Below are 144,179 nucleotides of genomic sequence, written 5' to 3'. Positions count from 1 at the left end.
ATTGCCATTAATAAACATTCGACTTTTCTACTTTATTCTACCTTCCCGCATAAAAAAACTGAAATCACGTTCAAAAGATTTTTTTTTTCAATGCAAGGAATTTGTTGTTTTATGCTATAGTTTCAGATATTTTTCAAAGTCATCAGATACAGGAAAAGTCAACTACACTAAAAATATGTTTGCAGCATGCTTGACATCATCTGTTCGATAAACATTTGTCATATAGGGAGAGAAATATAAAATCAACAAGAAGTAGGCATACCAATTGGTTCAAATTGTGCAACTCTCCTTGCTGAATTGTTTTTTATTTAATCGATACTGAATATCTTTAGGAACTCATGAGGAACAAACCGATGAAGGATGTCAAATGCTTTAATCACAATAATAGATATATCAATGACGTCCTGTCCATAAACAACACTTCCTTTGCAAAGTGCATTCCTTCAATCTATCCTCCAGAGCTTGTGCTTAAAAAAACAACAAAAATAGCTCTACATCCTTTGTAGACTTATAACTCGAAATTGACGAAAGTGTTCATCTCATTACAAAAATCTAGCAAATTTCAATTCTAAAATGATCAATTTTCTAAACTTGTGAAGTAATATCTTCTCTTCTTCAGGTCATGGGATGTTTATTTCACCATTGGTGCGACACGCACGTTCTACTCTGATTTCTTGACCCATCATCGCTATCTTATAGAAATACTTTTAGATCCGGCCAGGTTACAAGAAAAAACGGTCCCTCAAAAAGTCATTCTTTGGATATCAGTCTCTTGTGAATATATTCAACGTTTCAGCTAAAACAACAGTTGAAGATGGTTTTTATTAATTACGTTTTACTTTTGTACTGCGATGAACACTTTGTATTCGCACTTTGTCCGTTCAGTAGCGTTTTACTGTTTTGATTCTACAGAACACTATGCACCATAATCACTAGTGGTAAACTGATTACGATAACTGCAGTTACTGATATCCCGACATGGCAGACGCAAAAACAGGCAGGATCGATTTCTTCAATCTACAGCTTAGATCGTTTAATGAAACATCATATTAGGTACATCAATCTTCTTCATTGGAAGCGAAAGTCAGTAAATTAAGTCTCTTTCTTGGTTGTATTTGACGATTGATTAATAGCTAAAGATGACGATTACTAAGGTCGTGGAAGCCGGTGACTTAACAACACACAAACAATAAGAAGTTGGTAACTGGTTAATTTTCTAGATGTCGGTAACATCAATTGTTTCTTTGGGTTAAAGGTTTTTTTTAAATCAAGTTAGTGTATATATACATATATTCAAAATCATCAACTTACACTTTTCGTTGATGATTAGAAAAATCCGTTATTCAAACACATCTGTATGGAACACATAAAATATGCTCAAGGCATACCCGTTCAAGTAAATATCGATAATGAACTTTCTTTTAGCCGAGTGGGTACTATTTTTTGTTATCTGTTTATGACAGAGGATATGTTAGGTTATGAGTACTTATTGGAGACTAATTCTGGTCTTCCTATGTATTTGGTTCTATTTGTTGATGGTTAGAGGATGTCCCTTGAAACACGTATACAGCATAACGCAATTCAAAATATACTTTTGACATCGGTATTTTGCTTTTTTTATCAAGTTATGTATTAGTATAATCATGTTTATTAAAGAGGATATGTAAAGTTATTAGTAGTTATTGTTTGATTCTATTTGTTGATGGTGAGAGGATGCTCCTTGAAAACGTATACAGCATATTATTTTAACCCTGTCAAAGAAAGTGAATGGACCTGAAATAAAATATGAATTGCTTTTGAAACACCTGTAAAATTTTGTTATAGTGTAAATAGGTATATAGCCTGACGTTTTGGTGACCTTAGTTTACTTAGACCGGTTGTGGTGATAAGAATCATGATAGGATATAGTCATATTCAGAAATTGGGGCGAAACAAATTCAAAATTAACAACGCACGAATTATGCCCAAAAATCACACTATTACAACGATCAGCATACACATAAGTGATTAGATAGGTAATCCGGAAACATGACTAAGAGGAAACTAAGCAGTATGAAGAACGAACACCTGAAATTTCTGTTGAAAGGGTAGCAAACGAGAACAGGAGTCTCAATCGGAGCCGATGCAGGTGAATATGAAATCAGTAAATACTCTTGTCAACCCCATATTATTTTATATAAACATACCTTGTTGACTGTGTGAGGACGCTTTGCAAGAGGTATTGTGTGCTTGAGAACAAATTGGCCCTTCTTGTCCCAGAATGGATTCTCCTATTGATATCACAATATAATATCATTGAAAAGAATGCCTGCAATCTAAATTAATGCTAGACGGTGACTGGACTTTTAAGAAGTTGACATAAACCATGAAGATCGTAATTTGCTGCTTCTCAACACAATATAGTGTGGCTCTGGTGAGGTTACCCCTACAACGTAAGAGGTTGGAATTCCGTTCCTCCATACCCCATAGCCGCTCGACGAGATAAGCATGAGAAACTCCCTCTCGTTAAAAAAAAATTAAATAATCTAATATTATCGAGAGGTGATTTATAATAATTAGGGCTGCGTCACAAAAAGTGGCAGACAACCTTTAGTGACCAGTCTGTCTGTCCGTGCGTTTGTCTGTAACAAATCGTGTCCGGGCAGTATGTTTTTCTGTCTTTTGTTATAGGTTTTGATATCAGGTAGAGGTAGATTCCGTCTCAATGATATCTGGTACGTTAATTTTGTCATTTGCGTTTCTTTCCATCCACAAATCTAATTTACTCATATAAAAAAGGCATACATGTAAAAAATGATGATGTAAAAATTTTCTTAGAGAATAGAGACAACATTAACCCTTTGCCTGCGAGATATTCAACTTGTTTTGTTTACTGTACGCGACGTTAGTTTACGGTAACGTCACAAGCATAACTTTTCCTTTATTACGACGTCGTTGAATAAACGTCGCAGGCACCTGTTACGTTAATAATTAATTGAACGCTCCAGACAACCATGTAATTTACACGGATAAACAATCAATACTCAAAATACTTACCATGATCATTGTATATTTCTGATTTTATCTTACTTTAACTAAAGTGTTCACTGAAATACAAAGACGGAATAAAGAAACAGGATCTGAATTTAGTCAATTTTATTTTATTCATGATTGTCTTTTATTTTACTCCCCTGTAACCGCCAGTCTGGTATGAATTCGTTCAAAACATTCCCCTACGCACAGTCCTGCGTATGGTTATCCGGACACCAAGTTATCACTTTTGCATTGCACACTTTACAGACTTTTCTCTATTTATCTGAAATAAACAGATTGATTAAAAATCGCCGCATTTCTGCAAACCGGGAATGTATATATTTTAGCGCGGTAGATATTTGGTTGCATCCCCTGACCGATCTTTACCCAAGTTCATTATCAGTCTAATTTTTTTTTTAAATTACCGTGCTTAAAAAAAATGAGATTTCGTGTAACTCAAAAATAAACTTGAGGTGAAAAAGGCAAGTAATGTTGTGACAATCGGATGGCGAACAAGTCAGTTTTTTAAGTAATGACAAGTCACCTACGTGTAGTTTTATATATAATAATAGGGGAAAGTGTTTCTTGAAATGAATTTTATGAGTAAACTATAGTTATTTTGAAGATAAACTATGTAGCTATTCACTAGAAGGAAAGTGAAACACTTTAAAGGCGAGAAGAAAAATCAAACGTTCAAATAGTGCAAATTTTTTATATTTTTTTTCTATAGATATAGGTGATTTAGCTGAAATTAAGAAGATTAAAAGGTAAATATGACCAAAGTATTACCCGTATAATAGCGGAACTTCGCATTCAATTGGCCCATTCGCCAAAAGTGGGGGTAAGTATCATCTCGAATAATGTCATTATATCATACATTTATGAAAATATATTTCTTGAAGATTTCAAGAAAATTCTGTAAATATTATATTGAATGATCAATTACGATGTCAACATTATGTAATCTTTCACAAAACAAAATTACAAAGTCAAATACATGTTACATCATCTAACTACAAAATTCATTTTCGTTACAAGGTCCTGAAACTAATAAACAAATCCCTAAAGAATAAAATTAATTCCGTCACTAACTGATTAAATTAGTCTTTTGTCATAAAAATAGGTCAAACTAAATATTAAAATACCAAACAAATTTATTGCACATTTCTATATACAGTACACGTGTTTCTAGAAGTAACCTCTCATCAGCAGCATTAGAATCAAACAATAAAAAGATCTAAGTCAAAACAAATTCTATCTGAGTTCATTACGTCTTTGTGTGGCTCTTACATATGTGTGTCTTTCAGTTCTGTTTTGTAGCATGCTTTCTTTTTCGTGTATTCCTTTTTAAGTTTCTGGTGTTTGTACCCCCCTTTTGCAACGTTTGCAAACTTCTGCATGTTCATTGCACTTGACACGCTGTTCTATTTCAAGCCTTTCTTTCTTTATCTACTTACATCTGTCATTATGTGCCGAAACTAAGACATACTGAATAAATTGGTGATTTCTTTATTTATTTTTCTTAAAAGAAAGCTTTGAAAACAGATATCGATGAAATACGTTAATGGGTCTTGGATGATAAGCTGCTAGTGCATTTAAAACGATTGTAAAAGTTTTAATATCAGCTCTGAATAATATCAAATGGCAAGGATATTTTGCTTCCGTAGATTTATTGTAGATACTTTTTGATATCAATTCATTCTCAAAATATGTAACAATATGTTAAATGTACTTGATAAAACACATTTCATTACTTAAAGGACATTTTATCTCAGGCATATTAAGAACGGTTCGTTAAATGGTTTTAAAAGTCGAAGTTGCATCTGTACAAAAAGAAAGAAATAGTGGTACAAAAACACCTATACCGAGAACACCAAAGGAGAAAAAGACGCAGAACGAAAACAGAAAATGAACAGCACAAGCTCTTTTGTTTTTATTTCATAGAATAGTGCACAAAAGAAGACAGTATGATGGCATTGTGAAATTGATGATTGCAATTTTAGAGCTTTATTTGTTTAAGGAAATGTGGTGAATTTCATAGCGAAAGGTACAATATGTTTTAACTGGACATTTGAATGAGTTGTTAAAACAAAATGATTTTTTCCAAAGGTTTAGAGAGCTAATGTTGATGAATTGTGATTGAAGAACTGCTTATGAACTAATTTGAATTGTGGAGGTTGCTAAATTAATACAGAATAAAACAGCGTTTTAATCGCAATAAAACTTACTACTACCGATACAGGGCTTTAGTCATTTATGTAAATGCGTTTATGTAGAAATATTTATAAGAAAGATAGAGTTTTCCCGAAAGTTTCAGTAACCCATGGTGAAAGGGGTTGACGAATTAACGTCTTTTTAAACTTCCATCACTGATCAGTTTTGTTAGTATCAAACGACAGAAATAGACTTCCATAATAAAGTCAATAAGCCAAGTTATGCACGAAAAAGTCCACATGATATATGGCAACTCACATGTTTTTTTGTTGACACTACTTGGCATTTTCACAACTTTCAATTATCAGTTTATGTCGACAGATATCTTAGGCGTCATGACTTTTACGACCAGTTGAGATAATATGTCATGATAATTAGCACATAAAGTCGTTGTATTAGTATACAGTTGTCATATTTTATCGTGAAAATATTTTGTCAAAGGCACAAGTTGTCGTCGGTTCCCTTAAAGTCGCCATAAATCATGTAATTATATTGAACCGTCGACATAATTATCTTAACTATTGCGGAAAATGATCGTGACATTTTCAGATAAAATTGTCATTTATGTCGACAAAATACCCAAATTATCACGACTATATTTATTTATCACGATGACAGAAATAGACTTCCATAGTCTGCAATTAGGAGATAATTAACATTGAAGTGCAATGGTCTCTACTGTATTTTATTGTTATTTACAGAGTTATCTCCCTTAATTGTGAATTCTACAGTACATTCCATATAATTTTTATCTCCCACGAACAAAGGTTATTTGAAAGAGCCACAGGTAAATTTCTGTGTACTATAACATTTTAAACAAAATATAATAAAAATATGCAGGCATTCCAACCATGAATCACATTTTACATGATTCATATCTAGAGTGCTACTTAATATCATAATAGTGCTGCGGACGGCTAAGGATTTTTGGAATTTTGATGGGCCTAGAGGGTATACGGCTGTATCATATGTCAATGGAAAGATAAATCAATGCAGTTTTTAAATATCATTATTTTAACTGAACAATTGTAAAGATTTCTGCTATTTGGCATTAATTAGAGGAGGGGTCAAAGATCAATCAACCTCAATACAATTTGATAAGTGATTTAAGTGAAATCGTTCATTGTAGGTAACGGAAAATAACTAACATGTAAAGATCATATGTATAGAATTTTAAAAATGTAAATAAGAACTTTTTTCCCGACTATTTAATCACAGAACAAAAATGCCTTAAAATTGATTGCATTTTTGTGCATTTAAATTGATTAAGAGATAATAAGACACCGTAGAGTATTACAGTGTATATGTAAGTAGTCTTTACTGAATAACGAATAAAATAACCACAAAGTTCTCGATTCGATCTGCCACATAGGCTTTGCAAAATGAGTTTGATCTTGCAAATTTTCACATATTAAAACTATTACTTGTATTACAATTGTATAACACAGAATCGTCCCGTGCAATTTGTCTAGTTTCCGGACTGTTTTATGAACAGACACATGTAAAGTATAGTCTACCTTACGTTTTGATGAAAAGGTTTTGAGATTTATTTTTGTACATACAAATATCATACATGTTTTTTGTTACATTTGTCTTTATATGCTTGGACTTCAAATAAAACCTTCAAGTTTTAACCATGAATCAGGGATTCTCAAACAAGAAATGTGACTGGGTGGTTCATGATAAGGCAGAATTTCGTAATAAATTTGACAATACATAAACTGTGAACTTTTAAATTTGCATAGAAGCATGTGCAAACATGTACATGTATGCTTGTGGTAGAGTCTGGCACGGATGAATAATTCCAAGACAAGTAAAACTGACTGTAAAAGCGAGCTCTCCGAATATACAACATGTTCAAATATATAGACTATTCAATTATATAAGACACATCCATCAATCAATATGAATCTGGACATAAACATTCTATGTGTCCAGTTTACCCGCCGATTTATTATTTGTGTACAAGTATTTCTGTCCTCCAGGTATCAATGCATTTCTTTTGACTTGCTTATTACTTGTTACGTGTTGTTTTTCATAATATGTTCTTTTACTTCCCCATTTTGGTTGTTTTATACCCGTAAGCCCTTTTTTTTACCCGTACATGCATATAATTCAATTTATAGTTAACATGGACAATATTAATTCTTAAAGTCATCATACATTCCTCCCTTTCTCAAAAATAACAATTTAATCAATAATGTATAAGTACTGTCCTATCACATTTTGTCTCAACATTCAATGTCTTATCATGTTTAACTGTGCGCTATGCTGATGCTTGTAATACAATATCCTCTGCAACGGAGGATCCACATTGTAAAAAAGGAGGTTGCCAGTCGGGGTTCCTCAGAAAAGGGTGTGTGTGCTAGGATATTTTGTACTATTTTTGTCAATTTTACACATAAAAACAGCAAATTTTCCAACAAAAAGGGGGAAGCCAATCCCATGCACCCCCTTCTGGATCCGCCGCTGCTCTGGACGGATTATAATAAACTAGATGAAGAAAAAAGCAAACCAGATTCCTTTTGAAAATATAAATTGTAACGCAAAAAAAAAGAAGTTCAGACGCAATAAAAACTTCTAAGATTTTTTTACCTCTCAAAAAGACACTAGTTATAGTACGTATGAATAGGACACAATGGTATCATAGTTTTTATAGAATATTAATTCAAAGGAAACATCATTGTCCAGGCCAGGGACGGATCAAGAATATTAAAAAAAAAGAGAGGGGCTCTGATCAAGACGTTTAAAACAGGGGATACAATCTATCTTTTGCTATATTTACTGCCTATAAGTTGTTATAAACTTTCTTGTTTTTTTTGCGGTGTAAACATACAAGATATGTATATAGCAGTTGTAGTAAGTGGGTTGTGCATTCAATTGTGCGTTACTTCTGTTGTCATATTTTGACAAGATAGAGAAGTTGTTTCGAACATTTATAATGTTATATTTTTAATTTTTGGACAGCCAATCATGTCTGTCTGCTTCACACAAAGATTTAATAAGTGAGCCACTTTATGGTTCACTCAAATTCTGATTTGGTATAATCTAAATACCAATAAGAATTAAACTAAATATGGGATCACAACTGTTAAAGCATCTTCGCTATCCTAGGGTTATGCTCTTGCCCCCTTCCTTCACACAATGGGAGGGGCAGGACCGTGACCCTGGCCTAACGAAGATGCTGTAAAATATAGGAATCGGAAATAAGCCACTCATAATTTGGAAAGTTTTCATCGGTCTATATGATAGTAAATGCCGATTTTATTTGAAATAAACCATTTCCAGAATTTTTTTGTAACGTTCTCTTTTTTACCATCACATACTAGATGTCTTTTTAGCAATGGCAGAGTTTCCCTCCTTTGTTTAAACCGGAATGACATCATTTATATAAGAACAGATCGACGGGTGCTTATGGAAAATCCCCGTGCAGGTCCGGGTGTTAAAAGAATAGAGCGCTAAGCTTGTCGTAAAAGGCGACTAAATAGTGCTCAGAACCCTAGCCGGGGGCTAGGGCGCTCTGCCCACAGAGCAACTGGGATGTGTGCCCCAGGTGGTGGAATGGGGTACCCCTGGTGTGTTACATGCTGGGGTTGTCAGGCTATAATACGGAAAACCTAAACCGCAAACCATAGTGGAGCACCGTGTTGGGAAAGATGCCACATTCCTTGCACGTTAAAGAACCCTACTGTGGTATTCTCCCGAAGTAGGAACCATAGGGCTCCGCCACAGGAGGCTAAATGGCCCGACCATACCCACCTCTCCCCATTTCCAGTGGCAATCAAAATTTGTCGATCCCATTGTCCTTGTGTCCCATCCCTTTTTTATTTCATCATCATTTCATGTTCATTTTATCATCAATTTCATGTTCATCGTCTGAATATAGCTGAAATATTGCTGCTCGGACGTTAAACCCCAACAAACAAACAAACAAACAAAAATAAAAATGTGAAGGCTTTAAACCCGTGAATCACATTTCGCATGATTCTTCGCTGTATTGCTTCTAAATGCTGCATATGAGAGGTATTTTCTAGGAATATATGTACAGCACATCAAAGTTTATATCTAAATAAGGTTTGGTTTGCATATTAGATGAAGATTAGGCCGTCAAGATAATGATTAAACGATCACCTCAATTGAATCATGTTACCAGGTATATACAACTACAGGAATGTCTAGGAAACTACAACGGTCATGCCATTCACACATTGTATATGACAGAATATCATCAAGTAATTTAGAATGTATTAGGTGCCCCAAATGATATGAATATCAACTATTTCACAGTATGTTCCCATGCATCTGTTAGACGAATCCCACATTCATTATCATAATTTTCACTTGGCATATATTTATCACTATCTTGGATGTTTACGAAATGAAAATGAACAGACAAGCATTGTACATTCAGTTATAACACAAAATATGCATGCATCTTCCTTTATGCAATTAATTTTCAAGTGCATTTCAATAAACACATTTGAGCAGTTTAAAAAATGTCCACCGGCGCAAACTGAATAAAACTTCTCTGGCCTAAAGATATGTACAAACCTTGTTCATAAAGTATGTTTTTGTTGATTTGACGTTCCTAGTGTATAGTTAGAGGAGAAAAACTAAAAGCTGTACAATATTTTCCCCACTGGTCTATATTTCATACCTAGCACCTTAGCAAAAGTGCAATTTCAATGAAAAATCCCATAGAAACCATATTTTTTATTTTAATTTTAGAAAATAGAGAATAAAGGGCCAAAACCTTATTATTTCATGTAGATTTACTGAATTCTTGAAAATAAACACCAAATTACCGCCAGCAAATACTAGCAAATACAATTTCTGATACCCTGGCAACCCTCTTATTAGGCACGAGACCGCAATTAATTTTCAAGTGCATTTCAATATACACATTTGAGCAGATTAAAAAAATTCCACCGGCGCAAACTGAATAAAACTTCTCTGGCCTAAAGATTTGTACAGGATTTTATATATAAATTGTAGAAAATTTTACCATCATTTTCTGAAATTAATACATATAATTCGGAGATGGGGTAAACATGACAAATGAACTGAGTTAAAAGTCCTAAATTTTAACCTTCTTCCACTGAACCAAATCACAACTTTTAGTCAGAATTGATTAATGAAAAAAAATCCCATGTAATTTTAACCTATTTTCTACCAATTAGAGGCAAAACTTCAGCAAATGAGTTTCCAGTAAAAATATGAAAAAATGTGGAAGGTACCTACTACCAAAGTTGGAACGAAAACCAAGGGGAATTAATTGTGTTCTCGTACCTGCAAGGGTATATGTATTTAACGCCACTTATAAATTTATCTCTTATATTAGCCAGGTGGCAATATTAAGGCAAAAAACAGAAAGCTGGAAACAACCACAATAATTCGTACAGGCATTTCTAATGAAATAAGTGGGTTAAACCAGGTTTAATCGATCACTAGACCTCCATCTTCCGTTGTGGCTAATTATCTCATATATATCAAAATACAAACCTCAACAGACCCTTTTGTGCTAACGTTGGGGTAGTCGATGAGCATGCGTTGAGCATGCTCAATATACACTTCCGAAAGAAAAACTCTTTTGTTCTACCCAAGCTCTATCTCGCGGAAGTGCATACTGAGCATGCTCACCAACTTACCACATTAGGGTCTAAAGCCATAATTGTACAATACATGTATTAATATAATTATCAGAATTTGGGTTTCCGATGTAAATGATTTCTAAACGAAGCCAATATACACAATTGAACTTTTGGTTCACATGTGATAAAAAATTCAATGGGTAATTTTGTAAGATATTTAATTTTTAATTGATGGCTTGTATATGGAAGTCCACTCAGTTCTGTTAGAAAAAAGGGCAAGGAGTAAAAGCTACTTCATCTAAAATCTAAAAACGAAAGTCATCGAAATTAATTTAGAAATAAAATAATTGACCCTCAATGATGGTGATTTTCATTTCATTTACATTCCGTATAATAATTCCACTTTTTCTAAACTGTTGAAAATGGTTTTATTTAACGTCTTAAAATTTGTATATAATACACTTTTATGGTATTTCATATTTTACAATGTTTTATACAGACTTGTTGAAACGTACTCATTATTTAACTATGCGACTTAATCATGATAAATTAAGCTACAAAGCGCTGTGCTCGGTTTCACAAAAAAATTCTCACATTTATTTGATCTGTCGTAGATTTTCAAACTTAATCGTCTTTGATAGAAACAAGCTCATTTTGAATATGTTGCAGTATATATTTTTAGAAATGCCTTCAATATTGCTTTACTAAACAATTAATTTAATGTTAAAATATTGATCATGCCAGGTTACTTCCCGAAGAATCTACATTTCTTATACTTGCTGTAACAAAGATCAAAGACCCCCTTGTTTTTGTATTCATAACTGAAGTTTTGATTTTAGCAAACATTAAGTATGACCATGTCCCAAGAATCATCGTAAGACAATCAATACTTCTTCTACAACTGTTGACAGCAGTGTGTTGAATTCTCTAATATTCTAAGAATCTTCAGTACTATATTGATTTCGAGATCTACTATTTTCTTCAATTAGTGTCATACCACATTCAATATGTTTTCACTTACACATCTTTGTAAAGCAACCTTTGGTATATTCAATTTGACTGCTACCATGTACTTCGACTTTGTGGAATACCTTAGAACCTTAGAAGAAATACGTCTGCAATATTAAGCTGGAAACACTGTAAGCGTAGTTAAATCGCCTCTTTAGTTCGAAATGAATCATCATTTTGTCTTCCAAAACTCATGTCTTTCAGATATTTATTTTTGTAAGCTAAATGTGTACTAGTAACAAAAAGATATGTACAAACATGTAAAAAAACACCTTTTAATGACATCAACAAAAAAATATCAAACTCCTTTGAATTTATTTGTATAAATTTCGAAAACTTCACTAACATTAATCATAAAAGGCCCGGTAATTAGGTCAGATATGTGATATCATAACAATTCATTGATAAACTCAAAAATAGGCAATAAGCAATTATTGTAAACGTTTAAACTTTCGTGGTGATTTAATTTCGGCTATTTTAGCGGAAGTCGGATATAAACAGTACTAGCGAAGTCGATTTTTAATGTTAATTGACACCGTACAGTTCAAACAAATAATCATTTATATTGCATTTTCCTTTTTGCGCACATGATTGTTAACATTTTCTATTCTGATATCTAAAATGAAAAGAAACAAACAAAAAAAAAAAAAAAAACGGCTCTCTTCCTTTCATGTTATAGCAAAAAAGTGGGTAGTTTTTGTAGACAGGATGTTACTGTTTTACTTCCTTGGCAGAAAGAAGTTCAAAACCAAAGGTTTTAATGTTTACAATAAAACAGCAATGATTTATAAAATGCCCCCCCCCCCCCCCCTCTGTAATAAATTTCGATAATTCACATGTGGAATAAATTTGATTATATCACGTTCTGACTTTCTCCCACCAAATCGTCACGTCACGAGTATTTATTCGCCGATTACATAATCCATGTTGGAAATCGCAATGAATTGTGGAGATAATCTGCATGATAAGTAAGATAATCCCTTGGTTATCGTGAATAACCAAAGGACTCATACCAAGAACGCTTGAAGATTTTTAATCATGCGTGGAACAAGACATATGTGTTCTTCGTCACTATAATTGGTTATTCACTCATTCGAATAAATCATCGTATTATTCTTCAATAAATAAGTTATCTTTTTATACAAAATCCATATATGGAACAAGAAAACAAAAGTATACCACAAACGCGATGACTTTCTATTCTGTATTGTCAATATCCCTTCATTACCTTCGTATGGAGTGTTCATATCACAACTCATACGTTATGCCAGAGCTTGTCGTAACTACGCAGACTTGTTGTACCGTATTTGACTTCATGAAATTAGGTTTCTGAAAGAGTGTTATGTTGCTACAAAACTGAAGTCATCACTGAAAGTGTTTTATTATCGTCATCATGCACTCGGGGATCGTTACGGTGTATCCATCTGTATCATGAGAAACAATTTGTTCACCGATTCATTGTTTTCCTTTTTCACTTTCGTCTACCTCGGAATTTACATTTTAAAAGAAACTCAGCGGATGTTTTTTTTTAGAAAAGCAGGGGACACGTCCCTGCGGATGCACATGGCCCATGCTCCAAGGTTTTATTAGAGCCCGGGTTGCTCATTTTGGTTCCATTGATTACTTTTTATTTCATTGTGCCAATTTTTAAGGGAAAATGCACAAATCTTGCAAGGATTCAAATGTGATTTTTCTTTTTTTTTGGGGGGACAATAAATTTGATTGCACATTATTCTCTTGCAACGAAATTGAGATTTGACGAAATCTCATGCTTAAATTACCTGTTTTATATGACAAATATGAATAAAGGCACATTTATCATTTCAAGAATCTGCACCAACAAGGTTAATCAAACCAGCAATTTTCCGCTTTAAACAAGTTTTAGTTTATTGCTTTATGTATTCGTATTTCTAACCTTATAATTGCATTTAATTGATACGAATAGGTTAAAATCCTTGATTTAATTCATACAAGGCATTCGATATCATAAACAATTTGTAAAAGAGGATGGTTAATCCACTTTGAACTCTGAGCGACGTAATGAATGACTACAGAGACGAAATTATTACTCATAAATGATATTGAAATATTAATGAACCTGTTTAAAGTCCTTTTATGTCGGTAAATAAAATTCTTTTATCCACAAACGTGGGGGTAAGAGAATACTTTATTTCTTATATTCGTTGTTAGTTATTGCATAAATCCAAAAATTAGATCCAAAATAGGGAAATGATTTATTATTATTATTTATTTATTTATTAATTTTTGGTAATAATAATCTTCAATTATTTTACTTATCGGACAAAGTATTTCATTTGAAAACAAAGGAAACTAAGACTCGAGCTATAATAACAATGATATTCAAAGGATTAGGACTTAATAATTTAATGATCAAATTAATTCGTACAAAGAAACCTAAGTTAATAAGAAAATGACTCCCCTTAAAACTGGGAACATTGAAATATCAGCAAAAAATATAAACCGAAGCGTAAACAATGCAACGATTCGTATATGTGACATTTGGTTTTACGGAAGAGTGATCATGTCTTGCTCATTCAGGGGCATACGTCATATTGAAAGTGAGTAAAATCAAGTGATAGTCTAGCGACAATAATGCAGCTACCCGACACGAGTCCCAAATGGGTACCACGGAAAGTTTGTTATAATAATCCTTTATCATTTACTTTTTACCATGTTTTTCACAACCAGATAATAATTAAGCATGGTTAGAATCTTTTAACCATGAATGATTGCTTCATTCACTCCTCACTTGCCGTCAGTGAAGTTAGAAATGTATCTCAATCTGATCCCTTTGATTGTTCTTCCTGTTTGTATTGGGCGTTGTATATAATTTTGCAAGAGCTTTAGGTTCTGTTTTTTAGCTTTTTTTTTGTCATTATTGAGTATGTTGTCTCGGTTTCCTGTTTTCACGTATTGGTTATGTCCCTGGAGTCTGAAATATATCATTTTTTTATCTTTTTGTTTTGATACATTTTATCGATATTTAAGAACAGAGAAAGAGAACGACAGTGGAAAATTTCAAACATTTGAAGGCGTCGGTAGAAACTGTGATCCCTCTGATTTTTTTTTACTTCAATATGATTTTTCGAAGGCCATGCCTACTGTCATTAAGAAAAAGCTTACAATGCTTACAAATAAATATTCTACAACTTGTTAGTTTGCCTGAGGACATCCAACGAAATTAAAGTTATAATCATTATCGTATGTAAACATGTAGTAAAGTTCTCGATGTTTATTCCTCTGTTAGGTCATATATCTTTCCAACTATAGCATTCATATAATTTGGAAACAATTTAAATTTGTTCAAAAGATATTGGAAAGGAAAAAAAATAACTTCCGGAGAAATTGCTGCATTGGACGTTTCATTCATACGAATACAAATAATGCGATCATATATATTGCAAATTTCGATATGCTGTTTACGTGTTTCAAGGAGTAAACGCTCATCAGCAGGATAAGACTTAAATATACAGAAAGATCTAAATCAAATAATGAACTTGAATACAAAAAGCAATCAACACCAATACAAAAAAGGAAGCCAATCCATCACCGAGAGGTTCTACATGTACCATATGCAAGGAATAATGCCTCAGTGTTGCACTATTACAAATGTTGATAAACACGTTACATAAAATCTGATGTATTTTGGGGTCAGACAAGGCTGACTTCTGGGTTGGTAGCAAATTAAAGGATAGGGTTACTTTATAGTTCATTTAAAACTGCATTGAAATTCGAAATCCTTCTAAATTTCTAACCGTGGCTTAACCTAGGACAACCAAAAATAGGACCAAACCCACACACCTAAAAACTTAACGTTCTTCATACATTTTTCTTATGTTTTAAAAATAGCTTTATTATGATGTACGTCTAAATTGAAAGATTTATTGGGTTGCATTAAAGTTAATTGCGAGTGTCCGGAAAAAAAGGCTACTAATTTTAATTGTTATAGATTTACAGTATGAATTTGATATCAGGCATCAAAATGTTTTGAAGTACAAAAAGATGCAATGGATTCAATCAAAATTGAAAGTTTTTGTATACACACTTTCTAAAAAGAAACAAAAATATTTTTTGTCTGTTGGCCTGTATAAGACTGCACCATAGAGAAGCACAAGGTGCTGAATTAGAACCAGTTATCTGCTTAAATTAAACGAAATAGTTTTGAATGAGTAATCAAAAGAATGTAATCCTGGGACAAAGACTAGACATGGAAAACAGACATACATAACAAAGAACATAAAGTAACTTAAATCATACATACAAAGTAACAAAAGTAAATGAGCAACTCGGACTCCACTAAAAACTGGGAACATGGACCAGGTGCACTGGTAGGGTAAGCGTCCTCTGATTTTCTAGACCCACCGAGTTGCTCATAAAAAGTCAAGTCCGGGGTAGACAAACGAGGAAAAGAAATCTATGACCCGTTGAATAAATCAGTTTTCATGTTGCTGATGGATACACCATAACGACCCACGATTTCATGATGCATATGATCATACATTGTGCACATATCTGTGTCTATATTCGTATATAGCTAGATTTATAAATGGTCTGCTACATAAAAAGAGAAACAATGAGCAAATTACTTATCACTTTAAATCATGGTATAAATATTTTGTTAGTAGGACGTGCACCAATAATGCATTTGGAATAAAAGAAAAAGGTTATAAGGGCTTTTATTGGCTCTAAATACCACACAAAATTAATTAACAAATGTTTTAAACGTTAATCGTGGCATAAGATAACACCAACAACTATTATTACATAGAGAGCAGTGATTTACCGAATGTTCTCTGTGTATAAAAATCGATATTTTACACTGTTAAATAAGTTATGTAATTTCATTCTCGAAATTTCTCCTTCAATACAAAATAGAATATTTTCGTTTTGTTTTTTTGTTTTTTGTTTTTTGTTTTTTTTTTGTTTTTTTTTGTGTAGCAGTAAAATTTCCGGAACAGTTTACTCGCCCAAACAATAAAAAGTATATGTTTATATTGAAACATTCATTATAACATATGCTATCATATGTGAAAATATTAAGTTGTTTTATGGCGTTGCGCTCCTTTAAACGTTTCCCCTTCAAGAGTAATCAAGGGAACCAAGGTTATAGCGGTAATCAAAAGAATGTAATCCAGGGACAAAGACTAGACATGGAAAACAGACATACACAACAAACAACTTAAAGTAACTAAAATCATACATACAGACTAACAAAAACAAATGAGCAACTCGGACTCCTCTAAAAACTGGGAGCATGGACCAGGTGCACCGGTAGGGTAAGCATCCTCTGCTTTTCTAGAAACAACTGCTTATAAAAAGTCAAGCGTTCGTGTAGGTTTATCGTGCATTTTGCGTGGATATTAACGCACGATAATCTTTTTATTTAAAAAAGTACGGAAACGACAACAATTAACCATTTTAAAAAGAAAGTAGTGTTATAAGAATAGGGTTTCTATGTGTAGCAGCTTTGTTACAACAAAAATAGAACGCTAACACACATTTAAGTTGCGTTATATGTCTATGCGATAAAATGTATCATTCTTGATTTCATTCTGTGTGCTCTAAGGAGATAATCCACCTTAAAAATCCAATATTTTCTATTGTAATTTAATCACATTTACAGAGTAATCTCCGTAATTTTGAATTCTACAGTACATTCTATTTCTTTATAAGAATAAGGTTATATGACAAACCACATCTTTATTTCTATAACATTTTAAACATAATATGAAATATAAAAATATGTAGGCTTTCCAACCATGAATTACATTTTTCAAGATTCTTATGTGGAGTGCTACTTAAAATTGTATATACGCAAGTCTCTTTGCAACGTATCTCCCCGGATTATATTCTGACCTGTTATTTAAGCGGTACTTTGATAAGAAATTTAACCAAACCACTGACGGTAGTGAGAAGTGTTCACTGGCACACGCTTATCATTTTTTATGTGCATTAATGGAAACACATGAAATAGATTTTATTTTTTGTATAAAACTGTCTGAAGATAAGATTGTAATACATGTAGATAACTAATTATAAATACTATTTTTTTATCTTATGTCCATGAAAAATCGTGTGTGACGTTTCCTGTCTTGAACATGAGGAGATCAAAAGATCTGCATTTCAGTAGTACATTAACTGAACTTTCGTTGAAATCTCATAGAGTACTTCTGATCTCACATGTATATTTGTCCTGTAGATAATGTGACGTCAAACAATTCTTACACTGCAGATAACCTTTAATAGATCATAAATCATTTTCACGTTCAGACGATCGACTTAGAATTTCACATATTTGAATTGTCCCATTGTCAACGCTTGGGCATTTTTGCCGATATTTAGTAATCTCAACAAGCTTTATGTGATACACAGGATTACAAAACAACACCTAATTTGACACTTTAGTTTAAGACCGATCTAGCTGTGGATTAACAATCCTACGAGAAGATATACATGTGCCGTGCCCAGCTTCATGTAACTTAGGTGGCGTAGGAGTTATTTTGGCTGCAAACGATCCAAATTAGGAATTAATGAAAAGGAATTTCCACCTTATATTTATAAACTGGTGAAGTTAATTGTTCTAGATAACAAATATCTGTGATAAAAGAATACAATTAAAAAAGAGAGCATTACCTTGAAAGAGTAATCAAGGGAACTAACTTTCTAGTGGAAATCAAAAGAATGTCATCCAGGGACTAAGACCAGACCCACAAAACAGGCACACACAACAAAGAACATAGATAACCAAAATTATACATACATATAATGTAATTGCCCAACCATATCAACGATGGCCTTTTAGTAGTTTGTACTTAAATTGATTGATAAACCATATCAACGATGACAATTTAGTAGATTATATTAAAATCGATTGCCCAACCATATTACCAATAGTAATTTAGGCGTTTATGTTTAAATCAATTACCCAACTATATCAACGATGACAATTTAGTAGTTTATATATAAATCAATTGACCAACCATATCAACGATGACAATTCAGAAGTGTATATCTAAATAAACCAACGTTGAAAATTTAGTAATGTATATTTAAATCAATTGCCCAACCATATCATCGAGGACAATTGATTAATATTTACATATCCATAAAAGGCACTTACGCATAACGTAATTTAACTAATATTTTTCTATTATCATTAATATTTAATAGTTAATTTATTTTTTAATGAATGGTAACCCATATATGCTATTTATTATTATAATTATTATTTTTGGTTTAGAGGAACATTATTTTTTGTCTCAAAATTTGTTTTAGAAACAAACTTCATAATATCAACTTTGCAAAATTTTGTTTTTGTTTTTTTTTTTGTTTTTTTGTTTTTTTGTTTTGTTTCTTTTGTTTTGTATTGTATTGTATTGTTTTGTATTGTATTGTTTTAGCTGTATGAATTGGTGTTATACTTAAGTGTTTGCTTATATCTAAAAATCGTTTGTCCACATTTTAAAAACATTATACTGTATAAATGATGTACCAATCTCTATCTTATTTCAAGCAATGAAAGTTGTAACTATATTTATAGGACACCATGCAATAACTATAGGTCTAAGCTGTTGAAGGCGTATGAAATGAAACAGAAGTCTTGCACGAAACAAATGAAACATAGATATTTTTTTATATCTTAAGCAAGCATTGCATGCAATGACAAGACCTTAATATCCGCTGCAGATAACTAACGACAAAATCAACCAGCATTTACGTCCCGTATAAAGAACTTCTCTTTTGGCAACTTTTTTTGTATCTCTTTATTCTATATTTAGATAAACATTGTTATTACTAAGATGAAACCATGAAATTTTCAATGCAGTATCGTTTTTCAAACCTTGTCAATGTAGGAACACACAACAAGAACTACACAAAAACATTGTAAATTTTTGTAAATAAAACACATGAGGCATATGTTTGCAAATAAAAACACATCAAAAATATGTTTGCATTTACAAATACTTGTTTTAAATGATCAAACAGAAGACAATACTCTTTTCTCATTTTAAATTCGTTATATCAATGTTGAAATGGATTAGTTTTAAAACACTGGGGCTGGAAAATATGTTCTAATTCGATATAAGCATGCATTCGTTATAAGCCTGTGCGTTGTAAGCGAACACTAGTTTACATATATCAAGGAATCATTTCATATAATTTTAAGTTGGGAGACGTATTTCCATATAGCTATAATTATTCTTGCAGCCTTTAGCTCAGATGTCCTTTCTTTGCCTAATATTAAACCATTAAACATGCATTTTCCACCAGATTGGACGCAAATGGCGAATGCGAAAGTCGTCTAAGTCAAACAATTATGAAAATATGAACAAGTTGAAACGGTGCTTAATTGAAAAGTGAAAAACATTCATAAATATATATATTCCCCAAGGAAAAACAGTTGTTCATATTAGTGCATATTGTACCATATTTATGTTATGTTATTATTAACAGTTAAACCATAAACTTGTCTTAAATGTCTACGATTTTTATTTATGGCATTATTACCATGTTTGAAATATCTTATTCTTTTGTTAACTACCTCACTAAATCTAAGGTCTATTTTAGAACATTGTAATGTTACATTTTTTGTTTGCTGTACTTTGGTCTTCTTCGTAAAAATCATATGGCATTATTGAAAATTAAATCTGTTTGACATCAAAATCTTCTAGCTACAAGTTTACAACACACTTTTGACATTTTCGAATAATTATAAAAAATTTTAAATTAAAAACAAACTAATTAAAACAAACCTGTTCAGTAGCATTCCTGTAAAGTATTTTGTTTGTGTTTTATTGTCGAAAACTTGCACTTGGACTAGAACTATCAGATTATGATACATAGGGTGGTTTGAGTATATACAAGGGAACGACTACTGAATGTCATTGAATGGCATTCAGTGATTTGTTACAGTTACGTGTAAAGCACAAAAATACATTGGAACTATTTTGGCTGCAATTGCAGCGGAAGGTGTGGCTTGCATTTTAACCTTTTAACCCACAATTTTACGTTGATATATCTGTACAAATTCAGGGTCATAGCGACTAATTTCCATTTTTCTTTTCATACTTGAGTTAACCAGTTTGTACCGTTAAATATCTCTCACTTAGTTTGCAATCATGAATCATGAATTCGGTATTTCATTCCTTACATTTACATATGCTAAAGATAGCTTTCAACAAACATATGATATGTAATTCTTAATTGCAAAGGTTTGGAACATACCCAGATATAAATGTATATGATCTTACAGTGATCAAGTGTGCAAATAAAACAGCGGCTCCAAATAATTTTCTCCAAAACAAAAATATTAACATGTGCAGATTTAATAAAAAAAAACAACTTCTAGACTACGTGTAAAGAACCTTTAATAGAAGTAAAATTTTACCCCCCCCCCTCAAAAAAAAAAAAAAAAATACTGGTTGTTATCTGTATAATATATTTCCATGTCTTGCGATTATATGAAGTTTTCTGTGTAGTTTAAATCTGTTGACATATTAAAGTAATTTAAGCATTCATTTAACGGCTTTGTGGATTTAAGTGGTAATCACGACGGTAAAAAAATGTTTTGCCAATTAAGGAACTTTGTACAAGGCAAATATCATACACAATCGTTTCATCAAAGTATCAAGGGATAGCATACTCATTTTACAAGTTCTTTTGTTATTTAATAAGTCAGCTTTTTCAAACTTACCAACTCAAATCCGACAAATAGGATACTTTTTATAGAAAGTAAGGAATAGTTCTTTTAGAGAAGTATTATGGCGAACTTGAACTTTTATTGTAAAATGTTATGAAGACATGAACCCGTTCAACAAGCCCATGGTTGGTGCTGAAAAAAAGTAATATATTTTAATTTATTGCAATAGTAAATATAAACATGATTTTTAATCAATGGTAGTATGTAACCTATACCAAAGGTTGAAGAAAATGTGTCGCTATCAAATTTAAGGTACAATCATTTTAAATTAGATATGATAAATCTACACATCTGACGTATTTTAATATAATTGTCATGAAATAGAATTAAAAATGTAACAGAGCAAAATCTGATGATATATTTATGATAATCGGGTGTCTTTATTACAGGCGTTCTTTGCTAACAACTCAATAACAGATTGGATATTTTAAAACTTGCAATGGATTTGTTTGTTAAATATGATTCTGTCTAAAAACCAGGCAAGAAGTGATTCATCAAATCTAAAGATAATCAATTAAACCGTTCAACCACATATTTAACGTCATAAAAACAATTCTTTCTTAGATTTACTATAAAGGGTATTCCAGGGAACCCAGCGTCTAATGGAAATCAAAAGAATGTAATCCATGGACAAAGACCAGACATGGAAAACAGACATACACAACAAAGAACACAGAGTAACTAAAATCATATATACAAAGTAACAAAAGCAAATGAGCAACTCGGACTTCACCAAAAACTGTGAGCATGGAACATATGCACCGGTAGGGTAAGCGTCCTCTGATTTTCCTCCCGCCGAGTTGTTCATAAAAAGTCAAGTCCGGGGAAGACGAAATAAGAAAGGAAAACTATGACACGTTGAAGAAATCAGTGTTCATGGCGCAGATGAATACATCGTAACGATCCACAAGTTCATGATGACGGCCATAAAACTTGTAGTGATGACTTCAGTCTTGCAGCAACATAACTCTGCTCTTAAAGCCTATTTGTTAGAAAACTATCGCTATACAAAGTCTGCGTAGTCTCGGCTAGCTCTGGCATAACGTATGAGTTGTGATATGAACACTCCATTCGCAGGTGCTGAAGGGATGTTGCCACGGATGAAAGGAAAGTTGACAATTTTTAATTATGAAAAGTCATCACGTTTGTCGTAAAGTTTGGTCAAGAGGTTTCCTTAACCATCGATTTTTAAGTGTAGGTCAAGATATGAGGCTGACTTTAAAGTGTCCGTAGTATCCGTTATCTAAAGTTCTTTAGGGTAGATGCCATGTATCAAACCCCAAAATTAGGATTGTTTAATGTTTGTTTGTTTGTTAGGGTTTAACGTCCGAGCAGCAATATTTCAGCTATATTCAGACGATGAACATGAAATGAAAAAATAGGATGGGACACAAGGATAATAGCGTCGACAAATTTTGATTGCCACTGGAAAAAGGGGGGATGGGTAAGGTCGGGCAATTTAGCCTCCTGTGGCGGAGTGCAAAGGTTCCTACTCCTATCGAATACCACAGCAAGATTCTTTACCGTGCGAGGAACGTGGCATCTTTCCCAACACGGTGCACCACTATGGTTTGCGGTCAGGTTTTCCGTATTATAGCCTGACAATCCCAGCATGTAACACGCCAGGGGTACCCCATTCCACCACCTGGGGCACACATCCCAGTTGCTCTGTGGGCAGAGCGCCTAGCCCCCGGCTAGGTTTCTGAGCACTATTTAGTCGCCTTATACGACAAGCTTAGCGCTGCTGCAGGCCTATTCTTTTAACACCCGGACCTGCATGGGGCAGGATTGTTTAAAGATAATACGTCATCTATATAGCGGATACCGAGATTAAAGGATCTAGCTAAGCGATATTCTTTCTTTCGGATCAGATCAGCCATAAAGACAGCCTCATAAGAGTGAAGGAATAGGTCAGCAAGTAGAGGAGCAAAATTTGTTCCCATTGGAGTGCCGACCGTTTGTTAAAAAACGCGTCTACCACACTGGACAAATATGTTGTCAATTAAAAATTCCAGCATTTTGTAAACTTCTTCTTTTGTATATTTCGAAGATGATTTGGAATTATTTGTCACAAAGTATGAGGAATCTCTACCAAGAACTACATATTTGTATCTAGGTGTACCATCTTTTCAGGAAAAAAAGCGATGTACAATGTTTTTAAGTCGAAATTTTAACTGAGTATGGGGAATAGAAGTATACAGTGTTGAAAATCATAGGTTTTAATGGTATTATATTTTGATAATAGTTTTGAACTGATTTTCTCCAAAAGTTCTTTCGAATTTTTCAAGATCCACATTGAATTAATACCATTACGGGAGTAACAAGTGTTGTGGTAGGAAAGCAAGCCCTCTTTGACAACGGAGAGTATAAAACAGATTACGCTGTAATTCGCTGCGAATATGCTTTAAGACTATCCGTGTAGAACCAAGCAGATCCTTTGAAATCTACGGAAAGCTTTGTTCAATTATATTTGTTCCAATGGAGTGGCAAACAATTTAATGTTAGGGGAATTGTCTGTATCAAAAGCTGATGAGTTGGGAAAAAATCCCTGTTAACTCAACCCAGTTATAAACAGATCGAAGAGTTATTTCCTTTTTTTTAATTCTATTTAATGTATTCCATTCTTTTCATATCATTTAAATACAAACAAACATTCATTAATTAAGAAAAATGAGACTGTAATCTCTTATGAGTAAAGATTAAATTAACAAACACGATCTGGCATTTGATGACATTATTCATATATAGCTCTTCATATTAAAACGAATGAACATTTCTCCAATTTAGATACTCATATTAACGTAATGTCAGCACGTGCTACAGCGAAGGCTAAAAATACCGTCATTTAATTAACGATATTGAAGAAATCTGGTTACTATGAGGCGTGATGGTCATTCTCTAATTTCTGAAACAATTTAAGTTCAAATCTCCCAACCATTGTACGTAAAGTCTATTCAAAACATATTTTTAGATGGCGTAACAATTGAATTTAGACGAATAAACTGCCGAGAATAATAAGTGATTGAATATTACCGAGATCAAGTACGTTGGATATTCGATGTTCGATATTCGATGTTCGATATTTGACATTCAAACTTATCAATATCAAACTGAATGTCAAAGGGTTACCGCTTGAAATTCGTTTGATATTCAGTTTGATATTCAAATCCGTTCTATATTCAATATGTAACCCGGAAACGAATGTTAAACGAATATCGAACAGACCAAAATCCTGTTGATACTCAGTTTGATATTCAAATCCATTCTATATTCAATATATAAACCGGAAACGAATGTCAAACGAATACCGAACAGCAAAAAAATCCTGTTTGATATTCAAATCCGTTCTATATTCAATATATAAACCGAAAACGAATGCCAAACGAATATCGAACAGGCCAAAATCCTGTTTGATATTCAGTTTGATATTCAAATTCGTTCTATATTCAATACATAACCCGGAAACGAATGTCAAACGAATATCGAACAGGCCAAAACCCCGTTTCACAATTGCTTTCAATTCGATATTCAGATCCGTTCTATAGTCAATATATAAACCGGAAACAAATGTCAAACGAATATCGAACAGAAAAAGACAACCGTTGGATATTCATTTGATATTCCTTTAGAGTTTACATTCGTAAGAGTAGCCAGAAATAATATCAAACAAATTTCAAGCGGTACAATATTTTACCGTTTGCTATTCAGTTTGACATTGAAAGGTTTAAATGTCGAATATCGAACATCGAATATCCAACGTACTTGTTCTCGGTTTGAATATTTAAACAATTTTTCCCAAGCGAAATTCCGACAGGCTTTCATTTTCCGATGTTGGTTTACAACAAAGCAAAGATAATTGTTTAAAAGGTTTAAATTATTTCTTCGCTCTCGAGTATAAAATGTATATTGTACTCATTTTAGTGAAAAATATTTCAACCGAATCCTTTAGCTGAATGAAAATCGACTTTCACAGGTTATACTTTCAGACGACATTCAATAATTTCATACTAAATACCATTTTAGAATTATACTTATGAGACATTAAAATGTGTTTCTGTGGTTTTGAAATAAGTGAACAGAATACCCATAACCTAATAAAGGGGAAATTCATTGAAAATACTTGGTTAAACCGAGGATCGACGTATTCAACCTGATTAGTAATTGTTTTACATATATAGATTTTTATGGACTCAACAACAGAACAAGTTCAACCCTAATCTCCCGGCTTAGTTTAAATGGCAGAGGTTTAAAAAAAATATAGTTATAGCTACTACTTCACAATTTGTGATAAAGTCGTGTTTTATATTGAGTTTAAAACCCATGACATACGTATAAAGTCGTTTTTAATGGCTTGAACGTTCACTGATTGGCCTTAAGAGACAACTACAAAATTAATTTCAGATTTGTTTCTGGAATGAAGCATTTAAACTATTCTGCAACTAAATTATTTGTTGTTAATATTTTTCGCAAAATGAGGCAATTTTGTTTCGAACTTGAATCCTAGAAATATAAAATATTTCTTTCTTTCTTTCATTGTGAATTGTTATAATGGTTAATTATATGTCGAGTCATATTTTTTCTCGACAAGTTAAATTTTTTATTGACACCACATTAATAGTGGGCTACATATATAGAGATAAATATGTGCCGCTGGAGAAGCAGGACATGCTTACATGCACAAAGCACCTGATGTCACTCACGGTTCAGTTGAACTTCATAGTACCCTTGTGCTGTAGTTGCTTTCATTGTATTAGATATAAATCTAAATGAATAGCTAATATTAAAATGCTTTTCAATCTTTGACAGGTATCGTTACAAAATTCTTTTTTTTACATTTGTAAAAAAAACAATTGGAATTTTAAACAATCTCAATGACTCAATTCATCGGAGGTTCGTCCTCGTTCCATTATTCGGGAGAACACTTATCAGTTTATCTTTGATTATACTTAAATTATGCAAGATATACTTCATAACTTTCATATATTTCAATTTCTAAAGGTCTCAGTAACGTGAACCAAGCTCCATAAATTGGAATTATAACTTTAAAGTTCTTATGGATGCATGGAGGACTACGAAAGAAAATGGATAAAACGAAAACAAGATGACATTGATTCTCTGCCAGAGTGGTTAAAGGCCGTGAGGTATTTAATGTTGAAACCCATGACACTTATAAATAGGCCAATGAGTACCAATGCTACATCAGTTTCCAAAGACCCCGATGTAGCAAAATAAATGTCTACTATACATGACAAATATGTTGTCGTACCAGCTGACAAAGCCCAAAACTACATTGTTTTTGTCTGCAAAACGTTTTACACCCAATGTTTATTATCAGAGGTAGACGAAGAAAATAATGGCAGTGATAAGACCTGTACTGCTACCACACTCTCCAAAGAAGAGTTTGTGGAAACCCATAAATCAGTGCTATCCTCTTTTGGTCTTTCTACCAAGGACGATGGTTGTGATTTTCCGTCTATGTACTTGATTCCTAAACTCCACAAGAATCCATACAAACAACGTTTCATGGGTGGATCTGCAAAATGTACCACCAACCTCTTTCAAAAATTTTAACTTCTATACTCACATCTGTCAAAGAGGGTCTCTAGTTCTACCACAACACTTGTTACTCTCGTAATTGTATTAATTCAATGTGGCTCCTGAAAAATTCGAAAGATCTTTTGGAGAAAATAAGTTCAACCCTATTATCAGAATATCATAGCATTAAAACCTATGTAAACACTGTATACATCCTTTCCCCATATTCAGTTAAAATCTTTATTAAAAACATTATACATCGCTTTTTTCTTAAAAAGGTGGTACACCTAGATACAAATATATAGTTCTTGGTAGGGTAGAAAATTCTTCATACTTTGTAAGAAATAATTCCAAATCATCTTCCAAATATATAGAGGAAGATGTTCACAAATTGCTGAAATTTTTAATCGACCATTTTTGTCCAGTGTGGAGGACGCGTTTTTCAACAAACGGTCGGCATTCTAATGGGAACAAATTGTGCTCCTCTACTCGCTTACCTTTTCCTTCTCTTTTATGAGGCTGACTTTGAAGCTGATCTGATCCGAAAAAAAGAATATCGTTTAGCTAGATCCTTTAATCTTAGTTTCCGCTATATAGATGACGTATTATCTTTAAACAATCCTAATTTTGGGGATTTGATACATCGCATCTACACAAAAGAACTTGAGATAAAGGAGACTTTTTGTATCGCGCTAGAATTGTAACAGATAGGCTTCTGGAGAGGGTTATGTTGCTACAAGATTGAAGTCATCACTACAGAAGTTTTACGGTCGTCATCATGAACTCGTGGATCGTTATGGTGTATTCATCTGCGCCATGAAAACTGATTTATTCAACGTGTCATAGTTTTCCTTTTCTCTTTCGTCTACTCCGGACTTGTCTTTTTATGAGCAATTCGGCAAGTGTTTCTAGAAAAACAGAGAATGCTTACCCTACCGATGCATCTGGTCCACGCTCCCATGTTTTGGTGGAGTCCGAGTTGCACATTTGCTTCTGTTATCATACATACAAAGTATACTTAAACGTGTTTCCCTTACAAAGCACCTGATGAACTTCCAGTTTAGTTGAATTCATATCGCTAGGGTTTTTTTGTTTTTTTGTTTTTTTGTTTTTTGTTTTTGTTTTTTGTTTTTGTTGTTTTTTTTTTTGTTTGTTTGTTTTTTGTTTTGAATCATTTATACTCTCGCGCTGTAAAATCAAGATTCAAGCCATTATTTCTTTTGAAATGCCGTCACCAAATCAGGATCGTTGCGGTGTGTATCTATTTTGCTAGATTGTTTTTAGACTTGACTTGTCTTTGGATTGGCTTGAGGCTTTGTGCTGATAGATAAGACTCACACACTGAGCTCGTATTTTGCTACTGCTTGAGACAGCAGCGGTCAAGCTGTTGCACTCGACGAGTATCACTTTCCTGTGGCATACTGTCATTAAATCTCATACGGTAAACAAATCTACAAAAAATACTAATGGAGAAACCACAAGTAGAGATATATATTTTTTTTTCATTTGTGCTTCTACAACGCCTGGCAATATATCTGTTTTTTTACGGAGGACATTCTTAGGTATTTGAAAAACTTGTGTAAGGTTTCAAATGATTTTTGCGGAGGAAGTACGAATGTCAATTTCAAAGAGTTATGTCTACAAATCATGCAGATCGAGTGGGATTCATCGCGTTTTGTGTAAATGAAAAAAATAAAAACTTTAAGTATCATTCTTGATAAATATCAGGGAGGAGGTGAGTCGTGCACGCCAAATACTTGATAAACTCAAATTTTATTTCTAATTCAGCAAACAGTTACAAGTCTAAGTTGAATGAAATTGGCACTTCACAAGAGTTATTGTAATTTTATTGATGTTAGTGGGAGATGAATGTATGGTTTTCTAAAAAAATACAGACTTGAATATAGAAAAAACTACATTGTCATGTACAAGTATAACATATGTAGCCCAAGTTTTGTTATGTGGGTTTTTCTATGCCAAGAAACGCCTCCCTAACTGGCAAATCTCGATTTTATATGGATTGGTACTTAAAACCATGTACCACTATTCTAATTTATAATTCATCTACTTCTTTTTATGTGTACCGCCATTTATAGATACATGTAGTTTATTTCGCCATACATTTACATGTAGATATACTGATGTTTCACAAAATCATCCCATAAAATATAATTATGTATGAAAATTGTTAAAACCTATTGTAATACGAAATATCTAACCTTTTCGGTCCCTACTTTCTTCTATCCTGGAACCTACTCATAAATGTTCATTTTTGGATGTTGGGAATTGTTTATACCAAGTGAATTTGTAATTGACTGTCTTTTCAATTAAACAATGCATCTTTAATAATCACTGCATTTGTTTCCTATGGAACGTTGTGCTTTAAGAAAATGTAATCAAGGGAATCAAGGTTCTACCGGAAATCAAAAGAATGTAGTCCAGGTACAAAGACCAGACATGGAAAACCGGTAATCACAAGAAAGAACATAAAGTAACTAAAATAATACATACAAAGTAACAAAAGTAAAAGACCGACTCAAAAAAAAAAAAAACAAAAAAAAAAAACTGGGAGCATCGACCAGGTGAACCGGTAGGTACATGTAAGAGATAATTTTTGACGTCACAATGGTTCCACAAATATACGTCCTTTGACAAATAACACTGCTGATTAAAATGTCAATTTTGCTGTTTTCTGACAATTTAAATCCTTAAAACTATATCCACACCAAAGGAACAACTTCATAGTTTTACATACACGTAGGACAAACTATGCAATAATAAATGTATTCACTAAATATAACGTGGGCATTATTTTTGGCAGGAACTATAGACAGAAAATGACCAAAGTGTACAAATTTAACTGAATTTCTTGGTAAATTTAAAGCAATTATTTTGTCTTCATAATGCAATCATGTTCAGAGTAGTCAGAGACAAAGGTTGATTCTGGCGAAAATCAAAAGTATGTATACCAGGGACAAAGGTTGATTCTAGCGGAAATCAAAAGTATGTATACCAGGGACAAAGACCAGACATGGAAAACAAACACATACAAAGTAACAAAAGTAAATGAGCAACTCAGTCTCCACTAAAAACTTGGAGCATGGGCCAGGTGTATCGGTAGGGTTAGCGTCCTCTGTTTTTCTAGAAACACAAAACGACATGCTTAAGAAATCCCTATTTTGCTCAGTTGATATGGATTGTCGTCTCCAAATTCGTAATAATACGATTGATTGATTCAATACGAGGGTTATATTCTGCTGTATCACACGTCTCACAGGATAATACTTTTTTGTACATCATCCTCTGGTGAGAAGCTAAACTGGTTGCGGTAAAAATAAGGTACCAGTTCTTACGTTTGAAGGAATCAATATGCACGTCTATACCAATATCAGATATAACATCGATAAATAGAATTATATTTTATTACTTATGATGCCAAATCTACTCTGAATCTGTACCCAAACATTTGTATTGTCAAATTAAAAAGTGACTGAAGTTTGAACTGGAAAATTTAAAACAGAAAAAAAATTATATTTGTAGGCATTACAATGAATAAAGGTCGCAAAAAGAAATGCGATCCACAGTTGATGTTTATAGTTTCAAATGAATGCAAACTTGTAAGGAAATAAAACAATTTTAAAGAAGAACATAATAGAAAAAGACAGGCATACAAACTGATTGTAAGGGCTTATTTTGAAAAAGAATGACAATGGAACATTCAGTATGATAGAATTAATAATATATGTAGCTTAGGGGGAGACTGAGAGTTTGCTACCCCTTGAAAATACATTGTCACCCTTGGCTACCCCCCTAATTTTATTTGAAGATGTGAGTGAATAGTCAAAACGACTGGAAGAATCCTTTTGATGATTCTAGAATATCTTTGAAAGTTTCATCACATTTTGTTTTCATTGTTTTCAAATTTATCCTCATTTTCCTCAATACTTTAACATTTTCAATGAGATTACGTATTGCCTTCGTTCCTTCGGACGCCGTCAGGGATGCTTTAGTCACTTGTAATCGCAATTTATTTTCATCAGAAACTATAGAGTCTATAGAGTCTTGAAAGCCTTGAGTTCGGTCAAGAACTTTTTCCATGTGTTTGTTTATGGAGTTGAACATGTTTAATGAGTCAATGACCTCTTGCGGATCTCTTAATGCGTTCGACAAAACTATTTGTTCTGAAAATTCAACTTGTACACAATGTTTTCTTCGCTTTACTTCTAATTTTGTATCTCCTGCAATGGTAAAAGATATAGTTTTATTCCATGTGTCAGCTATGTTTTTTCAGGGAATTTTAGAGAAATAAATGTAGAATACAAAACGTCATGTACAGTATTACAAATCAGAATAAAGTGTCATAGTATATATGTCTTGTTTCTCTCAGTGTAAATATTAATGTATTGCTTTTAGAAAAAAGTGAAATAAACTACGGAATCCCTATAGGGAATTTTTTAACTTACATATATAGAAATACTACTGTCTTTTTTCTCGATATACTTATATCGTTATCTCGATAAACTTATATCTTTATTTCGATATAACCATTTTGATATGATAACGATATTAGTAAACAGTTATAAATAATATAATTATTTTTTTCCGACCCAGTCGGTATAGTTTCGCTTTACTTTAAGGACGCTCTTCTATGGAACGCAAGTCACCTGATCGCAATTCATGTTTCCCGATTGACCAAATACAGATAACTAAGTGGCTTTCGAAAAAAAACTGTATCGAACGATTGAAATTGCGTGACATGTGTTATTTTCTAGAATAAAATGTTGAAACATATGAGTAAAAAAAAAAAAAAAAAATTTACTGCGTCCGCTATCTTTTTTTTTAAAGATAGTTCTTATCGTAAATCCCTTCGGAGCTTCCGTAGAAAACATGATTGATTGATTGATTGATTGTTGGGGTTTAACGTCCGAGCAGCAATATTTCAGCTATAATCAGGCAATGAACATGAAATGGATGACAAAATGAACATGAAATGATGATAATGATGAAATGGAAAAAGGGATGGGACACAAGGATAACAGGGTGGACAAGTTCCCATTGTCACTAGAAATAGGGAGAGGTGGGTAGGGTCGGGCAATTAAGCCTCCTGTGGCTGAGCGCAAACGTTTCTACTCCTATCGAATGCCACAGCAGGGTTATTTAATGTGCGAGGAATGTGGCATCTTTCCCAACACGGTCACCACTATGGTTTGCGGTCAGGTTTTCCGTATTATAGCCTGACAACCATGTAACATGCAGGGTTACCCCTATCCACCACCTGGGACACACAACCAGTTGCTCTGTCGGCAGAGCGCCGTAGCCCCCGGCTAGGTTTCTGAGCACTATTTAGTCGCCTTTTATGACAACTTAGAGCTGCTGCGGGCCTATTCATTTGACACCTGGACTCGCACGGTACCCGCAGAAAATAAAACCCATTCTTAAACATAATGAAACAGAGTACACAGTGGAATTATTTTGACTACCGAACAAATTACCCAACAATATATAACGCACTGTTTTCAAGTGAACAATACTGTGTAGTCATGCATCGATACATGTACTACTTGAAGGCGTTCCCCCACTTTTGTCCGGTGATGTCATATCAGTTATCTGTGCACGAAGCATATTTATTGATTCTATAGGTTTTCATAATTTTTTCACTGATATTTTGGGTTGGAGCATATCGTTTATGTGGATATAAGGGACTATTCAATCCACCACAATACACTTAATTGGGACATTTCACTTCAAATAGCGGGGTACGAAGTGTGATTAATTTTTTCTCCAAACCCCTAGGTAATGCCTAAATAACCCCTTGAACACTAAAATAATCTTTGTTACTGATATTATTGCGCATCATCCAAGTAACGGTTGGAATTAATGTCTCTCCAGAACTATTTTATCTTCTGAGCCAGGTCAAAGTTGATTATGAATAAATGGTCATACAATATCTTAATTCCCCACTGCTTAAACTCGAGGTTTTATAAAGTAAAAAATACTAAACAGATATAGATAATCGAGTTTGCTAATAGGAAAAGATACATACCACATTTACCAACTAATATTTGGACACATTTCGGTAATTCTGGAATTCCACATGTTTCAGCTTCATATACTGATTTGAAACTATGCATATCTATCAACATGACGTTGTATTCATGTAAGAGATCTTCATACAGTCGCTCGTGGTCCTTAAATGTAAATAAATACAATTTTTCTGCACGAACAATATTTATGCTGTACTTTTTTTTTAAATTTATGTGTAACTAGTGACGCGGTTTTGTCTCATTTTTCTGAACTTGAATATTCTGTGCATTCGAAAAGTTTGTGAAGTTTCAATTGTTGAATTGCTAAAAATGTCACTGTATAAAAATACATCAGTTTATCTTTATTGCTGATATAAAAACCGCATTTAAAATAACAATTCACAATGCAATATTTCAATAAGGTATTTGCATGACGAAACTAAAATCTATGGAAAGAAGTGATCGAATTGAGACCTTCTTTAAGTTGGAAAACTTTTACACTTTTTGGGCAAGTATGAGAAAGCGGTAGCTTGGAATTACCCTTTTCATGAATTTCTGGGTCCACTGAATCAGGAAATTTCAAATTATACAAGATTCTAAAAAAAATCATTGGATTTATCCTATTATAAAGGCTTAACTGTATGGCCTGAAGAAACAAACTTTAATAAAAGCAAACTATGCTTACCCTGTCGGGGCTCCTGGTCCATGATCCCATTTTTAAAAGGAGACCGAGTTACTCATTTATTCTTGTTTCTATGTATGTACTTTGCTAACTAAAATTGTGTGTGTTTATTTTCTATTTCTTTTTACCCCTTTACACTGTACAAACCTGAAATGTCTTCTGTATTTCATCAATGGCTATTGGCTTCATCTTAGAGACCTGTAGATCATTATGCTCTGACTGCCTCTCTGAATTTCAGACAAATTTTAGAATATTGAGATTGTTTGTTATATTTACGTGTAAAATACTGATATTTCAAAAAAAAAATCTTCGTATCATTGAACTTGTTATGGATTTAAGCCGTGGTGGAAATCTTTACTGCTTTCAAGACAAGGTTAATATACTACTTTTCAGGTGAAGCAGAGCAAAGTCTTAATGAAAAACTGAAGCATACATATAAGGCAGGAAGACCTACTTGTGCTGTAGTAGTTAGATTTGAATAGCCATTTAATAGGCTCGTTTGTGCTACTAAACATTAAAATATACTCGATGAGAAATATATACTTCAGCGAGAAACAATTATTTTGTTCTACCAAAGCCCTGCCTCGCAGAAGTGTATATTTAGCATGCTCATCAATTTAATATAAATGGTCTATCGATTTGGCTAAAGGTTTGTCACTGGCTTGTTACCGAGCGGTTTTGGGTTCGATCCTCGACGGTGGAGTGTAATTTTGCGTTTGAAATCATGCTCTGTCGTTACATTTATATTATGCAAATAATTTTAAAAATATAGCTATGGTTTTGCATCTTTAACCGCTCGATCCTACAAAATTTTATAGAATGTCAAAGAGAACGAGGAAATGAACACAAAGGCTCAAAATGTATTCGTCTCGTGTTACATAACAACTTCCGACTGGTGTCGGTACAAAATTCATGCATACATCATATAAGTTACATGTACATGTAATGCATTTACACATAATCACCACAGCCGAGAAAAAGGCATTTATTCCCAGAGATTGTAATTCCAGATACATGCATCTTATTGAAATTTTTAATCACATTATACCCCGTGGAGGTCGGTGTAATCTGGCGGAAACAGATGGTGCTCCAGATCCATTTTCTTCCACATACTTCCGTTGAGTTCCGCGTAGTAAATTTGAAGACGATGATGGTTCTCCGCCAATCTGCAACGAAATAAGACCGTACAATTATTGTCAATTCAACACAAATAAACAGAAAACTACGTACCATATAAAGCATTCTTATCGCATTTCATTTCTTATTAGAAAGGAAAAAGTTATTCATATTGGTTTAAATACAAAATGTATTGTCATGGTTTTCATTACAGTGAGTTTAAATATCGAGCGGGCATAACCACATGATAATGCTGGGGTATTGTTACACGGTAACACCGCTCAAGATTTTTGCCATGAAATTAAAACAAACAAACAAACACTAGTTGCTTAAGGAGACTTATGCGTAAGTGATACAAAAGTGGTACCTTCATCTTTGATAATGCCCTTGCCTGCAGCTCGGGGATAATCAACGTTTCAGACAGTATCACTGTCCATATGCCACCTTTATAAAAAGCTATACTATCGTGTGATTTGAATTAGAATTGGTATAATACGTGTTTTCAAGTTGTACTTAGTCACAGTATTTCCTCAAAATACGTATGAAATCAATACATGTAGCACCCTCCCAAAATCCCGTTTTGTAGGTCAGTAAGTAAGGAACTGTGGCTGTATGCTCGCATATTTTAATTCAAATATGTCAGAAAATATTTTTGAATTTTTATCATCACTTGTAACAGGTTATTTTATCTCAATGAATTTTTAGTTCGAATGTAATGTATATTTCATATGTTTGATGTAAATCGACAATGGGTGGTTCAGAAAATGATTTTTAACTTCCCTAACAATGCAACAAAATTTTGCCAAAACTAAAGAGTTATCTCCTATTTTTTAATGACTTTCAATGCTTTCTATGTAATTTCTTTCTCTTTAATCGTTTAAGTTGACAAAAAGCAACTTTCAACTGTGAGAAATGATGCATTTGTGATGTGAGATGAGCGAAAAAAAAAGAATTTAAAAACAAGATTTCTCGTGCGCCACTCACAGTCTTTTTTTCTGGACACCTTTTTAAAACTATACGAAACTTTCCAAACAATACATAAAATTTGCCTATTTGTGTAGAGTAATTTCCTGGGAAGTAGACGTTTATTCATAGGGGTCAAGAAATATGAACTAGATTATCATTTAAATCTATTTCCTGAAATTTTAGGATTGATCCCTACGCCAATATTAAATTGTTTTAAGTAGGATTTGTCTTTTATTCAATTGAAAACGAACGAATCAGATATGCTTTTGGTTTCTCTCAAAACATAGATTTTATACTCATTAATAGAGTAACGACCTTGATGCATTTTGTATCTACCCATTCTCAACCCCTATCAATATGATTAGAATAGAGGAATCTGTCTAGACCAATTCCAACAAAATCCGAATAACTGTCTAAACCAGAAACTTTTATTAGTCCTTTATGTCAGTTTATTTGTATAGGGTATGTTAGTCTCGTTCTAGTTTCATTTTCTTTACCAGAATATACGACGCAGAACGTATTGAAAACCGAAGACCGATCTACATTTTATTGTTTACTTCCGGGTACTCGAAACGCTGTATAGCAATGTAAAATCTTCTATTTTATGTTTTCTTAATACCTTTATCATGTAAAGATAGATATTTGTCATTTATTATGTATTTTTACACAAAAAGATGTTTTGCCCTCAACACTGAACTTAACGCTCTTTAAATGACAAACCTCCATGCTTTTGAATGGAAGACAAGGACCCATTCCCGTCAAATCACATGACGAGACTTACATACCCTATCATGAGCATTGGTAATTGGAACATTCAAATCTAAACCAATGGGGGTTCCGTTAAGATAGATTTTACTGTATTTTGTAACAAATTATTTGAATGAAAATATCTAGAGGTCGCATTCCAATATTTTTAACATGTTCTTTTAATTCAAGTCGTTTTCGGTATTGATGTCCTCAAACCAATGTACCAATTACAATAGAACCTGTCTTAACCAAACTCTAAAAAACCGAATTACTGTCTAATCCAGGTAATTTTATAGTCCTTTTATTTCATTTTATTTATATTTTGGACATCGATAAATCGAACATCTGTGTAAATCGAACAAATCTTAAGGAGGTAGACATAAAGTAAGGGACACAATTCTTACATATCATTGGAACGTTTGTATTCATCATTTTACATCAATCTCATCTAAGCATCAAAGTAACTTGGATTGCTTTCTGTTTTTAATGAAAGCATGATAGGCTTTGGTGAAATTGAATATGATACAAACATATCACTAATTTCAAGAGTTATGTTCCTTACCCTAGGTCTACCTCCTTAAAATGCAAAAGGAATTCGGTGTACACAGGTTTCACTGTATAAGTTTTCAAATATACATTTAGTTGCTGTATTCAATCAATGTATGCATTAGGTATCCATGTTTACATGTTACAATACCCGTCCTACTTTCCTCGAGTTCTAGGTTCAATACACAGGCGTTTGTTTCGTATAAAAAATAAATATAGTAAGTACTATATTTATTTTTATACGAAACAAGCGCTTCTGGTTCAATATCTGAAAACTAGTAAATAGGAAACGGAAACTTACTCCTACCAAGAAATACAGAAAATTGTTAGAATGTTTAAATGTTTTTTTGGTTACTATACTACGCATGGACTGACAGACGAACAACAGTTTAGTATAAGAAGGGAGTTTCCCACAACAGGCTTTATAAATACATTCATCTGAAAAGTTTTAAAAAAAGGCACAATGGTCGTGACTTGATACAGTCCAAAATTTTAATATTATTTAAACACATAGTGTAAATTCTGTTACAGTATTAAGCCTTTGTTCTCAACAATACATGTACTAGAATATACTTCGTTATGTTGTGTAGCTAATGGAACGTAAACTTGGAACTCTACCCGGAAATTGTAAGTTCCTTTTAGATTAATTGACAAATAGTTAAAAAAACTATTGCATATATTTTATTCAATTAAAAACGAATGATATGCTTTTAATGTTTTTAACACATAAATCTATTATCCTAATTAATAGAGCGAGCAACGACCTTGATATTTAGAATTACATGCATAAGCTTCTGTATACGATCTACAGATGCGTAGGCATTCCATGTATAAAGGCATTCCATGTATAACTGTTACGCTCGTCCATCTTTTCCTGTGTTTCATGTTCAATATCTGGGGAATAAACTGTAGAAAAGAAAGAATTTATCTTCCTAAATCTTCTTAGACAGACAGACAGACGGACAACAGTTTTACTATAAGAAGGGAGTCCTCAACAATAGCCTTTATATAGACAGTCATCTCCAAAGTTAAAAGAAAAAAAACAATGGTCGTGACTTGAAATAATCCTAAGTGCTTTATATGGACAGTCATCTCAAAAGTTAAAAGAAAAAACAAGTGACTTGAAATAGCCCAAAGTGCTTTTGATAGTGTAAATTCTGCTTTTAGCACATGCTCTTAACAATGCATATACTAACATGCACCTCTTGATAATTCCATGAATATTAATAAAATACATGTATGCACATGTATATTGTGTAGCTTAAAAATTACAACGTAAACCTGACATTTGTACCCGGAAATTGTAAAAGCGTAACATATTTTTTTAATAGATTGACAAATTGTCAAAAAAATCATTTTTATATAGTTTAAGATTCAATAAAACAACCTTTGGGGGCAATCTCTTTCGGATTACTAACTTTCATGTGTGTGTAATGGGGAGGGGGTTGGATAAAGTCATAATACTGAGTTTTTAATTTGATTTTATAGTACCTATAAAATTCTCTTATATGTTGTTACATTTTGACGCTGATGACCCTTCTTTTATTAGTATACAATATATAGATATACAATCTATGTTATCTACATTTACCACTAAATATTTATTATTGACATTATGAATAAGTCATCACTACTTTTTTTTAAAAAATAACTTTCGGAATATTGGCATTACATGTACTCACACATGACAGTATACATGCACTTTAAAAGTACCAAGAAAGTCACGCTAATGTTTTAAGATAACAAAAGGATGCCACTAAGTTAAATATATATTCCTTTTAAAATATCATTAATTGAAATTAAATTGTGAGTGGCGAATTCTGAAATGTTCATTTAAACAAATAGTAAACAATCGTGTAAAACCATAGGTAAACAGTGATGTTTTAGTTGTGCATGACATGTATTTAATGTCACCTATATAGACAGTTAGCTTACCTCGGTGGAAAAGCAACACCCCATTTCACTTTCTCATATATACATACATATACACGGACCATCTGCCATTTTGTTATCATGTGATGTTTACCTGTAAATATTTTATTAAACGTCAAAATCGGTATGACCTTAACTATTGTCGATAAATGTGTATTTAATACCTTGTGAATTTAAAGATTTAAGTTTGGTCATGTGTATATGTATGAAAACGTCAATCAAACATACTAGATGAAAATTGTCAAGAGATGAATCGGAAATTACAGCTTAAAAAGACAAGTATATACATGTAGGAAGTGAATTTGTTTTAAAATGAATGGAAAATGTTCGCGCCAATTACTTGGAGACGAAATAGCCAGTATTATTCCGACTACATACAAGTACTACAATATACATGTTGAAATGTACATGTACGTGTTGAAAATAACACAAATACAAATTTACATGTATTTAACGATTGTTTTCCCCACGCTATGCGATGTAACATATTTTGAGACAGTTGAAGCTTCATAAACCAAGAGTCAGTTAATAAGGTTTTTATTTTTACAAATTTGGTGTAAATCTGTTAAAAACAGCAGTATCACATGATTTCATGATAAGTTAAATGCTGTAAACAGTTTATGTGTTTTGTTTTTATTTTTCCATTTGTTTTTACCTTTTACTTTTTGCATGTACAAACACAACGGTGTTAATCCATTCAAACGCAACAGGGTTTGGTATGACATTAGTACTACAAATATCAGTTCTTAGAAAGTTTTGCATGATGTTGAGCGATTGTATTCGTTTGAACACCTTCAGTAATGTGTTATGTATGTGAATTATTTCTCTTCTCCAGATGGTAAAATTAAAATTGCAACCAAGTGAAAATCTTTATTTTACCGAAGAGAGTGGAGAAAAAATCGAATTAAAAATCAGATGAAGGAATATCTGATTCTCGCAACCTTAGACAATGAATAATGGCGAGAGTGAAAGCTCTCGGAGAAATTAAATCACCCGGGGGTTAAAAGGTCAAATGCATTTTAATCACTGGTTAAGAACAGGAGAACACTTGGTTTACTTTTTAATTTACAAGTGCATGAAACAGTGCATCAGTACTTTGATTTTTTTTAATTCGACTGCAAAAAAACCCCTACATTTTCCATTTGTACACTAACTGCACTAAAAAGTATAACTGTTACAGTATAATAATCTTCTAACGAACCCCAATAATAAGTACAAGTCACAATTATCAAGATAGCAGTCATACAACGCCACTTCTACGTTTTCCATTAGGATAAAGAACACGTTGTGGCTAATTTTACATTACTAGGGTATTATATCATTTTCATACTTTTTTTGCATAGTCAGCAGAACATTAACTATGTCAAAAGTATATTTTGTTGACATCGAAATGTCCTTTTTTTAGAAAGGGGACGGTCGATTTTTAAGGATGGCTTTACTCTAATCAACGAGTATGGTAGAAAAATCAGTGACCTTTAGCGGATACAATAAATTGAGAATATTAGCTGAGTTTGCCTAATAAGTAGCACTTCCATACTTATCGTGTGGTATTAGATCGGACTACGATAAATAACACCCCGTCACACTGTCAATAAAGAAAAATGATCGTGAACGGATCGACAATAGTTCTGCAGCTTTTGATAGTAACTTTTTCGACTATTTCAGCAAAACTGCTAATTATTTTTACCTTCATATTGCCATTTACAAAAGATATTAGTAATGACTCAATTATTTCAATAGATTTTCTTTTTTTTTTAAGAAAAAGGCAACATTAAGCCCTATTATCGGTCGGCTCACGAACATTCTTTTTTTTCGCTTTACTGTATTATACATTGTTAATTGCGCCTAAGTTAAACTTTGTGTATGTCACTCTTACCAAATTGCGCACACTCATGTTTTTTGTTTGTTTGTTTTATTTTTGTTTTGTTTTTGTTTTTGTTTTTTTTTTTGGTTGTTTTTGTTTTTTTTTGGGTGGGGGGTGGTATTTGTTTTTATTGTTTGTTTTTTGTTTATTTATCGCTTGTTTTCAATATTTCCATTTTTCTCACTAGTATTGAAAACAAGAACAATGAATCGCGGAACTCATTTGTCGTTACAAGATTGTTAATGTTATTGTAACTTGGCTTCAAAAACAGAGTTCAGATCAATCATTTAGTACCTCTCCGTCTAAGAATCAGGAAAATCTATATAAAGTGTGGTACATGAAGGAAAAAAAACGCAGATATTTTATTGCATTAACCAATTAATTATACCTGATAACCACCAGAAATTACCATCAAAGTGTTTGTATAATTTGCCTTTTTAAGATATTGATAGATCAAATTTAGTTGAAATGCACTATGGAAAATGGCGGGAAAATTTTCCCGCACTCTTTCCCTATATAAGCAGTAAAAAATATTTACGTCACAGATGCTCCAGGATAAACTTAAATAGCTGTTTGGTTGTTTTATAAATGTATTGATTAATTTTAGGCAATAATAACTAAATTGAGGAAAATGATGTGGCACCTATTGCCTGATTCTTACACAGAATGGAACTTAAAATCAAATAGACACAGTTGATTCTTTGGTGTTTATATATTTGATTTTATGGCCAGTAACGACAGACAATGTTATAATGGCGTTCGTTGTTGGAAAACGAATACCAAAAACGTAATCTTGTCATATGGGAGTTTAAGTCTCATTGATACACATGTAAATCAATTATATTTGAATGTTTTATCAGTAAAACGACATGTGAATAAAACTACTTCTATGTAAACACAGTCCATGCTATGAACATTTGTAGCAAATATCAAAATTTGCATCAAATATAAAAATACCAATAATATCAATTTGCAAATTTCGATATGCTGTACACGTGTTTCGAGTAGTAACCTCTTATCAGCAGCATTAGAATCAAAACGTCAAAAATTAAACTATAATCATTATCTGAACTTATGCAGATCGATTAACTGACTAATATTTAATTAATTACTGGAAACTTACAAATATATGATTATTTGTTCCTACTTATGTTCCTATATAGTTCTGTACAGAACAAAATTTTCAGCTCACTAAGAAGACTTTCTGCATTGTAAGTTTTCTGTATAGCCTAATTCTGAGTTTTTTTTATCTTCATTCATTTACTTCCCTTCCGATATATTAGGTACAAAATAGTAAAACATCAGCATCAACACGTGTAAAAGGCTTCATATTTTCACACTAATCAAAACTGTATCCTTATTTCGATTTTAAAGTGTACGTTTGTAAGAATCGGACAAAATGGACAAAAATTAATAACCATGCATGTCAAAACCCACTGATCTGAGAATACAGTTTCACTTGATGATTTTTTTTTTTCTATTTGAAATGACCATTATTTGATCTCTGCATCACTGGATTTTTTCAGAAAATTTTCAATAGAATGTAAGTAAAATGAGGTTTTTGACAGAGTTATCTGCCCTTGAAATATTCATTTTTCTGTACATTTCGATAAAATTATAACTCAATTTATCAATATGGTATGGGAAATCATGCTTTTTTTCTAGATTCCAAGGGTGCAAATAGTCAAGTTATACCTCCAAAATGTGGATTTTTTTCATACTCTGTTTCACCCACTGCCTGATTCTCATATAGACTGACACTTAATAACAGTAACAACGAAATCAATCTGATTTTCCTTCGCGACATCTTAAATCACTATAAAGGCTAACCTTTAGTTAACAATCACAGAATTAGCTACAAAAAGAAACAGTTTGATTACAGTTAACCACTTGTGTCTTCACGTTGCTGAAATGTCACATTTTATGTCACGTGTTTTCATTATTTTCCGCCTCGGAAAAGGATTATCAGAATCGACATTTTTGGCATATAAATGCTGATTATCAAGATTAAATCTAACTCTCGGAAGAAATGCATTAAGTTGTTAATCAAACTTTTCGAAGAATATTAGTAAGATCAAGGGCATGCAGGATCAATGCATACCACCAAAAATTGAAACATATTCAAAAATCTAAGCGACGGTGGCAACAAAGAGAGAACAAAAATGCTGCCAACTGTAAAAACTGGGAGTATAGACAAAGTGCTCCGGTAGAGTAATCACTTTCTACAAACATCAACAAAGTAGATCATGACATTACCATGGAACAGGATCAGAAAACGTAAGTCTAAAAATACATGCTTATCTTCATGGTGGTTGTGGAAATACCATGTCGGTTGAAATATCTGCAATATTATAGAGGCTAGGACAATGGGGCAATTCAAATACGTTAAAATCCGAGTACATGGAACAGGAAACATAGGCGATCTACATATGTAATCTAGCTAACCGAATTATATAGATTAATATATAAACTGAAGATATTAAGGAAAACAAGACAAAACACAAAAAAACTAAACTAGTAACATGAATCCCGCTAAAAAAAATGAAGTGACATCAGGTGCTCCGACAGGGTAAGAATATTTTCGTAAGCATGATTTGATTAAAAAGTTCAAGTTTGTCTTACTCTGTTTATAAAGTTTCTATTGTATCACGTCTTTTTAGTATCTGTATACAATATTAGTATATTACAGAAAAATATAGACAGTATTTGTATGAGGCTCAGAAAGGGGAAGTAACAGCGATGCTGTATATTTTTCTGTAATACACTAATATTGTTTTTATCCTGCAATAAGTCAATTTTGATGGTTTTGTGCTGTTAAAGTAATTAATTAAAAAGTAGAACCTGTCGTGGGCCCCCAAGCATTTGCCGTTCATTGAATACCCGCGACAAAAAGTAGTTCTGAGAGATGGACATTATTTGACGAAATATTGTAAATTATTGTAAACTTTTACTTTTAAACGAGTCATAAACATAACATATATATTCAAAATTAAACTACAATTTCCGTCATTTAACAAGTTTTTCTGGTGTGAAATAAATTCTTCCGTGACCTACTTTCACTTTTGACACGGCTAGATATGTTTGTTTGGGAGAAGGATGGCACAATGTCTTCGGAACGCTGTGACTGACAGATTGACGCTTATTTCTGGTCTAAGTAGGTCTGATTCATCCATGTTTATTTTTTTACAATTTAGCGGACGAATTTTGTTACAACAATTGAAAAGTCAAAATGCTACAAATCTCCAAGAATTGACAGAAAATAAACAAATAACAACAACATTTTAATATTCAATCATTTATTTAGTTCATTTTCATAAACAAATGTGTCTAAAATCTTTTTTTAAGACAACTAAAAACAAAGACCATGCTTGTTGACATGATTACCATGTTTACAAAAAAGAGATCAAAGGTAAAAAAAAAGTAGTCCGGCTTGTGACGTCATGATGGTGGACGGAGCTTAATTGCTTTATTCGCTACTATACAAAAAAAATTATTTTACACCAGTTATTTGCCCTTTAATGAATTCATTGCAGGATAAAATGCATTTCTAACACAAAATAGGTCTTACAGCATTGTTTGTCCGTAGAATCTTTCCACGACTGACAAAATTGACACTAACAAATTTCTTTATAGCTTGATTCGTTCTTTAAGAATTAAAATGTTTGAAAAATAATCAAGGGAACCAATTTCTAGCGAAAATCAAAAGAATGTAATCCAGGGACAAAGACCAGACATGGAAAACAGACAACAGAAAAAAGATAAAACAACCAAAATAATACATACAAAGTAACAAAATTAAATGACCAACACGGACTCCACTAAATTCTGTGAGCGTGGACCAGGTGCACTGACCCGCCGATATTGAAATTAGTTAATAGGCAAATTTTTAAATCAAGGTCATAGTATTATGTAGTTCGTGTCCTAGATAAGGTCATATACACTGATTCTATACTATATATGCGGTTATTCATCTTCGTTAGCAAAATGATTAATACGACTTGACGATATGTCAATAGATTTTGTCTCTTGTGTTTGAGAAAGCACACATAAAAAATAGAAACCTTTCAACTGACAATTAGACCGATCCCGTTCTCCTAAAACTTATTTCACCAGATTGTTGCCTACTTCCTTATTTGTAAAGGATGCAGCATCACTGAGTACAACTGTACTTCTGTCGCCTTGCATATATTTTACTTCTCTATCATTTATTTTTACTTAGATAACAGGGCGGAAGTGATATAAAGAATACCGATTTAAAATTTGCGGTAGTTGTTTTCTCAGTTTAGCATCTAATATGGATGTTTGGGTATATCTGCAAAACAGTATTTCACTGTGAAACGCTGTTTTAATATTGCAATAGTCAATCAAACTTTTAACTTTATACCTAGTGCATGAACGAGGACTATTAAGAACATAGAACAGTATCTGGAGATAAAGACTAGACCATAAAAACATACAAATCATAAAAAAAACCCATAAATAACTCAAATTCAAAGAAAGTACACATAATCTTAGCCCGGCTCCATCTTGAACTATGGGAGTATGATATTTGAATATATAATTTTTTCAAAAAGATTAAATACTTCGGTATGAGTTTTTTGTATTATGAAAAAGAAACAATTGTTCAAACAATGAGTGTTCATCTGACCATTTGTTTATTGACGAATTTTGGAGAGAAAAAATGTTACATTTTCATGGTTGAAAGTTGTGGTCTCTACAAACAACGACGAAATTACCCATTCGATGAACTGTAGTGTACACGAACAAAGGGTTGTTTCAATTTATATGTTTTGATTTTTATCTTGAAAAGAGGCGTAAAATAAAAAAAAATATGTTAATACATAAAATTGACTGTTACTATAAATACAAACAATGTTTGACAAGAAAGATTAGCATTTTTGAGAATAACAACTTGTACCTGCCAACCCCAACATAAATTTTCAGTCAACGCAAAAATGACTTCAGCATTGACTTAAACTCAAAAACACTGTCTAATTTCTATTTTAGGAAAAGGAGCAAAGGAGATTGTTTGAACCAACAGTGTTTAAATCATATATTAAAAAAGCCAATTGAGCTCATTTGTATAGACTACAAATATTTTTCGTGAAATAAAGCGAAATATACGCATAATAACGCGAAACTTTTGTGAAACAATGCGAAACTATCGCGTAATAACGTAAAATTTACGCATAATAACGAAGTCGAGGAGAAAATGATTGGTTGATTGTAGGGCCTTAACGCGCGAGCAGTACTATTTCAGCTATGTCTAGGCGATGAACATGAAATGGATGTTAAAATAAACATGAAATGGTGATGCATGAAAAAGGGTTGGGACACAAGGATAATAGGAACGACAAATTTTGATTGCCACTGGAAATAGGGAGAGGTGGGTAGGGTCGGGCAAATTTGCCTCCTGTGGCAGACCCAGAAAGTTCCTACTCGGAGAGAATACCACAGCAGGGTTTTTTTAGCGTGCGAGGAACGTGGCATCCTTTCCAACACGGGGCACCAGTATGGTCTGCGGTAAAGTTTTCCGTATTATGGCCTGATGACTCCAGAATAAAGCATGTTAGAGGTACCCCATTCAATCACCTTGTTAAACAACTCTGTGGGCAGAGCGCCCTAGCCCCAGGCCAGGGTTCTGAGCACTATTAACTCAACTCTTATAGCAAGCTTAGGGCTGTTGCTGGCCTATTCTTTTGACATCTGGACTCTCAAGGGAAAATGATTGGAGAAAAGGTATGCAATTTATTAATTTTGCTCGTATATAATATATTATTTGTGACAAAAATCAATAGTTTCTTTTTTGTTTTTGTTTTTGTTTTTGTTTTTGGTTTGTTTTGTTTGTTTAATTATTGAAAGCGTAATCAAGGGAACCAAGGTTATAGCGGTAATAAAAAGAATGTAATCCAGGGACAAAGTCCAGACATACACAACAAAGAACATAAAGTAACTAAAATCATACATACAAAGTAACAAAAGCAAATGAGCAACTTGGACTCCACTAAAAACTGGTAGCATGGACCAGATGCAGCGGTAGGGTAAGCGTCCTCTCCTTTTCTAGAAACACCCGCCGAGTTGCTCATAAAATGTCAAGTCCGGGGTAGACAAACGAGGAAAGGAAAACTATGACCCGTTGAATAAATCAGTTTTCATGGTGCAGATGGATACACCATAACGATCCACGAGTTCATGATGACGACCATAAAACTTCTGTAGTGATGATTTTAATCTTGTAGCAACATAATCCTGTTCCAGAAGCATATTTGTTAGAGTTCTAGCGCGATTCAAAAAGTCTGCGTAGTTTCGGCAAGCTCTGGCATAACGTATGAGTTGTGATATGAACACTCCATTCGCAGGTGCCGAAGGGATGTTGCCACAGATAAAAGGAAAATTGACAATTCTGAATGAAAATTCATCACGTTTGTTGTAAAGTTTGGTCAATAGCTTTCCTTTACCATCGATTTCTCAGTGTAGGTCAAGATATGAGGCTGACTTTACTGTGTCTGTAGTATCCTTTATCTCAAGTTCTTTTGGGTAGATGCGATGTATCAAATCCCCGAAATTAGGATTGTTTAAAGATAATACTTACTCTATATAGCGGAAACTGAATTCACGAATTGAAATTCTTCATCTGAATATTTGAGCGGTTTATCATCGATTATTGATGTTCATTAAGATGTTTTTTAAGATATCCACTATTTCCACTTCCGCGCAGACATTTTACACTTGTTATGAATCCACATGTAGCCATGCTGCTGCTGCCGCCAAATCTGCAGTTCATTCAAAATAAACAAAGCAACGTCACAGACATCTATTAATCTATCAATTAATCAGAATGAGTTTTTTCCCTTCCCGTCAATTGTAATGTTTTCAACGTTCTTTTCAGTGTTGACACACTTATGGTTACTTTGAGCACATATGTAAGGTTACTCAAAATTTAAACGTATGATTCTCCAAGTTATAAAATTAAAATTAATTTACACATAAAGCTGTTTCAAGATTTCACTTAAAGTACCCTCTGACATGGGAGTGTGCTTCTTCTCTCTTTACAGTCCTTTTGGTCATCTCATCACTGGTGATTTGAATGTCATTGAGAATGATCAACTACGTATGCCAGTTTTTTATGGTCCACAATTCAGAAAAACCACTGCGCTTTCATTGGAAACTTCATTTAAAAACCATAATGGATACTGTTGAAGATGATGCCAGATCATGAATAAAGAGAGAAGATGACAAAGAACCAGAAATCAAGTCCTTGTCAGATTGGATTTGTACCATCCCATCGTTGGTACGGAGTCGCATTGACAATCTCAAGAAATGTGTAAATAAAAGACCCAAAGTTCGTATTCATGGAGCGTGTGGCACTTGAATGCCTTTCCTCACTACATGAAAAATATACTATCGTCTCTTCGGACGAAGCTTCAAAGAACATTGTACTTGTTTGTAAAGCACATTACCTCAATACCTTATTAAGGAATTTGCCTTTGAAAGTAACATCCTAGGTAATGTCACATACAAACGTACTATTTTTGACAAATATGAAATCTTAAACAACCATAAGTCCTTCATGTCTTCTCTCTACATCGAAACAAAATAAAAGGACTTACCTTACATTTATTGTTATCATACTTTTAAATTTTGAGTTTTCTTACTACAATTTTGTAAGTAAGTAAGTTTGTATCATAAGTAAGTCAACACTAAAAAGGTCAAAAGAACCAAACTTCATAAGAATCCATACAATGAAATGTATATGGCAGTATCTTCATCTTACGCTACGAAGGAGATTTGTATTCATCACACATAGATATTGTCCGCAGTGACGGATGGACCAAGCAATACCACCTTCTCTAGATCTCGTTGTGGCATTAACCATAACTATGTGGATACTTAAAAAATCTATAGATTTACTTCAAAATACCCCAGCTTTTCGGAAGTTAGTCCTATCCAAACCTTTGACCTCTACTCTTTACACTATGTTACCACATGATACATTGAAATCTTGTTTCTGTTTCGAAAAAATTATCTTGTTCTTGGTCATAAATCCATTTGTTTTTTTTCCTAAAACATCGAAGAAGGACAAAGAGTGCTACACAGAAAATCAGGTTTTCGATATGCTTGATTTCCCCATTTATAACATGTTTGTCACATTTGTAGGAGCTACTTTTCAACAATAAAGTTGCCTTTCAGTGGGCACTTACTGTGCTCCTCTTCTAGCCAATGTTTTAAGATCAATACATTTAGTAATATGTATATTAATATGACACTGAATTTTTCCCGAATCTCGTAAAGAATGCGAAATCCTTAAACTTTACAAACAGATATATTGATGCAGTAATGTCCAACAACACCCTTCTTTTGGTAAATGGTTACCGTCAATATATCCACCTGAGCTCGAGATAAAGTAGACTACAGAAATAGCTTGTTCAGCATCTGTTTTTTTTTTGACCTAAATATCTGCCTAACAGACTCCTGAATCAGGGGTATAAAGAAATGTGTCTCAAAAGATCTCTTGCCATTTTTTTTTTAAATCAGTCCTTTGTTGAAAAAAAAACACAGTTTCTTCCAAACAAAAATGAGAGTAATGATTGGGTTCTTCATACTGATGGGAACACTGATTGACCAATTATGACGCAATAGCATGCAAATGCTATTTAATCAGCATTGGCATATACATGCTGCAATGATAGATGGGAGGTTTAAAAAATGCCTGTACAAAGTCAGGACCTTTGCGGTACCAGCTGCTCCGGTGGTGTAATATCTATTTTTCCACTTATTTTGGCCTTGACTTGATTATGAATCGGATTAGTGTCCGGTAATTTTGTTGTTACCTTTATTTTTCTGTTTAAATGAGAAAAAAAAATACCCGTTTTGCTTTTACTTTTAAAAGAAATATTTGCTCGTCATAAAGACAAGTTTCGTGTTATTTCGCGAAAGTAACGAGCTAGTAACGTGAGTGTTCCGTTATTATGCAAATGTTTCACGTTATTTTGCGAAAGTAGGAAGGTGTTTCCATGTTGTACATTTACACATTTTAAGGGTGCAGGGGTTAGTACCCCTCTTATTTATTGGATATTTTTTTTAATTTCATGTGTAAAATTCACAAACAAATGGTAAATAATGTCCTAGCAGCCCTTTTTTCTGAAGAACCCCGGCTGGCACCTTTCAAATTGTATGGCACCGTCTTTGGATTTACAAAACAAAAACTTGCGACTGAAATTACGGTGAAACAATGTGATTTTGGATGTTAGTATTGGAAAAAGTATTACTGGAATGTTTTGCGGAGTACTTCAACCAATTGTTAACTGGTTATTAGATTATGGAGATCATTTCTGTGCTAGCTCGACGCATACGTTACCTCTATTACAAAATTACCGGTAAGGTAAACGTCCTCTGCTTTTCTAGAAATACCCGCCGAGTTTATCATTGAGTCAAGTCCGGGATAGATTATTACACATTGATCAAATCAGTTTTCATGGTGCAGATGGATACACCATCAATTTTCCAATGGACAATGATGCGTGAAATTATTCCCGACTTTGCAAGATTCTTGTTTTTTACAGTTGTTTTCGACGTCTTGAGTGAGCGCCGAAGCTCAGACTTTGTTTAAAAGTAGTTTTCGTAGGTGCAAAGAAGGTACTTAAACAATGCAGAAAAAAAAGAATTGCTCATTTTATGTTTATGATAAAAATAATTTATTGAGCTTTGGGAACTCCCATATTCTGGCCTATGTTAGTACTGTTTCGTTTTCACTTTCAGTTCACTATTATGTTGCTCGCGTGTATGGGGAACTATTCAGTTGTACCTGTGTATATTGTTGTTTTGGGCCAACTGCAGCTTGCCCTGTGATGTGAGATTTTCCTTGTCATTTATTGAAGACCCAAGGGTGGCTTTGAGCATAATGAGCTGACATTTTCCATCCCGGTTGGGTTGTTGTTGTTTCTTTAATTCATCATATCTATTCTCATAACATTACATTTTTATATAATGTCGTACTTTGAAGTCACAGCGAATCCCATTTGAACGGCATTGTGAAAAATCCGAAAACCCGTCTTTCACACCATTCACACAAGACGTAATGATGACTTAAGTTGCATAGGCCATCACTGCAGCTTGCCCTGTGATGTGAGGTCTTCAGCACATGCGTATGGAGTTTTAATTTCGCAACTCATACGTTACGCAAGAGCTTGCCGTAACTCATCATACCTTTTCTATCGCAATAGACTTCTTACAGCTAGGCTTCTGGAACCGGGCTATGTTGCTACAAGATTGAAGCCATCAATACAGACGTTTTATGGTCGTCATCATGAAATCGTGGATCATTACGGTGTATCCATCTTCACCATGAAAACTGATTTTGTCCAATGTGTCGTAGTGTTCTTTTCCTCTTTCGTCTACCCCGCACTTGACCTTTTTATGAGCAACTCGGCGGGTGTTTCTAGAAAAGCAGAGGACGCTTACCTTAACGGTGCGCCTGGTCTATGCTCCCAGTTAATAGTGAGTCCGAGTTGCTGATTTGCATTTTGTTACTTTTTATGTATTATTTTGGTTATTTTATTTTCTTTGTTGTGTATTTTTAAAGTATTCGTTCCCCAATATATGACTTTAATTTGGGTAAACGGACCAACCACAAGAGGTTTTGTAAATCCTCAATAAAACATTTTTCTTTTTTCTTCAATGTGCCACTCTTTATACAATATCTTCTAATTTTTAGATAGAGAGGTATTAAATATAATGTAGATGTTCTGAAAGGAAGGGTATGAAGTATGAAAAATTGGATAATGCAATACAATATCATCCTTTTGTATGTGCCACCCTTTATACACATTCGCCTGATTCTTAGACAGAGAAGTATTTTATACTATGTGGTTAATTCTGAAGGGTATGAGGTATAAACACTTGGAAAATTCAATAAAATCTTTCTTTCTCTTCATGTGCCACACCTTATACACGTTTTTTGATTCTTAGACAGAGAAGCGTTATATCATGTTAGACCCAGCTAAATTCCTATAGTTAGACACAATTCAATATAATGGTAACATTAAATAAATCGTTATAAATGATCTTCACTTTTGCAAGAAAATGTCAAAAATGACAATTTATGTGGAAACTCCTAAAACCCTCTCAGGAAACAATTAGAAAATGCTGTAGCGACAATATAAAATAAACTTCACTCGATTTTTTTTATTTTCAATAAAAGGAATGAGAAAATAACAAATTTTAAAGAATGAACAACATTTTTTCTGTCAAAATAACATAATGCCAGCATGAAATTGGTTACCAATTTATTTATTTGTTTTTGGTTTCTTTTTATTTACACTACAATTCAAATAGTTGCAGTAATTGCAAACACATACTATGGAAGACAAAATCAGAGATTAACACTAATGATATAATTATATTATAAAAATAGAATGTAAAATGCTTAAAATGTCTTTTTTTTTTTGCAAGATTAAAGTTTTCCAATCAGTAGAATTTAGCATACACAAATTTATTGTTGTCATATAGTTGTTATTACTATATGAATGTGTTTGCTTGTTTTGTTTTGTTTTTGTTTGTTTATTGTTTTTTTATTAGTATTATTATTATTTTTTTTCAAATGAAACTCGAAGATAGCTTCCTAAAGCACAAACATGTACACAAGTCGTAAATATAAGTTCAAAAAGATAACCTTCCTGAAGAAAAAAAAAACTTTCTACATAAAATAAAACATGATCAAAGTAAACAATATACAGTGCTTTCTAGCAAGCACATAAAGTATTAATCCATCCCGTGTTTGTGTTCATACGGACATTTGTTTTCTATTTTCCTTTTGCTCCTGGTCAATGCAGTCATCAGAAGAAACCAGATCAATTCAATAAGGTCGACTAGAGTTAACAAACTGGCACCAATCAGAAGGCCCATTAATCCACCTAGGTTAGCTGAAAAAAAATGGCTTATGGGAACAAAAACAAAAAAGTACACATAGTAAAACGGACAAGACGAATTTCACTATGTTTTGTTAACAAGCTTTGTAAGCCTCTGTCTGAAATATTACATCGTTTTAACGTTTGATTTGTTGTTGTTATTAGATATCTAAATACAGCTATTATAATATTTCTTTTTCACATATGATGCTCTCTGTGTGTGCATAGTGTCCTTAGATTAGTTTCGTCCTGGTCAGTTGATTGATTGATTGATTGTTGGGGTTTAACGCCCGAGCAGCAATATTTCAGCTGTATTCAGGCGATGAAGATGAAGTGGATGATAAAATGAAAAATGAGATGGGACACAAGGACAATGGGGTCGACAAATTTTGATTACCACTGGAAATACGGACAGGTGGGTAGGGTCGGGCAATTTAGCCTTCTGTGGCGGAGCCCTATGGTCCCTACCCCGGGAGAATACCACAGTAGGGTTCTTTAAAGTGCAATGAACGTGGCATCTTTCCCAAAACGGTACACCACTATAGTTTGCGGTCAGGTTTTCCGTATTATAGCCTGACAACCCCAGCATGTTACACGCCAAGGGTACCCCATTCCACCTCCTGGGGCACGCAACCCAGTTGCTCTGTGGGGCTAGGGTTCTGAGCACTTTTTAGTCGCCTTTTACGACAAGCTTAGCGCTGCTGCAGGCTATTCGTTTGACACCCGGACCTGAACGGGGATCATCCTGGTCAGAAAATACTTAATATCTAATCAATTATATAATCGGTTTTTTTTTCTGCACTCAACATTGTTACGTTTGTCAGTCCGAGGTTCGCTTTACTACCGACTGTGTTTATATGTAGTTAGACACCAAATGGTAATTATAATTCTGTTTAATTTATAGAACTTTTTTTTTTATTTTTGAGGAGCTCCAAAAAGTGCTGTGTGTGTAACGTTATAAAAATAAATGAAGATTACATGACGTCTTTTTGAAATTGTAACCGATCATTTGCCGAGGTAAAATATTTCTCACATCGATCGGAGGTTGGACAAATCGAGAGAAATAAAAGAATTTGGATTTTCGTCAGCTATGACTTTGTTTAACTCCTAATCCATCAAAGATAGTTTGAATATTTGGCAAAAAAATTGATTTTTTCTATGAATATGCAGCCTATGCATTCTATCACTTACTCAAAATAGAAGTTTAATTTATGTACAAGATAATACCGGCAATCTTTTTTTAAAATGCAAGATCGATTTGCTTTTTTTTTTTTTTAATTTTATTCGATTTTAACATAAAGAGTCGCACCAAAATAACGCATTGTTTAAAATCCAAATCATACAGACAGTTTTAAAAAATGGTTTCTTGTTTTAAGTCAAAGAAAAACTGAAATATGGGTCAAAGAGTAATCAAGGGAACCAAGGTTATAGCGGTAATCAAAATAATGTAATCCAGGGACAAAGACCAGACATGGAAAACAGACATACACAACAAAGAACATAAAGTAACTAAAATCATACATACAGAGTAACAAAAGCAAATGAGCAACTCAGTCTACACTAAAAACTGGGAGCATGGACCAGGTGCACCGGTATGGTAAGCGTCCTCTGCTTTTCTAGAAACACCCGCCGAGTTGGAATGGATTGGAATGGTCGGATTGCCGTAATCATGAAGAAGTGCGACATAACTGAAATCGCACCCAACGATATGTGACGCCATACTGAAGTTACGTACCAAATATTTTAGGCTGTGATTTAAAATTGATAAAATGTGACGAAAATATTTCCCGAAACCGTCATTCACCATTTTGTAAACCGATTGGCATCCGGGCCAAAAATGGGTAGCGCCATCTTTTACGAAACAAACAACAAAAAGGGGGTTTTTGAATGCAACCATTTTTTTTACCTAACAAACAAGATTTGAATAAAAACAAAATTTTTAGGAAAACAGACACAACACTGACTGGAAAATTCAGACTTTTTGTTATAGCAAATGGATTCCTCGATCAATGATATTCATGTAGGTACAGTTGAAGAAACACGTATATGTAAGGGTTTCGTATTACCAACTTAGATTATTAATATATTATTAGGTTTAATTTCTCCTTTGTACACAAATTTAACATTTTCTATAAATTTCATCCTTTCATAAATCTTTTGCAGACAAAATTTAGTCCTGTATACAGTAGAAGATAATTGTTATTGATGTTTCTTCACTCATTTCTTTATTTCTTTATTTCAATTTTTTAATTTTAATTTTTGATGTTAGAAATTTCCATCTTATCATTAAAGAATACTTACAAAGAACGTCGATGATTGATGCGTATTTTGGGACCTGTTGGACAATACTCAGACCCAGATCTTTGAAGCAAATATTTACCACAAGATAGTTCTCTCTGAAAGTAAATTTTAATGCGTTAATGGTGGTAGAAAAACAAAAGAATAAAAATTTACAAAATATGGCAATTATATAAATACCTGATGTTGCTACTTTTTCAAGACGAGTTCATGAAAACTGGTCATATAAAAATATTGTTGATTGTTTTAATAAAAGAACATGGATAAACGCATGTTTGAATTTGTTATTTTTTTTAATACAAAATGTACATCACTCTATTTAATATACTTTTTTTATTGATTTTTTTAGTAAACATATTTTTGTACGATCGAGAATGAACTATAAACACTAAGATAAATGAGTGCACCGTTAAAAACCATGAATGACCACATAATAAAACAAGTTCGACGACTTCTGTGAATTTTATTAATTATAGAATCCGTATTGCTTGCGTCATTATAAATATGTGAATAAGGTCTTGATTTTTACTGAATACATTAGTATTTGTACAAGAACAAACAAATGATTAAACAAAACCATTTCCTTGCCAATGATTATACATCGATGTAGAATTTTTCTTTTTCTATATTACCTCCAGATTATATGGTAAATGAAGAACAATAAAAGTTAGTGGTTGTAGAGATTGAAATATAGTATTCGATTTTTGTTTAATATTTTGTAAAACTTTGATTTTTGCAAGGTCTAGAAACGACGGTAGATTTTAGAGCGGTACTATTCTAGAGTAGATAACAGTTTAAAAATGTTTTTATTTCAATTATGACACGATATTGATTGAAAAAAGGGCTGTTGAGTAAATGATTTATACAGAATGTACAGGAATGCAATGGTTTGTTCCCGTAACGCGTCATATCGATCGAAGGAGTTTGAGGGCAGCCTCAAATATGCAGGATTTATTTCGAAAACCATGCAAGTAAATTGCCAACTTCAAACCATTATTGGTAGAAGAATCACGGCACGACTAGTTTACATGGCATGCTATGTCGTAGTAGTATGTGTTGAAATGCATATGTTGAGCAACTTTCCATTTTTCTAGATTGAAAAGAAGAAACAGTAATTAGTAAAATGCAACAGTTTCCGGTAAAAATTTGTTTGAACAGTGCGAGCATTTTTATCGCGAAAGTATAACTAAGCATGCTAAAAAAACACAAAATGGAATAGTTTTCATCGGAAAAAGAACTATTATCTAACTGATACATTAATCTGTTATTGTATATACCTAAACAATTGAAATAAGTCTACTCCGTATCTTCCTTTCATTTTGTCAGCAAAAAACTGCGAAGGATATATGCTTGAGGATATCGAAACGTCGTAAACCGTTGAGGAACAAGGTACAGTACAGTCACAAATTTCAGAAAGTGTTTTATTTCTTATGATATTAGCTGAAAAACACACGTAAAAGGATCAGGGAATAGGTGAATAAACCACAAACTTCTGCCTGTCTAAATCGAATCACATACGGAAGTAAAAGGTGGGATCGGTTTAGACAGGTGAACTGTTTACCAAGGTTCAAAATATATTTAAATTAACATGATGTGACGTAGAAGTGTTTGGTATAGACTAAAGTGGTTTGGTAAGTAAAGTGGTTATAGGGTTTTTTTATGTTCACTGTTATTAGTTTTACGATTTTTTAAAATAAATTTGGTCCATTTTCGTATTTTATGTATAGTTTCACTTCATTTATGTTTGGGCCTTTTACAGCTTTCTTTATGGTATGGATTTTGCCCATCATTGAATACTGTGTGGTGACCTGTAGAAGTTTAATTGTTCGTTGCTTCTCCTGTTTTTAAATTGCTTAATGTTTCAAATATCCTATCCTTATATTTAAATGGCTACATTACATTTTGACAGCAACATAAAACGCAAGCATATTTTTTAATGCAAATGCATTGATCACATCTAGTTTACTGTTTAATTCCAAAGCATATCTTAGACCCGCGTTTACATGTCAATTTGTAGCAGGCCTGATCCTGTTTTTGAAAAAGAATTACATAACTTTACATTCGTAAAATACCATTTATACTTGTTTTAAGTCCGTAACAGATTTTTCTTACTCTTAAACTTGTTATGGCTTTGAGAAAAGAACTTGTTCAACGTGTCATAATTTTTGTTTCGTCTTTCATCTATCCCAGACTTGACTTTATACGAGCAACTCGGTGGGTATTTCTAGAAAAGCAGAGGACGCTTATCCTACCGGTGCACCTGGTCCATGCTTCCAGTTTTTAGTGGAATCCGAGCTGCTCATTTACCTTTGTTACTTTGTATGTATTTTTGGTTACTTTATGTACTTTGTTGTGTTTTTCTGTTTTCCATTTCTGGTCTTTGTCCATCGATTGCGTTCTTTCGGTTTCCGCTGGAGTTTTGGTTTTCTTGATTGCTCTGAAATAATTTTTAAATTTGTATAATTCATATTTAGGTCGTATACGGTAATGATTTTGCGTGCATGAACTACATGAATGTCACTCGTGCATCATCTACAATTATCTTGTAGATAGAAGTGTAAGGGGTGCACGTTGCAGTGGATATTTATGTGTTTTTGTTGAGTTGGCAAATCCTAGATGATGTCCAAACAGGCACAAAACTTAAATCATTACTAAAACGTACTTGCCGAAGGAACACACTGCAGCATGTCGTACAAAGAACATATTGGTTCTAAAATGAAAAAGTTTTACAGATTAATTTATCAATTGTTATGTGCAATGTTCACAGTGCTGACATGTGTCCCAAAAAATACTTCAAATTCCAATAAAAAATCAAACAGCATGGTTGTTTTAATGACTATGTTTCACATCCCCACAAAACAAAGAAGAGCAACTCCATTTTAGATTATGGTGTTTAATTGACTTATAGAAATACGAAAATATTTCTCTTTGGTTTATCTAAACCTATTGTTGTTGATAATAATTAATTTTTCATCATTTATTTGTGTTTAATATTAAAATATGTCATGTTTTAAAAATGTTGCTTAGTTAGCACAATTGTATATTAAAAATGTTAAAAAATTGAAGTAAATATTATTCGGAGCAGTTTTGATACAAAAAATCAAATGATTATTGATAACATTTGACATTATGATAAGTAATACGCCGTACCATATAATGAAATATATTATTTTATCAAGAGGCTGTCCATTAAAGACCCAAATTTCAGAGAATGGAAAATGCCATGTATTCTTTTCATAACATTGTGAAATGCTAAATATGAAACGAATTACAGACTTAAAAAAGAACTGTTAAAAGTAAAATAAAAGGGAAATACCTCTTTGACCCATTCATAGATTAGATTATTTGATAGGGAACGTGGAACATATATTCTGGGTCATCCTTTTTTTAATACAGAAACAATTTCTGTTCTTCCTGTCATCATTATGGGTTAGACATTGAATTGGAATACATATTTTGGTAGGATAAAATTTACCCTGTTGCTGCTATATTATAGGATCTGCCTGGTTTCTACATAGAGGGTCTCTTACAATCTACCATGAAAATCATAGAAAATTGAAGATTGCCTTTACAAGTTTTTACTTATATGTGTTTATACTAATACAAAGTAGTGTTACTAATATGATTTACAAGAATGCCAATTCAAGGTCATTTCTTCAAATGTTTACATTCTATTGGTCAAACATTGCGAAATTGATCTTAAATATAATGTTTTAGATATTGACCATTTTGACTTCTTCAAGACTAAAATATGTTCGGTTGGTTCATTTTCTTTGGTTGTTATTTACCGATGAATCGATTAAACACCCTTCAATGTTCTGGTTTAACCCACAATTTCTTTCCGAAATACTTGAAAAAGCCGGAATCACTACGCTTGTTTCGAATTTTCCGGCATTTACCTTATTATTTCCAGTTTTAGATTTTTAGATTAATTAGGTTTAGACAAGGTATTCGGTTTTAAAGGGTTTCAAATGGATTTTAAAAGGTGTAAAGGATATACAAAAAAGTCTGGTTTACACAGGTTTTAAGAGTTTTCAGAGTTCGATTTATACAGGTTTAAGGATTTTTCAGAGTTCGGTTTACACAGGTTTTATAATTTTTAGTCTGGTTTACACAGGTTTTATGAGTTTTCAGTCTGGTTTACACAGGTTTTAGGAGTTTTCAGAGTTTGGTTTATGCAGGTTTTACTGTTCAATGAGCGAAATACATTTTAAGGCCAAAACAGATATGTTTCCTACTTCACTACTTACCTTATCTTCTTGTACTTACCCGAAACATTTCATAGCAAATATGGCTCAAGTACCATTATAGTTTACATTAGTTATCCATAAACTGAATGTAAAATGTTTTTTATTAATGAAATAATTTTCTACCTACCTTAGTTCGTAAATTTATTATTATTGTTTTTAATTTATTTATTTTTTTATGTTTCCTTTACTACATGTTTTCGCCTCAGGAATGGGATATGAATGAATGGGATCAATGGTGAGTTGAAGACCTTTAATCATTAAAGAACTATAATAGACTCATCGTTGTTTATATTCACCCATCTTCATTATCATATCTAATTTATTTTTGAGTTTAGGTTAATCAAATTACCCATGTTCAATGATCCATCTGTACAACCACATGTTTTCTGAATTTCTTTTTGATAACACAGCTGTAGACATAACTTATAATCCATAGCTGATTCTTTACAGTAGGATCCATCACTAAGTCGATAGGGGAATGGTTGGTATTGAGTCTTTATTTGAAATGAAAGAAAACAACATGAACAGTATATTCATCCGCCTGATAACATTTAAGCTGATGACTAATGTGCTGTGCTGTTATAAACTTTTTCAGTTTGTTTGCGAGGAATTGTCAACGTACTGTTTCTGTTCATGAACTACTCTAGTTTTGTTTTGTTTTGGTTTGTGTTAGTTTGTTTGTTTGTTTTGTTTTGGTTTGTGTTAGTTTGTTTGTTTGTTTGTTTTTGGGATTGGGTTTTGTGTGTTTATTGCTTTCTCATTGTTTTGGCGAACTGGTTAACATCTGTTTCAGACCTTTCGGTGGCCAATGAAGGTATTTTTTAAGATGTAACTGTAACTGAAGTTCATTAGTTCCGGTTCGTGCAGACCCGGTTGTCAAAAGCCTGCAGTAGCCAGCAGGTCATCGTAAAAGGAAACTAAATAGTGCTCAGAATCATGACCGCGGATTAGAGCGCTCTGCTCACAGAGCAACTGGTTGTGTGCTCCAAACTTGGAGTGGGTTATCCCTGGTAATGTACATGTTGGGGTTGTAAGGCCATAATACAAACAACCTGACCATAAACCATAGCGGTGCACCGTGCCACGTTCCTCGCTGGTAAAAGAACCCTGCTGTGGTTTTTTTTACAGGAGAAGGACCATCGACTCCGCTGTAGGAGGCTAAATTTTCTGACCCTACCCTTTTCTATAAATTTCCAAATGCAATCCAAACTCATGTGTTTCACCATATAAATATTAAAAAGTATGTATAAAATGTAATCAAATTCATCAAAAAACAAATTTTTTCGAAGAGGACTTATTTTCTTAATTTTGCGATGATAAAAGAAAAATATGTAGACCCTGTGGAAAAAAATTCATTAAATGAAACAATTAATAATGCACCCAAAGCATTTAAATCAATCTGAGACAGTACGGAATGAAAATAGGTTTTTTGACACTAGATACTGACTTAACTTAATATTAATCTTTTTCTCGTGTTATCCTCTGGGACGGAATAAATGATTGAGACTGTAGAATATACAATTTACAAATAATCACTTGCATCCCTTGCTAACAGCAATTGTTATGTAAAAGTAAAAGTTATCGATTGGCCCGTAGTTAGTAAAAAAGTGACTAACTGACGTCCTGGAAACAGGAAACCATCAGCATGAATGCCATTCATCAATTCGACAAAATGGGAAAGGCTATAAAAGAAATATGCTTTAAATGAAATTGGTTAGATACATTTTCTTGCCTGTTTCTACAGCCATTGAAGACACGGCATGTGTTAAAGATATTTCCATTATGGTATAAATTAAGATAGTAATCAAGGGAACCAAGATTCATGCGGACAAGAAGTCCGTGTAGTTTCGTAAATGTTTGTAAATGGATCGCAAGTGTAAATCAATATATGAGGCTGTTTGTAATGTATTGTATATAATTTTTTGTGGTAGATGTGATGTTTAAAATATATAGTATATAGCGACACTGTGATCAAATGATCAGTGTGCATTCTTTTTTATCGGATCAGCTTAACAATCAGCCTCATTGGAGAGAATAAATAGGTCCGTGGGTAGCGGATCGAGCTTCGTTTGTTCCCATTGAAATGCCGACCGTCTGTTGTAATGAATGTTCACAACACTGAAAAGAAATGTCGTCGATAAAAAATTTTGACTTCATCCTCTTTGTTTGTGTAGTGTAAAGACAATGTTTTATGCTTTGGAGTCGAAGTTGTAACTGAATATGGCGAATAGAAGTATAAAAGGTAGAAAAGCATAGGTCTTAATGCTATCATATTCCAATAATAATCTTGAATTGAGGGTTTCCAGAAGATCTTTCAGGGTCAACATCGAATTAATATCACTACGGTAGTAACAAGTGTCATTGTGAGACCGAAAACCCTCTTTGACAGCTATAAGTATGGAAATTATCGGTATGGAAGAATCTTATTGGTCTTAGAAAAAATAATAAGACGCCACAAAAAGCATTCAAGCGGCTCAATGAAGTGTAACTTCAGAAGGAAGTTTGCCTAAATTACAACCAAGAAACAATTCAGATCTAGCAAATGCTTTCATTATTACCTAGTTTATCGTATGTGAAAAAAAGATAAGTTGTTTCTTGAGTGCGGACATACTTTTCTAGATAAATGTGTCTTAAAAGGCAACAAAATTTAGAACTTGCCTCGTTTTTAGTAAATACCATTCTGTGTAAGAATCAGGCAATGTGTGGCACATCATATTCCTCAAATATATTCAGTACATCTAGATAACAACTGAAAAGTTATTTAAATTTATCATGAAACATCTGTGACGTAGATACTTTTTGACTGCTTATATAAGGAAAGGTGCGGGAAAATTTTCAACCAAATTTGACCTATCAGTATCTTACAAAGACAAGTTTTACAAACATTTTGATGGTTATTTCTGGAGGTTATCGGGTATAAATACTTGGTTAATGTAATAAAATTTCTGTGTTTTTTTCTTTATGTGCCACACCTTATGCACATTTTGCCTGATTCTTAGATGGAGAAGTACTTAAATGACTTATAATTAATGCACCTTTGTGACGTCATTACAATGATCGGAAACTGAAAAACTTTCATTTTTCAAATATATAGATATCTTATTGTCTTGCAAAAAATATGTTGATATTTTGAGTCTTTACCATAGGATTATGCGCCAACATGAGGACATATCCATGTAATATTTTAAGGTATATCATCAATTATCAGATTCTGATACGGATCATGCAAAGGCTCGATTGTAGGGTACACATGCAATATGAGTTAGGCACAGCCTACAACTAAGCATTGTATGTATACATATTTTTTCTAACATTGCTTAAACCATTGTAAAAAGGGACGATAGATGAATGGGTCGTGATAGAATAGGTGAACGGTTGCCATAAAAACGATAAAGCGTACCGGATAAAGATACTGTTAATATTTTTTCTTTATTAATGAACTGAAAATCATAAATTTAAATTCAGTTCCAAGACCCATTTCTTTGAACCTATCGAATACCTATTACGGATGGCTTGACGTATCCCCTTGGCGTCGATCGAATGTAATCCTCGGTATGAGGTGGTCATTTGTCTGCTTCGAATTCGGTGCATTCCTTAATGTTTGTATGTAGGCAAATAAATACCGACGCGTCAACAGTGGGATGATTCAAATACATCTAAATCCCAAAACACTGCTTAATTGTGAACACATAAAACAGAGACGTATTTCTTTTTCAAAAGTACATTCATGTTCAGAACCTTACTTACATAAATCTTATTTAAGCAAGCAGTAAGAGAAACCAATGAAATAATGAAAATAAAAATGCATTACCATTGTTTCTGAAATTTCAACGTACGACATCTTTCCTGGTTCTAGGAAAACACCTTCGTGAAGCATATCTGGTAACGTGTCGGGTCGGTGCACATGTACCTTAAATTATATCAATATATTAATCAATTTTATGTCACGGTTAGCTAAACTATACTCGTTATGTATTATCTTTATATTAACAATGCTGTTTTTAGTTTAGTTTCCCCCTAGATTACAATAGACGTGTTTGAATTCGCGATAATCACGACTATAAACCTCCCATGAACATTAGGTTCGTGAATAAAAATGCTTGAATAAGGTATTGCCTTAGCATGTGTATTATGAGGTGCTCCGAGGTCTCAAGTCAAGTTATCATTGGTTTTGAAATAAAACAATCATCATTGCACAAAACGGTAAATATTTGATTTAGTCATCGTGTCTACGTTACTTGAGAAGAGTTAAAAACGTAACAAAATCTGACAAATAAACCTTTCAGCCGCTTTAATATGTAACAATCGCTTTTTAATTATTTTTGCTTTCACAAGTCATGATCACTTCTAAGTTGTTTCCAGTGTTATTGCCTTTCTTGATTTAATGAGGCAGTGCGTTAAGTATTGAGTAAGTCAGGTATCGTAGGTGTTTATCTATTCATAGAATTCAGACACTATCTGTTGTAGAGACAATTCTTGGTGCAGGAAAAAACATACCGAACAACCAATGATTTTTTTTTATTGTTTTGTTGTTTTTGTTTTTATTTTGCTCTTTTGTTTCATTTTGTTTTGTTTCGTTTGTCCTTTTTCGTCTTCAAATGTATTTTTTACTTCACTATAGTCCTTTTTGTTCATACTTTCATCTATCACTTAAGTGAACCAATACCAGAACGATAACTCTTTCAAAGTTCCAATAGCATGTTCAATCTACATTTTTCAAAATTGAATCAAATGTAGGTCTGGTTATGTGGTCTGTAATTGTGTCTGAATATGAAATTAAAGTGAATGTGATGGTATAGTTTTTACATGCATCACCTCATGCCTGATTTTTATGATGACTGATACTTCAAATTTTTGAAAAATCGAAAATGCCTTTATCATGGTGCAGACATACCTTTGCTCCTGCTGTTGTAATGTAACCTGAATATGTGTAATCACTCTGATTAATGTTTAGATGAAGAATCAGATTGTTCTCTTGGCCATATTCCTTCGTGGTGAAAGTACCATTTAAATTGAAAGAATGGCAAACGCCAATGTTTGTAATCAAAGTTGTCAATACTCGAGAAACATTCATAGAGATACCGTCAAATATAGCCTGTTTAATCAGTTGTTCAGTTGATGTTGCTTGTTGTAAAAGGTTTTCTCTTGTTCTTTGATTAAAAAAATTATTCGTGGAATAAAATGGGTCATTCCAGTTTACTTCCGGTGCACTGATAATTCCGGTTTGGTCAGTTTTTGAAAAAACAGAAAAGTAATATTCATCATATCGAGGGTCATCAGCATATGGCACTTTTGCCTTGCTTTCGGTGCCAAAATTGCATATTGTTACTGTAGGGAACGTTATGAAACTTCTCTTCCTCACCTCAAATTTAGTTAATGTCGGATATTCATAATAGGTAATTATTTCTTTAACTATAGTAAATAGCAATGTTATCATTGCAATGATGATAATAACTGTCCAAATGATCCTGTGTAATTGTAAAAAGAAACGATTAAAACAGGTTATACCAAATACAAGGAGCATATCGTAAAGGTATATAGAAATATGCCTTGTCCGTGTCTAAAAGTTTTTGATAGAGTATAAAAATTATCAGTTCATTATTGTTAGAAGTTTGAAGTTAAACCATGTATAGTTAAATACAAACACTGATATAAGAAGACCCCCATTAAGGTGCAGATAAGTAGCGTAATATTTCTTATGAAAATGTAATGGATTTTTTTTCAAATGATACATACAAAAAATGTTTCAATTTTGAAATAAGAAAGAAGGTGTGATGAATATGTTTTTTGTTGAGGAAAGTTTTAGTTCCTTTCATATTCTTGACAAAATCACGTAATAAAATGCCAATTAAAGTCACAGTTTTCTAAAAATTAAGTTCTGTGATTTCGGTATTGATTTTGAGGGTGGGGGTCTTATACACATGATGCACAAACAGTTTGTGACTGCAAATGTGTTATATAGGTTACATTTACTGCAGTCAGTCTGAATAACGAACTTTTATTCGGAAAAATGTAGACTTTTGGTTAATTCATATGGATACAGAACTTTAGCACAAAAGTATTATAGTAAACGCTTGGGTCTAAAATTTTCATCACCTTTTTCCACGGTTTATCTTTGTCACGTGCCATTAAGATTTACTTAATGTTTAATTCCAAAACTGTTATAAATGATATGTATGATATCTAAGCTTTTAATGAATAATTCATTCAAAAACAAGTCAGGTCCATATGATATCCGCGTTACATAGTAAATGTTATACCAGAAATCCGCTCAATGTTGTTAAAGTCGTCATCATGTGAGGGAGAACACTGAGTTTCCGTTATCTTAATTTGATGACTCAGTATATATGCTCAATTTAACTACACTGTGATCAGATCAAAAACTTATGTGTCTTCACTTGTAGATTTTAATCATTGTGATATAGTTTATTTTCTTCTTTCACTTTCAGTAAATAAGAACCAGAATCCATTCTTTAGAAAGAATAATTTTGTGATCTCTAAAACAAAATCTGTCATATGCTCTACTTCTGTGATTTTCCATAGACCCCCTCTCAAGTTCTAACTACTAACCTTCTTACTAGGCCACTATTTTCAAATTTATTAAAGCCATGCGCACCACATTCGTTTATAAACTGTTTCAAGTAAAAAGCTGCATTTGGCGAAACTGCTTTTCTGACCTCATCAGTTGGTTTATTGTCGTCAACGGATGCCATTCTAAAAGTGTGGATAAAATAAATAATTACAAGTTATATTTACGAGGTTTGCCGTTATGTTGTATGTACTTTTTCACTGTGAGGTAAATGGCATATTTATTTAAAAGAAACATACAGATAATCAAAATAAACTGCTCTCCCAAAAGTAGAACTGAAATTATCCGGATATTCCTAAGTATATATAGTACGAATGGTACAGTACTTGCATTGGGTAAACGTTTCATTCCATGGTATATGGGGGTCGTGATTTTAAATGGGGAGGATGGGGAAATAGGTATTGAAATTATCAATTAATTTATATGTTGAAGAATCTCAATTTGATAATGTAAATATTGGATAAAGTAAAATGCAGTGGGGATTCTACTGAGAGGTTGGGATTTTCTAATGGGAATTTTCTGGTAATGGTAAATGGTGTGAACTGGAAGTTCAAGAGCTGTAAAGCAGCAGCTGTCATAAAGCAATGTTCGGCCCTAGCAACCCTCCTTTTTTATTGTTTATTATTATTATTATTATCAATATTATTATTATTATTATTATTTTGTTTTTTTTTTTTTTGTTTTTTTTTTTTTTGGTTTTTATGCTTGTTTAAAATCCGTAAACATAAAATCAAAGAAATACACAAGGGATGTTTTTTAAGAAGAAAAATATTTTACTTTTACAAGAAAAACTTTAAAATTCAATTAAACATTGCAGACGCCTGAACAGTTGTCCGTAAAGACGAACGTTCGGTAATTTGGATATGCACAAAACCTCATTTGGGTAAAAAATATCTGAAATCGAATATCAACTTAAAATACGTGCATACCAGGATTTGTAAAATCAATGACAGTGATATTTTTTTATCACGTAAAAAGCTGCATTTGGTGAAACTGCTTCTCTGACATCACCAGTTTGTTTATTGTCGCTAACGTTTGGTATTTTGCTTCGCAACCACTTGATGATGCCACTGTTTTCTGATCAAAGATCACAAAAGGTATTCACCAGTCTAGTTACCAGATTTATATCATGGATTATTAACCGAAATAAGAAGTATTGTAAATATCAAAAGTGCTTAAATGTTGAGGCCCCCTTTCATATATTTCACTTGGTAGATATTTTGGTGCGGAGCTAGTAAAAGTTTATTTATAATACCAAACAATTATTCCAATGCAATCCTTTGGGGATAGTAATGTCCAAAGATGACGCATTTCTCTTCGAAGTACACGCTAATTTGACTGGTAAATACATTTTTGTAAAAAACCTACAATAATTATCGATAAGGTATTTTAAGTTGAATTTCATTATGAATATCCACTTTGTTCTAAAGAACCTAAAGTTCACTGGCCAATTTTTGATTTTTTTCTTTTCGGAAGGATTTCCATTTACCTTCGACGAATTTGTCTCTTGGGAGCTGCAACCAAACATTTTAAATTTTCTTTGAGCATGGTACTTCTTTTTTGTTATGTATTAATGTAAATGTTTGCGTTTTCCTTTAATGAAATGAGGTGGTTCCTCCTTATACGTTTAATCTTGTGTTGCAACTTAGTAAATGGTGTATCATAGCTCAGGACAGCTCAACTAGATGTTGTAATGTAGGATAGAGGATCAAATTAACGATACATAAAATCATACATGACGAAACTTTATTTTGTACTATGCATCTTGAAATATCTCTATATTAAAACTACGAGGAGGAATTAACCGACCAGCGAAACATACATTTGTGTATAAAGCCAAAATGACCCAGTGGTCTGGGGCGCTGAATTTGGTGCGGCAGTTGGTGTTTCCATAGATGTTATAGTATTACTTGGAGGGAACAACTAAAAACTTGATTCGCAAATTTTACATTGCTTAAATCTTTGAGAACACATTTAAATGATATTTTAGCTTTTTATCTTGTCGATGGACTTTTCCTGCGACCTATATAATTTTCATATGCTGAACGAGAAAGGGTTTGCCCTTACAAAGTTTTTTTTTTCAAAAATTTATATATATATCAAAATCTTGCATTTCAGTTAAAATATAAAAAAAAAAACATTTTACATGTCATATTTCACTTTTTGGCAATTTTGCTTTAATTTTGAACAAAACTTATTGCTAACTAATAAACATTTCAACTAAAAACGTGTGGAAGTATAATATTGTCCGTTATCAATCGCAGCAACGATGCATAATGCAAAATATTTAAATCTTAATATAAAAACACTATGCTCTTTATGGTATTCATATATTTGTTTACCAGCATTAGACATTGTTATGGTTATTCAACGTGCTATATAGCACCAATCAAATCCCTTCTGGTTATGTACTATATGAGTGTACCTACAGTACACCTATACAAAGTTTCTGTCAAAAGTTCAAATTGCTCTGATAAGGCAAGACTGTTTCAAAAAGGTTTTGACGGTCCTATGAATGCATATACGAATATATCAATAGGGTAATTTTATTAAGAAAAGCTGTTTGTGCGCTATATGTAGCCTTTTAGGTGATGCTAACGTTCTTATGATTTATCACATCTATCCGTAAGTATCAGTTTCAACAAATCCAGTGTTGGAAAGATCAGATGATTGCCATTCAAATAAAGCATACGTAAGTGAAATTATATTGTCAAATCGGTGGGTTTTTTTACATGCCTCTTTTTGATTTTTCACACTTTGCCTGATACCTACAAAAGCTTTCACTAAAACCAAGAATAGATTCTGGTCTTCGTTTGATATAATCTAGGTCCATATATAAGTATTGACTTCGTTAAAAGTCAATAATTGATAAATATTCAACAAGAAAGTCTGTATAACAAATGACAAGATCAGAGTTTAACTCAGAAAACTGGAAACCACTCAAATGGTCCTGATATGGAAAAGCATTTTTGATTGGAATAAAATTTAGGTCGTCAAAATATTAGCAGTCATCAAACATGATAGTCTGAAATCGAATCCCATGTTATAGACTCCCTATTTAAAGCTTCTGTCAAACCACTATGTGGCTGTGATAAGTGCAGTAATTACATAAAATGTGGACGGACATGACCACTACATAACTCCTACAAAGCTAGTGTTTAATTACTAGTACTAGCTTCTGGGTCATCAAATTTTTTTTGTTAAACACCTCCTTTAAATTGTCTACGTCATTTATAGCCATTTTAGTAGAAAAGTTTTTTTTTTTAATTTTTGTTTTATTTTTTTATTATGCATTTCTTTTCAATTGTCTGATATCACATTTATTTTTAATCCAGCTTTTTTATTTTGTTTTATTACTTGGAACATGAACTTTGATGAGCCATAAAAGTTAATCATGAATACTGTAGATATACGAACACTTACTGACAGAAAGTCTTTTACAGACTTGTTACAAGGCAACGGAGCACTGAAATAGAAACATTTGCAAATAAAAAAAAACCAATAAAAATTAAATTTAAATTAAAAATCCATGATCCTTAGTGCAAATATTTTTCTCTTAATTACCATTAGGATTACAGTATCATTGGAAGCTATATCCTTAGGTTAACAAATTATCAGGTAGGTTATGGGGAATTTTTCGATGGAATAATGGGGAATGGAGAATGGTAAATGATGCATGTATATATTGTTTTTTTTTTTTTTTTTGCTGTTGTTTTGTTTTTTTTGGGGTTTTTTTTAGGTTTTTTTCTGTAAAAACTTAGTGCAAAAAAGATGAAATCGGCTGACTTACCTGTGTCTGATTGATGAGTCTATGATAAAAGCTTTGTCATAAAATCAATTACATCGTGTTTTATTTTTAGAACTGTTTGAATTAAATGCAATAAACCTGAACAGTAAATTGACAATTCCTTTAAATTTTTAAAATTCATTGAAGCTTTTCTACAGTTAATGTTTTTTTTTCAGTAATTTCTATGTATAATTAATGAAACATATCATTAGCCGCTAATTTCCAAGAATTTATGGACGTGTAATCGGACATTTCACTCATGAAACTAATAAAAGTCCACTGATAATTATATTCTTTTAAAATTGTTTTTTTAGTATGAGTAGTATACAGCAGATAATACTATTCATTATATAGACAGCAATAATTTAGCGAATGTCCCCGTTCTAAAAAAAAAAGATAATTCACACTGTGAAATAAATTGGGTAATTTCCATCCCGCACTTTCCCCCGCCAAAATGTCACAACACGAATATCAATCCGCTGTTCACAAAATTTTAAATTTTGTTGAAAATAGAAACGTATAATTAGGGAAATCTATATAATATATACGATAATCAATTGCTTATCGTGAATAACAAAAATATGACCCTTCGTGCCAAGAACGCATCAAGATTTAACTCGTGCGAGTAACAAGTTGACTCTAGACGTTCTACAGCACGCGTGATCATAATTTGATTGTTCACTCTTTTCAATTCACACGTTTAATTGGTCCTATTTTGGTCGAAGCGTTGGTAGTCATGTTTCAATTTGACAATGTACATATTTGATACAAAATATTCAATAAGGATTCTATGGGGAATGGAAATTTTTCAAAGCGGAATGGAGATGGGGACAATTGGGAAAGACGGTATGGTAAATGGAGTAATAGGGAAGTTTATTCCATTCAAGAGCTGTAGTTACTTAAGTCGTCGATCGGAGTTGATTTTTTACACAAAAAATATCTAAATATTATGTTCATTCGTCAGAAATTTACATTTAAACAAATCCGCTGCTTGCCACTCACAGTACTAATGTTTGATATGCGTCATAAGATAAACGCACTCGTAAGGACTTTAGCTTTAACTAGTCATTGCTATATTTTCTTAACCAAAATCAATATATGAATTCGAATTCATTTATCAAACATGAACCATTAATCAGAAACAGTTATTCGTGTAAGCATTTATTTGTTGCTGTCTTTCTAAATAAATATAAATTTAGTGCAAAAAAAGATGAAATTAGCTGTCTTACCTGTGTCTGATGCACAATAATCTTGTCCACAACTCTTCTGATTTTTATCTAGTGACATAAAAAGTTGATTTGTTAATGAGTCCAATGATTGGTGAATCTATGATAAAAGCTTTGTCATAAAATCAATTACATTATTATATATTCTTATAGCTGTTTGAATTAAGTGCAATAATTCTGAAGGATGATAATTAATGAGACGTGTAATACATATCATTGGCCCTGATTAATTATAGTATAAAACACTGCTTTTCCAGACTTTAAAGGTGTCGTGTAAATCGGATATTTCACTCACAAAACTAATAAAGGTCTACGTATAATTATATTCTTTCTAAATTTTGGTTGGTTTTAGTATGAGTAGTATACAGCAGATAGTACGTTTCACGCTTTAATCGACCATTTCTTTTGTCGTAACGATAGTAACCATGCTTGTTTACGAAATGTACATATAAAATAAACGTTTTTGCTGAGACCGGAAATGAGGAACAACCAATATAATTCACGAAAAAGACATATACTAATTAGATTGAAATTATTCCTTCATCAGTGTGTTGTGTTATGATCGACGATCCTGTATACGCTTTGGTTTATTAATGCAAACAAAGTATATGCTTATTGAAGCTACTCGAAAGAGTAGACGCTGATGCATTTCTTCATAATTCCAATCTAGTAAGCATATGCCTTTTGCGTGCATTATGACTGGTTTTACGACATCGGCGATGACAGACTTTAGAACTGTGTTAATTCCCTATACGTATTGCAAACAAGATGGCTGACATAGCTTCCATAAGAATTAGAACCAGTTAAAGGCTTGAAACGGTATAACATGATTTATTCCGTTCATTTTCGGCATTGTATATTCAAAATAAAAAATTATTTTTAAAATGTAGTTATCAGTAGTCCGTATTTACGTCGAATATTGAAACCGAAAACCCTGTCACGTTGTAAGTTGAATGCGGTCATTTGCAATGTCAATTTTGGGTTTCAATTTCACATTTCAATTTTCTTTCGGTATTTTGTTAGTTTTCAGGGCTGATGTGTGTTATGTAATGAATTCTTAAGCGTGACGAGGAAATAATATCGTAGGATCAGTCGACTATTTTACTCCATATATACAATAAACTACTAGACTTATTATGTATCGCAATGAGTTATTCGATTCTCATGGTAGATTATTTTCGGTATAGATTCCGGATATTAAATTAAACATTGTCGTTATTTTTAAAAGTATTTTTTTCATTCACTGCATTCTTCGTTAAGGAGGTAGACCTAGGTTTAGGGACATAATTCATGAAATCCGTGATATGTTTGTATCATATTCAATTTCACCAAAGACTTTCAAGCTTTCGTTTGAAGCAGAATAAAATGAATCAAAGTTAATTAGATGCTTACTTAAGATTGATGTAAAATGTTGAACACAAACGTTCCAATGATTTTTAAGAGTTGTGTCCATTACCCTAGGTCTACCTCCTTAAAATGGTATCTCTTGGAAAAAGTACACCTTCAAAGACACACTCCCCAACTTTAGCGTACGGTAAAAAAAATAAACCAAGTTTCCCGAATCCACAATAAAAGCCTTCAATAGGGTATATCTGAAAACCGTTTCTCAAAGCTCATGTTACTTAAACAAAACGTAGCGGAGAATACCGGAGTCAGTAGTAAGATACGTCAAAATCCCCAAAACATGGCCTCAACGTTAACAAATGCAACAATTTACATACACAATTTAGCTCTTCGAAAAAAGTTGTTGTGAAAAAAGTGCAACGGTTGGAATGACACAAAGATTAACGAGCATATTCTTGCCTTCCTATCAAGGTATATCGTGCAAATAGCAAGAATAATTGGTGATTAGTCAAAAAAAAACAGCAAACAAGTAGTATTACATATGTAATTACAGTTCAGTATCAGAGTAAATGGCAATTGGGCATCCGTTTTTTTTTTAATTTATTTTTTTTAATATAGAAACAACAGTACTAACAGGTCAATATATATTCCCATTATCCGTATTAGTGAAAGTTTAGAAAGTTGTCAACTTTAAACCACGATTTCTGTAAACACTATACAAATAATGTCGCCTACTCCTGGCTAGTGACTGGTGACTATTCTGTTATAATACACTGTCACACGTAACTTGAAAGGTCACTGTAAAGTCAGACATTTGCTATGCATTACATATGTTATTTTACAATCCGACTTTCTAAATATGTATTAAAAATTTTAAATATCACTTGTGTATGCAAATCACAAATATTAAATTAGTATGCAACAACTGTTGTATCGTCTACTTTTATGTAAAAATTACTGTTATATTTGTTCGGTCCATTTAAAAAAAACCTTTTTACTTTGTGCACAGTAAAATTTGTGTGTACAACGGGCATTGAGGTGATTTCAAATGATGAAAAAATATCAGTCATTCCTAAAAGGATAATTAATTGGAAAGAGTGAATAACCAAAATATTATTACGAGTGCCGAAGAACGCCTAGATTTAACGAGTGAGCGTTCTCGGCACGAGTGATAATATTTTGGTTCTTCATGATAACCAATTGATTATCATATTTATTATATAGATTTTTTTCATAATTTATCGATATTTTCAATCCGAACTTTGAATTATGTGATTGGCGGATTGATATCAAAGCTGTGACATTTTTTGCGGGAGAAAGCGCTAGAGTGAAATTACCGACTTTATTTCAAAGTGTGAATAATCGTAATTTATTTCACTGGGAACAGTCCATTTAACACTGCTATTTATATCATAATTATAAGTTAATCTTAATATCAAAATTCAACCAGTAAATCATCCTAAAAGATTGATGATGTCACAGTAACCTCACAAAACTTGGTCTATGAGATGACGGCTAAAGTTTTGTATCCAATCAGAAAGCGTGTTACTTCTGAATTATTTCATACTGTCGTATATATCAGTGAAGCAATTCCACGAATGAATCTATAAATTAGTTGAAGCATCACCTGACTTTTTTTCAAAAAAGAGGGGTATTTTTGAGAGATATTTTCCACATTTAGATACGTGAAAATGACGATAACTATATTATAATTGAAGGTTTGATTTCATTAATCTTAATTTGGCTGTCGCTATTTTTGCGATGGACAGAAATTCGCGAAAAAAATAGTACACGCAAAATTGATTTTTAAAACTACATCTCGCTTATCATTTTTAAACTGCAAAAATTGATACTGACGAATATGGTCACCTAACAGAATCAGCGAAAATTACACGCATGCAGTATCTGTTTACTAGCTCAGTATTATTTTGCGAAAAAGTTGCAGCGGGGAGTCATCAATAACTACCGAAATTGATCAAAATATTTCTATCAACAATTATTTTTTCTGGGTTCTAGTTACCTACGCTTTAACCTTTATTGTATTGCCTGTCCTTTTATCTCGAATAATTCAATTTGTGGAAACTATGAATAAAGACAATTCCCTTTAGAGTAAGACAACATATATACTTGAGTGGAATAAAAAAAAAATGAATTATTCGTAATGCATTTCAAAAGTTCTTCTGACCTTCCTTTCCTTTATATAGTAAAACTTATTGAGTACCAGTCTTTATAAGATTCAGACACTCCCTATAGTACAGGGAATAGAAAAACCTTCCGTAAAAACAATGGGGATTTTTTAGTCATCAGATGCTATATTTTTAGTCAGCATTAGTCTTTTCTGTATTAAGATCTGCACTTTAAAAAAAAATCATACATTCATCTCATACTAAAATCAACCAAATCAATTCAAATCAAGAACAATAACTCTTGTAAAGTGCTTAATTCATGTGGAATCTATATTAATTTTATCTCAAAAGCGCATCACCTAAATGAATAACAAAGACTAATTTTGTGGTCTGTAACTAATTTTGAATATGAAATAATAGTACACTTGGTGGGTATCACCTCCTGTCTGATTTGTATAAAGACTGCAAGTTTAGACAAACAGTTGTTTCATAATTACTTTCAGGGTTCTGGGAATACAACTTTTAAGAGTTATTTATTGACTCTGAAATTTGATTTTATTTTTCAGGTTGGTGTTACCATGATTTTGTCATGCTGTGTTTTAATACGATAGCTCCTGACTTAATATGCTTTCTTTTTGCTAATAATAGACATTTGTTTGTTTTCGTTTAAATTTTAGTACGCTTGGTATATTCTGCAAGGTCGTAGCTGCTGTAAAAAACACAAAAATTCTACACATAGCAAAGGTTCAGGGACAGCTTGTAGTAAAACGTTGGGATTACTCGAAATGTATTGTTCATATGTATTAAAACATTTTTAATTAATTTCTCTACAATTAGGGATTTTTTGTATTTCATTCTTGAATTCTCATTTTAAACCTTACGAGCAGTTCCATCTATTTCCTGTTAAGATTTAGCTGGTCTGATTAATAATTTGCACAAAGGAAATATTAACAGTTCTACATGGATGGCAGGAATATTTTACGCATAGCATGTGAAGTAAACAAATACACATCAACTTGACAGAACTGACAGCTTTGCATAAATTCCAAAAATGATTGCCTTTCCTATCTTAGAAAAGCTATGCTTCGATTCAATTATACAATCAAAGCTATGTTTTTGTCAAGGCAGGAAGGTTTTTGAACAGCGGTAATGCCCAAAAATGACATACAAAAGGTACTTGTTAATGAGAAAATAATACTTTTTAAAACTTTGTCTTACCTAAATCTCTTAAGGTAAAAGAAAAACATTGAGGGATTTTATACTTTTATAGTAATTGATAATTAATCCTTTCATTTTAAGTAATATTTTTTTCTAAGGAATCATCACAATAGTCCTCTTTCATTTTTATGGAATGCAAGCCATTTTATCAAGTTTTTTTAAAGGGGCGAAACCCAACAACACACGACGACCTGGGTGGCGGTCTCATTTGGTAAAAGGAATAATAGTAAACATTTTTCTTTAAAACTTTAACTATTTTCACTTCGTTAAGTACCTAAATGATTTCTAACCTCCTAGAAATGCCAGGAGAACAGTTCACGGACAGTTCTAGAGCAAGTTATTCTGACAGTTCTAGCAGAGTCGGCTCTACTAGTAGAACTGTCCTGGTAGAGCCAGTCCTTCCAGAACTGTCAGAAGAGCTGGCTTTCTTAGTTAAACCGTTCTCGTAAAGCCGATTCTGCTGTTAGAATTGTCATAAGAGCTGGCTCTACAATTGTTCTATGACATTTTAGAACTGTTCTACAGACGTTTTTTTTTTATCATGTTTATGACACTTCTCATGTGGGGTTAGAACTGATCTCATCTGTATACTGTTGTCCATTGCCTCAATCGGACAGTAAACCAGTCTGTCGGGTAGTCGAGTAGCTTCCCCTTTGCTTACTTTTTTTTAAATCGAAGTCAAAATCTGGAATAAGATAAAGGATTATTTGATTGACCAACAAGAAGTTTCTGTCTCAAAGATGAGAAAATATAACGTCAGGTTAAATTCACGTCCGACTGACCAACCACCAAATCTGAAGCCTCATGCTTTTTATTTGCTTGCAGTACGGTACTGCTTGTCAAAGTATGGCATACTTACCCTTCCACAGTACCTGATGTCATTCCCGGTTATTTTGTGGGAGTTCATATTACACGTGTTTTAGTTTGTGTTTGCTGTACATGGCGTATTTCCATATCTTTAGTGTTGTACTTTACTGTTTATATAGATCGTCTCTTTTTCTTTTTCTTATCCTCACGATTTTGTCATGCATGATGCTTTTGGATTTTAACGTGTCTAAATTATCCGTCTACCTTAAGTAATACTCCAGCTAATACAAGAAGTATGCAAATTTTTTGATATTTTGTTTCGAACGTTATAGTGAACAAAAATTAACATTTGGTTTTTCATATAACTCCTGTTCATAGTAGAAATACATTATAAAGAATGTATTATATAATTCAAAATAAAGGGAAATACCTCTGTAATTGTCCCTGAAACATTTGAATATTCAATGTGAATTATCTCCTTAAAACAGATAGATTGGAATGAATGATTGTACATTTCATCATCAAGATACGCAAATCAAGTTAATAAAAAATAATAAACAAGTGTACATTTTTGGGTGTATCACATTTGGCGAGATTTGCATGATTCTTACTAAAACTATTACTTAATGCTTCGGTATGCCTTTTTATCGCAATTATATTTATGAAGTTGCTGCTGTGTTTCTTTGTTTACGTTATATGCAAACGACTTAGACTTTTTTACAAAAAAAAAATGAAGTACAATTGATAGCTAAACTTCTTTGCATAAATCTACTGAATAAACAAAACTTGATTACTAGTAACATATTAATCGAACAAAATAAACATTCAAATCCATCAAAAGAATAATAAATCACCTTGGTAATAACTGATGAGATTTTCGTCACAATTAATCAAAGCGAAATATCAATTATCCGTACAAACAGATATATATATATGCAATACGCCCATTATTTAATCTAAAGATTACAAAACTATCCCATGTGATGTATGAAATATTCTTTTTAAATAAAGATATCGATGTGTTTATTTCTGTTAGTTTGTTATTTATCTATCATATTTATAGCCGGTATTCAACAAAATACTTGGATAACAGTACACTACATGTTAATACAAATGATGCAAATTTAAATATACAATATGACTTTAATACTGTTTGGAAACAATGCACACAGAACAAGAGACATAGCAAAATGGAAGAACAGAGACCCATTGTTTACTACATCATATTTATTAAACAAATCTTTCATCCCAATATTTCTGCTCCAATTCATAATAACGATGATTTAAAATTGCATTTGGAACCATTGTCTGTCATGGGTAGATAACTTCAGTAATAAAGTAAATGTTTTTGTCACTAAACCAACTACCATTACTGAACACAATCTCATCTGCAATTAAAACAAAATTAAAATATATAATTGAGGGCAACATCTGGAGTTATTTGAATAACATTTGTCTTGCACTACTTGAGCAAAGGCATTTTATTTACTCTGATATCTGGTTTAAAAGCATTCAAATTATTTTTTGCAGTTACTTAATCTTAATATCAACATTGTGTTCATTATTCACGTTTGTTAAACCACGTTGGCCTATTGTATTTCTTTTGTGGCTATGCAGTAACATCCCTACTTACATACTTTAAATTAACAAATAATCAATTTTATCTATTAACAGGAATCATACAATTGATTACACTTTGTATTCTACAGCATAAAAGCTAAAAGGAGTATATACGCTTGTTTAAAATATGGTTTTCTTATTGCACTTTTATTTCTATTGGCATGTACTTCAGGACAAGAAGAAATAGCAGAACTTGTTTTTTTTTCACGAGTTCAACTCTATAATATAACCAATTAAACTAATCATCAATTAGTCTTCACTATTTTATATCAACCACGCTTTGCTGCAAATGCATGCGATATTAAATTTAACCAATGACTCCCGAGATCTGATAAGTACAATTCAACTATGATGGATAATTTTGAAGGTTTCTTATACTCACAAAGGCCTGTTTTGACACATGTTGTAAATCCATCTTCGGTGATGGTATGACTGTTCACCTTCGTCATGGGAACGATCGGAACCTTCTTGTCTTCCTCTTTAAAAAACACTCCAAAATCTACATCATGGTTATCTGTGATGAACTCCCATCTAAAAAACAATGCTATTGTTAGGTGAGTATACTCAAGAACAATTTTACCGTTTTGTGAGTATACTCAAGAACGAAGTAACTATTATTTGAGTATACTAGATAACAAAGTCACTGTTACATGAGTATACTAAAGAACAGTTTTACTGTTTTGTGAGTATAATCAGTAAGCGTCAGAGACGAGTTGTTGAAAAAAACTTGAATGTGAAGGGAAAATAGAAGGGGAAGACGACCAGTATTATTTATTCTATTAAGCAAAATATATACTAAATCCATATCAAGCTCAAATGTAATATTGACACCTACACAAAAGATTGGAAGTCAGTGGTCAATATGTCGTTGCCCTCACCTCTTCTAGAAACACGAACAAAGACGGTCATATTTATACCATTCAAAACTACGCAAAAAATTCATTTTTTTCGTTTCTACACGAAAATGTACACTCTACTATTTTAGAGATTTTATCAGACTCGATCAGAATTGTGTCATATTAATTGTACCTGAGAATACTGTTTTCTAAATCAATTTTAAATTCTTTTTTCAGTTTATCTCCTCTTGCTATAACGGCTGTTTCCATTCTATCCTTGTAGTCAGTGTTATCTATGTAGTATTCTTCTGGTACGGTTCCACCTTGACAGATCTGGAAAAACAGCCTTAAAATGGGTTATATCATCCCTTATCACCAAAAACAACAATAATATCGACAAAAAATACCGAATCGTTACAATGTCAGGAAATAAGATCAACACAAAAAATTAAAACACTAGCAACATGAACTACTACAAACAAAAATCCGGCAGTGATATTAGGTGCTCCGATAGGTAAGTATGTTCTGGTCCGCCAGCAGCACCAGTCATATTGTAAATCTGCCTTCCGACTATAGCCCATCAAAAGCAACGCAGATCTCCGACACCATTTACAAAGGGATCCTATCATAAGCAAGCCACACCTTAGCAACATCACTCAAACAAAGCAAACTACATATATGTATATGGGAACGGTAGATAATTACCCGAAAGAGACAAATTAAGTCATAAAAAGCATACAACAAAGGACAATAGCATCTATATATGTGAAAGCGCCGAAAAATTCTATCTAAAACTGATATAACACAGCAACAACCCTGCAAAAAAAAACTGATAAAATATCAAAAATTAAATTTTCAAAGATAATGAAATGTATTTCTGTGTACATTTTGTGTTAATAATACATTTTCTGTTTTCAGAATATTCAAAGTGGTGAGAAATAATGAACATGAGCATTTTAAAAACGACGACCAGACAGTGAAAACAGACATACACAACGAAAAAATAAAATAACGAAAATAATACTTACAAAGAAACAATGGTAAATGAGACACTCAGACTCTACTAAAAACTGGAATCATGGTTAAAGTACACTGCTTGTCCAGAAATACCCACCGATTTGGTCATAAAAAGTCAAGACCAAAGTAGATGAAAGAGTAATCAAGGGAACCAAGGTTATAGCGGTAATCAAAAGAATGCAATCCAGGGACAAAGACCAGACATGGAAAACAGACATACACAACAAAGAACATAAAGTAACTAAAATCATACATGCAAAGTAACAAAAACAAATAAGCAACTCGGACTCCATTAAAAACTAGAAAGTAGATGAAAGAGGAAAGGAAAATTATAACATGTTGAATAAATCGGTTCTCATGGTGCAGATGTATACACTGTAACAATCCATGAGTTCATGATGACGACCATAAAACTTCTGTAGTGATGACGTCAATCTTAAAGCAACATAACCCTGTTCCTGAAGCGTAATTGTAAGAAGTATCGCGTGGTACAAAAAGTCAGCATATTTACTTTAAAGTAAAATTAACAACTTAAAAATCGTGTCGATACAACAGTATATTTTGGAAGAACTGTTTCTAATCTTCGAGTTGAAAATTAAAACAAACATCAAGCTAATAAAAGCTACTTCAAAGTACAAGTACTTGTAAGAATATTGTTGTTTTAAACCGGTTATAACCAACAATGTAAGTCTGAATTAAGGAATGTCATTGTTCGAATTATTAAAGAAATATTAATTATAAACGAACAAGGAAACACATTAGGTATGAAAAGTGAGGCAAAAATCCTCGGGAAAATCAATCTTATCAAAATTTGACTTATATTTCTTTTCAGTCAGATCTAAAAACACTCCATTTTTTATATCGATTCAGATTCTCTCGATTTGTTTCCTTTTATCAATGCTTTCAAAATCATGAAAGCTGAAATCTGATCAGTTGACTGGCTGATTAGGAAGGTAATCTGAACAGAAAGCAGAACAGATGTCTCACATGCAGTGAGTGAATGGAACAATAAATAGGTATAATGTTAAGGAGATGGACCTAGTGTAAGGGACATAACTCTTGAAATCTGTGATATGTTTGTATCAATTTCACCACAACCTATCAAGCTTTCATTTGAAAAAGAATGAAACCAGTCCAAATTACTTTGATGCTTACATGAGATTGATGTAAAACACCGAATACAAACGTTTCTATAATTTGTAAGAGCTGTGTCCCTTACCCTAGGTTTACCTCCTCGACTAAAATGAAGAAAAAAAATCTGGGTTTTTGTATACCTTCGTAATACATCTAGTGTTACCATCTGGATCTGTCAATGTACCACCATAGCAGGCTGGAAGTTTCTCATCGTCTATGTATCGTCTCAACACCTCTTGATAATTACCTTTAATATAATATCATATGGTTATTTCAAGACTATTTGATACTAAGAATTTGTACTGTACGTCTATAGGAGTGTCATATTATACACACATTGTCTGCAGAAGAGGGTCATACGCTGAAGAACCACACTAAGTAGATATATCATATAAGATATGACATGAGACGTATGATGAAAAATATATAGCAATAAATATTTGAGATTTTAATTAGATAGAAAAGTGTAATATGCGCCAATATTTATTCTGTTTCTCACTCGACTTTCCGAATGTCGATTTTCATATTGCACACTCGGTCGTTTTGTTAACAAAATGAACTGGCGGATCAGATCATCGCCTAGCAACTCGGACTAAAAACTGGGAGCATGGACCAGGTGCACCGGTAGGATAAGCGGCCTCTGCTTTTCCAGAAACACCCGCCGAGTTGTCCATAAAAAGTCATATCCGGGGTAGACGAAAGAGGAAAGGAAAACTATGACACGTTGAACAAATCAGTTTTCATGGCGCAGATGGATACACCGTAGCGATCCACGAGTGACAAAAAGTCAAAAGTTGACAAAAGTAATTGTAAGTGTTATAGATTAGCAGATTGTCGAAGTCGAGACTTATTCGTGGTAAGGATATCTGTAAATTAAACTTGGATTTCAATGTTCTATCAATGTCCAAGATATGAAGTGGTTGTAACCGACCGAGAAAGTATTGGAACATTAAAGTGATAACATTGGAAGCACCGAGAGCCTGATTTAAACTTTTCACACAGACAAGATAATTTTGTGTTTTCTTCTCTAAAATAAGATAATTATTTGGTATTTAATGATAAGCAAATTCAGAAATTCTTTTCATTTCTGATATGCCATAAGTGAAGGCCTTTTTCGTTTTAGCCAGAAACTTTGGCAACACAAAGTAATACTGGTCTCACTAAATAGCGACAAGAGGGTAAAGTAGCGACAAGAAAATATCTACATGTAAATATTACACCTGACTCATCATTTTATGTATACAAGTCAGAAAACCTTTCACTTTGCAAATATTTTAGTTAACAATTGCTTCACATTTTTGTACACTAATTAAATGAAAGATTTACAACGTCTTCAATTTGAAACATGATTTATACCTAATGTTGGTCAAACCAAACCTCTGAGGTAATATCGAACGAATACCCTTAAAATATACAGTATATGAGATACCATATGCAACATGTACGTTTAAGTATGAATTGTGCAATTTTCTACGAGCGTTTTGAGTAGCTTGGCAAACTAAATTATCACAATTGTATGTGTGGTGATAAGAGTATGCATTACTGCATACACCGTTCCCCAGTACCCAATCCCATGATTCTCCATTTGCAATACCCAATCCCATGATTCTCCGTTCCCCAATACCAATCCCATATAAAATTCTGAAGGCATTTTACATTACCTTTATTTAATCACACAGCTGTATGTGTCAGCATGAAATTTATATGTTAAAGTTCTTTTACATTTCAACAATTCTTTTAATTGATTTAAGTACCATTCTGTCTGAGCTTCATTTTTCTCAATTTGATCTTTTTTGCCTCAAACATATTCAAATACATCTAGAAAACAACTGAAAAGCTATTTAAATTTATCCTGAAGCATAGGTGACGTAGATATTTTTTGACTGCTTACATAAGGAAAAAGTTCGGAAAAATTTTCCTGCCATTTTTCCGTAGCGCGTTTCAACTAAATTTTCTATCATTATATCTTAAAAAGGTAAAGTTTACAAATTGACAGTAATTTCTTGGGGTTATGAGGTATGAATAGTTGGATAATGCAATATAATCTCTGTCTTTTTCCTTCATGTGCCGCATTTTATACACATTTTGCCTGATTCCTAGATGAAGAAGTACTGAAATATTCTTTTAAAAATAAATCGATACTTTCAAGCCGGTTTCCCCATAATCACTATTCAAAAACTCATTCCAAAACAAATTACAAAACTTCCTTATCCCCATCCCAATTTTCCATCTACAAATATACCACAGATTGAGAAGTTAACCCTAAATATTGTCTGTTAGTATAAAGTTTTAATTTGATCAATTTACTTACAGCCCAATACTTCAATCTTGTTCTTTGTGTCTTTGCTGATCAAAGGTTTACTTAACTTGTATAGAATCGGAAAAATTGCTGGTGCTGTAGTTAAACAAATAAAATCATTCAATTTTAGACTTCATCATTATTTATCATCATAGTAGTTTCATTAGAATAATAATTACAGTCCTTGAACCGTTCCGCGCAACGATTTGACGGATCGGTGACCGGTGACCGATCTTATTGCAGATTGTTATGTAAAATGACGTACGATCTGTTTGAAATAAAAGATGTGTCAACTTTAAGTGTAAATTGATGTTTATAAATCTATTACATCATATAAATATGTGTAAAATTGATAACGAAAACAACAAAACCCGTAAAAAACAGTGACCGCTCTGTGGTCACGTGATGCGATCACCGGTATAATGGATCGGTTTGACGGATCGATGACTGACCGGAAACTGATCGGTGATCGATGACCGATCGCAATTTTTGTTACATGGATCGGTTCAGGTACTGTACGAAATCCCAAATTGACAATATCGTAAGACAGAAAGTTCTAGGAAACCTTGTACTATTTGGCTCAAAACTCAGATGTCGGACTTGACATAGTTTTTAAAGGCCTAGAACAAATAACATAAACACTAGGAACTCAACCATATAAAATACTAAAATACTTCAAACGTTCAGAAAAAGGGATAGACATTGCTTGTTTTTGTAACTTTATTTTGACAGATGTATCTCAACGATACTAATTATCTTTTTTTCTTCACGTCACCGAACAAAACACACGAAAGTAATAAGATGCAGACGTCAATTTTACAAATAAAATAACAAAGTTATAACAGAAAATTACATTGTGTTTCAATGACCAAAACTTATATTCGTGTCAAAAGGGACGAAGCGTTGGCGATTTCCTATATACGTATAGATCCTCTGAATCATGAATGCTTCAAAATCTATTTGTTGGAATTTATGTATTCCGGAATGCCGTGTGCAGTTAGGAAATGATTGTTTGAATTTTTACGCAGGTGCAATACGTGTGTTATAGGAAGTTCCGCATATTCCCGTTTGTCGAAAACTCAGTGAAATAATAATATAGTGGTTGCATCGACAAAAATCAAAATTGATGTTATTTGAGTACAAATAGCTTTGTCCCTAAAATGATATTTGCGTTAGGTACATATATAACGTAAGAAAATTGTGATTCACTAACAAAAAAAAGCCTTACCGTTAATTACTAGGAGTCGCTTAAGCATTTCTGGGTAGTTATCTTCTAATATCTGTACCATGTGTAAATACATTTGTATTCCTGTGATGGAAATCAAATAAGCAATAACACAGAAAGGCTTTTAGTTGTGTTTTTTTTTTATTACTTTTCAATTTATTTTTTGCAAGTAGTTGCTTTGATATCTATCAATGATTAGCAAGCATATTTGTATGAAACATGGTAATCTCATACTCGTGGAAATGTTAAGCAATTTTATCAGTATAAATATTACGAGAACTTAAGATGATACAACGAATCTCGAAATATGTATTTTTAGTCTTTAACAAACCTAAGAATAGTCGTCATTAAAAAATGTTTAGATGTTAAAGGATAAGATCAATGGAGTATGCTTTGAGATACCACGGCAATCCATTTATTCATTAAATCCTCATGTACTTTCTCGAGTTCTCTGTTAAGATTTGTATTGCAGTTGTTATGAGATGTGAAAAAAGTAACTTATATTTATAGCTGCACTTACCGGGTTTCCAGAGCACGTGTCTTCCAACACCTTCCATGTCAAATATGACCGTCAATCCATCAACTCTCTGGCCGGTCTAAGATGAAAAAGTTTTCATGTAGAGTAACATGTACTGAAATAATCAGTAGTGCTGCTAAATGAATTCTATAACGAAAGTTATAGTTACATTCAATATATTTTGATGTACTCGATCGGGAATCGTTATAGTAGCACTGTAACCCGAAGCTCGATATACACGATTTAACTCTGCAGACCTGTACCCGCTTTCTGATTTATTATGTATCCCTCCGCTTGATTATAGCCTCTGCTAAAAAAATCACAACACATGAGCACTACACATTACAAATCTGCTAGAATGTGTCAGTTTCACGTTCATACACTAATTTGCATAAAGATGCGTAGTGGCATACTGAGTGTGACAGAAGTGTAAAAAGCTTTGAAATAGCGAATATTCCCTCTGCACAGGGAATTGACAATCAGAATCTGAGCTAAAGACGTTCTGCAGTAGCTCAACTGACAGAGTGTAGTCTTTAAATGTACATAAGTATTTTAAACTCCTGCACAAAGATAAACTCGCTACTAGTATTTTTTTTATTGGTTTCACAATGCTGAAACACTCAGTTCTAATGGTATCACCTGCCTTATCGTGCAAACTTATACAGTCCACCGGAAGCAGCTTCGCGGATTTGCAATAAGTAGTGCCCATGTCCTGTAAAAATGTTGACATCCTAAATAGCAGAGCGAGTATCATGTAAGCTAAAAGAGAGATACATGTACGAAGTAAATAAAGAAAAGGTCGTTATATTATGTCTGTACAGGATATTGGATCTATCAGTGAGAAAACCACCAATCAATCTATTATAGGTCAAATGCAAGGGAAGATTTGCCTTTACATGTAATTTACTTTAATAGCATTTTGTCTTAATGTCATTATAAAAAATATCGGTTTTGATGACATTTTAGAAATATGTAAGACATGTATTGTCAGAAGTGAAGATCTACAGATATTCTCGGTTTTGCAAATTTTTTTATCGGAAAAAACTTTTGATATCCTTATTTTAGGAAAATATACAGGTCTCGATATACATATTCCAAATTATAATACATGATATATCATTACCTGAAAATGACAAACCTAAATGAAGAGTATACTAAAATATCAAGACATAAAGGCCACGTAACGGAAAAAGTGTTGCGGACAAACAGACTGGGGTTTAAGGCTAGAAACCACTAAATACACTTCCCATAAGCTTAAATGCTAATTTCACAATATTCAATGACTTCTCTAGACTTTACCTTAGCTTTAACCTGCAGAGGACTATATATCAGCATGCTTCTACATATGTCAGCTCACAATCCTCAGAATGATATGTGGGGTTAGCAGACTTGCAGTGCAATACTGGTCACCGGAAGTGAAGGGTCTATCAATCACATGGGAAATTCCAGTGTTTTCACAAGATAGGGATATATTTAGAAATCATTATGGAGATTAGGCTTGAAGCACCGGAAGAAAAATGTATTTATAAAATCTACAGATTGATTTATTAAAATAAGAACTTTTGTCACAGCGCTATGAGGAACAAGAGGTAATTTCTGTGTAGGACTATTTTAGCGTACTCATTGTTTGAATTGGTGGTCTGTAAACTATATCAGTGCGCCACTCATTAACGAAACAAAATGCCACGTAAAATTATGTAACTACGAGGGATTTTTGTATGTGCATATATAGGAAAAGACAAATAAACAAACACAAGAAAACAATGACATTAATTCTCATTTGAACAGTTCCAAACTCAGTCACTTTTTAATTTGACAATACAATTAAAAATGTTTATTAGAACAGATTCGTAGTCATAAGTGAAGAAAAATATATACATATATTTATCGATGTTGTATCAGTTATTGAAATGGACGTTTCGCATATTGATTATCCATCAATCACACAAACTGACTAAGATTGAACAAGGACTGGTACCTATTTTTTACCGGAACCAGTTTATCTTTTCACGAGAGGGTAATAGACAAAAAATATCACCCTGTGATAGAGCAGAATACTATCCTCGTATTGAACCAATCCAAATTCTGCAAATTGACATGAAGTATAATAAAATCAATTATTACAATTATGCCACAAGGAGACTTTGGTGGGACTTATCTTGAGGATCATTTCAGCAATTGAAAGTTTCTTTCCATCTATCATAGTTTTCATGATTTTGGCTGAAAACCGTAAAAAAATCACTTTCAATGGCAATAACTCTTACAAGGAGTCGTCTGACAACTTATATACCAGGAGACTGTTGTAGGCCTTATAATAAGGATTATTTCAGCAATTGAAAGAATTTAGCTAAACCTACCGGCTTTGGAGATATAATATGCGAAAATTTACTATCTGACCCATATGCTATATTTATATTAACGGCGGCCATGTTTTTTTTCCACGGCTCAAAAATCCCCACGTCAGATACCCCAAAGAACATTCTTACCAAGTTTGCTCCCAATTGGTGCAACAGTGTCAGAGGAGAAGATTTTTTAAAGAAATAACATTTAAAATAGCAAAAAAACGTCGAAAAGGGCAATAACTCCAATACTGCTTAACAGATTACAACGAAAATTTGACCTCAGATAGATCTTGTCATGCTTAATACTTTTGTCCTGTCAGAATTGAGATAAACTTAATGATTTTGGATAGTTATGCAAAAAACTACTGTCTGATCCCTATGTTCTACTTTTAGTAAATGCGGCCATGTTTTTTCGATGGATAAAAAATCCCAACATTAGTTCTATCTAGGTTACCTAAAAGTAACATTCATACCAAGTTTTGTTCAAATTGGTCAAGTAGTGTCAAAGGAGATGATTTTTTAAAGAGATAACATAAAAAACAGCAAAAAAAACGACAAAATGGGCAACAACGCCAATATTGCTTAACAGATTGAAACGAAAATTTGACCACAGCTAGATCGCATCATGATAAACACTTTAACCCCCGTCAGAATTTAGCTAAACCTAACGGTTTTGGAGATATATACGAAAAATTACTGTATGACCCCTATGTTTTATTTATAGTAACGGTGGCAGTGTTTTTCCACAGATGAAAAATCCCCTCGCCAGTTCTAGATACCCCCAAAGAACATTCCTACAAAGTAGTAATAGAGGAGAAGTGTTTTGAAAAAGATAGTAACAACGAAAACGACGACGGACACCAAGTGATGGTACATGTAATAGTTCACATGGCCATCGGTCAGGGGAGCTAATAAAAATATGCAGGGTCTCCCTGTATCACATTTTGCATGTTTTAGCTGAAATAGGTGATTTCAAGTGGAAAACACTGATATTGTATTATACTAATATAGTTTACATGAGAATGTGGCCAATGACTTGTCTGGCCAGTAGATATTATTTGTGCTTCAAAAGTTTTTTTTAAACTTTTTTACTTCTAACAATCTGGCAAAATGTGTATATGATGTGGCACATGAAGAAAAAACGCGGATATTTTATTGCATTCTCCATTTATTTATATTTCATAACCTCCAGAAACAGCCATCAAAGTGTTTGTAAAGTTTGCCTTACATTGATACTGTAGGTCATAAATACACTATGGAATAATGGCTGGAAAATTTTCCCGAGTTTTTTTCTTACATAAGCAGTAAGCTCCCCGCAGCGGTAGTCGTTCGTTTCCTCTCTTACTAACCGCTGCTAGAGTGAATTCCGAACGTCAGATGCTGTTTCGGACCTTGTTGTTTTGGATGTTTTCTATATGTCTGGAATATTTCTAGGTCAAAATACATCAAACTGAGAAAATGGTACTTTAAAAGCATTATATACCATTTGTCTGGTTCGTGCGGCTGAATACTATTTCAAACAGCTGAATATTGTGTCCATCAACTAAGAATAGAGCTGATTCCTAACAAAATAATGGCCGATAGCTAACCTTTGACATTATCATTAACGAAAAACAGATTTATTACTTGAATGCATTTTAGGGACTTTTTTTAATATGAAGATGTTACGAAACATAAACAGTGATGTATTCCGGAAAGGGTAGTTAATTAGGGAGTGATTGCTTAAACTTTTAACGCATGCTGAGTTTATCCAAGCTGTAGCTTAAATTAAAAAAGTGTACAGCTTGGAAGAAAAAAGTATAAACGCGAGCTACCAACGAAGGACCTGTAAAATCATTTGAAAAGATGAAGACCTCAATGTTTTACTGTGAAGGCAATTTTATTAACAGGTATAAATATTCGTAGTTTTGTTTTTTTTTTTTTTTATAAAATTTTGATTTTGTGGATTGCATTTTAGGCAATTAGGAATTATGTTTTTACTTCTCAAAGAAACATTGTGTTAGTTGTTTTAATTAACCAATCAACGGAAACCATAAGAGTGATACATGTACTCTACAATAATTATTATTCTTTCTCAATATTTTGATATACCTCTTCTGACCTTTTCTTCCAGTCCTCAATAGTGGCTTCACAATGTAGAAGTTTTGTTTTTTCAAGATCTGATTTCTTTACTGAGTTCATCAAACCTTTCATGTCAAGTCGGCCGTAGAGCTCCACCCTTAATGTGGACCCGTCTTTTGCATGGCCTAGAAATCCACCTGCCAGATACTTTTGCAAAACCTACAATTTTATGATAAAAACACATATATATTAGTCTTGATAGTTTGTCGCAAGTTTTATCTCATCCTTTTCTATGCTAAATATACTATTATGTTAAATTAAAAGTAGATACGCATGTTACTAGAAAAACTCTAAAAATCCCCTGCTCCCTACATACAGTATAGCCAAAATATTAAGTGTCAGTCCCTTTAGGTATCAGGCAGTAAGTAAAACATGGTATGAAAAAACCCACAATTGTTATAATGTAATTTGACTATTTGCATCATCAGAATCATGGAATAAAGACAAGATTTTGCATATCATGCTGGACCATTGAGTTACAATTTCATTGAAATGCACTGAAAATGAACATTTCAAGGGCAGAGAACTCTGTCGAAAACCTAATTTTTCTAAGAATCTATGGAAAATTTCTGAGCAAATCAAATAATGGTCTTTTCAAATTGTGAGAGTATCCTTGAGTGATATTACATTGTCAGATTGGTTGGGTTTTGACATGCATGTTTCTGATTTTCCCCATTTTGCCTGATTCTTACAAACACTTGCACTTAAAAATGTCGTCAAACAGGAGTTGATGTCGCTGAACAATCTGAAATTACATATCATCATACGGCAGATTTATATAAAACTATTATAAGGCTGTGACAAGTAGTTTCAGAAAATTTGTAACGAAAATGTTGTAAAAGGACGAACGGATGGACAGAAATTACAATTACTATCTACTATAAATTCATCCTTTTTTCTTTCGTCGGCGACACTTTCTAAAAAATAGTACAGCAGACCAAAATAAAAATCAATTTAAATTTAAATAATTAAGATATTAAAATGGAACATCGATAAATGTCGTAGAGATGAAATTCAGTGTTTTCCTCCGACACTCAACACTGGAACCAACTTACAACTAAAACCATCATGTTTTCAATACTTTATTTAAAAGGGCGTATAACAATATACAAATTAAAGCCTCCTGAAGGCGTTGATTTGAACATAATCGGTTTCAGTTGCATTGGAAGATCTAGGGTGTTTCGGAGTTGGGACGACCATATTTCAGAAAAAAAAATAAAATAAGCATATAATAGTCTGAATCATATCTTTCTTGTTTACTAAAAATAGCTAAAAAGTCTTGACAAGCTACATACTATTTTTCGTAGAACGACTATGTTTTTTTTTCATGGATAAAAATTCCAAACAGTCATTTTCTGCAGAATGCCCTAAGAAACAATCCTATCAATTTCCGTCTGTTCAATAGTTTCACATTACAAGACTTTTGATAGTACATTTTTGGAATATCATCAACAATATCCAAAAAAAAGTCCAAAAAGAGCAGTAACTCAAAAATGAGTCAAGAGATTTTCATCAAAATTTTAGACCTCACCATGCTAAACATTTTTATCTAGTCAGAATTTGGCTAAGTCTAACAGTTTTGAATATAAAAGCTACAAACTGCTTCTGACAGCTATGTTATATCTTTAGTAATGTTTGCCATGTTTTTTTACGGATTTAAAATCCAAATGTCACTATGTGCAGGGCATCCTAAAGAACAAACTTACCAACTTACAGCAGTTTCTGAGAAGAAGAGTTTTGAAGAAAAAAAAATAGTAACGATGACGACGCCAAGTGATGGCAAAACCTCATATGGCCTATGGCTAGGTGAGCTAAAAAGAGAATAGTGGAATATCGAAAGGGGAAATGATACATGTACATGTATGGGCACTACACATGACTTTTTTTGTACTTGTCCATGTTGTCGGGGAAAAGTACGCGTATCAAAAACTAAAACTATAAGGGTCGAGGGTACAAGAGTTTAAAAAGTAAATAAATACCGAAGAACGAAAAATATTAATGTGCTGTATAATCAGACTTGATTTGTATTTTACAATACTCATTTGCAATAATCGCCAACTATATAATATTAGCATAACACCAAATCTACACATGGACTTGACTGAAAAAAAATTTCATGCCACTATGAAACAAAAAATGCAATTCAGAAAAAATATATGGGTGGTTCTCTAGTTGTCATCAGGTAATCTCAAGGAAACATACTGACGGGGCAAATGTTAAACAGAGTGTATCACATAATATTTCGAAACTGCATCAAGTTTTAATCAAAATATCTACAGAACACGAAAAAAACGAGTGAACGTTGTCCATTATAAAAGGGGCCAGAAAGAGTATTCCTTACCTTCCTGAAAAAGAATTCCTTACCTCCGGTGGAGTATAGTCTTTGATCAGGTCACGAACAAAATTTCTGTCTTTGTACGCCATACTCTGTAGAGAATGGAAATATTGATCTCAGATTAAATTGTCACCTTGGAAACTGAAAAGTAGTCTGACAGATTTTCTCGGAAAATGAGAAAGATCATTGCAAAGACAGTTTGATGTAGGAAAATTAATTATGAAATGGTGCTTACTGCGTTATGTGCAAAAGTCATACATGTATATATGTCATGTGAAGGTATTGTCTTTCAACAACGGGAAGTACTTTGCATGTTAACTTAATTATAAAATATAAAATTGTTGGATTGACATATTAAAAATAAAAGCTATACCATGTTCATTAACGGTAATCTGTTACATCATACATGTGTTTGTATTTACCATGTCAAAATACATTGTACCAGTATATGCCCTCAGAATGCAGTTTCATCCACGCACTGTATGAACCCCAACACATCAAGTCAATTAAATACCAGTCCATATAAAATTCAAACACTGTCTATGGTAAAGTATTTCACGGTGAAGAAAAACCCACCAAACAAACGAGTAATTTTCAGTCTACATATGCTATACTTTCATATAATGATATGCTTTTCTGCTTTCCGATCTACACTTTTTAGAAAATTATACATTCATCTCCCACTAAATCAATCAAATGTAGCCATATCAAGAACGGTAACTCTTGTAAAGTGCAAATTCCATGTACTGTACAACCCATGTAATTTTCTCAAAAGTGCAACAAACAAATGAAAAACTAAGACTGGTTATGTGAGCAATAACTGTTTTGAACAAAAAATAAAACTGAATTCCATGGGTTTTTGACATGCATGAATCACCTTCCGTCTGATTTTTTTAGGAAGACTGCCATTTAAAATGAAGACCATGTGAATCTAGCGATGGTTAGTCATACCCGTCATCCCTTTTTAACAAAATTATGTTATCACATTAATTACATTAATAGTGCTCAATCTTTGCATAGAGCTTTTTCCCACATCATTTATACTCTAAATTCAACATATGCCAGGGGCGGATCCAGGCTTTTAGATTCGGGGAGGCGCACAGTTAAACTTTCGCCGTGCGGAGCGAAGCGAAAACAATTTTGAGGTTAAACTCTTCAAATATTCCTATAGAGTGGGTGCAGTGTAGATATCTTTTGTAGTAAAATTAGCGAGAAATTAAAGTTTCATCCTAAAACCGCCTAAATCTACCCCTGACAACCCATCCTTTGCAAATTTTAGGGAGGCGCACGCCCGCCATGCACCACCTGAATCCCATGGAGGTAAATGATTCGGAAAAAAATAGGGTCCAATCATGCTTGATCCCTTCACAATCCTACATGATTCGACCCGGTCGGAAACCAATACACAATTTATTTTCGATTTTTAATTCGTACGTACGACATCTTCCCGGTACCGAAAATAAAGTCCGAATTCAACAGAGCTATGTAGCTTAAATTTGAACGGTACCTACATGCGCACTTGAGAAAATCTACATGTAAGCATATCAAATCAACCCAACTTAATTTAAATAAGCACAATCTTAAAAAATAATAGGAGACGCACTAATTAAAATTTGTTCTTTTTTACTTATAATTTTCTACATTTCATTCAGGAAATAACTCGTGGCGTGCAACTTCAATTTTCGATACAGTTTTTTTCGAACGCCCCTAAGTTATCAGTATTTGACCAATCGAGAAACAGAAATGCAATCAGGTGACTTACGTTTCCATGGAAGAGCGTCATTGAGGTCAAATAGTAAAAAGCGAAACTATACCGACTGCGTCGGAAAAACTTAAAATGCAGCGCTTTCTGGACCAGATTTCGAGTTTTAGATTTACCTGTCTGAACATCTTTTCTGCCTCCTCCAAATCGTATGATCGAGCTGAAAGGTTCGAAAACAAACGATCATTACATTCTGTAAAACGTTAAACGACAGACGACTACAAGGACGACAATTACTAATTTTGACTTAAGATGGACTGCTTGCACAAGTGAATCATAATCAATAGTTGCTTATATGAAGAGCATTATCATGATAAATTGACTGCCCAAGGGCCGGAGAGTGATATTGTAATAGCACTTGCCAGGGGCAGTAAATTTATCAATAAAGACCCCTTCATTTGTACATTAGCAACTATTGTGTTTATTTCCCTGAAGAATCTGAAAGGGCATCATTGATTTTAAACGCACATTAATGAATTATATCATATTTTAACCAATAAGAATAGCTACGTAGTTTTTAATGATACATGGACAATGTTAATCGACTACAGCTTATAATTATTTTGTTGCAAGCTTTTAAATTGCTTTTTTGTTACTTACTTGATAGAAACAATTATAAGCAAATAAATTAGCTATTCTCTTTCCAACAATTTTGATACCATGGTGCGACCACAGGGTCAAAAGTGATTAGAAGGAAGGTATACTGATATTGGGACCTCAGTGGTAAACAACCATACACCGAGGCCCCTTTATCAGTATATCTTTTATCACTTTTACGACCCAAACTACCAGGGCCCCTATATCAGAATGTCTTGAATATTATCACTTTTACGAGCCCCTGTGGTGCGTCTGTAGAAGAACTGAGTTCAATAACAATCACGAAAATCCTATATTCCCTCGTGTATAATCATTTTTTAATGTCTATTGGTAGAAAATGATTGGAAGTAATTAAGGTACAGAAACAATTTTCCTTGGTAAAATAATATTTCTAACTGCATTTGACTTTGTTGAATTCATGATCCCAATGGAGTAATTTCCCGACATTTTTATTGCTTATGTTAAAAATATACTTCCATGCCTTCATATAATCTTTTTTTTACGAGCCCATGTGGACCGCCTGTAAAAAAACTGAGTTTAATATGAAATCCTATACGCTCTCGTGTATCCATTAATTTTTAATGTCTATTGTATTGGTATATATTATACATGTATATATAGATAAGTCGCTCGTTATCAGGTTAGGAGACAATTTTAATTTCCTTGGGAAAATAAAAATTCTTTCGAACGAGTTCCTAATTGGATTTTCAAACTGCTTTTGATTTATTTTAAATACTGTATATATTATGGACTTGGCAATCAGTAACGATCGTGTTTATGGAGTCCTACCTTTTGATATCATTAATTATATACTGTGTGTGATTGTACGGAAGCCCCGACGTGCCATTCACGGGTAAAAATATAATTCGAGCGCACGAGTTACTACGCGTAAATTGTGCACGTGAGTTAGTACAGAACTAGTGCGTCCAAGTTTGTTGAATGTGCGAACAAGCTGTGAAGTAACTCGTGCACATAATATTTAAAAGCTGTGTGCACGAGTTGGTATTTTTCCCCATGTAGGAGCTTCCGTAATTTTCGATAATAACTTCCTTCAAATATTTAAAAAATCAAGATAATATCAAGTGAAACACTACACTCATTCTTTGCGACATCTATACATGAAACAACACCAATTTTATACATGTACAAGTACATGTTTCTTGCAGCAAGTGGTTTGTGAACAAGCGTGAACCGTCCCAAAGTCGGTTATGCAAGCACAACTTGGTAAAAAAATTCAAAACAACCTTTATTATTTGATTTCTTATCGATTCCAGCCAGGGTTAAGATTGGTTCCTTCATCAATGCCTTATTTAGTTTGGAACTATTTGAATCACGGATTGCGGACCAATCGACGTCAAAGCTAGACTATGGAAAATAATCTTACCCGAAAGTAAAATAAACAACCATATTATATTGTTAAGAAATATATTTATCATTACAAAGTTCAGTTTTCAAGCATTTCCTCATCTACAAAAAAACGTTCCTCGTATGGGCTAGACCGACCCTACTCTTATATTTTAAGTGGTTGATTTTTTATTGTTTCTTATTAGTTCATTCACACGGAAATTACTGGAAAAGTTACTGATATTGCCGTCTCATTGCTACATACATGTATCCTGACCATGGGAACAATGCTAGAATTTTTTATTAGTGTGTCTGATATGTACAAATGTAGAGAAAACAGCAGAGAAATTCCGATTGTTAAAACACTGATCCGGAAAGAGGTATCCGGAGATTGGAAACACTTTTGTTATGTTGGATATTATTATTATTATTATTATTATTATTACTTTTTTTGTTTTGTGCAAAATTTGCCTTTTTCCAATTAAAAACCTCTACTTTAATAAATTTCTGGAAACACCCCCTCCCAATTTTTATTATTATTTTTTTTTTTTTTTGGTAACCATGCTTTTTGTGATTACTTACGTGTAGTTCACTCATTTCTCGAGACAAAAAAAAAGCTACTTTGACAATTGTCAAATGTCATATACCTTACCTTTTAACCATTTCATTAGTTCAAAATCATCGTGTTCGGGGCGCAAAATATCCTTCAACCTTGAGCGGAACTAAAACAAAACATAAGTACAGATTTGTGAAAGAATCGGACAGGTATATACAGGTAAAAGCGATCCGGTGATATACAAAAAAAAAGCATGCAACATTTTAGCTGATAGGCATTAAGTAGCAGTATTGATAAAAAAAAACAGTCAGGAGGGGAATTATGCATGTCAAAAGCCTACCAATGTCACTTTTAAATTAAATCTCATTCATAACCAATTTTTCTTTTGGTTATAGATTGTGCAAGAAATTGGCATTTTGCAAGAGTTATCTTTCTTGATTTAGTGGATTTTCAGTGGAAAGTTACTGCGTAATTTAAAAAAAACTACTGTATGCAGTCAAAAATGACTATAATTACGTAAAAAATGTCGTCTGTAGATTGAAAAAACATCGTTATACGGTGGGTTTTTTTTCTGCGCCTCTATCATAGACAGCGTCTGAATTTTATATGGATTTCTATTTAAATACACACCAGAAATTATCCATACACACTTTATACGTGTAGTGCACACATAAGACAGTGAAGAAATACATATACCTAATCATTTGGCCGATGATAAAATGCTGGAAAAAAAGCTTTTCTTCCATTTCTACTATAAAATAATAAACCTAAACTTTCAAATACACTGTAATTGTGGATCCAGGGTGGGGAGGCTTTATTATTATTATTATTATTATTATTATTATTATTATTATTATTAATATTTGGTCCATAATTTTAGAAAAAAAACCAGGACCTCACTTACCATGCATAAATTTCAAGATTGGAAACCTCCTTTTTTGATAGCTGGTCCGCAATGTAGTAATTACGTATTCTTGGTGTATCCTGGTGCGACTTTCTACATGTACACATGTCAACATATTGACAATAGTTTTCAATTAACAATTGTTTTCAGGCAAAGCCCTTCCCCTTTTTGTTTTGAGTTTTTTTTTTTAATATTTGAATGTTAGTTTTTTGTTAAAGAATTTTCTTTTCCGGTGTCACACTTTAAGGTCGACATGCATGTAAAGTAAATACTATCAAGAAACCATACAGTTACGCGTAGAAACTTCATAAGATAGGGTAGATTCGTGAGTTTTCGAGTTCTACATGCATACTGCACAAAAGCAGTCAGGCAAGAAATTGCATAAGAGAATGCTACAAAGACAGATACAGAGATTTTGTTTAAAAAATGGAGTTCTAGGCTATTAATAGCTCATTTTGCCCAAACTTTGCACAAAATTAACAAAATTTCATAAAGGTGGCTCTTACCCTCCCCCCCCCCAAACGGGTATACCATGAGTTACACATAAAGTTCTTACCGAAGTAACGGTTTCGTCCTTGTCGTCCATGGTCCCTGTTCATTCTGTGTGATTTTTACTTAACTACTCAATCTTATTACATCTGGGTGCCGCCATCATAATATTAATTCGATTTATACTTAACGACACGAGAAATCAATCCCCGATCTTTTTTTCATTAAATTGTATTATGAAGTAATGATATTGGCATTAAAAGGGTGACATGAAAGACAAGTATTTATCTACTTATGTACATATAGATACATAGGGGTTGTCAGGAAGATTTTAAAAAAATTGACAGCCAAATCTGTACATTTTTTATCATTATTTCATAGTAATCGATTGTTTTGTTTTCAATGAAATGTTGGAAGTGCTCGTTTATTATTACCGAGATTTGAGATTTTAAAAAATTGACGGAATCGTTCAATGGAAAAGGTGCCCTTCCTAACGTTTTTTTCGACCATTCTTTTCTAAATTGTAATTAAACATAAGCATTATTAGTTTAAAAAATTTCCTTGGTAACATGTATTCTCTTATTCACAAATGTACATGTACACATACATTCTAATATCTCAAATCGTGTTGATTTTGATGTCATACAAATAAAATTAAAATCCTTCCGCAAATCTTGCAAATATGGTGATGGGCATGTCATACGATTTTTTTTTTTTTTTTTGTCATTTTTACAATCAAATACATATATAAATGAATCTATACATTGGTTGCCTTTTGGTGCATTTTCAGGGTATGCTACACGGCCGGATCTAGACACTTTGGAAAGGAGGAGCGACAGCCGGTGTTCCTTAGAAAAAAAGGTTGGTGCTAGGACATAATTTGCGATTTTTGTCAATTTTACACATGAAAATTACAAATTACCCAATAAAAAGAGGGGATTTTTTTCATGAAATCCCATGGGATTTTTTCCCCCGTGGGATATCTTGTGTTAAAAGACAATGATAGTCATAGAAAGGGTATGCCTTGTATATTCACTTTGTGCATTTTTCTTCTGTGCAGTATGAATAAAAAAGCTGAATGACTAAAAAAGAGAATTTTATTGTATTGTTTTGGGATGTTTTTGAAGTTTTCAATCTTTTATAGCTTTGAAATGAAATCACTTTGAAAATTCGCTGATCAACCACAAATGTAAAACAACGAAATAGAAAAAAATATTCAAAGACACTCTGACTATAAATATGCTGTTTAAGAATATAAACTTAGAATGCTATATGAGCAGTACTTTTATCTAAGTATTTAAATAAATTATAAAAATTCTAATGGAAGTCTAAATTCAGGTCCATAATCAGCTTTTTGGCACTTCTTTTTCTTCTTGATCAGCTTCAACCCATGAAACATGCTTCCTTTCTTGTCCCTGTAGAATAAAACAAGTAAAAATCTTTATGCAAACAAAATATATAAAATATTTTGCAATATCATTTTATTTGTAATTAAAATGATCTTATTTTTTCTTACTTGATATATGTTCATTTCTAATATCAACAGCTGAAATTACTTGCAATCAGACTTTAAAAAGATAACATGAACAGACAAACAGACACATAGATAAAGTGCTTTTTATATAAGTTGTGGCAGCATTTTTGATTTATTGTGCAAAGTATGAACAGTAGATGGACAGACATAAAGGAGTATAAAAATTCTGGAGTACAGTGTATACCTGATATGTTTAGCTATCAAAATTGCATATACTGAATTAGTCATTCACCATAGAGGCAAGCAGGTGGCTGGTCCATGAAATAGTGAAAAACAATTCTGCATGATAATACATATGGTACCTTTCAACTTAGTTGAATTAATATTCATTGCAAGCATCCTTAAAGCAGTTATCTTGTAATGCACATAAGTAACATGCTGGTGGTAAGTTTAATCAAAATTAATTCAGAGATTTTGGAGAAAGCTGTAGTTGAACTTTCAAAAAATGTAACAAGTTTAGTGGAGCCTGAGTTGCTCATTTGCTTTTGTTACTTTTTATGTATGATGTTAGTTACTTTATGTTCTTTGTTGTGTATGTCTGTTTTCCATGTCTGGTCAGTGTCCCTGGATTACATTCCTTTGATTGCCGCTATTACATTTGTTCCTTTGATGACCTTTAAAACACAAGGTATGTTAGTGGTGTAAAGAGAAGAGCTTAAAAAATAATGGTCCAGTTCAACTATAATTTTAGAATAGAACTTGACAAACTCTATTTGCAGCTAAATATTCTTACAACAAAGGGATTTGTTTTGGGCTTAATCATATAACAAAAGCATCTGTATATAAAAAGAGACATCTCCTGATAGCAAGTAATAATAATTTGCAAGTGGTAATTTTTACCAAAACTTAACATCTAGCTAGAGCTTGTTTATCTTTCCTCAGACATAGTTGGTTTAATATTTAATTTTGCAAGTTCAATATATGTCACTCACCTTTTACAAGTCATTACTAAGAACCCTTTCATGTATCCTCTAATCTCTCTTGAGCAACATAGAGAATCTTCAAAACAAAATTATACTTACTATGCATTATTTCAGAATTAGATAACTTTCAGATTCTGTAATAGACAGTAAAATGGAGTTATAATCATGTAACTGAAACAGGGGCTGCACTGGCTCCCAAAATTCTGTCACCAATTTTTTTAATCAATTTTCAGAAATAAGAGCAAAAAGTGGTGCAAAAAAAAATATTCCTATTTTTTTTAAAATATGACAGTACTAAGTCCAATGATGAAAGTCCATGAGTAGAAAAAATGAAAACAGTACAACTTATATGCCATATATATACAATTTCTATATCTTAACACAATTTCTCTTCAAACACAAGAAATCTGACACCCCAGTTCCCACTAATGAAAAATTGCATCCTATCTCCAGTGTGTGATGGACAGATTGAAAAATTAAACTAGTATTTTTATATTTAAAATGATAAAATCAAAACTCTGTACTAAATTTGAGTCAAGAAGCACTGAATCTATTATGGTTTCAAATGATCATATCTATAATGTTAATTTCAAATTTAAAGCTTTTTCTGAATTGTTAATACAGAAGATTAACAACACAAACAAGTTACATTTGTACCCATAACTATCCATATCTACATATTAACAAAAAAAAAAAAAAAAACATTTGTACTGTATTTTATATGAGAAAGTACCTGCCTCTATCTAGTTTGTCTTACTGCCTGCATAGTCCATAAACAATGATTTACAAAAAAAACTTACAACAAAATTTTCATTTTTGGCCAAGCATTTTTTAATGATGGTTTTAGGTATTTTGCCTGTATTTTTCAACACGTAGGACAACAATCCCTAAGTTCGATGCCAACCTCCTTCTGTGATATGGAACAATATGTGCTACATTTTCACTAACCCAGAACTTGGTATATGCATATTTTGCACCCGAATATATGGAATTGCTTACTTAGGCAGAAAAAGAAACAAAAACATTATATATTTTTACCCATAGTGCATCTATATCGTTTGAATAAATTTATAAACCTAGGGCAGATCGGGATATTTTTTTTCCAAACTTTCCAACAAAACCAATCCCTTTGAAAACCCTATATATTTGGTTACGGTATCGGTTTGGATAACAGATGGATACATTTACCTCCATGAGCCTTTTACAAATAATTTTGGATATATAAACTTCGTCGCTTTTGGAAGTGGATTCCCTTGTTCATGGGGTCACAAAAATGAATACCGAAGTATAGATAACCGAAATTTATTACCACATATACCTGTACAATATTGTATACCGATCCTAACCTCCCAGCAACACACTTCGGAGACACAATGCTATTCAAAGTGTTTATTGTTTTAGTACTTTTGTCTTATAGCGTGGGTGGATTTTTGTTAAATGAAAATGAAGGCTGTCCGGATGGATGGACGGTATTTGGACAGCACTGCTACTTTTATAACATTTTCAAAAAACCTTGGATGGATGCGCAGACGACATGTGAAAATCTAGGCGGCCATCTTGCAACTATCGAAGATTATGATGAGGACAAATTTATCGAACAGTTCATAATCCAGTCTAAAACACTGATATCTGATCTGTCATCTAGCTACACGTGGGTAGGAGCTACCGACCAGATAAAAGAAGGAACCTGGTTATGGGTGACCGGAAAACCAGTCAATATGACGGTTTACTCCAACTGGCGGGGTCCGGGGCCAAACAATGCCCATCATGGAAGTCACACAGAGGATTGTATGGACTGGAGTGCAGGTGGCTGGAATGACAATGACTGCGCTTCAGCATTTAATTTTATTTGTGAAAAGGCTTTGTGTACCAATCTTAAATAGTTAGTGTAGCATGGTAACACATTTTTTCTTGGTCTTGAAAGGATTCGTAATATCGATTATGTTTCCTAGTGTATTGCCAGGTAAATTGGAAAATAAATAAATATATATATATAACTTTTTTGTTTTAAAATAAGGCACTGAAACTGCACTATTAGGGTTTTCACGCAGTCTGGTAGAATTGCTGTTCTTTCTGACACATTTCTCATTTCAACTTTTTTCTCAATATCTCCCTGTCTGGGTTGTTTATACTTTTGTTTCGTTGTACGTGTTATTTTGGCAATTTCATGTTCTCTGTGGTGTGTTTCTGTTTTCCCGTCTTTCTTTATCCTTGAAATAAATTCTTTTGATTGTCGCTTGTCGATCTTTGTTCCCTTGATTACTCTTTCCAAAAGTAAAGGAAAGAAAGACTAAAAATTGAATATATAGTAAATTCAGCGAAGAGTAAAATAACTGATAAACAACTAAAGCCATCTCCAAATAGCGTAGCTATTGTCCGCCATTAAGAGGGCACTGCCGAGCTTTCAAGTATACATCTATTATACATTTGTAGAATAGACTCACAGACAGAAAATCAGACTGGCTGTTTCTCATATGCAAGTGTATTCCTGCAACTATGAATGCTTAGTTTAATTTCTTAGTTTATTTTTTAATTATTGGTTTCCTTCCTTTTTTGTGGGGAGGGGTATATTCTATGGTGAAAGAGAAGAGGCAATTCAAATTCAAATTTATATTTCATGTTTCTTAACTACATATTCTTTAAAATGAAAAAAAAGTCACTGCTCATATTAATTAAGGCCATGTTATAATGTCATACAGTTTTTAAGTACATACTATGTGACAAAAAGAAAATATTTTACAGATAATACTTCATGTCTCAGTTTTTTTTTCCACGAAAATGTCTGAAGGAAGTTCATACCAGGTAATTGCATGTATTACTATGGTGTAATAGCACAATTAAATGTTTTCAGAATGCAGCTTTATATGACCACAGAAAAAATCCACCATTGTCACATTTATTTGATGCTGGTTTTATACATGTCACTGAAATGGTTCATTTTTTAAATTTTGGAATGTCTTGAAAAGGTCAAATTAAAAAGCATCTCATCTGAATATCTGCTTCATATAAAATACTGAGAGTAAAATGGGTAGGTGTTACTATTACAAAAAGTAAAATAAGAAATATGTATATGTCTACATATAAATATGCATGAACATGTATACAGCCAGGTAACTAAATTTCACTAAATAAATGCATTGGATAGGACAATGTATTGGAATGCAAAAGCATACATGCTTACCCTCCCATATTAGGAGGGAGACTTCCACAAAATCAATGAAAACTTTAAGGTCTCCCACAAAAAATATAAGATTTGGGGTAGTTTTTTAATTGAAAATACTAAAAAAATAATTTTATATCAAAGATTTTTTTCACTTAAAAATTTCCCACATGAGACTGTGTCACTTGGGGAGTATTTCCCACATGAACTGGACCAAAGGTTAACTTGGATAGGGCAAAGGCTGAAGTATGAAAGACAGAAAAATTAGCAAGATGCATTTAATTTTTATGGTTTTGAAAAGTATGTAGTGTTCCAAAATGTGAAAAATCAACTGAAAAAAAACCATGCTTTTTTTGTGTAAAGATGCAATGATAGACCTTCATGTATTCAAATCTGTGTTTAGGAGAAAATCATACATATATCTTAAACTAAAATAAACCAAATCAAACTGTATCAAGAACGGTAACTATTGCAAAATGCCAATCTAATTTTCATCTAAAAAATGCAAGAACAAAATGCCCAACTAAGACAGATTTTGTGGTCTGCAACCATTACTGAATTAGAAATAAAAGTTTCGACATGCATGAAACACCCTCTTTCTAATTTTCATACCGACTGCTATTTAATAAACCACAAAAAAAAGGACACATTTACAGCACATACAGTGACACCACTGGAATAGTCAAGTCATGAATCAGACAGTGTCTGTCACACTTAAAAAATTAGACTGTGTCTATTATACTTAAAGAATTTAAAAAATCATTACACTTTAAGAATCAAATTGTGTCCATTACATTTAAAGAATCAGACCATGTCCATTACAGTTAAAGAATTAGAGCATGTCCATTACACTTAAAGAATCAGACCGTGTCCAATACAGTTAAAAAATTAGAGCATGTCCGTTACACTTAAAGAATTAGAGCATGTCCATTACAGTTAAAGAATTAAACCATGTCCATTACACTTAATGAATTAGACAATGTCCATTATAGTTAAAGAATTAGAGAATGTCCATGACAGTTAAAGAATTAGAGCATGCCCATTACAGTTAAAGAATCAGACTGTGTCCATTACAGTTAAAGAATCAGACCGTGTCCATTACAGTTAAAGAATCAGACCGTGTCCATCACAGTTAAAGAATTAGAGCATATCCGTTACAGTTAAAAAATTAAACAGGTGTCCATTACACTTAAAACATGTGTCCAGCACTGAAGATAAAACTAAATCAAACAATACAACGAATTGTGACTAACAATAAAAGATTTAAACAGATCAAAAATGTGAATAAATGTAGAACATATTTAAGAATAAAATAAAGAGTTTCCCATGTCTTCCAGAGAACAATACACAAATATTTAAGTGCTATTAACCAAGACAAAATTTAAAACAAAAAGGTTTACACGTTTTCTGTCTGGGTCTGAAGCCCACTGGTCTGAAACCCAGGGGGGTTAATTTAAGCTTGTTGAGGGATATTCCAGAGAAATATGTCTTTGGGGGGAACAGAACAAAGTTGATTTATTAATGTGTTGGTGGGGGTAAAATTTGAATTTTTTCTTCTGAGACAAATGAATTTTGATTTCTTGGTGGTACCCCTATATCATGGGGTTCTGCCCCCTGGACACATTTTTATGGAATAGCCCTAATTAATGATTCAGTTTTTTAATAAATTACAGTCAAATTGCTCACAGGATATGTTGAAATCCATTTTGACACAGTCTGACAGTTACAAATAGTAGCCTGCCCACCAGCCCGAGACTATTTTTTTGGCTGGACTGGCTAATTATGGCAATATGGCAAATTTACAATTTTATAGCCATATAGTAAATATATTGAAAAATTGTACTCTGGACTGGTTAGAATTTGAGTGAGTTTCCTACCCTGATACTGATCAAAGAAAATATTAACTTATTGTGATACATGCATTAACTTTCATTTTAAGGGAAAATGGTTAATCCAAATAAATTGTAAAAAATGATTAAGAATTCCAAATGTCTTCATCATAATAATTAAACCTGATTTTGAATTACATGTATTGAAAATATGTCATCTTAAGTGTACAAAAAAGTATATTATAGTCCCAACCGTTTCAATAAAAACAAAAAATAAGTAATGATAAAACACAAAAATATTAAACATCAAACATAAAAAAATGAAATTTCATATTGTACACAAATATTTTTTCACAAAAAAAAAAAAAAAACTATCAAGACAGCATTTTCATAAAAAGCTAATTAATAATGTTCTGGGATTCCAATTTTCCATCACCATGGCACCTGGGTCGAGTGAAATGTTAGTGTGGAAAATTTACTATTGGCAAGTACTAAACTTGAATTTCTGCAAAGATTTGTTACTTTTGGGAAGCAGATTTCAAAAGTTCACTCTTCATTTTGAGTGTTCAATTTTCAAGTATCCTAGAACACTGTGAATTACATGTACATTTCAAACCTAACCAGAAAAAATCTACAGCCTCTTGAGGCATAAAATGCCCTCTGGAAATTAAAATGAGTATTTCCATCAATTAAATACTGCTAATAAAATATTATACAGAAGATACACAGGCATATTTCAATGGCAATAAAAAAAAGCACAAAACTATACCATAACAATACTAATGAAGTTGTGTTTCATAATGCAATAATACATAGCAAAAAAAGCACCATCAAATAATCTAATCAACTAGATCGTAATATCTGTTCTTCAAATAGTCTTTGTTTTTAATACACAAATGTATGAATTTGTTTTCTTGCTGGGGTTTTACGTATTGGTGTGCTGCTGTTTCTTAAAGCTCTGGTCCTTAGGCTGCCATTGGTGATTGGTGACTTCCTGTGATAGAAAAAAATGAACTTTTAACAACTCCTCGGCAAATATTTAATAATTCAGTGTTCTTTAATTTCATATAAGCACATACATGTAATTGCATTTTTTTTATCTACTAGAGAATAAAGAACCATCTTTGCATCACCATCTAGACAAGAAACATTTTTTGTAATACTAATCTAATTTCTTAACTACATGTACATGTAACCATGGAAGTATAATATCCAGACCTATATTAGACAACTAGATATAATACTTCCATGATGTAACTAAACCAGAAGTTGGCAAGAGTGAATTTTGTTTCTCAATATGTAACAGTTTATAACACTTTAGATTTAGTTGAACTGTATTCGGAAAAGGAAAGTCCTTACTTATAAAAACTAGATATACATGTACATGCAATGGTGTTATTCTTTGGAAGATTCCATGAAACTTTATAGAAATAACACAAAAATGGCCAATACATTTGTAAAAGTCTTGATAGGAATTGGATTGCCCTCCAAAACTTGTAATATGTACAAATACATGTATTGGATTGTGATGTAGTGGAATGGTTCCACCTGTTGGTGAAACATTATGCCAATACATGTCCTTCTGAACAGCCAACATCTACCCCTAAATATTTGGTCAATTCATTCCTCCCTAGATCAGAGAAAAAACCTGTCTGTTTATGGTTTTCCTACCCTATCATATTTTGTTGGTATTTTTTTTAATGAAATGATGCTAAACTATCATTTTTTAGTTTAGCACTATTAAAGTCAAAGAAATCCTCCCTTATGTGTCTTTATCTAATAATGATTTTGGAATAAATTGATGTTACCTGCAATTTACCTACCCATTTTCATTCAATGCAACGTTAAAGAGACATATACACTCCTTGAGATGCTTAGGTTTCCCACACACATGCTAAAAAACAGTTCTATTGTGCGTTTAAACGCACAATAGACGAACACTTATATGCATTAAATGCATGATAGACGAAGGACAAAAAGTAGTAAAATTGACAAATAATGAAGAAAGAAAAAATAGAAAATAAAATTAATGAAGTTATATAAATTCTAACAGCAAAAAATATAAAAAATAACAGCAAAATCAAGAAAATAATCAAAATACAAAAATAAACAAACGTTTCTATCATGTGTTTACAGTGTGGGAAACCATTTTTTTCCCAACTTGTCATCCTGGCTAGTGAAATATTGATCTTGCTAGCCAAACAGAAATTCAACTAGCTAAATTTATTTGGGTTTTTTGTCTGTACTATCATCTGTTTTCTCTTGGCTCTGACTGTCTTCTGCCTTTCTTTTTTCTTTCTTCAACTACATGTATCTTTTCATTTGTTTCTAAATTAATCAAAAACTTTTCCATTTCCGAATACTCCCTCCCATTGAAGTTTTTCAAGTACTTAAAGTACTCCATTTCTGAACTCATATTTTAAAAATAAAATTATATTTCAACAGATTCATCATGAAACAAGAAAATGTTCATCATTTGCTTCTTATTCATTTTTTATTTTGACAATAAACAACTAATTTGCAAGATAACATTTCATATATTACCAAGATAATTTCGTTTGACCATCACATAGGTTTTAACAAAATCCCAAATTGTGCAAAATTCACTTGACATATTCAAGCTAAACTTGTTAATATGTAGGGAACATATTTTTAATGTATGATGTTAAGGGATGTTTAACTAAATAAGCTGTTGGCTGGTTAACTTTCCTTGGAACTCGCCAATCAAATGACGGTCGCCAAATTGACGAGTGTAAGCTAATGAGAACTCGCCAAATTACACATATACTCCTATTTGGTGAGCAGGTGTGCGGTGGTTTCCCACACTGGTTTAAACAAACGCTTCTAATGGGCGTTTATCGTGTGTTTAAACGAAAGCAAAACGATGTGGAAATGCACGATAAACGATGCGCCAACGCTAAAATGGGAAACGTGAACGTTTCAAGGAGTGTATGTTTTCTAGGCCTTACCTCCTAGCAGCTCTCTCCTGTAATGTATTAGGTGTAAGTGCTGTCAATGCTTGCATGTTGGCTGTTAAAGCCTCCACTTCTCTCTTCAGTCTGGTTGGGGTTTCATACTGCTCTTTCCTAGAAAGGTGAGAAAAAAACATTTATTTATGTGATATAAGGCCCAGGCCCAAGCCCCGCCTCTTATCCCAAACACATGTACATGTTCCAGCAAAGATCAGGAAGGGGCAAGTGTCAGTGAAGACAAATGCGGCTTGGCACAGTGATCTTCCTCTGTAAATATTTGCATACAGTTACATGTACATTGAAGGTACATGTACATGTATATATCCAAATGTACATGTACATGTATAGGAGTGGTAGAAATAGATGACTCAGCAGTAATGAAAATCACATATGCATCCTGACAGAGCTTCATGCATCACCCAGAGTACAACATCAATAACAGTGTGTTGTTTTTTTCAACATACATAATAAAGTTATTGTACAATGTAGAACACAGTTTTATTTCACTAAAGCATCTACATTTGTATTCCACAGAAATAAGCATCACTTATCTCTCTTTGGATATACATGTACATGTACAGTCATACATGTAAATAGGAACTTTGTGAGCAAACCTTACTTTATATTTCCTAATCCTTTTGCTGATGGATAATTTATTGTATTCTAAATAATATTCAAACTTCAAGGTGTACAATGATATTACATAATGTAATTTTGTACATTTAGAACATGTACATTTAACATGTAAATGTTAACTAATGTACAATTTGTTTACCATGCTTGTGTCTGTGTAACAGTCCTTATTCCTCGAGGAGTTTTCCTTGCTGGAGTCTCTATTGCAAAAGGAGAATACATTTTTACTTCTCTGTAATGTATTTTTGTTGGTGTCTTTCCTGCACTTTTTGTAGTCTTCTTTGTTTTATGTAATGATGGTGCTGGTTTTTCATCTCGTAATCTCCTCCTCTGTCTGGTTGATGATCTGAATTTCTAAAATAAAGAAAAATATAGCATTGCAACTGAAACTGTATACAGTAGTTGTATACATGCACTATATACACCATCTCCTGCCTCTTTTAAACAGGGTATTTTTGGGAATTATTTTGAATGTATGAAAATAGGTAGATGTAGAATAAATTTCCCTAAAACTAGCACCTACTTTTGTACATGAGCCACCAAGGGAACCAAGGCTACAGCAGCAATCAAAAGAATGTAATCCAGACATACACAACAAAGAACATTAAGTAACTAAAATCATACATACAAAGTAACAAAAGCGAATGAGCAACTTGGACTCCACTAAAAACTGGTAGCATGGACCAGGTGCACCGGTAGGGTAAGTGTCTTCTACATGTATATATACTAGGGGGTTAGTCATGCCATCATACCATGTTTCTTATAGGCTGTGTTAACCTTAGTACAAATTTTTCAATAGCTACTCTGTTATGAAAATACAAAATGTACATTGAAAAAGGCATAGATAAATGTTGTGGCTACATACATGTATATTTAACGATTTAACGTCCAATGCTGCATTCAAGTTCAACAAGCATTTTGGGGCTTTGTGGCTACTTTCTGAGATTCTACTACTACATGTAACACAGAAGCAATAAAAGCATTTCTTGCTTTCCATTATTTTTAATTTTCAGTATTTCCTATTGGTCATACCAGCAGGGCTGGAAGCCACTTTAATAGTAAGGATTTGTTTCACAAATTTTTTTTCTCTCATTTTTGAAATTCAAAAATTATTTCAAATTTCAATGGAACTGCCTCTTTAAAGTAGTTAGACCAAAAATGTGACACATCAGTTTGCAAAAAAAATGCAATAGACCTTAATACTAGAGAACAAAATCATGCTTTATATGATACACGTACATGTACAAAGTGTATTACTACATACATGTAGTCAGAATCACAACATACAACTGCAAATTACATGTGTCTGAAAATATACAATATACATGTACCTGCACATGTTATTGCAAAGGGAAATTTCATGTAGAAAGATTAAAGACAGCTCTCATTAAGTAGACCTTTAAAACTTTGTATACAAAAGACATGTACAGTACATTCGTGATAACTTTTATCAATGTTAAAATGCATGCAACAAGAAAGAGTACTTCAACAACAAAACAATTTATTTGCTACAATGTACATGTATAATGTATAAACATTTGCCATCTTGTTTCCCTATTAGTGTTTTACATACATGTAATACGTTGTCATACATTGTAGATGTACATTTTACATCTTCTATTTAAATTGAACCTTTTTCCAAAATCCCCCCCAAAACAACAAAAATATAGAAAGTTTTTTTGTTAAAAATGGCACCTTTGTACATGTAAAACTTTTCCAAACATTTCTGATAACATAACAATACCACAAAGGACTTATCACACCTATTTATCACCAATATTAGATCATAGATTAGCAGGCAATGGTGTAAAAGCAAACAAGCCTAATTATCTCTGAGTGTAATCAAATCACAATACAAAAAACTATGCCTACAGGTTATATAATGATGTCCTGATTGGAATAATTATAAGATTATGACATAACCAATCAGACATTCCATTTACTGACAATAAAATAGCCACAACTTTTCAATTAGAGCAATAAAATATTTGTTAAGAATCATGACATAAAGGATAAACATAATGTTCTACAAACAGTATGAACATGTCAATTAGGCTTATCACTAAACAAAAAAAATTAAGTTAAAAGAGATGCATGTATGTACTGTACATGTACATGAATAGTGCAAATTTCCTCTGACCCTGCAACCCTCTTCTTTTTTATTTGGTTATTGATATAACCTAACAAATCAATATCCAAATAAAAAAGAAGAGGGTTGCAGGGTCAGAGGAAATTAGGACTAGTACATGAAGCACTGTACACTGTAATTTGTTGTATTAAAGCAATTAATTCAGAATGAAAGACACAATGTATCATTAAATAAAACTAAAAATTAGGTTCTGATACATTTTTTTATTGGCATCGGCTGTGAGATTTACATGATTTAATTAAATTGTGCATGTACATGTACAATGTACATACAAGTACAAAAATAGAATATCAAAGAAAGAATTTTGTTTAGTACCATCCATAAATATAACTTCCAAAAGCAATTTTAAGTGACATTTATCATGTTTAGAATTTATTTCTGGAGTACATCCTCTTTTAATGAGTCATTTCCTGCCAATTGGTAGAAAATGATACATTAACCTACAAGTATCCTACAAATGTTCAAGTAACCATCTGCATCATTCATGTCCTTTAAACTTGCAATGACACTAACAGTGTAATAAAATAATCAATTCTACAACTACATTATTTGATGCGTCTTTTTATGATTGCATGGTCTGAATCTAAATTGTACATGTACATGCTACATGTAGTTACTTGTAGATTGTAAGTCTGTAAATGACTGAGTTATCTATTTAACTTCAATGACAATAGGGATGTTTTTTCCTTAATACATTTACATGTATAAATGCACTCCCATTTGCTTTCTGTCTAAAGAAATACTTATTTGATCCTATTGAAAACAAATACTTTTTACACGTACATATATTTAATCAATCTGAACATTATTCATAATCAATCTAAAGCAAGGATTCAACAATATGGCTCTAGATATCAACAATTCCATTTTGATAGCTCTGCATTGCTTAAATAATTTTAGGCAATTTTTTTAAACCTAATCTGACCATAAATTTACACCACATACTTCAAAATGTACCATACAATACACATGTATGAAGTACATGTAGATGTCACCTCATAAGTTACATGCTAGATAAAGTACCAGGTCACATGCAGTCCACATTAGACTAATGAATTTTGAAGCTCATTTAGTGACATTTCCCTTTGATCTATTACTTTTCTCTTTTTTTTTATCTTTTAAACTTCTGCCAAATCTCACTCAGGTGTAAATGGGTCTTCAGCCCTATGACTGCGACAGTAAAATGGTTTAATTACCTGTTTAAGAGTTCCAACTGCATCTCTTACTGATCTTGTTAAACTGGTATTCCGCTGGAGTCTTTTTTGCTGCACGTTATTTTGATGAGAGCAATTTTGAGCTCCATCAATACTGTGCCTCCGTTTGTTGGATGGTTTTGGGGTGTTAAAATAAGTGTTTTCCTTTCCTTCCAGAACATTGTATCGTTTTCCGGTTTTCCACGGCAACCGAATGGATTTCCTCAATGTGTCCATTCTGTTTTTCGTATTTGCAAGAGCCATTAAAAAAAATATATCTTTCAAACCAACCGCCAAATTTTTAACCTACTTCTCCATTGATTGAAATGTAAACCGGAAGTTGGTAATAAATGAGTCCTTTCCGTCAAGGGGAATGAATGAAATTCCGAATATATTGTTAGTTAGTTTCCGCTAAAAATTTTAATCAATCCTCTCCATGAAAGTTCGTATTTTAGAAAAAAAAATACCATCCTACGAACAGTCCCGTTCTAAGTAAAAACTATCGTAGGGAAAGAGAGGAGTACTGGATACGCAGACTAGGTACTGCAATACCTTACGGATGCAATGACAACGTTAAAAGTATAGGAAACCTTTCCAGCCAATATAACAATAGCATGAATGTGATGAATTTATTTGACAAAAATCCAAGACGGGAAAGGAGTCATGGCCATCGCCACTATACGTCACCTAAGTTACATGATGTCTCCATAGATGGTCTCCTTCCTTTCGTACAAAAACCTCTTGGACTTCATCACATTAGAACCAAACTTTATTCTATACCTCTCACTCTACTACACTCCCTTTACAAAAAAAGTCTTGATACTCCTGTTTCTGACCCCACCTCATCATTATACAGACTTGTTGCCATCATTTTGGATATTGGTTTCCACAGACTCTTTAAACCAGTTTGTGTGAAAAGACAAGATGAAGAAAAACGATCATTTCTTCCACTACCGTTTGTCAACAAAGTTATAGATGCAATTAATTTGGCTAACATCCTCCATCACAAAAACGTTACCAACAAAATTCCCCCATATTTCAAAGACAAATCCATACCAATTATTTCATATTCCTATACTTCACCCATTGCATCCAAAATTTTCAATTATAAAAGGCTATTGCAGAACCTCGGTATTGAGGACTTCAAAGATAAACCACCTGACTGTTCTTGCAAAAGCTCTCCATTCAAATATGGTCCTTCTGGTCACGTCGTTACGGGAGATTTAACCATTATCGAAAACGAATCTCTACGTAATATCCTTTCTAAAGGTCCCAAGTACCGTGAACCACGCTCCATAAATTGGAATTATAACTTTAAAGTTCTTATGGATGCCGTCGAGGACTATGCAAGAAAATGGATAAATCGAGAACAAGAAGACATTGATTCACTGTCAGAGTGGTTAAAGGCCGTGAGGTCTTTAATTTTGAAACGAATGAAAGTTTTAAGTAGGTCAATGAGTGCCAAGGCTACATCAGTTTTCAAAGACCCCGATGTAGCAAAAACATTGTCTACTATACATGACAAATATGTTGTCGTACCAGCAGACAAAGCCCAAAACAACATTGTTTTTGTCTGCAAAACGTTTTATATCCAATGTTTATTATCAGAGGTAGACGTAGAAAATAATAACAGTGATAAGACCTATACTGCTACCACTCTCTCCAAAGAAGAGATTGTGGAAAACCATAAATCTGTGCTATCCTCTTTTGGTCTCTCTACCAAGGACGATGATTGTGATTTAACGTCTATGTACTGGATTCCTAAACTTCACAAGAATCCATACAAACAACGTTTCATAGCTGGATCTGCAAAATGTGCCACCAAACCTCTTTCAAAACTTTTAACTTATATATCACGACTGTCTTAGAGGGTCTGCAGTCCTACCACAACACTTGTTACTCCCGTAGTGGTATTAATTCGATGTGGATCCTGAAAAATTCGAAAGATCTTTTGGAGACAATCAGTTCAAGACTATAATCTGAATATAATAGCATTAAAACCTATGATTTTTCAACATTGTATACTTCTATTCCCCATACTCAATTAAAATCCCGACTTAAAAACATTATACATCGTTGTTTTTCCAAAAAAGATGGTACACCTAGATACAAATATATAGTTCTTGGTAGAGAGTCCTCATACTTTGTAAGAAATAATTCCAAATCATCTTCCAAATATACAGAGGAAGATGTTTACAAAATGCTGGAATTTTTAATCGACAACATATTTGTCCAGTGTGGTGGACGTGTTTTTCAACAAACGGTCGGCATTCCAATGGGAACAAATTATGCTCCTTTACTTGCTGACCTATTTCTTCACTCTTATAAGGCTGACTTTATAGCTGATTTGATCAGAAAGAAAGAATATCGTTTGGCTAGATCCTTCAATCTCATATATCCGCTATATAGATGACGTATTATCTTTAAACAGTCCTAATTTCGGGGATTTGATACATCGCATCTACCCAAAAGAACTTGAGATAAAGGATACTACAGATACTGTGAAGTCAGCCTCATATCTTGACCTACACTTAGAAATCGATGGTAAAGGAAAACTATTGACCACAAACTTTACGACAAAAGTGATGACTTTTCATTTTCATTCAGAATTGTCAACTTTCCTTTCATCTGTGGCAACATCCCTTCGGCTCCTGCGTATGGAGTGTTCATGTCACAACTCATACGCTATGCCAGAGCTTGCCGAAACTGCGTAGACTTTTTGTATCGCACTTGAAGTCTAACAAATAGGCTTCTAGAACATGGTTATGTTGCTACAAGATAGAAGTCATCACTACAGAAGTTTTATGGTCGTCATCATGAACTCGTGGATCAGCATCATGAAAACTGATTTATTCAACGGGTCATAGTTTGCCTTTTTATGAGCAACTCGGCGGGTGTTTCTAGAAAAACAGAGGACGCTTACCCTACCGGTGCACCTGGTCCATGCTCCCAGTTTTTAGTGGAGTCCGAGTTGCTCATTTACTTTTGTTACTTTGTATGTATGATTTTAGTTACTTTATGTTCTTTGTTGTGTGTGTCTGTTTTCCATGTCTGGTCTTTGTCCTTGGATTACATTCTTTTGATTACCGCTATAACATTGGTTCCCTTGATAACTCTTTGAAGGATTAGAAACCCTGATTATTTTTTTATCAAACTATTTTTGAGCCCAATGATTACATCGTACTTCAGCGGCTTGCTCCCACTATCAAATATGCAGCCCGAGTTGTATATATGTTACAGTAAAGATGTATAGGATAGTTCGCCATCTCATCAGTGATGTCATATTCACTAATTTGCATATCATTAAGTGTCAAATTGTTTGGCAAATAAACAACTAAATAAACAATTAACAATTTCATGATTAGAATTCCAATTGTCAAAACTTTCTAGCTTTGTTATTTTACATCCAACTTTGGTTCTGTAAAATGTTTCATTTACATCAAAGAATTCATATTTTATATGTAAATTGACAACTGTTTTACTTGAAGAATAAATTTGATGCGATATTTATATGTAAACCTCTATTTTCATATAAAATTTTATGCTCATTTAGTCTAATTACTGAATATTTCTTTAAAAATTCCATGGATAAAAAGGGTTTTATTGGCAGTTTAGGGAACCAAGATAATGTTTCAATTATCTTAAAACACGAAAAGTTATGATGATTTAAAGTTGATGCCCCATGCTACTCAATGGATTTTTTGCCAACCAAAACCAAATCACAGGTAAGTGACATCATGAAGAACTCTCCTATATTTAGGAATTATATAAAATTACACAAAATTTCAGTAAATATATACAATTGCATGATAACTGGCATGTTTAGAAATTATATCTAATTACTGAAATTTTCCTGAATTATGTAAAATTACATTGTAGGAATTATGTAAAATAACCGAAGAGCTATCCAATCATTTCGAAAATTATTTTAGAATTTATCGAAGAATTTTAATTGTATTTATTTTTAGAACTCTCCACAGATTCAGAGAGGAAATAAAGAAATAAGGAAACAAAGAAATGTTAATTTGTGAAGTCGTTTATTCGTTCATTTTATATTCTGTGTTTCACATTGCTTCTTGTTGATGGGTGAAAAGGGTGTAGGCTCCTTATGGAAATGCATTTTTACAATGTTATATTATTTTGTAGAAACCTTGTAAAATACCTAGAAAGCAATATGAATAGTTTAATAAAACCAATTAATTCACTAATTAGCATTCTGTTTTCAATAATGAGTATATTTTATTTTCAAGTTTTCTAAATATTTTCTTGCGTGAAAAAAATAACCTTACAAGCACTGTTTATTCTGGCTGACGAAATTGAATTTCTATGTACATAGATTCTATAAACTATATATGCCAGTCAAAAATATAATTTGGCAAGAAATATACTTGGAGTTACCCCGCTTTTCCCACTCAATCTCAATATAAGCAGTCGAAAATTTTCGCATCGATGTTAGAACTATCAAATTTGCGAAGCAAATTTTCGGTCCTTTCCTCCGGGTCATTTCTCCTCGTAAGTTTAATTTAGGGCTGGAGTTTAGTACACGATATATGGTAATACGGGATAGCTCATCTAGGTGTTGTTATGTAGTATAGAGGATACATACATTGTATCACTACAAATTGCTTGTAAGATTTTCCATATAATGACTATCAATATAGTAAAAACAGATATACTTTACACTGAAATGCACTACAATTGAACATTTTAAAGGCAGAAAATTCCGTAAAAAGTACAAATCTTACGTTCTAAAATAAATGTCCAAACGTCTTTAATTATACATGTACAGAGACTAAATAGTGCTTGATTCAAATAGAAAAGACTTCTTTGGGTAAATCGATGTTTTTCTACATACTGTACATAATGTACGTACATTTCAAAACTTCCTTCTTTTGTATGATTCTTACAAGACTTATATTCAAATATTGTGAACGTCAGGAAATAAACTGAGTGATACCGTATTAAGAAACAGGTGAACCGATAGTTATGGCATTCATTGCGGGAGTACTTGCCAGATAAACCGGAAGCGTATAGGAATCCGATATGGCCGTGCAGATCTGGTGAACCGGTAGAGTATACGTAGGCATTTGATAAGGCCGTGCAGACCTAGCTATATTGTGATTCAGTATAGCTTATGTAGACATTCTATATGGTCGTGCAGAGCTAGCTACATAGTTAACCGGTAGCGTATACATGTACGTAGGCATTCGATAAGGCCGTGCAGACCTAGCTATATGGTGAACCGGAAGAGTTTAATATGTAGCCATGCGATACGGCCGTGCAGACCTAGCTCTATTGTGAACCAGTAGAGCTTACATAGACATTCGATATGGCCGTGCAGACCTAGTTAACCGGTAAAGTATACGTAGGCATTCGATATGACCGTCCAGACCTACATGAAGCTAAAAGTAACCAGTAGAGTATACCTACGCATTCGATATTGCCGTGCAGACATAGTTAATCGGTAGAGTATACGTACGGATTCGATATGGCCGTGCTGACCTACATGTAGCTATAAAGTAACCGGTAGAGTATACGTACGCGTTCGATATGGCCGTGCAGACCTAGCTCTATTGTGAACCAGTAAAGCTTACGTAGGCATTCGATATTGCCGTGCAGACTTAGTTAACCGGTAGAGTATACGTATGGATTCGATATGGCCGTGCTGACCTACATGTAGCTATAAAGTAACAGGTAGAGTATACGTACGCATTCGATATGGCCGTGCAGACCTAGCTATATTGTGAACCAGTAAAGCTTACGTAGGCATTCGATATTGCCGTGCAGACTTAGTTAACCGGTAGAGTATACGTAGGCATTCGATATGGCTGTGCAGACCTTGTTAACCGGTAGATTATACGTAGGCATTCGATATGACCGTCCAGACTTACATGTAGCTATAAAGTAACCGGTAGAGTATACTTGTACGCATACGAAAGTGCAGACCTACGTGTAGCTATGAAGTAACCGGTAGAGTTTTCATAGGCATTCGATATGACCGTGCAGACCTACAATGTAGCTACAATGTATACAGTGAACTGGTAGAGTTTACGTAGGCATTCAAAATGGCCGTGCAGACCTAGTTAACCCTTAGAGTATACAGAGGCATCCGATATGGCCGTGTAGACCTGGTAAACCGGTAGAGTAGGCACCCGAGAACAAGGATATAATATTCCGGTAAGTTTTGCAGCGGATAAGAATGTACCGACCTGATGAACTAGTACCGTACGCATGCGGTGCTTACATTTTGTATTCCATACCAATGATCCACTCAACCGAGCCTATGCAAGACTTCATTAATTCGTCATCTTTGAGCCAATACTCCACTTTGGTAATTTAATTGAACTTTAATGACATTAAAAGACTGAAAAACTTTCAGGTCCAATTGAAAAAAAAACAAAAAAAATGCAAAATAAAGGAGTAATGAAAGAACCAAGACACGAGTTGAAACCGAAAGAATATATTCTAAAGATAAAGACTAGATCGGGAAAACAGACACAGAAACACAGAATATAAAATAACCAAGACAACAAGTACAAAGAAACAAAAGTAAATGAGCAACTTGGAGTCCATTAAAAATGGGAGCATGGACCAGATGCACCGACAGATTAAGAGTCCTATACTTTTTTTAGAAACACTCCTCGAATTCCTGATAAATTGTGAAGTACGTGGTAGACGTAAGGGGAAAGAAAATCTATGACACGATGAACAAATCGGTTCTTATGGTGCCATATCAATCAGTCAACTCACGATGACGACCATTGAACTTTTTACTACAAATTTGTAGCAACATAACCTTCTCCCGACAGCCTTATTGTAAGTAGTCTAGCACGGCACAAAAAGTAGATGCCAATCAAAATACATGTACATGTAAGTGGAATCTCATAATATGTAAATAATTCTATTATTAACACTAATTATTAATACAAGAAATATACTCGGAGTTACGGCGCTTTTCTTACAAAACTTCAATATTTGCTGTTTGGGTGACCTTGAGTATGCATACGAGACATAAAATTGGAAAAAAAATTACCTACAATAGACTACCTCATCCCCTCCCCACATTCCAAAAACAAATTGAATATGAGTGAAACGCGCAAAGTGATTTATCAACTGACCGGGTCTTGGTGATGTTATTTTTCATCCATCATTAAGATACATGTATGATCGACAGTGAGTCCATAAACCTTGTATGAGCTAGATTTACTATTTACATTGTGTATGAACTTCAATAAGGTTAACGTCTAAAAACTTTCACATGAAATGTCAAGTGAGCTTAAGTTTCTAAAATTAATCATATAATTCAAGCTTTGCGTCATTGTCAATTACTTACAAACTACAGTAAAAGTACATTTTTTCGTGGAGTACCAATTTTCGTGGTTTTCGTGTGAAGGCAAAAACCACGAAATTTGGTTCCCAACGAAAAGGAAATTCCCATTGCTGTGTATACTGAATATCTCAAAACCACGAATTCACGAATCCATGAACTTGTGTTTCTTCCATAATCCACGAAAATTGGTATCCACGAATTAAAGTACTTTCACAGTACAATAAATTAAATTTCGATAAAAAATGGATTTTAGTCGGGCGAATGAGGGTTTGCGAATGCCCGTGAATGCTGTGACAAGAGCTAAGCATATCTAAACTTGAGTAGGGTGGGCAAATAATAAGGGTTTGAAAATGCCTGAAAATGTGTGTCACCCACGTCGGGTGAGTATACATTGCATATTTTGGGTTAATAAATACATTTAAATAGGATGAAAAAGGCATATCGAAACAATAATCGAGAGAGTACATATTTTGAGTTCGCAAATTTATGCTCTTTAAAAATAGGGTGTAAAAAGCTTGGCATCAGGCTAAAAGGGAATGCAAATTCATTAAAATGAGGGTTCAAAAGCTTAAAAAGTTTTAAAATTAGCCACCCTACATTTTCTATGAACATGTATACACCTGTGATTTATCTTTATAGATTGACATACATGTATATACCGTGCAGCTGGTGATTTTTGCGGATTGCTAATTTAATTTAACATATTTTAGCCGTCTAAAATGCCAAAATTTCCGCAAAATATTTACTCTGGACTGAAGTAATTATAAGTACATCCATGGAATATTATTTTTTAACTGGAATTCTTGATTTTTCACAATTAAATTCTACCCCTATTTGCTTTTATGTACGCCCGCTACCATGAAATCCTGGATCCGCTCCTGTACAAATCGCCATATTCTAAACTCGCCACAATAAACCGCTGTACGGCAGTATGATTGCCATTAACATTATCATTAAATTTTCAGAGCTGTAACCAATTCGTAACAGACAAAAACATGTTACATTTTCTCACATTCTAATAATGTCTTTGAAGCTTAAGGCCAGTCTAGACCATTCTAATTCGGTTTAATTTACAACATCACATACAGTGGGCGAATATGGTTAACGCAACACTTTGACAATTTATATATCCTGGTTATTTGTACATCCAAAATCAAGGGATAGGCAGGATTTTCCGTATCATTTAGGTTAAAATAGTTATATTTACATTAAAATGACATTCCAAAGGCAGATAACTCTGCAAAGACAAAAACAAAAAACAAAAACAAAAAACAATTCAGGTAAAGGCTGGAGTAATGGGCGCGGTTACATAAAGTTTCCAAAAATCATTTCGATAAATCAAATCACTCTAAATTGAAGATTTAATGAAAAAATCAATTTAAGATGATCTCCATGGAACCAAGGATAGATCAGGTGAACCGGATGCAGTGATACCGACTTTATGAACCGGTAGTGTATAATTTTTTTTGAATTCATTATATTTTAAAGCACAATTTACTTTTGATCTACATGTACTAGGTATTTCTACAAACATCAAGCTGTCTAAGTGCTTGCAAATAAAACTTAGGAACCGACCATTTTTATACTGAGGGGGCGTGGGGTTATTTTGAAGAAAAAAAATTCTCATTTTCAATTGATTATATTTTACTCCGGCCGCTGCAGAAATCTTTTTTAACTCAACATCAAATACCTACCCCCCTTCCTCCGAGAAGAATACTCTTTATCTTAATTCTAACTCTAGAAACTTCAATGTTTTTGTTCATATTTCATACGAACGCAATGTACATCTTTAACGTACAATGCCATGAACCGGCTTCGACACATTTGTTCTGAACAAGATCGATCGGACGTGTTCGCCTTGGCGTAAGCTATTGCCTCTGTTATTCAATAGAATTCAGTGAAAGATCTACTCTGGTAAATTTTTCCATATTCTACTGTAAAGTTCGAAGTTCAAAGATTTCTTTTTTAGATTTAAAATCAATGGCCCACTAAGGACACAATAACAATACAAACATATATGAATCAATAACAATGCCGTATTAGACATAAGAAAAAAAAATAGTATGCAATAGTGTACACGAGTATATTTTTAATTATGATAAATGATGCTGTATGTAAAATGATAGTTGGGATTCTCCATTGGGTAAAAGGCATTTGAATTGCATACTGAAGTAATTAAGGGGTGATTTTTCCCTATTAATTAAACCTCGCTGTGCTTTTTGCAAACACGCATGTTTTGATACTTATCTGTAGCAAGTCATCAGGGTTTAAGATGTGTAACAACAAAATTGGTCTACTGTACCTACACAAGAGGATGCTTGACCGTCTTTACAGACGACCAACTACTAATATTCGTATGTATATCCTGGCATCCTACCCCAGCTCACCGTACCGCATCGCGTGGACCTGAAAACAGGAATACTTAGTTTTTATCCGATTGATAAAAAGTTGGGTGACGTCGTATTGCCTATGTCACCCGTGCAGGTCCGGGTGTTAAAAGAATAGGCCTGCAGCAGCGCTAAGCTTGTCGTAAAAGGCGACTAAATAGTGCTCAGAACCCTAGCCGGGGGCTAGGGCGCTCTGCCCACAGAGCAACTGGGATGTGTGCCCCAGGTGGTGGAATGGGGTACCCCTGGCGTGTTACATGCTGGGGTTGTCAGGCTATAATACGGAAAACCTGACCGCAAACCATAGTGGTTCACCGTGTTGGGAAATATGCCACGTTCCTCGCACGTTAAAGAACCCTACTGTGGTATTCTCCCGGAGTAGGAACCATAGGGCTCCGCCACAGGAGGCTAAATTTCCCGACCCTACCCGTCTCTCCCAATTTCCAGTGGCAATCAAAATTTGTCGACCCCATTGTCCTTGTGTCCCATCCCTCTTTCATTTTATCATCATTTCATGCTCATTTTATCATCAATTTCATGTTCATCGTCTGAATATAGCTAAAATATTGCTGCTCGGACGTTAAACCCAAACAAACGAACAAACATATATCTGTTGTACTTTGTAGTATAATGTGCATGATCAATTCTATTTCCAAGGTGAGTACCTATAAATTATAGCAATAAAGTGACGCTTCATTTAGAAATACTACTATCGTGCAAACCAATGATAAAAGGTCGTTCACCGGTGAAAAACATCTACAGTAAATTCATTTAAGCTCAAATGAATTCCGAAAGGACGCTGTATATTAAAACCTCGATTGATGTCCTTGTCCTTAGGATGAACTTGTGCAATCATTTCCTTTACATCATAGTTCATAGTTATCTGATTGGCAGTACCTAGAAATGGAAAGTTCTGAGAACTTAAGAGTACGTGTTTGTAAGAATCAGGCAAAATGGGGAAAATCAGAAACATGCATGTCAAAACCCCACCAATCTGACAATAAAATATTAATTCTTAAAGTCATTATACATTCCTCCCTTTCTCAACAATAACAATTTAATCAATAATGTCTAAGTACTGTCCTATCATATGATTCTTACAGTTTACATTGTAAGTATGTGCAACTGCAAGCCAAATAATTATGCATGCATGTAAGGATGAGGATGAAATCTACAGGTTTGAATATGAAAAAAAAATAGAATTTCCGACTGAAGGAAATAGACTTAATATATCAAACACGTTTGTTACTTATACGTTTTATTTAACAATAAAATTATACTTTATTATCTTTCACCGAGCATGCCTAAAATCTGAATCAACATTACAGCTGACATGAAATATATTTGACATGTAATATGAAAAATGTTTTTTTTCCACGAAGTATTAATGACATTTTAAAATAATTTTGAACGTTAAGTACATTTGTAGATTATCAAACACTTTTTTAAAACACTTCTGTTCCACGTTTTGTCGCAAATTACGACAGAGCTAGATCAAAATCCCTGAATCCACCTCCGGCCCCTCTGTTCAGAATACATGTAAAAGCATCGATCGAACGAGGTGTTAGGTGTGGTCGCAGTGGCGGATCAAGAGATTCTGAAAAGAGGGGTTCCAGCTCGGTTCCAGTAAACATGAAATTTTACCTTATAACTTGATTATCTTTCCCAAAATTTTGCACGAAATTTACAAGGAAAAAAAAAACAACAACAGTGGAATCTGTACCCTAAGATCCCTGCCACTTGGTGTTTTTTGAAGCTTTTACACTTGCTTGTTATTTCAATCGCTGTATTTCTATCTTAAAGTAAAATATTCGTGTTAAGATATAGAGGTAATTATAATCAGTTTAACAGATCAAGTCCACAAAACAAAATTAATGATGTAACAATCACAGAAAGTCCGTTGGTTAGATTATCAAAATGCTTACTTCAATGACAGAATTCAATATGCCCTTTTCATAAACCCGACTTTAACTTTGTTGTATAAAAGTTTGAGCAAAGCCAAAGGGAAGTAACCTTCAAACCCGACAGATTGATTGGAGCAATGGACAGCAGTAGACTTTACATTCAAATTTTTGACTTATTGTAGCCTCGGTAAGTTCTTGGTTACTTTTGAATAATTAATTTCAAACCATTTAGCTACTTACTGACGTGTAAATAGTTTCACAGAAAAATGTTTACTGTTCTTCCTTTCCCTAAATGAGTGCGCCAACAAAGTTGTCGGGTGTTGGTGGGTTACGTCCCTTTGGAAGCTTGCTAAAATGGCTTGATGGTTCTTCCGAAAACAAAATAATCATTTACGGAAAAAGCTGAATTCTTTATATAGGGCTCCCTCCGATAATCGAGGGGTCATAATAAATTAACTATTAATATTCAGAAATCAGATCTGGCATAAAAAAGCTCTTACTTCAGGGTAATTAAAGAATGTGTCTTTATAGTTTCTAATTTATTCTATTATAGCATATATACATGTTGATACAAGATTATATCTTTTTTTTTCCTGAAAAGTAAGCTTACCCAACAGCCAAATTTGCCATGTATTACATTAGGTTCCCAGTTTTTAGTGGAGTCCGAGTTGCTCATTTACTTTTTTTACTTTGTATGTATGATTTTAGTTACTTTATGTTCTTTGTTGTGTGTGTCTGTTTTCCATGTCTGGTCTTTGTCCCTGGATTACATTCTTTTGATTACCGCTATAACCTTGGTTCCCTTGATTACTCTTACATCGTTCAAAAGTGTGCTACGCTTTTGAAAGTTGGCTGTTGGTTAAAGACAGGTGTTTGCTTAGTCCTTCGATAAAAAAAAATTTCTAAGAGAACTTACATTTGGTTTCTATGTGGAGGGAGTTCATTATTGTTTGTTTGGTTGTGGCGGATCCAGTAGCTGTATAAAAGAGGTAAATTGAACCAGAAATTTAAATTAAAAAAGCTGGTTTTAAATTGCCCAATTTTGCCAAGGTTTTTCTCATGATTCATAAAAATTTCAGACAAAAATGGTAGAGAATTCCTATCTCGGTAATCCTCCCCTAGACCCACAACTGTTTCGGGTTTTAATTTCGTTCTGGTCTTGCCCTTTACGTTTAAGCTGAATGCTATTGATAAAAAAAAAACGAAAAGTTTTAACAATTAATTCGGCTAGTACCCAAATATCTTTTTTTTTCACAAAGACTTTTGAAGAACAAAATATAATTAAAATTTGAATGTCAGTGTTGTGCATGGTACCTCATGGGTCTACCAATGCTAAAGTCTGGTTGCAACAGAAACCCGACAATTAATTCAGACAGAAAAACAACAGAGGTACACAATACTATCATGCAGTTATGAACGTGTGAAAGCTTTATCGAATTCCATTCGGTGAAAAAGAAGAGTTCAGGATTAAAACTTCACTCATTTGAATTCATCTTCACATTGCTTTGTTACATCATGTTGCGCGGTTCGAAAGATGCTCTAGATAACGGACACCAGAAATGATTCAATGGTGGAATTTACAATGCGAGGTAAATGACTCGAGTTGACCCGGGTCAAAACAACAAAACAAAGACAGTTATTCATGTAATGGCCTTCACTTCAAGGTGAATGACCGTCCAATTCGATAACACTTGATAGAATAGAATTATTACGTTGATAAATATATCAAGTATCCAAGTTAACCACTAATAAACTAATAGGTTGAACTTACAATGAACTTTTTTTGTTATTTTTGAGAGCAAAATAGTAAATTACCACATTTTACAATTAATTTAGCAAATTTATCGTTTTTTGTATTTTTGGATATCATCAATATGTACAATCAGGTCTTGTTAATTAAATGTCCGTGATCTAGATGATGGCATACCTTAATCAGGGATTTGCATAGAATCCCATCTCTGTTTTATTGGATTAACACTTTTATATGCAGAACGGTACTATTTATTTCCCATAGGCGACCATAGTGAAACTTTAGAAAAATTCACACCTTTAAAACAATGACGGAGCTATAAACTGACTTTTCTCCATGCAGTTATATCTTCATTTCCCTAACTAAAATTGCGATCAAAGTCAGTATTTTAAGCAGATGATGTTTGGGGACACAGTTCCCCCCTTTTTCTGCAAATGGCACATAGATTTAAAAAAATCATAATATTTATATGAAATGGTTTTCAAAAAATATATGGCGATTTCTTAAAAGTATAATAATGTTAGAGCCTGGAATTCATAAAACATTTTCGGTATCAGCACAACTTGTCCAATCACAGTGTCCAGAAGTATTTAAGTAGGGTACACAAAGACCAACCTAAAATAATGAGAAATAGTACCGTTCTACCTATAGCACCGTCCACCGGCCCTACAGTAAATGGACACATGGTGGATATTTATTTTAATTGTAAATTGATCATTCATTACCCAACTCTGGAATCGATGCAAGATTGCAATTTTGCGATATATTATCTATACAATGTACTATACAGATCTAAATATTGCGTATTTAAATTGATTTATTTATAATAATTTTATTTTTGCCTAGAGAATCCATCCATGCTGACTACACTGAGCGAATGCCAAATAGTACATGTATTAATTATTTATTTTAGTTCTATATGTAATAATCATATATAATCACACTTCTATATATAATCAAGTCTAAGCTACACCACAACTCTAGAATTGATGCAAGGTTGCAATGCAAATTTGGTTGCTCCCTCAGCGGGATTCGAACACCTTCTCTTCTCTGACATCTACTGCAACACCGCCTGCACTAAGACCATCGATCGCTCTAGACCACTCGGCCAACTAGACTATATAAAATATAACTTTCGTAAACCGAATGGTACTTCCTCGTAAGTTAATATAGAGCTCAAACATAAATGTAGCATATGATGTAACTGAACAGTGCAACCTCTGATGGTATCGGGTACGACAGTAGAGGATCTGCAGCATTATACAAATATATATATGCCTATCTCGATATTCTATGACGTCTTCATACCGTCAAACAGTACATTGTTTGTATATGTCGATACAACCCCACCTTTAGTACATGCGCACTGTCTCTCGTCTTTCGCTCCGAGACAAAACACTCATTTAAAAACGTTTACGCGATGATTTAAAGGCTGAGAGGTTATCTAATACTACACTGATACTGATACCGAATATACTTATTCAATAGATGGTTTACTTGGATATGTGGCTTATTTCAGAATTAATCCAACTTTCATACTGAGGAGGTTAAACGGAACAGCCATTATTTTAACTACGCCTAGAGAAATTTTGGTCACAAAAATTACCGTATTTGTCATATTAGAAAAGATATAATTCCTTGTTATACCTTAATTAATGTCTATATACAAAGTCTTTCCCGAGGCACCTTTATGGCATTCCGTAGACTTAGGAGTCCACTTGAGATTCCCGGGTAAGAGCAGAGATTTCATCCCAGCCCAAAAAGAATAAAATGGGTAAGACTGAGTGTCAACCATGTAGAGATAAAAGATGTAAGACATGTACCCAGATATTGCATACCCCAAAGTTTAAAAGCTACTACACTGAAAAGGAATACGCTATTTTTTTTTTTTTTTTTTTTGCAACGTGACTTGCAAAACCGGAAACACCATATACCTTCTCCAGTGCCGATTTGGTATGCAGTACGTTGGCGAAACAGAACAACCTTTCAACCGGGAATTGAATGGTCATCGCAGTGACTAAAATGTAAACCAGACCTCCCTCTATAAGTCGCCATCTGAGATCTGCCGAACACTTCCAGGAAGATCGTAACAACATTGTTGTTGCGATCAATGATCATAATGACAACTGGTCAAGAAGTAAAAGAGTATCTGGGGTAAGCTTTTGGATAAAAAAATTACAAACAATTTCTCCAGATGGAATGAACGAGAAAAAATAATTCATTGCTATATCCTGCTCTAAAGCTGGTTCAGCACTATGCTATACATCAATACGCTGTACTACTATAATTTAATTTGACTTTTCTTAATTGTTTTCAACATTTAATTCATTTCTAGTTTTTGTTTAAACCATACCTGTTCTCGTTCTCATTCAGATTCTTAATCATTAGGTTATGTGTGTCTTTGAATATAATCATCCACTCTGTAGTTCTTTTTCAGAATCTATGCTTTGATCTTGAATTTTGTTTGTTTTATGCTGAAGAAGGATATCGGTTATCCAAAATATTCAATGTAAATTTTACATATACGTCTAAATATGTTCAGATCACCAAATGATGGTAACATTTACATTGAATCAATTTAAAGGCTTCTTTCCCTTTGAATTCACTTCCCGGACCCATTTCTGTGAACTTATGTGATACATGTACCTGGTTGGCTGGACGTATATCGTTAGCATAGCATGCGATGCTCGGTATAAAACAACAGATGCCTTTGTTGATGTTAATGTCAAAATAATTAATGTATAATTGTTCATAAATGTTCATGCCCCTTAATGACCTTTTATTTCTAAGACTTCTTCTTCCGGACATGGCCCTTTACGAGTTGAGACGATCCGCGTAAACGAGGTCACATGCTTTCAAGGAAGAAAGATAAAAAATCTGGTTATTTTTCCCTCGTTAGAGAAAATCATTGTCTTTTCACCCGTTTCGCTGCGCTCCACTGTAAGAAAACCCGATCCTTAATCTTCACTCATGTAAGAGAGTAATCAAGGGAACCATCGCGGTAATCAGACATGGAAAACAGACATGCATAACAAAGAACATAAAGTAACTAAAATCATACATACAAAGTAACAAAAGCAAATGAACAACTCGAACTCCACTAAAAACTGGGAGCATGGACCAGGTGCACGGTAGGTTAAGCGTCTTCTGCTTTTCTAAAAACACTCGCCGAGTTGCTCATAAAAAGTCAAGAATCTATTACTTTTTTCTTCTTTTCTGATGCCGTTTATTGTACATGTAGTGTGTTTCTGTGATTTGACAGTCGTTGGAATAATGACATATTCTGAGAGGTCTGTCCTGAAACTATTGTAGTATAAATTGATAAGCATTACTGCTAACTCCAAGGCGGACATCTCATAGCGGTGTCTTGGAGTAAAATCAAGCGACTACCAGCTTGTGTACATGCTAAATCTTGTTACTAATACATACTACACTAAGATGATTAAAATAGATGGTAAATAAACCAGATTTCAAATGTAAAGAGAGCAAAAACAAAAAAAAACAAAAAAAAAACTTGTACTGAAAAAAATGAGCAAATAAATAGGCGATTTGTTAAAAAAAATGATTGAGATTTTACTCAAATGCTTTAATTTACTCTGTTAGATCCATATATTTCAAATGTCAAACGTACAAGTCAAATTTTTCGAAACATCTATAATTCTCATTGAAGGGTTTTTCATTGCAATTGTAAAACACGTTGGCAGCCATAAACCCATATGAAGCAAAGTCAGATGGCAGCTTTGGTCCTTCAATTCTGTTTAATGTGAATAGTTCATGTATGGTTTTCTATTTTAACTTCAATGTCCCGATTTGACCAGTTCTCAACTTTTGCTCGGGTTTTGACCTTTTTTACACGGAAGCTGGTACTTGCTCTCGGCCACTGGCCTATAACATTTAGAAGCGCTGTAAATATTATACATGATCATATTACACAATAGTTTCATAATTATTTAAAGTTTATTGCACCGCAGATTTTTGGATGATTCCAAAATACCACCCACTCTTTAAGGAGTTAAAATTTAAGGTATAAAAAATGACAAATTAATATACAAATAAATCAATCAAATACAAACAAAACAAATTTTAAATAACACGACAAAACACCAAAATACCTGCGCGCAGGCACATGTATGAAAAAAATATTTAAACGGACATCAAGTACAGTGTACAGATTGTAGTGTCATCATCCCAATGAACTGAAACGTTACATTTATCAACCCTTCCGGAAGACATTAAGCATAGAATTTACGCGGTGTTATATACTTGCTAGACAGATTACAAAATGGATATAAACCATATGTTACACATTTTGATCTGAACATCGAAATTTCATATAATAGAACTTTTATTTAATGAAACGTTGATAACGAGAAAGACAGGATGTCACAACAAATCCTAATTGTAGTTGACAGACATCGCAAAGATTTGTCAACCGAGGGTTTATTGTAAGGACAGAGGCGTGAACTTTGACCGTGTATAATAGGTGTCTTTTCAGCAGTCATGCCTTAACTTGAAATATGAAACGTTTGCTTTCTTTTTCAACTTCTTATTATTTTTAAATCAAATGACTTTCCTTTTTATACCATATATACATGTATAAATATATTTTGTACATAAAAACAATCATAATTCGAAAGCATTAAAAGCCACATCAAATAAGAAATTTAAAACTCAGAAACAATCGTATAATCTGTATTGATAGTTAAACTCTTTTTCTGGTGGTCGATGATTTGCTGAGCTTGTATAATAAACTGTCATCAGGCGCGTAGCTGAGGCCAAATTGAAGTGTAGGCAAAATTACGGCAGGGGGTCTGGGGGCCGCTTAAGGCCCCCAATAGGTCCAGGGCGGAGCCCTGGTAGGGGGTCCAGGGTGCGAAGCCCCCCCCCCCCGAAGCTCCGCGGAGATAGCGTTTTAGAGCATCATTTATGCCTCTCCTTGATGTATTTTATCTAAAAAAAAAAGTGGCAAAATTAAGTGCAGGCAAAAGCTTTTTTGCCTAACGGCAGCTACGCGCCTGGTCATACATGTAAATAAGGCTTATTTTGTCATTGTCAAAATAGCAGTACATCACTGTCACGTGTAGGAGATACTTACTACACTTAGTTCAGAATGGAACGACCTTGATTATTATTTCAAGAATGAATGAAAGATAGTATAATCCCCTTTTCGTACGCGGGATTCGACCTGTTTTTAAGCGTACGCGTTACTCCCGCGTACGAATACTGGACGCAAGAGATTCCTTAGACTGGAATCATAAATTGTCCGCTGGACTCGGTCCAAAATTTAGGCCGTACGCTAGGCTCGCCGTCATACATTTGTATTTAGAGCGTTCGCTGGACTCAAGGGGTCGGGGGGGGGGGGGGGTTACACCCCATAAAAGAAAACGACAACTAGAAAGGTGCTCCGGAAGGGTGAGTAATATCTGCTTCTTGCAAGACATCCATCGTACTGCTCCATGAATGTTAAGTCCGGTAAAAAGATTGGACATGTATAAAAGTTGAACATTTCTGATTATATTTAAAATGGACACTCCATATTGATTTTAGTCAATATAAGATCTTTCTTATATTAACGACCGTAAAAACTTTTGAAATTACGAGTTAAATCCCTGGCATAGGAAACTTATCCTTTCCACAAAATATAGTTATTTCATCAGCCTCTGATTTGTTTTCTGATAGTTTATATAAAAAGAGGAGAATGTACATTTTGCTCTCTATAGTCAAGATACATGTACCACGTGATAAAAATGTTGATATTGCAATTGCACTCTGATTATAATGACGTAAAAATTTGCAGCATGCATGGTTATTATGGAAACAGACGTTCCGTGCATCTCTCTCTCTCTCTCTCTCTCAGTAACTAAGAATTGTAAAAAATGTATAGTATATGCCGGAGCCACTAGAATGTCACTACAAAAACGGAGGTGCATACCTTTTAATAAGTCTCTAATGACAAGGACGAACCCGATCATAACATTGGACTACCAGTGATATACACAAACATTCTAGAAGTAATATTTGTTAGTTAAAATAGAGGTTGATGTAGAACGAAAAAAATAAGTTCATGTTTTCCTTGACGGATCGGTGAAGTGAGTATTAAATAACGTGAATACTGTCAAAATGTTACGGTGGTGCACTAGGTTAGATCATTTGAAGAAGAAAAAGATTTATTTGCAATTTGCGCCCCAATGAAAACTTAATTGATAATATAAACGGGTTTGAAACTTGAGGTATCAAATGACATTGAATGAATATTTAGAAATACGTGTATATACCCCATATAATGTATACATGTAGTGCATTTGTACCGAGGACGTGTGAATTCACTGCAAATTCGGTTAAAATCTGCATTGCATAATATTACTATCATAAAAAGGTTGTAATTATTGCATAATGTATATCGATACAAATAGCTACAACTATGCAGCTACAAATTACTATCCTTTCATAGATAACCGATTTTGTTGTAACAAAAACTTGCAAGGCATGAGGATATGCTCTTCACAATGTTCATGTCGACATTTCGACTTATATCACGAGCACGACCGATATCACATGTACAGATGAGATCAGTTTTAATCTCTCGGGGGAACTGTCAGAAGATCCGGCTCTAGGACAGTTCTAAAAATGTCATAGAACAGTTCTAAGGCTAGATTTTCTGACAGTTCTGCTAGTAGAACTGGCTCTACAAGGACAGTTCTACTACAAAAGCCAGCTCCTCTGGCAGGTCTAGCCGAACCGGCTCTACGAGAGCAATTCTATAAGTAGAGCCAGCTCTACGAGAACAGTCCAACTAGTAGAGTCTGCTCTGCTAGAACTGTCAGAAGGGCTGGCTTCAGGACTGCCCTAGAATTGTTCTAAATCTAACATAGAACTGTTCTTCTGACAGTTCTAGGACAATTTTGTGATAGGTTAGAACTGATCTAATCTGTATATCTCAATAGCAGTAGCATTTATACAGTCGTAGTGAATTGATTGCGGCGAACATTACATTATCTCGATTTACCATTATATAGACTTGAGAGACGATTGATGCAACTTTGCTACCGCCATTTTGACTTAAATTGAAGGGAAGATTGAAGTAAGTTGCACGATTGGCCCGAAACACACACACACACAAAACAAAACAAAACAAAACAAAACAAAAAAAAAGAACCAAATAATTTCAATAACTGGCGAAATTTATTACTCCTCAATGATTTAACACTTTGTGAAGATCTAACATAGCGCCACCATAACCTGTCATCTAATATTGTGTCTGTTTAAACCAATGAGGAGTTATAGGACGAAGTCTGATTTATTCCATTCCTCATAGCCATCTTCTTTTTCTATGATAATAATTTGACAATTGTTTTCAGGAAAAAAAGAGGTCATAATCTCGGTCAGGGGAGCTTATTCAAGGTTTTGTTGGTTGAGTCAGGGTTTGTCATTTGGTGGGTGATGTTTGGTGTTTCCTGTACATAGACTTTTTTTTTGTTGTTGTAATATTGTTTTAACCATCGTAGATTTTTTCATTTTAATTGAAGAATCACATGAACTACATGCACTTCAAATCTCTTTTGATTGAAACAATTCACTGTTAAACATAATTACAAACATGATTACAAACATGATTACATGTAGTCCGCATTAAAAAAAAAACAACTTGCAATGGACCAATTCGGAAATTCAACTTCCGTTTTGGTACACGTAAACGTAAACAACGTTGCGCGGGCACAATATACTCGTTAACTACGTCTTGACCAATCAGGAACAAAAGCAACCCCAGTATGCCATACAGAATTTGAACCAATCCATTACTTGTACACTAAGCTAATCATCGATTTTCAACCATATTCAAGTGTGGTACACAATGTACAAATATTGACAAATATGATTTAAAAAGATTTCTTGTACTATCACATTTTCCAAATAAGTTCCTTGTATACACCTTTTCTAATCAAGTTTATATTTTTTCACAATTAACGTTGACTTCTAATATAAAAATTACACATAATTCAGTTATAAGGTTAAGTTGTAAATTAAATGGTTTATTTTCAAAATAACACAGCATTATCGACATGCTACGTGCAACTGAAAATGCTAAATATTTAGCATCGAACGTAAAATAATGAATGTTTAACGTGGTAACAACTGTATGCTGACCAAGGTAAGGATTCAGATAAGCTGTCATGAAAAGATAAATATTTTAAAATACTGTCATCCTAATCCTAGGAGATTATTGTTCATCTTCATTTATTGAATGCTTAGGTTTGTCGTACAGATTACATATGTACCTCAAGTTCCTAGTTCAAACAAAAAGGTCAAGTTGTTGTATAGCAACAGATGGTTGACGAAAAATATGACGATGTTATTTTATGTACATTTATGGGCACCAAATGTTTGAGATAAACAGATTATTCAGTATTCCACAATTCATTACTGGTACAAATGTACTAAATCAATGTAATACAGGTACGTGTATAAACTCAATGTGACCTTTGAAGGTATACCAAATTAATACGACTGAAGAACTATTGTACAAGAGTACAAATTTCGGTGTTTTTTGGCAGCATGGACCAGGTAAACGACGATTTTTTTGCTCTTAATGAATCTTTATATTTTAATTTAAAAGTTGTTCTAATGAAATCATTAATTCCAAATTCCATTAAAAAATGATAAAGAGCGAAAATAATACCAGTGAATAAGAATACCGTCGCATTACGTAATAAACAATTGTACTGAAACGGTAGCATCTCTACTTAAATACATGTTTCAATTCCATACCAACATTCCTTTCTAATACTTGTTTTTTTTTAATGTCATAACATTCTTTCATTTGAATTCTATGAATAAACTCATTACTAAGTACACATTTTAAAATGTGATAGAGAAGCTACGTACTCGTCCCTCACTTCAAATTAAATTGTAGAAAAACAATTCTGAATAATAACAGTTTATTTATTAGATTTCTTACGTATACGAATTGTACACTGTGTCATTCAACAACGCGTGAACCGTGTACGCTGAAAAAGAATGTTTCACGTCTTAACAACTGTTTTTGCTGACAGAATTTAGATATACATGCAAATACTGTACCATTCAAAGAGTAAACAAGGGAACCAAGATTCGAACATCAACCAAAAGAATGTAATCCAGGGACAAAGACCAGACATGGAAAACAGACATACACAACAAAGAATATAAAGTAACTAAAATCATACATGTGCATACATGTACAAAGTTCATGTTGATAAAAGTAAATGAGCAACTTGGATTCCACTAAAAACTGGGAGCATGGACCGAGATTAACATTTATCTAAAAAAAATCATATTTTGTACATACTAACCATACGACCCCCCTGGTTAAAACATGAAGGTTAAATTATTGACGAAACATATGGTCATACAAAAGTACAAATAAACTTTCTCTGACCTTTATAATTAATGATTAATACAAATTATTCATATAAATGGACATAGAGCATGTACATGTACACATTATTCCAGGAATGTCAGCAGTTATTTTGTGTGTACTAAGTGGTCAATTTTCATCTGATTTTAACGTTAGATCATACAGAGAAAAAAAAAGAGTTCACTTGATATTAAAGTCAATGAGCTTCACACAAAATTCACGTGAAGATTACGTAGAATTCCTGTTGTTCCCAAGTGAAGTTAATGTGTAGTCTCGATGTTCTGTTTTTAGTATGTTTCAGCAAGTTCAACACAGCGGCGGATGTTCCGTTAACTCACTTACTCAAGCAGGAAAACGCCATTCGATGACATTGTGACGGATAATTCTAGGGGTCAGTGGATTTTTTGGATGGGTGGGGAGTCGAAGTTTGTCAATGTTTAAAATCGTTCCCCCCTTTCCTGTTTGGTTTGAACGACCAACAGTAGTATCATACAACAGACTTCGTCGTTACAGGGTATATCCCTCGGCAACAAGATATATTCCAACATGCCCCACTTGATAAATATATGAGATGAGGAAAATACATTTTACTGCTCTGTGCAACAAATTTGGGGCATTATAACGGAAATATGCCATATTAATGTCTTTCCATTTATAACTTTAATCAAGATAATAAATTGATATGAAATTCTATAAATATAAATACAAAAATACCGATTATACCAACGCAAATTTTTATATGCTGTATACGTGTATCAACTGGATAATCTCTCAACAACAGCATTATAATCAGTCATAGGATGGTCTAAATCCGACAGTAATATATACGAGAAGTACTCAAACTAAAAAATAATTTGCAAATGCCTGATTTGCAGCTTAATTTCTGATTGTAATATATAAAACTTTTCAATTTCAATATAATTTTTGTTCATTAGGCAAGAATTTATAACCGGAAAAGAATGCAAGAACAGAGGAGTGGCTCAATATTAAAATTCTTTTTTATTGTAGCCATATAAAACTGTTCTTTACAGTGAAACCTGTCAAAACACAAATCCTGAATTATCCGAAAACCTGTCTAAACCAGTCACTTTTTAAAAGTCATTTTAAATCAATTTAAATTAACTGAACCTTAGTCAACCGAACAACTATCAAAACCGAACCAAATTTAAAGTCCGAAATTAGTTCGGTTGATAGATTTTACTGTTACAGTATTTAAGATGTCGAATAAGACAATGCATTAGCCGTTGGTTTATCTTGCATCCCGGTAAGTTCCAGTACAGTGAAGCCTGTCAATACAAACCCATTTAGAATTATAGAATTTGTTTGATTTAGACAGATGCTCATTTTATCTGGGTTAAAAATACATTTTTCTGATAAAAATGATGATGATTAAGGTTCGGTTTTTACAGGTTTCACAGTAAAATCAAACAGAAGCGTTGGCTCCTATTACATTGCTCTGTGATATAACGGCATTGTTATACTAGTTACTGAACTATTACTTCAAATTATTAAGGCTGAACTATTTTTTATTTTATCAAATCGGACAATTATGTTAAAAAATAATAGTTCGGGTCAAGATAACCCGGCAAATTTAGTGCGTTTAAATACAAAATCGTAAGGGAATTAAGTGGAAAATAGATAAGGCAGAAACTTAGGAGCTATTTTCTGTCTGGGTGAACAACCTATCAGACATTGACAGTTATATTGTAAAACATGGCCTGGTCTGTTTGAGCTGGGATATGTAATAGCATATAAATAGTTTTCTTTTTTTTCTTTAGTTGAATCAAGGAAAAACAGGATTGGAAATAGATTTGAACTCAAAACAAGTACCAAAGACGAAATAGTTTGACCAGCTAGACCCGATTAAAATGATTTCATCAAAACGTCCCATCAAATAAAATTTATGCTAATCAGCTAGCTTGAAATATTTAAATTTAAGAAATGTTAAATGAATTTCGTTTATGGTCGTCATCATGAACTCGTGGATCATTACGATGTATCCATCTCCACCATGGAAGCTGACTTGTTCAACATGTCATAGTTTTCCTTTCCTCTTTTGTCTAGCTGGACTTGACTTTTTATGAACAACTCTGGATGTGTTTCTAGAATAGCAGAGAACGCTTACCCTACCGGTGCACCTGGTCCATGCTCCAAATTTTTAAATATAAACACAGCAATTAGAAAACAATAATTTAAAACAGGAAAATTATTTTTTATTTTATTTATTTATTTATTTATTTTATTTTTATTTATTTATTTATTTATTTTTTTGAAAAGGGAGGGGCTAGGAGCATAGACTCAGTGCACCAGAAGGATTAGCGTCTTCTGTTGAACTAGAAACACCCACTGGACACATCAAAGGATTCACAGAATACATTCTTAAACTCTATAACCAAGATAAGCTATTAGTATGACCCATAAATAATATTAAAAATGAAACATGATAGTGTATCATAAAAGACATGCACTGTTTAGCCCATTCCATGTTTTACAATACAAAGCAATTTTTATTGCGCGATGAATGTATTACAAATACTTACGTCGGATTTACCTATTCGTCTTATCTTATTAATGAACACCAAATTTATTTCGTCTTCATTCTCTCATGCCTGAAGCAAAGTTGTTATCTTTCAAACACAGTTTATAGAACAAACATTTGATTTGTAGGAGTGAGGCTTGGATCTTATAATTTGTTCTGGATTTTTTATTCACAATTTAGATTCTGTTTATTTCTTCCAAAAGACTTATTCAATACATAGAACCAGCTGCTTGTTTCTCATATGATTCTGTTTTTGCCTTTTATTTTTGATTTGATTCTATCCCAATCCAATATTCATCTGAATATAGCTGAAATATTGCTGCTCGGACGTTAAACCCCAACAAACAAACAAACAATCCCAATTCAATAAAAGTTCTATAACACTTAAGATTTACAGATACATTAAATAAAAAAAAAACATCATCTTTCGTTAAATAAAAAAAAATATTATATTATGCTGAAGAAGTACAAAATATTCATGAGTTAACTTGATATAATGATATATTAAAAGCGGTACGAAATACACGCAAGTATAAACGCAAAGTGATATATCCATCCTGTGAAATAAAGATTAACTTTTAGATAATGAAAAAAAAGTTTGGAACATGTATGTATTAACACATAAAAGCAATTTTTATGGTGGTGGTGGTGGTGTATTTTTATTTTTATTTTGTTTTGTTATGTTTCGTTTTGTTTATTTTTTCTAGAAAAAAAATATGAACCTACATTTGGATTATACAAATGTAGAGGAAGAAGCTTCTTATATCTAAGAATGAATTTATCGATCTTAGAATGTTTTATTGTCACCCATTGTATGGCCATGCTGCCATAAAATGTAATAAAGCCTCCTTACGCCGTGTAGTAAGGTAGCATCCTACACGAATTAATGATTGCAATAAAGGCTCTAATGAAAAAAGTTACTTGGTTGAAGAAAAATAGACGTCCTTTCGCAAATGCCTAATTAGGCCATCGATGGCATCAGTACGACCTCGAAACCTACATTTAGTGCAAGGTCTTTGACCTTTATTATCTTTCTAATTTGGTCATAATGCCCTGATTTTATTTCCTCTATCCAATAATCGGGTTCAAAAAGGCAAATAGTTATTGGATTTTTGATGAAACATGTTGCTACATCTTGTGAACCAGGTATTGATTATTTTGCTGACTGCAAAACTTTTAAGAAAACAAATCTTACTATTGTGCAATTCAGAGACGGATCTATAGATTATGAAAAAGGGGGATCAACAGGGGTTCCTGTTGCAAGTGAGTTAAATGCTCATTTTTGCCTATATTTGCACGAAATTAACACATTTTTCAACAAAGGGGGATTTTTTACCCCAGGTTATCCTGGACCTGCTACTGCAATTATTTATTACAAATATAGTGTATGTAAAAAGCCAATATTGACTGATAGTTTTAAAGTTTCTTCTCCATGAGTCAATGATTTTAAAAAAAATACAATATATGCAGTTGTTCCAGAAAAAAAGGTTCCACTCTATTGTGTTCGCTATTGTCAAAGGAGTAAGTTCAGAAAATGTCAAAATCAGCGCCAAAAATGAACGTGCTTCAAATAAATTGCGTAAATCATTAGTTGAATATGTGCATTCATTAAAAATAAAGTTTCATTGCTGTTAATGCATGTGTTGCACTAGAATTGTAAATAAAAACAAAGCAAAGTAAGAAAATTTATCCGAATTGTGTTAAAATTGCTTATTTCATGAGACATTTTTTTATGTAGAAAATATAGAGCGCATTTGTCGAACTCCTTGATATTAATACACAAAATGCCTTCTGTACCATCACATCTCCTGACAAAGATTTCGTTGACCATACTTGCGCTCTATATATTTGGATTAAAAAACTACCATCCTTGTGACTAAATTATGACACAACAGCTTGTATTTTCTGTATAGTAGTATTCAGATAGTATTTAAGTTTTAAATTAGGCAAATAGGAAATTTCAAATTCGAAGTTGAAACTTTGGCAAGATAGTAGACCAGAAACTAGTGTTAGTGAATTTACTCCTTTTGCACAGAATTAACATTTTCGTACAGAACGGGGGTGTAGGACTCCTATCCACCACTGTTCTACTACAAACAGACATATTTTAAAGAGGCCGAGTCGCCTGCGTGGTTAATTTCATTGTCTATAAATTGTTTTGTTTCTACGCTTTTTATGGTATGAATTTATTCTTACTAGTCCCTTAAAGTTTTGTTTGCTTTAACCATCATTTTCTATGACGTCAATAAAAATTACTTCATCATTTTTTTGTATTATTGTGGCTTTGAATCATTCGCTTGTCCCACAATAAATAAGGTCGTTGTCCTCTGTGTGAGGTTGGCCATAGAACATGACATGGTAAAATAAGTTTGTTTTCTGGATTATGACGTCCGAATATTTTAATATACTTAATTTATTTGTGTTTGATTTACGTATAAGTCATGCTTTAATATCCGTATCATTCTTATTCTACATTTGTCTTCATTGATATGCGACCCACAGTGCCTTTATACATGTCTATATTTGGATGTGAACAAAGGTATTTTAGAACACGTCAATTTCACTAAAATCCATCGTGAAAAATGACATCTTCACTAGCAAATAACATTCTAACGTCATAACTTATGACACTCGTGTTTTTTGTTTTGTTTTTTTTTTTTCATGAAATCAACTCCAGTGCTTTTAGTATCAATATGATAAAGTAATGGTGAGTGTTAAGTTAATGAGTACTGAGTATTTATCGTTTATATAATCAGCAATTATAATTGTCTCCTTGCGTTTTCTTTAATATAGCAAGCCAATCAGATTACTACAACTCTTTCGGTACATGGTATAAACTTCCTCTTTACACTATATTCCACCCGCTCCCGTTCCACATGGGATTTTCAGTGCATTGACATTTCAAATTTTAGATTTTTAAATTCTACATTTTTTAAACGATTGTTTTTGTGAAATCATATATAATTTTAATATCAGTAATATTTTCGAATTGATTCCACCATTCTCCCTAAATTCAACATTCCCATTCGAAACCACCATTCGTTTAAAACTAACATTCCCATACAATATACACATTCTTCCAATTAACTATCCCATATGAAATCACCTTTCTACAATTCAACATTCTCATACGAAATCCCAATTCGCCTCCAATACGAAATCACCATTCTACAATTCAACATTCTCATACGAAATCCCAATTCGCCTCCCAAACGAAATCACCTTTCTTTAATTCAACATTCTCATACGAAATCCCAATTCGCCTCCCATACGAAATCCCAATTCGCCTCCCATACGAAATCACCATTCATGCGCTATTACCTATTCATATAATAGAGAGTTTACCCCAGTTTGGTATTGTAAAGTATATCTCCCAGACCAAATGCAGGTCTAAAACGTGTTGAGCTTTTTTTGTCAAAATAACAGCGGTCTGAGAGATCATTTGGACAGATATTTATATTCTACTCTTCTAGTTTGTGTTGATTTGTACAAAGCAAAAAACATCTAGTCATAAGTCTTTCAAGTCTGACAACTAATAATAAAAAAATGTGATTTTTTATGTTGTTTTCAATGCGTAGTATGGGAGATTTACACGACAAATTTATATACACAAAATTATATAAAATTGTAATATTCAAAAATTGTATCACACACACACACACACACACACATACACACCTCAAAACCATTGTTTCAAATATCTCAGACTGCTGTGATGTTGATGGGCATAAAGTAAATATTTCGTAATCCTGAATGACTAAAAGGTTAATGACCTAGTAGTCATGTTGACATGTTTAAGAAGCGGTCGCGATACCCCTTGAACTCATCAAAGTTTGAATCATCTGCAAAGCTGCAAAGAAAAACCTGGAACTTAAAAAACGTGCAATATTAGAAAGGTTTAAAGAAAATAAAAAAATGTAACGCATTTCAATTTGATATTCATTTTGAAGGAATATTTTTAAATAATTTAAATATGGGTTTAACGAAATTTGTTTCACCAATCTGAAGTCCATCTGCTTTCCATTTCTGTTCTCGTCGGTATACAAAGCATTCATATCAAGAACATTAAAAAAATGACAATATATCTATCTTACATGTATGATATATCATATATAATCATGGTAAATTATTTCTGAATTGTTACAAATCGTTATGTTTTTATTGCATGACAAACCTTAATTTTTTGTTTGTTGACGCTCATTTTGTTTTCGATTAATTTGGTGTTTTTAATAGGGCGAGATGCTTTGGATATGAGAAAATATATATTTAGATCAAAGCCCTGGTAGCCGACTGGACGTGTTTATGTGCGATACTTTTGTGTTTTTTATTTATGCTACATGTACCTGTACTGACACCATTTGATTGGGTCAAGATTAGTTTAAAATGTACATATAATGCTGTATCAAACAGCTGGTTGTTATCACTACCATAGGCCAAACACAGGAAAAATAATGAATTATTACTTTCTTTTTGTGTCATTGACCTAGCTATACTTTATCATCAATGTCTTTGCGTTTAATTATAACAAATTTGAAATTGTTCCTGGTTATCTAAAGCTAAGTTCATTGTCCTCTCGGTCAAGTTGACTATTTAAATGTCAAGATAACCGGGAACAAACTTGGGGTCGGAATATGGGATTGGTAATCGATACCAAATTTAAGTACAGATCTGTGTCAACTAAATACTCACGTCAGTCTGTATGTTCAATCAAATTGAATTTAAAAAATATAAAGAATTAAGCAAAAATAACTATTACTATTTTAAATGTAAGCATATTTTTGAACCTTTATTTAACGTTTTAAACCAATGTGTAGAAATTAAAAAAAAAAACTCTGAAAAAAAAACGAAAAAGAAAACAGATTTATATTTTTTTAATCAAATTAATTTTGTATACCAATTATCATCTTGAATGTTATCATATTTTATGTTATGCATCGATATGAAAAGACACACAGACATCCTCGACAACCATTACCATGTTAAAGTCATTTTTGTTTTTATTATTACCATTTGTTAGTAACATAAATGATGTTTCATTGTAATTAACAAAATTTGGACTGCAACGCCGATAACGACCACCAGGTGATACCCTTATAAAACCAAAAAAAAATTATAATCCAAAGATATGACTGTTTTTTCTTTTTGTCTATACTTTTTTTTTTTTTTTTTTTTTTTTTTTTTTTCGAAACTCGTCAGTGTGTGATAATCTTCTATTTACAAGTGCAACTAAGTTCTGGTTTTAAATAGACTAAGACTATGCCATTTCAATCCCGGTACTGAATGACCCTAAGGTCAATAATCTAGAAGTTAAATTGACACGTTTAAGAAACGGTCGTGATACCCTTCGTGATCGGCGGAAGATAATTATCAAAGTTTGAAACATTTACAAAGAAATACCTAGAAATAAAATATGGAATATTAAATCGATTGAAGGAAACGATAACTCATTTCTATGTGATTTGTGTTATGGTTACAGAAATCATTAGAAATATCCCAAGTATAGTTCTGCGGTTAAATATATTATGATATCTTTCCTTCAATTGTTTTGGTTTTTTTTTTCCTAATTTTCTGGTAATAAAACTTTCCTACAATGTACTTTTTAATGAAAATAAGAATGTTAATTTTTCACTTGCCTGTAAATTGCTGCAAAAGTGTTATATGACAAAAAGACAAAAAATCCTTTGTTAGTAGATATTCATTTTTATAAAAATAATAATAAGAAATTAATATTCATATTCATATTCATAGTGCATAGTATTTATGCTTTACATTTGTTTTTAAATTAAGACATGAATGAAATGCTGCCTGTACTTTCACCAATTTCTAAAGAAATAGACAGGTTTGACACACTGCCATATCTACAGCTGGGTCATATCACTACCCTGTGAAAGAAGCAGGAAAATAATTATTTCTTTTACCTTTCTTCTTGCATTACTGACATAGCTATACTTCATTATAAATCGTATTGCGTTAATTTACCACTAACGGTTCAAAATAGCCTGATTCAATCTACAGTCTATTATGGTGAACACCCTCTATCTGTTGCTGGCAAAACGTCTAAAATTGAAATACGATCTGTATGCATGTATGGTAAGTTATATACAGGAATATGTATTTATGACAAACGTATACCACAAATCCAGATACTAGTATATATATGAACACTGTATGAACGGACGAGCATTTTTATTCTCAGACGCTGGTAAATTATGTGGGTCAGAATATTTATTTTTGAAATTTTGCGGGTCAGACAAATTAGTTTCAACCTTATTGGGGCAAAGTTATTACTCGATGAAGTATCTGGAAAGAAGTCAGAAAATGTTTACTTTTAGGAGGTGTAGTCTTGACTTTTAAAAAAAAGCATTTTCAGGGCCCGACAGAACGATAATCCAGCATTCACTGGTGTAATTTGAATAGACTTAACTGTCTGTCCTAAGTGACCTCCAGGTCATTGACTTCGTAGTGAAGTTGACATGTTTAACCCTCGTAACCAGCAAAAGATAACAAAAAACTTTAAAACATTTACAAAGAAATAAAATTTTAGAACAATTATTTTAGATGATAGTAAAATAGAACTCATTTCTATTTGAATTATGATTAAGTAAAATTAAGTAGAAATACCATAAATATTGATTTAAGGTAGAATTATGCTAATGGCTTTTTTTGCATTTCATTTCTGTAATTCGGTTCATCTGCGAAAATAAAATCAAATACTGCACGGCTCAATGAAAATTATATATCCACGAAATATGCTGCTAATTGTTATGTGACTTTTGGTATAAAGATACATTTTTTGTTTGTTGATATTCAATTTCTTTTGTTTTATGATATGTGTTTGCTTTTTATTTTATTTTGCTTTGCTTTGTTTTTTGGTTT

At 33.1% G+C, this 144,179-nt stretch overlaps 4 protein-coding genes across 5 annotated transcripts; all 4 read right to left on the bottom strand.

Annotated features, from left to right (window-relative positions):
* Window positions 1-30,487: 30,487 nt before the first annotated feature.
* Window positions 30,488-39,246, bottom strand: LOC148606532 (uncharacterized). The gene is made up of 5 exons (XM_088545110.1): window positions 39,097-39,246; window positions 34,835-34,952; window positions 33,934-34,013; window positions 33,125-33,269; window positions 30,488-31,319 (listed from the first exon to the last, which is right to left on the bottom strand). The coding sequence occupies exons 1-5, from the start codon at window positions 39,118-39,120 to the stop codon at window positions 30,922-30,924; spliced, it is 765 nt and encodes a 254-aa protein (XP_088401236.1). The 5' UTR covers window positions 39,121-39,246; the 3' UTR covers window positions 30,488-30,921.
* Window positions 39,247-52,542: 13,296 nt separating this feature from the next.
* On the bottom strand, window positions 52,543-69,469 carry LOC148606531 (acid-sensing ion channel 4-A-like). The gene is made up of 9 exons (XM_088546806.1): window positions 69,424-69,469; window positions 65,982-66,125; window positions 64,306-64,879; window positions 63,223-63,321; window positions 59,761-59,905; window positions 57,824-57,871; window positions 56,439-56,601; window positions 55,165-55,259; window positions 52,543-52,878 (listed from the first exon to the last, which is right to left on the bottom strand). Exons 2-9 carry the CDS (start codon window positions 66,122-66,124, stop codon window positions 52,718-52,720), a joined length of 1,428 nt encoding a protein of 475 aa, XP_088402932.1. The 5' UTR covers window position 66,125; window positions 69,424-69,469; the 3' UTR covers window positions 52,543-52,717.
* Window positions 69,470-77,298: 7,829 nt separating this feature from the next.
* On the bottom strand, window positions 77,299-97,750 carry LOC148606530 (retinal-binding protein-like). 2 transcript variants are annotated; one of them, XM_088544661.1, is made up of 12 exons: window positions 97,674-97,733; window positions 96,310-96,379; window positions 93,833-93,876; window positions 91,984-92,046; window positions 89,590-89,778; window positions 85,160-85,235; window positions 84,643-84,723; window positions 83,427-83,510; window positions 81,256-81,362; window positions 79,158-79,297; window positions 78,511-78,659; window positions 77,299-77,896 (listed from the first exon to the last, which is right to left on the bottom strand). In XM_088544661.1, the coding sequence occupies exons 1-12, from the start codon at window positions 97,701-97,703 to the stop codon at window positions 77,820-77,822; spliced, it is 1,110 nt and encodes a 369-aa protein (XP_088400787.1). In that variant the 5' UTR covers window positions 97,704-97,733; the 3' UTR covers window positions 77,299-77,819. The 2 variants fall into 2 exon arrangements, with proteins under 2 accessions (XP_088400787.1, XP_088400788.1); XM_088544662.1 differs by lacking the exons at window positions 93,833-93,876; window positions 96,310-96,379 and having other exon boundaries at window positions 97,674-97,750.
* A 4,908-nt stretch (window positions 97,751-102,658) lies between these two features.
* LOC148606529 (uncharacterized) lies at window positions 102,659-112,362 on the bottom strand. The gene is made up of 4 exons (XM_088545594.1): window positions 112,003-112,362; window positions 108,800-109,011; window positions 108,022-108,138; window positions 102,659-106,046 (listed from the first exon to the last, which is right to left on the bottom strand). The coding sequence occupies exons 1-4, from the start codon at window positions 112,261-112,263 to the stop codon at window positions 105,938-105,940; spliced, it is 699 nt and encodes a 232-aa protein (XP_088401720.1). The 5' UTR covers window positions 112,264-112,362; the 3' UTR covers window positions 102,659-105,937.
* Between the last annotated feature and the right edge of the window lie 31,817 nt (window positions 112,363-144,179).

Source organism: Perna viridis, chromosome 9, assembly GCF_037379345.1.
Source record: "Perna viridis isolate PV_CMFRI_1.1 ecotype Kerala chromosome 9, ASM3737934v1, whole genome shotgun sequence".
NCBI lineage: Eukaryota > Metazoa > Mollusca > Bivalvia > Mytilida > Mytilidae > Perna > Perna viridis.
This window is presented reverse-complemented; position numbering and strand designations above follow the sequence as displayed.

Excerpts from the sequence above, each read along its gene's own strand:
- LOC148606532 (XM_088545110.1), bottom strand. The coding sequence starts at position 39,120 with ATGGGGTGTTGCTTTTCCACCGAG. Across the intron at positions 34,953-39,096 it reads GGTGTTGCTTTTCCACCGAG|ATTGGCGGAGAACCATCATC; the intron begins GTAAGCTAACTG and ends ATTTCGTTGCAG. Across the intron at positions 34,014-34,834 it reads ATTACACCGACCTCCACGGG|AGAGGCAGTCAGAGCATAAT; the intron begins GTATAATGTGAT and ends TCTGAAATTCAG.
- LOC148606531 (XM_088546806.1), bottom strand. The coding sequence starts at position 66,124 with ATGGCATCCGTTGACGACAATAAACCAACTGATGAGGTCAGAAAAGCA. Across the intron at positions 64,880-65,981 it reads AATAGTGGCCTAGTAAGAAG|GATCATTTGGACAGTTATTA; the intron begins GTTAGTAGTTAG and ends ACAATTACACAG. Across the intron at positions 52,879-55,164 it reads ATCAATCATCGACGTTCTTT|CTAACCTAGGTGGATTAATG; the intron begins GTAAGTATTCTT and ends ATTTTTTTTCAG.
- LOC148606530 (XM_088544661.1), bottom strand. The coding sequence starts at position 97,703 with ATGGACGACAAGGACGAAACCGTTACTTCG. Across the intron at positions 93,877-96,309 it reads ACTAATGAAATGGTTAAAAG|CTCGATCATACGATTTGGAG; the intron begins GTAAGGTATATG and ends CGAACCTTTCAG. Across the intron at positions 81,363-83,426 it reads CAAGATTGAAGTATTGGGCT|GTAATTATCAAGAGGTGTTG; the intron begins GTAAGTAAATTG and ends ATTATATTAAAG.
- LOC148606529 (XM_088545594.1), bottom strand. The coding sequence starts at position 112,263 with ATGGCTCTTGCAAATACGAAAAACAGAATGGACACATTGAGGAAATCC. Across the intron at positions 109,012-112,002 it reads CAGTTGGAACTCTTAAACAG|AAATTCAGATCATCAACCAG; the intron begins GTAATTAAACCA and ends TCTTTATTTTAG. Across the intron at positions 108,139-108,799 it reads GTTACACAGACACAAGCATG|GAAAGAGCAGTATGAAACCC; the intron begins GTAAACAAATTG and ends TCACCTTTCTAG.